The 144,179-nt window shown below is 36.0% G+C and overlaps 1 protein-coding gene across 2 annotated transcripts; it reads left to right on the top strand.

The window, feature by feature from the left end:
• The first annotated feature begins 31,635 nt into the window (after positions 1-31,635).
• Brat (tripartite motif-containing protein brain tumor) lies at positions 31,636-124,975 on the top strand. Of its 2 annotated transcripts, none has more exons than XR_013002187.1 (2): positions 31,636-32,864; positions 33,003-34,545. XR_013002187.1 is itself a non-coding variant. In XM_076380794.1 (2 exons), exon 2 carries the CDS (start codon positions 120,027-120,029, stop codon positions 122,418-122,420), a length of 2,394 nt encoding a protein of 797 aa, XP_076236909.1. In that variant the 5' UTR covers positions 31,636-32,864; positions 120,008-120,026; the 3' UTR covers positions 122,421-124,975. The 2 variants fall into 2 exon arrangements, 1 of the variants encoding a protein (XP_076236909.1); XM_076380794.1 differs by lacking the exon at positions 33,003-34,545 and adding an exon at positions 120,008-124,975.
• The last annotated feature ends 19,204 nt before the right edge of the window (positions 124,976-144,179 follow it).

The following is a 144,179-nucleotide window of genomic DNA, read 5'->3' as shown; positions in this document are numbered from 1 at the left end:
AGAAAAGGGATCGGTGAGAAGACGAGGGAGGAAGGAAAAGGGCTAAAAGGAAGAAGAGGAAAGGAAAAACGTGGGCCCCTGGTGGCCGAGCGGCGAGGATGCTCGCGGGAGGAAACAGAAGGGGCAGGAAGAGGGAAGAAGGTGAAAAGGGAAGAAGGGAAATGAGGATGCGGAGGAGTAGGAGGACGAGGCCTACTGGAAGGCGGGGAAAAGGGGAACGGGAGGAAGCGGACTGCTTGGGCTCTTTTGCTGCAGCCGTACGAGACTTCCACGAATCCGGGACCTCCGCGGTCTTCCTCGCCGTTCTGCTGGCTGGCCGAGAAAGCCCAGAGTTGCAGGCCTGAACCCACAGACGATATTATAGCTTAACTTCATATTATTGTGCCCCTTATATGGCAGTTCATCGTATATCACCGCGCAGGCTGTTTAATCTTGCCAAAGGAGTCGGCCTCGAGCCCTTCGGGACGTGTCAGTGCCCCTTACGTGCTCCCAGGGCTTTCCTCCTGTCCGGGAACAGATTGGGGAGGCCTTACGTCTCCTTTCTGATTAGGCGGAATCAATCTGTGTTCATCGCTTCTTCGATTCAACAGGGATATTTTGGTTATTCTCGCTGTTCTTATACAGGGTGATCTACTTGAAGTTTCCCATGAAATCTTGACAATCTTCTAAAATTTTTAAAGCACCTTCACCTAGAGAAGATTTGTGATCATCATCTGATGCCATCCTCCTTTCCCTTGCTCTTGAAATAGAGTAAGTTTTATTGGAAACATTTTTTGAAAATATATATATTTTTAACTGTAGTTTAGGAGATAATTACGTGCAAATCTTCTAATGGGTCACCCTGTGCATTATTTGTTTGAGGTAAATATCTCAGTACCTGGACGCTTAAGCTGACATGAGTCCCAGTAAGTGGACAACTTTTTTAGACACTATTATACACGTCCTGACACTTGTATTGCACCTCAGTAACTAGGCATACTCTTTTATGATACTGTATTTTGTTCTTTTATTAGATATATTAAAATTTAAGCTTAAAATGAAATAAGATTAGCGTTAATGTTCAGGTACATTGTCGACTGCTTAGACATTTACCTTAATATATTCCTTACCAGTGGGATACACTACAGGTCGACAGTTTAAAATTATTTATTAAATGAAGATTGCCTGCTTAAACACACAATTTAAGCAACAGTACACGATTCTACTAATTTCTTTTTTTTTTACTTTGAAAGTCTGTAGGGGTTTAAATAGTTTAAAATATAGTTTAAAATTATTTATTAAATGAAGATTGCCTGCTTAAACACATAATTTAAGCAACAATACAGGATTCTATTAATTTTCTTTTTTACTGAGCATTTGAAAGTCTGTAGGGTTTTATTTCAATTTTTGTGATTGTATGTATGTATGTATGTAGGTACATATACATTTTATGTTTATTATATTGTAATTCTGTACTTGAACAGAATTATTATCAGTACAAACCTGATATCTCAAACTAATATATTTTATAATATAAACTGGTGTTCCTACATGAAAAAGTAGGTCAACAATATAGAATGCAACTTTTTGATAGCACACTTCGTTTTCGAGAAAATTGAGTTTGCCATGGTAAACGAGAAGTGCTCTGTTTGCCTGTTCATACCTCTCACTGTTAAGTGTCTAGATCTGAATGTCGCATCGGTGCACGCGTACTCAGGTAAAATTCAATTTTTCGAAAACTATCGAGAAAACAGTATAGTATAGAAATAATTTTTCAATCAAACTCTCTTAAGCATTCAATCTCACTTATATTAAAAAATAATAGTACTGAGAAATATGTAATATTATAAATTTAAGTACATGTTATATAACACTCCATTAATTAATAAAACAAGACATATCATTGGAACAGGAAGTAGAGTTTGATTCTAAACACTGCAGGTTACATGAAAGACGTTATTAAATCCTATAGCTATAAATTGAAACAGGTCACACTGACCTGGCATGAAGACTTCAATCTAGAATTAACGTTAGATCGCAGATCTGCAACAAGGGTAGATCTCTGACAAGGTTGAAACCAGTTTGGTCATCTTCCGAAAGAAAAGTAGACACGTTGGAGCAAGGCTTTTCCATAACCAGTTTTACTTGGCCCAGATACGCTGCTGATATAGTAGTCTTTGATCCTAGCTATGCGAAACTTTTGAAGTTGACACATCTTTATCAGCATGTCAGTCATATTCGCTACGATATCCGCAATGGCGCGTAGAAAATTGTTTAAGAAATTGCACACTTACTTCAGAAGTGGCACGACTCAAAAAAATATGTTTACTAATATATTACTTCATGCCAAACTGCTTTATGATTATAGTTCAGATATCACATTTCTTCAACTGATATTAGTAAAATATACTGTTCAGTTTTATTTAATTTGTGTACTTATTAAAAGTTTAATATCAAGCTTTACAATGAATACTATATATCTATGTGTTACTTTGAGTGCATATATACATATATACCTTTTTTTTATTTAACTGTAAAAGAAGAGAGACAAAGAAGGATCGAAGCACATATTTTTTAAGAATAAACTTTCTACATTTTCATGGAAATATTGCAAACGATATATAAATTCTAATTTGCAAATTCAAATAACATTACTTTGCTCTCATTACATAAATTCAGTACAAAAACTAAATATGTTGTTGAAAAACATTTGACGTACCAAATTATACAAATAAAAATACTGAAAGAAAACCAGACACATAACTCTAAAATTAAATAACATTTCTCGCTCTGAATTTTCGTAGTATTTAATAAATAATATTCAGCACAACTGCTCAGTTCCTTCACAAATGTAACTTTTAGGCTTTTTAATCACTCAATCGTTCTGAAAAATTAAGGCTCACCTGCTATCAGGAGTTACAACTCATCGATGCAGAAACATTTGCATGAATTAGATATACTCGATCCTATTTTTGCTTCCTGTGTATTTTATTAATAATATCAGTGAACAACAAATTCGGTATGTAAAACGTTGCAAACATGTTGCAACAACCTTGAAGCATAAATCCCATCGCACTCAAAGGGTTAAAAAGGTCGAGGGTGTCAGCTTGTGACCTCCTTTGCAACCACCGGTTGCTTCTAGCCTTCCAGATGCACTTCTAGCTCTCATAGCGAACTCGAGCTGCAGCTTACACTTTCAAAGGAAACTTTAAAGCATCTTTTAGAAATATTCGTGCTAGCTGTTCGATTTTCAGCCATTCGTCCAATGAAAAAGACTGAGGGAATCTTGTCGAGGAAGATTCTAAAACGACTGATCACTTTTCTGTTGATGTACTTCTGTGAAATGATATTCAATTAATTCATTCCTAGAAAGTATTTATGCATATCAGCTGCGATGAAATGCTATATTACCAATATGACATTACTAATTATAAATCAAACAGGAGAATAATTACTGGAGTATTTCTAAGAGACAACTATTTTGTAAGTTGAAAACATAAAATTCTCAAGAAAAGCAGAAAGAAAATTTCTATTTGGAAAATTGCTTAACTATAGCATTATAAAATATTTGTTAGCTGCAATTTCCTCAAAAATATATCATTTAAAAATGAAAATGATGATAAATCTACGTTTACAAGATGTTTCATGAAATTAAATGAAAACGAACAATTTTTCACCTTAGACAATTTTGTCAGGGGTACACGATAAATACTTATCGTGTACTAGGCATTATTAATTATAGAGAAATTTCTTCTACTGCTACACTAGTCTATTTCATGTACTAATATTCCAGGTATTCAGAGCATTTAAAAAAAAATGCTTAAGAAAGAAAAAAGTATCATCTCTACAGGTACAGGCTGAACAACAACATTATAATAATCTCCTATGATAAGTGGACTCACAGTTTTCTCTATTATTACTATAATTTAGTATCTAATCATAGGAATAACTAAACTATCCGGTTTGTAAAGTAGATACGTGTATTCTAAAGAGCTCCAAAGGCTTCCAAAGAGATAGAAACTGAAGTCACACACCTAATTTTCTTCATAAATAAAGAATGTTTCCTCGATCATTTTTACATGGCTATTTCACCTTCGTTTCCGCGAATAGAAATTTTACATATCGTATAACTTCCGGTCTCTTACGTAGCCAGTGCACAGCATGATACACTGGTACGCTGCTGTCGAGGAAATTATTAAACCGGCCTGGAAGTTACACCATGTTAAATGCAGTTGAGGAGAAACTGAGTTTGATCATATACGATCATAGAGTTTCATGATTAGCAGTCTACGATGTCCCTCTGGAATAGACCATGGAGTCACTTTATGAGTGAGCATGGATGGTATACAATAATTTATTATTTATGACACATATAGTGACGTAGGTCTTTTTTCGAACTATTTTCGAAGTATTAATAATGCTTTTTGTAACCTAATAAAAATTCTTTTTTTACTTTGGAGACTCTTATTATAGATTTTTTAGGGCTTTTTAGAAGAAATACATGCTTGCTGAACACGATCATGTTTACTGTCTTCTTCGTAATGCTTTAATAAATATTTAAAGCACAAAAGCGGGAATATAAATATTGGTACGCTCGAAGCGTGACATGTGATAAGAATGGAAGAACAGATAAAATGTTAATGAAAGAGCGGAATTTTATCACGTGTATTTAGTGTCAGAGTAACAAATATTTGATAAATATTCACAATATAGTATCAGGTGTTTCATGCAGTACAAATGTATTTGCACTGCACTTGTACGAAACGTATATGCCTATTAGTTTATGAGAATACAAAGACTGGAATATAAAACATTTAAATAAAATACTAAATAAATTAGACAAGTATTAAGTAACTTCTCTATATTCATAATTTCCATTCTCTGAATATTTATTACATTATTAAATTGTATACCATTTTTGTATACACATTATTCTTGAAAATTCATTCAGTAATTCTAAACTAGTCACTATCGTTTTTACTGTTAATAAAAGAAATCAGGTACAAGTAAAAGTATCTCTATCGCAAAAAAATTGGAACGATAATTAGCATCGTGAAACACCTGAGATCACTTTTCTCGGAAAAGGATTTTTAAATATTGAAATCACTTCCTTGCTGCATTTAATTAGCATAATCCTGCAATGATACGAATTTGCGGTGAAATTTGTGCCATCAAATAATTACACCTTTTAAGAATGCTCACCGTATTTGTAATCGATACGTCTTTACTGTATATTTGAATGAGAGGCCACGTTATCTCGCCTCGCATTCTCATAGGATTTCATTTTCGTAAGTCGCGGTATTAACCTCTTTTCTCGATCAGAACCTTTCACCGCGAGAACAGAGATTCGGATTACGATACAGAGGTGTATTTATGACATCACGAGGCCGAACGAGTGCAAATGAAAGTTGCAGGATTACTCTTACTCTCGCCGAGCGCGAAAGGAAAACTCGTTTGTTATGTGCAGCACCAACACTAATCGACGACCCTCGTATTCTGAATTCTGGTTTCACTCTATAATGAGTTGCTGGTATTGTGCCCCTTGCTATGTATATCAAGAATAACACTCGAATCAGGAACGTTTGAATTTTAGTCGTAACTATCCTCTGGACAACGAAGGAAATTTGTTATAGCTTAACAAATTTAAAAACAGTATATATACATAAAGAAGGCAAAAAACTAAGCACATGTATATAGTACATAGAAGAGGTGTTAACGTAGAATTGATCGTAAAATTAGTTTCAGTTATTAATTTTATAACTTCCTTTTTATAGTTCTAATTAGCGTAACTAATCGTGTAATTTATTTGTACATAATGATTCAATGAATGGCAATTAATATTGTAATAATTAATTGTATTAATATATATACATAGTACGTATTAATGTACGAAAACTAGGTAGCATGTACGTAATTTAAGTTGCTGCATTATTTATTACTGACATTGATATTAATTGTTAATTATACGTGGAAAGGTGTGAAATATTGAAATTGGGTGAAAAAAGGAAAAGAATCGTGGTCGACTCGATTGACTGTTAAATTGTCGTAATCTTGACAGAGTCCTTGAAAGGAAGCAATCGATTTTGTGGTGTTCTAGGTACAGGTGATATATTTATCTATATTACATAGATTATACTATCTATAGGTACGTAGAATAGAGTAGCGTTGGTTGTGTATCTTACGAATTTCTTTACCATCACTGGAAACGGAGCACATAGTTTCGTTTTTATGAATGTGACCAATCAACTAATTAATCCACGATTATTATCAGCTGAAAACAACTTCGAACGAAATATATCACGCTCGGTAGATAGATACGATCAAGTTACTATTACAAGAACTATGATAGGACACACAAGACTTTAATAGAGATCCCCCATCCTGCGAATATCTCTTATGAGTAATAGTTCAATATAAACCTGACCTTAAAGAGCAATTCAAAGAATAAAGAGTCATATATTAAATATTATTTGTTAGTCATATATTAAACAGTATTTGACAGTAAACATAATTATGAAAGTAAATTTTCCATTTTTAAAGAGATAATCGTTTTCAACCAAGTTTAAAACATACTAAAAATCCCTTGAATCTTTAAAAACACTTTAGGCAGCAAAATTAATTATTGAAGACGTACTGTCAATTTATAACATGCTTCCAGAATCTTTGTTTTCTTAATTGAATAATTGAGTTCCTGTTTTAAATACTTCAAATTCATAAAAAAAATTAAGAGAAGCTCATACTTCTCAAGTGAAACAACTTTCTGCAGTCAGACAATTATTTTTGAGTATATACTGCACTGGAGTCCATCACAGTGGAATTAAAAAAGAATGCACAGAATAAACAGAATTATGCAGAGTTCAAAATAGTGTAACAGTGTAATAACGTGTTACAGATTCTACAAAGTTGAGATTCTAACGTTGAAAAATCGCTACACTCGTATTAAAGTTAGAACTCAGTGCGTCTTCGGAGCTGCACGTGTCCCCTTTGCTGTCAGAACAGCGCAATGTCGCAGGCAGCCGCAAAAAAGTACGAGCTCACTCGGTCCGACCGTTTCGCCCACATGTGTATTTTTTCTTTTGTCACGGGACCTTTTGCATTCCACGGTGGGGGATCGGGCCGCAACGAGCAACGAAATTCCACTTAAGGTCTTGTTGCACCCGTTCAAAAGGTATCCGTGTTCCTTTGACATCCGCGTGCACGCGCCATCCCTGCACCCACGCTTCACGAGAGGGTTCCAAATGCAATTGACTGGAAAACGCTGTGGCGCATCTGTCATAAATGCAGTTTTTGTTTAGGGGACCCTCGAAGCTCGTTACTACGTATTTCGAGGTTTTATTAGCGACTTTATTTAATAGAGACATGACAGAAGATTCAGAAATTCTTTAAATATTCGGTGAATGAAATATGTATAAATTTTGTAAGTGAGAACTAGCCTAACTCGAGTCCTTTTTTTGTTTATTTACTTATGATGAAGATGTTTGTTATTTTTCAGGAGAGTAGAAAAGTGTGATTGCCTATTTCTTAACGTAGTATTTGAAATAGTTTATAATTTCAATTTTCAATTTCTTTTACTTATAACGTAACTTAAATGGATTTTTATTGTTCTAATAAAATGAAGAGAGAGCAGTAAGATGTTGTATAAAAAACAATTTGGGGAAAAAGGACTTGAGTTAGTCTGGCTCACAGGTAGAGAATTTAGCCTTCAGTTGTCTTGTGCAACACTGACTTTAAACGTGTTCGTGACTCTGTTGGTGGTTGATATTCTTCTTTCGGCAGGAATCTTTAGTTTCAGTTGTTACAAAGTAGGTAAATGTTCGTTTCAGATTGAGGAACTCAAGTATTCTCTCGAAAATCAATACATGACGTCATTATGTCATTCCATTTTAGATAATGATTTAAGGGTCTGGGTATTAAACACATAAAATTAGATAAAGTAGTATAGTAGTATTTATTTGAAATATAAAAAGTTAGGTACTGATCAAGTGTTGTGGCATTACAATTTTTAAACATTAAGAAAGTGGAGTTAATTACTTTGGTCTGTGAATGTCTTATATGTATCAACATGGAATTTCATTGTTTAAACTTACAATAGGAAAATATTTAAAAAAAATATCTGCATCATTGTACACTCTAAGATTGATCCTTTAAAACATGATGGAGTTAAGTATCTCACCTTCTAAATACTGTGAAAAATCAAAATTACTTGAAACATCTTAATAACTCCTTAACACATAATTAAAATAAACCTACTTTATAAAATTTAATAAGAATAAAATTTCTATGCAACATGGGTTGTTTTATATTCTAAAATTTCATGTTTCAGAAAGTTAAGGCATAAATTCTGACATAAACATATATTATTCATTATCTTCTGCAATACTGTATTTAATAATTACATAAATTATCTACAAAACTTAACGAATCACTCGCAAACCTATATCCACTCTTAAAACCCTACAATCACCCGCAAAATAACATTTCACATATTTCCAGAGCCGCTTTATCGAACTTTCGTTTCCCATTTAAGACTTGAAAACCTTCCAGAAACGAACCCAATCAATTCTTAAACAACTCACAATAAAGTCGATCAGTTTACCGCTTAAGCTGCTCGTTTACGACACAACCGAATCTGTACAGAATACTGTGACATGCAACGATCGTTGAAATGACGGCAATTTAAATTTCCCCTCTAAACTCTGGCTTACGATTCCGCAGGACACGTACCTGGCCGAGGAACAGCGGAGTTACACGAATCTGCCACGAGAGCGTGCAAGTAACGTCGAGTCGCACGTAGCACAGAACGGTCGAGTCCAGCGGTCGATTTTACGATTAAAATGAATATTATACGCGTGTACAGTCGCTAATAGGACCGTGAAACGATCGACGAGCCTGACCAGTGAGACAGTGATACAGAAAGACGCGAATCAAGGGGAAACTACGCTCGTATAAACGAACCGGCGAAAACCTAACCTTCAAATCTTTTCTCGCCGAAGATTTACCGGCTTGTTTGACAACCTCCACAGCACACACGCAAGAGGTGAGTGAGACATAGATCATTTCTGTCGGCGTCGCGATAACGTGCTAACGTATAACTTGTAACGTTCGAAATCGAGCGTCGTTGTTCCTCGTATCGCGATTAATAATATGGGAGCACGATTGGCGCGAACCCGCGTGCCAAGCGTGAAAAATCGCCATCTACGTATGGTACAGAGCTGGTAAGGTTGCACCTGAAAAAGGGGATCTACAGTTGGACCTCGATAACTTGAATGTTAAGGGAAGAGCTAGGATCTTGGAGTTATAGGGGTTTCGACTTATGGAAGTTTTCGAGTTAGAGAGGTTTAATATATGGAAATTCGACTTACAGAGGGGTTGTGGGGTTTGTGGTAGAGTTAATTTGTTGATTGTAATCACTTAAATAGAGAAAACATTCGGTTTCGACTTGGAAAGTGTTAGGGTCTTAGGTTTCCTTTTAGAGCTCATTTTACTCAGAATTTTATTCGACGTAAACGCGAAGGCGACAGGTCGAGTTAGGACAAATGATTAGCTTGCATGAATATGTATGGGCGGAGGGGTAGAGACGCGGCATGTCACCTTATGTTTTCCAGTATTCATTTGTTTGACAAATTAGGACACATAGTTGTGAGTTCGAGTGAGAGAGGTAGCCACGATAAAAGTTAAATTTATAGTGGTAACTTTTAACTTGTGGGGACCTGGTAATTCTAAATTCGAGTTATAGGGGTAAAAATACACCTAAATATGTGGTTAAATTCGGGTTAAAGTGAGTTTTATTTCGATTTATAGAGGTTTGCGTAGCTGAGCGGAAGGGAGTGAACAAAATTTACGTTTTATAAAGGTTTTCGAGTTAAAGAGGTTGGAGTTGTTAGGTTCGACCGTATCTGGTGACTGTAGATAGGGTAAGAGCACATAATACTAGACATTAGCTATATCTTTACAGAATAAAATATAACAAAGCAGACAAACTACAAAAGTAATAACAGGGAATCCCCTCTTTACTTCTGCAGTTTAGTTGTTTTGTTGCGTTTTATTTTTTAAAGATATAGCTCGTGTTCAGTATTAGGTGCACTTACCCTAGGACCACCTGATTTCATATGCACTTGCAATTATAGTATGTTATTGGCCAAAGTGGTCATACCTACAGTCGAACCTCGATAACTCGAACCTTTTCAACATGTTGAAAAATTGTCTTATTTTTTAATTATTGAAAAACTGAAAATAAAATTTAAAAAACAGATCGTCATGGGCAACGTAAAGTCCCTAAGAATATCTCTTGCAAATTTGAAGTAAATCGGTCAAGTGGTTCTCGAGATATGCTATCCTCCACATTTAAAAATCGAATTTCAAAAAAAACGCGTCTAAAGTTGTAGATATGTAGTTTCTTGTATATAAATAGCAGTACTTCACCAAATAATTCTCTGTCGTTCAAAGCTGCCTAACTTAATTAATTTTTAAGACATCGATATGAAAATTTCAGGATACACTCTTGAAACCTGAAGTTCCCCAAACGTGTAAGAAACAAAAGATCGACTTTTTAATCTACCTAGCTAGTTACAACCCCTTAACTGGAAACCCTCCTAGTGTTGGCAGCACTCACTGAAAATAGAACAAGATTTCCAGTGAAACTGATCGCATTGTATGTCCATCTGTGTCTCAGGTGCAGCTTTACCAGTTCTGCGCAGTAGTAACCCCTAGCAAACGTTCGTCTAGCCATATTAAAAAAATACGAGGTTGCAGTAAATTACACTTTCCTCGATGGGGAACCCATATTCGAGTCCCTCGTTCGATCATTAAAGGGCGGAAGTACATCGGTTAAGGGATCATTCAGCGATTGTTTTCGCCCCGGAAATACGTCAATTCCAATTCCAGGGGAAAACCGCGGGTTATTGTTTCGTTCTGTGCAGAGCGGGCCGAGTGAAGTGTTAGTAGTTTTCTGCGAAACTATTGTAGGTGTGGACTTGAATATTTTGTTGGTTTTTAATTGAATGGGATAATAGTTCGAAGTACAACGAATTTTTGTCTGCAGCCTCTGCTGGAGACACAAAAGGGCATTTTTTGTAATGGAATTGCGTATTGATTTCCTGTTTGTAGGGTAGCTTTTATGGAACGCAATATTTACTTGGTACAGTTTTTTTTATTGTTGTTTGTATTGTGAAGGAGTTATGGCAGGGAGAGTCTTTCTGGAGAGAAACTTCGGGGAAACGTGAGGCGATATTGAACCCTTAAATGGGGTGGTGCGGGTTAGAGTGTTCGTAGTAATTGAACTTTCAATGTTTGATAAGGAAAATATTCGTGGATAATTTGGATACGGATATTGGTCAAGTAGAAAGGTGTGAATTTTTTATTTTTTGTTATGGTACTTAAATATTTTTTATTGATATACTGATACTAATTTCACGTCAGTTGAAAGTTAAATTGTAAACAGTCTGGATTAAGATTGAGCGACTCAGTAGAATGGAGACACATGCCAAAATATTATAAATTTACAGAAAAATGTTAACTAACAATTGAATTTAATGATAAATGACTGTGAATAAAACGTTGATTCATCTTGTCTTATTAATATTAAATTGTCACGAATGTTTATTGAATGACAAAAACAATAATTGGAGCATAAGTATAATAGCTATTATAGATAGATAGATACATCTCAGTAGTTTTATTATTGAGTTCCACTTAGTAGTTCCACTTCGTGGAACAAAAATAGAAAAATTAACATTTGCATGTATCTACATATGACATAGTTCTTCCCACTGAGTTTTACAATTATTCAAAAATGAGGATTGAAATGGACAAAAAATCATCGACCATATTCAATTCTTTATTTAATTAACCCTAACCCCAGTAAAATATTAATTTCTGTTACTATATTACAAATTTACTGCAAATGAAAAGGTTCTTCACTTTTGCTAATATTTGAATCGTACAAAATTAAGCTATACATTTGAAAGTATTAGAATTTAAATTTAAAAGTAGTAGAAAGTATATAGAACTTTTTACTATCACAAAGCTGGCAGATTAGGTTGGCAGGACTCATTGAATCAGTATGCCTATTAGTGCCAGTACTGTACAAATTTAATTTTAATAATAATTTGGCACAAATTACTCTCAAGAAAATAGTCGTTGAGGTCACCATTACTGATACTGAACCAATGTAACGTCAAGTCACCACTAGTGATATTAAAACGGTGGTCCCCATTCGAAGGTAAAATAACACGTTAGAACACTGAAAAAGGGGTACAAAGTTGGATTTACAGAAAGTTTGTCGGACATTTAAACTGCAGTGGTTTTGACAATAGAAAGTTGCCAGCGCGGAAACGTTGATTACCATCGGAGACGCTGCCGAGTAATTTCCATTAATGAATTCTGAAAGCATCGCGATGGCGTCGAGCAGCTCCTCGTTTTCTAGCTTTAATGTTTTTTTCTCCTCGGCCGAGATCCCACGACGGTCCGCCGCGGATGGCGGCTGGTCGTTCGTTCAAGGAAATGGACAAAAAATTTTAATTTCTTCAGCATGTGTACCGGAGGTGACGGATCGGGGCGATAAACATTCCTCTCGTTATTCTGGTCAGCTTTCGGCCTCGTGTACATGTCCAAAGGCAAAAACATTCGATTCTCTGAAACGCGATCCTCCAGTTCGTCCTTGCGCGGTGCACGTGCTTTTATTTGCACTTCCCTGCAACCGTTCAAATCTGCTGCAGTGAAGGGTCCACAGTGGTGGCCCTCCAGGGAGAATTCGGGAAAACCAGTGTCCTTTGACCCTCGCTACCTTTGGGATTTCCGGTAATATGTGTCTGGAATTTCCACTGGTTACATTGTAACAGAAATTCGTGTGTAATATAGCTTGCAAGGAGAATGCACCGTGAGACAATAATCGATTTCGATGGAACTGAACATACTGCATCTACGTGAGAAATAAATCGATACGTGTCCGAGATTTTTATCGAATAGGCATTAATAGTGAGGATTTTGGCATCTAAGGTTTAGCAAGAATATTTCGGTAATATTCCAATAACATTTCAATAATATTTCGATGATATTAAAACTAGTAGGAACTTATACAGAAGCCAAAATAGTTAATAGAGTTAGAAAATGTGAGAACAAATCTTCATGGATTTTATTAATTATTTCGACTTCTATATAAGTTTCTACTGGTTTTAGTATTATATATCGAAGTATTAAGTATTATTGCTAAACTTTGAATACCAAAATCTGTACTATGAAGACCTATTCAGTAAAACGCTATTTGTCGATTTATTTTTCACATAGATACACTATGTTCAGTTTCATCGAAATCGGTTATTGGCTCATGGTGTATTCTCCTTGTTAGTATATCTATGAGTTGAGCAGACAGACAGGAGTAAAAAATTATTTAATTATTTAAAATTCTTGGAGGTGGAGAATAAATTGTATACCGAGGCTGTTGGTGAGTTAAATATTTTCCTCGGGCTTCGGTGTGTTTAAAAAGTCGGATGAGGAGAGCTTTCTAAGGACAACGCTCGAATATTCAAATATCCAAATTTTCACAGTTTTAAATATTCAAAATTTTGGCAGAGGTAGATACATGGTGGAACGTTAATTGTTAGAGTCTCATAAACTATTGCAATATATTCCAAAAGTGGATACTGACGTATTCGGCTTGAGGTAGTTCTTAGCTAAACGCAGAAGTTAAAAGCTTCGTTGAAATTTTGAGGAAAACTAGTTTGGGTTATAAGAAACCCTTGTGCAAAATATGGAATCGATTTATCGTATAGTTATCGAGAAGACATTAATCAAAGTTGGTACATTTTAATATTGTAACATATGGCAGAATCGAAAAGACTGCTTCTCAGGCACTTTTTATGTCTGAAACAGGAAAAATATGTTCAAGAACGTTACCAAAGTTAAAACGATGTTATATTGAAATATTGTGAAAGGAATATATTAATTCCAATAATACTATCTATATAAATTTTTCGTAATTGCTAATGAAGACAGAGATTTGTGTAAAAATTTGTCTGTCAATTACAACGAAGCTAGTTAATTATAACTAAACACTAGTCAATTGAATATCCTATTTTCGTATTGCAACCATTATATTGAAATTTAACATTTTTCAATAAATCTAAATAGTATTAAAAATTAGTTACAATTTTATACTCATCGTTTAGCAAGGAACTCCCATTTGATCAAAATAAATGACTAAGAGCTACCTTAAATACTTTAGTGACTTCTGAATACTGGCAAAGATTTATTAAAACGTGAGCATCATATTTGGAAAGCTTTTCTCACGAACGATTTAAATTTGTCCATTTTCAATCTGTTTCTATTTATAAACGAGTTGTACAGCTACAGTAAACATCAATAATTTCGAGCTTATTCAAAGAGGATTATTTAATGCAGTTTTAACTAAAGAATATGTATTGGTTCGTACATAATATAGAAAAATGAGTTTCAGAGGATTAGAAACGGTTTTCCCCAACATGCTGCATGCAACCTTTGTTTCAAAGAAGAACGTCCCTGTCGAGTCTCGAATCCGGATTTTCCAGGTTGTAATTTGGTATTCTTGACCTGTGACCACTATAACTCTCCAAAACTTGTCTTGGACGTTTTTTGTACCATAGAATACTGGTATCTCTAATGAACCATTTCTGTATTAAGAAAATAGTTCCTAGTAATTTTCGTGTTGGCTACATCGAATTATCTCCTTTCCTTCAAATAACAGTTATAATCTAGACTATAAGAAACAATGTTATGATACTACTGGAACAGTAATTTTGCAAAATGATATTTTCGGGGTTATATATTTTAGAAAATACTGAAACATCGAGGTGGCTCTCGACAATAAAGATGGGCGTTGTGCTAGTGTCAAGGATGATTCATATCCTCGGGGATTATGGCTCCGAATCTCGGAGGAGGTCTTTTGTATTTTTCTTTTCCATGCATCTGCACTATGCACACATGGCATAAATAAATTGGAATATATAGGGTATTGCATAATCTGTGATCAGAATTTTGGAGATGAGTTCAGCGTATGAAAATGAGGAAAAATGTACATAAACATGTAAACTACTTACTTATATAGTAACAGGAGTGCTACTTTCGTGAGGATATCAATGAGTAATAGAAACAGGATCCTCATGAGCACATAGAAACTTTGATGAGAAATATGAAAGTTTCGCAAGTACATACTTGTTAATATATTGATATTACGTGTGATCAATAATTCTGCATACGATGCTAGGAGAAATATATCTATCCCTTGCAATTTCTCAGTTAGCAAAAAATAGGAAGAAGCTTTTTCCAAATCTGGTATATAATAAATGGAAGGATTTTCCAAATTTAGTCATCAACTATTTTTGTCATTTTTTTTTTATCATAATATGTAGAGTACTTTATTCCTTTCTTAAAATTCCAATTCGATATCACTGAAAAATTATTATTACTGGTTAAAACTTTCAAAGTGGTAATTGAAATTCTTCCAATACTAATGACGTGGATGGAAACCATCTCAGCACTAAAATATTGCAAGATTAATACTTCTAGGTACTGGCCAAAGCTCTTAAAGTAGAAATTGAAATTGCCCCAATATTAATGTCGAGCGGAGTGAAATAATTCTAGCATTAAAATATCGTAATATGAATGATATTAACTCGTTTTTGAGGTATTCTGTTTCTCTGAGGATTTTTTGAAGTTCCTGAGATCTTTTCCATCATACCATTTGGTCATCTGTCTTCACAGGAACTGTTCCAAGTGGGCACCTTTAGCTTGAATGCAATTTCTAAACGTCTTATCATAAACGTCCTTACCCGTTCGAAATTGCCAGGTGTTTGAATTCACTGGCGACCTTCGTCAATATTGGAGTACCTACCTCAACGTTATCTACTGTTTGTCAAAAGAATTATTGAAACAGAGAAATGAGGTCATACCGGACATATGTTTATAAAAACCTATTTCTTCTCATTTTTTACCAGAAAACTAAGAAAGCTTCATCTTATTTCACTTCATCCTACAAAAATCAAAGTAAAAAGTAACAGAAGCAGTAATATTTCCCCTTTCATACTCCAATCAGCTTCAGTAATTATCGTCTCTCCATAATTAAGTCCATGAATAATCACCAAAAGAAATTTCTGTATTCTACTAAAATGCAGTCTTTTACAACATAATTTGGCATCATTTGCTATCAATGTATTACTTTAGCAAAAAATTGCTTCACAATGCATATAAAAATATGTTCAAATAACTACTATTACCTAATATTACAAATTAAAAAAGCAGTTCTAGAATGGTTCATGAGAAATCAGCTAAATAAGAGAGTAAATGAAGAATCAGAGGATATCTTGGAGACTCGATGAAAAGACAATTCGACAGGGAGAAGTGGACAAAAAATCGTTGCCCATGGACGACGCAACAAAGCGTTGTAACCTTGGCTTGTTTCCACCGCAAGAAAAGTCGTCAAAGTGTATAAAACGGCCACTCTCACTCTCGCCATCGATAACGCCACTTCCTTTTTACTTCTTTACCTCTTTTTCTTGCGCCTCTTCTTCGGTAACGCGACGACCTTGGCGCAGGGGGACGAATGTACATACGTACGCTTTGACCATTCGTACGGAACAATTGTTCGATGAGTGAAATTGCTGGTCAGGTCGCATTACTCATCAAATTATGTATTCACTCTGGAGAAATAGCACTCGAGGGAAACCAGGCTTTGTTCCTTTCGCTGGGTGAACACGAATCGACACTTCCCACCGATCGAAAGTGCCTGGACGTTTATGAGATACATAATAACAGCTTATGAATATTACTTAGTTTTTTGCTTCACGAGTTTCCTCTGCTGGCACGTTAAGGAGTTAATTTGAAGAGTAGTGTATCAGTTACTTACTTGATAGATAAACGGTTATTAACATAAGAGATAAGTGAACAAATTATTAGCTGCTTAAGGAGGTACTCTAGTCTAGACAGAAAGTTTTCAAGTGTTCTTTGACATTTTTGTTTTGTACGGTAACACATTTTTGTGTGAGATTTTTTCGTATATTTTTTGTCTATTTATAAGAGGTATACAGAATTTTTTAAATGTAAAAGTATTGGAAATTGTAAGAGATACAACTGCTTTAGTACAGTCTCTTCTCTTGAAAGTGTCTTCATGATTGCCATGATTCCGAGCGTTCTGCTTATCTAAAATGAACGAATCGAGAATAACCTTGTTCAATATGAAGGTGGCTATAGTTGGACCTAGCATTGTGCAAAAATATTGAAATCAAAAAATTTGGCAGCACATTAAAGTCAGATTATCGATTTTTGTGCCTTTCTTTATCTTTGGTATGTTAAAAATAATGCTAAAAAACATTAGATTTTCAAAGTTCTAGTTCAGATGATATAAGTTCCGGATTAAGGCTTCTAACTTTATTAATTTTGCTAATCTGGTAATTTTCATTGGCAAAAATATTGTTGAGGGCATATACTTTCAGAAAATGAGATTTAAAAAAATCGACATTTTTCAGTTTCTAGACTAGAACACCCTCTTAAAGAATTTATGATTTCTCCGTTTTCGTTGAGTTCAACGTTTTAGTTGACTTGATTCGATGTTTAGAACATAATCTGTATCAAAAGTGTAAGTCGTTATATTTCAAGAGGTTAAGGGTCTAAAACAGTAACTGAAATCAGTCCTTGTACGTAAACCTGGGATTTTATTTAATTTATGCAAATTTATGTTTCTCTAAGCGTAGCTTAAAAATGGAATCTAAATAAAGTTCCATTTCACCCTTTAAATTTAAATATTAAAACATCTACTGTATTTCGAATATTTCATACTTTTTTACACATATTTATGCAAAATATGCATTATCCTCTGCATGCACATTAATTACACTGTTAGACAAATTTTGACTTTTTTTCGATTTTGTAAACGTGAATAAACATTTCTTATAGATTTCGACGTGCTGATTACGAATCTGCAAACCGTTTTTTTCCAGAACGTACAGTTTTTGAAAAAATCAATTTTGAAAAAAATGACAAATTCTCAACTTTGGGATTTTTTTCTGCTTTTACCGTAGTAGTTATTTGGTTGCTCTTTGCACGAAATGATTCTGTGGACTCTCCCGAATAAAATAATATAAATAGTTATTAGATTATAAACATCGAAATAGGTTTAAATAACAATTAAAGTGAAAAGGACACCCAAAACGCACCCATTTTTGCTGATACTTTTCACTTTATTTCAAAAAATAAGGGTCTAGGAGAAAATTTGACTATATCACGCGATAGAGCAAACCTTTCTACTAAGAAAGGCATCAGGCGAATGTTCAAAATTATTTTTGTTTTCAATATAGAAATAAAATAGTTTGGCGAAACGCGCGGCGGAGACAGTGGTACTCAATGACAGCGGCGCGCGCGGAGGACGCTTTGCCTACCGCCTGCCGTTCAGCGGTCCCTATACGCATTGACGTCATTGAGTACCACTGTCTCCGCCGCGCGTTTCGCCAAACTATTTTATTTCTATATTAAAATCAAGAATAATTTTGGACATTCGCTTGATGCTTTCCTTAGTAGAAAGGTTTGCTCTATCGCGTGATACAGTCAAATTTTCTCCTAGACCCTTACTTTTTGAAATAAAGTGAAAAATATCAACAAAAATGGGTGCGTTTTGGGTGTCCTTTTCACTTTAATTGTTATTTAAACCTATTTCGATGTTTATAATCTAATAACTATTTGTATTATTTTATTCGGGAGAGTCCACAGAATCATTTCGTGCAAAGAGCAACCAAATGACTACTACGGTAAAAGCAGAAAAAAATCCCAAAGTTGAAAATTTGTCATTTTTTTCAAAATTGATTTTTTCAAAAACTGTACGTTCTGAAAAAAAACGGTTTGCAGATTCGTAATCAGCACGTCGAAATCTATAAGAAATGTTTATTCACGTTAACAAAATCAGACCCGTGTTGAACAGTGTTATTAATCACTTTGATGTGTCATTTTTAATGTACTCATGATATCCAAAATTATTAAAACAAAATTTAATTGAAAATTCGTAATAAAGTGTTTATTTGTTGTCATAAAAATTAAACGACATTAAATTTAAAAAAAACAACACGTTGACCGCCACGTTGGTCACACATAACCGCATATTGTTTCGTTTATGACGTCATGGTGGTCATCAGTGGCCAGAGTACCTGATTATTAAAATACTTTCGTGGTGCTTTGAGCAAAAGATGTGAACATGGCGTGGCGGTCAACGTGTTAAAAATATTAAAGAAATTCTACTTGCACATATTCGTCCTTTTATAAATAATATATAATATAACCTTTGGAGTCTCTCACAGGATAAAAAATAAAGAAAAAATGACACTACAGTCGCAGTTCTATTACAACAGTGCACCACAATTATTTTAATACCCTGCAAATCACGTTCTACGATATTGCATTACATTTCAGCTAATTGCAGCGATTGTCTCTCGACGCATATTCCTTGTAACACCTACGCATGTTAATACCATTCGCTCAGCGATAGGCCGCCATTTGGATATATCATTATCCTCCTCAGCGATGATTCGCCAGTAATGCAACACGATAATTTCTTTTCCTCGGCTTGCATATTCGACCTACGTTCGTCCCCTGTCTTCCCCTCCGTCAGTCGTTTTGCAAAGTCAGCCGTTCCTTCAGTCTTGCGAACTCATTAGACGCAATAGAAAGCGAAACGTCCCTTTTTCAATGTTCTTAAACGCGCGCCAGATATGAAAGATTTGCACATTTTCTAGGCTCCTTGTTTACAGTTATCCCCTCGGAGGGTGCAGCTTCTTTTGAGCCTACCACAGCTCACTTTTCGACCACCTTCGTCGTCTGAATGCTCGTTAGTTTCATTTTTTCCGCGGCTTTTCCCGCAGCTCGCGAGTTACGCTTACTTTTATTTACGCTGGGTTTACTTGGATTCGCGCGTTGTCGACTGAGAAACGAATGGAACTGCATTGACAGTTTCTGTGTAGAGGGTAAACGTAATGTAGCATTAAAGGGGACATTAATTTATTGGTCTCAAAAATCGAGGATCTTTTTTCATTATTTTGTGAAGTTGAGACCAGAATATTTTGGTAAAAGAATTCTTCGAAATTAAAGTTTATTAATATCTGTCTCATATGTATGCAGATATGTGTTAGATATGAACATATGTTTAACTGGAAACTCTCTCTGAGGAGTGTTGGCAGCACTTGCTAACTGCATTTGCAATCAATGCTGTCAACACTCATTAAAGGGTTTCCAGTTAAACTGATCACCCTGTATGTGACACCTCGCATAAAATAATATTTCCTCACATTCGTATAATAATTCATATAATACTATATCACATACACTTTAAAATTATTTGGAAAAATGTTCATAAATAGAACCTTGGTACCGTGCTTACTATAGTAATAGTAATAGCAATATATGTTACGCAGATAAAATGGGAGTTCATACGACATGCAAAGCACGTCATCGAGGGGTTAGTAATAATAATGTTGTAAATGATGACTGATCTGATTTTCGTCGGTGGTTTAGAGCACGAAGCTTGTATCTAGCAAATTGATGTACAGTGGTGAATTTTGAAGAAGCCTTTAAAGCTGTGTTCTTTACGACCGTGGGAAGGCTGTCGCGTCATTTTGTCTCCGCTCCACCAAACATCGTAATGTATGATGACAGATAGTGACTCGAGCTATACAAACCAGTGCACTATTTTCGACTGGTTAATTTACTGTTAGTATTCGCTACTGGAGCGGAAAGTATGACTGATCGTAGTTCTATTTTAACAACTTTTTGTATCTATTTATTATTGTCGTCTTTGGAAGAATTGAATCCACGACCACTAAGTCATTTCTCAATCATACAGTTATTGAGTTCCAGATTTAGTATAGATATTCAGGATTGATTAGTTATTTGCTTACTTTGATAATCGAGCTTTCTAAGTTAGAGAGCAGTCAAGTATAGAAATAAAATATTATAAAATAGACGTTGCACAGTTTAATGATTTTTCTGAATTTTTATGAAGCTTTAAAGGTTGAACAAAAGAGGGTACACTTGAACTAATATTATATCTAGTTTTATTCGTTTTCACAAAATAAGGTAGAATTGTGAAAATTGTGAAATTTGACGTCTTCTTAGTAAAATAATAATAGTTTCTCAAGCTCCCTTCTTGAATTCTTCATTTTACTGATAAAATAAAGCTCGTAAAAAAGGACTGAAGTCAAATTTGTAGTTGAAATTAAGGAATGTCACTAAACTGCATAGTTACCATAAAATACATAAATGAAAAAGTATGCACATAGTTATTATGAAGAATTCTCAACATTTGATATAAATTATGTCATGTGATAACTCTTCCTGATTCATATTATATCACTAATAATAAATTCTGTTTTTAATATAACGCATTTCTGCTTCCAATTGCATTTATTATCAGTAAGCAGTTAATTTATGTTTCTTCTCCATTCATTTTGCCGATTCACCTTTGATATGACTCGTTTTAAGAAAATTGAAACTTAATCGTGCATTTAACACAGAGTAAACAAGGATGTATTCTTAATATTCAATGACTGTGTACAATAAAATTCATTCGTGTTTCACGCGAGATCGAAGACTCGTGTCGTAAACTAACGTGCGCGATGAAAAATTTATTTGTACCGATAATGTTGGCTGAATGTCTGGTCGACATGGCGTATCGATCTCGAGGTTATTATCAGCAGATATGTCTAACGAGTTGCACGAAAGGGTGCGTTTAATCGCCGTAAGAATTTAACGAGTCGATTTTATGGTTGACTGGATTACTAAAATCGCAATGCGTCATTGATAAATACACATATATTGCGCATGAAATTTGTCTATGATATCGTAAATCCTGATCCTTCGTAATCACGGTTATCAATTTAGTATTTAAAGCATGTATTACACTACTGTCTTGTTTTTTAATTTGTCATATACGATATTGAAAATTATAGATCAAATTCTGTGAGCAAAGTTTGACTGAAAATTTTTAAAAAAATTTTGTCTTATAGTCAGGTATATTAGGTGTTAGACAAAGTGGTTTAAAAGGATGTATGGTACTTGTAATAAAAGAAAGTAATAATACTAAATTATAAGCAACAAAAATTGGAAGTTTTGTAAAATTTTGTCTCTGTGATTTTGTATTTCGAAGATATATATACATTAGATATGCTCAGATACAAGTTTGAATATTTGAAAATTGGAATATTTACAATTTAAAATTGTAAAAATTTTTTAATTAGAAAATGTGGAATCGTTCAAGATAAACTTGCCTGTAATTAGAATGAAAATCGTATCAATCACCACTGGCACCTTTCAATAATATTTTATAAACAATTTGCTTCGCAGGAAATTATTCACTACATATCTACTACATATCAAACTATTTACTACTATTTACTATAGTTTATTTACTTACTAATAATAAGCATAAAACAAAATATTATTTAAAGATAAAAGTGTTTTCAGTACTTAATCAGTAGTATGAATCTGAAATTTCTTAAATTAAAAATGAATAAAGAGCAAACGAGACGAATAAGATTGTAGGTAACTTTCATAAGTTATACACAACGTAACTCTTAAAGGAAAAAAAAGGAAAACAGTTTACTAAACTAATGATAAAATATTCTATTGGTTCCTTACCCTGCACTGAAATAGATTTCAGAAGAATAAGTCGAAGCGAAGAATAGCAATTGAGAGCCTGGAACTTTCGTAATTACCGACTACGTAGCCGAATAACACTTTGCTACTTCTTTCTTTCGTTCCTATTCACGCGACGTTCTGAACTTCTTTGTAGGAATAACATGTAAAGCGTACGTTGAAGCTAGGTGGGTAAAATCTATGGGTGGTGTCCGAGTAACGGTTCATCTACCCTCCGTTACTATAATATTTCAGTCTCCTTTTCCCTTTTTTATCAACCTCTTAAGGGGTAATTCCTATGTAGACGCACAGGAGCATAGGGGTGTCTTCGAACTTTTATGGAGCAGAAAGTATTCAACCTATCCATTTCAAACTTTGCGTGTACGTTTGTGCATATTGTATTATTTCACATGAAATTTTTATTTAGGCAGTGTTGCATACTTAAGAGTTCGTGAAAAATATTCTCATTTATCTTATTTATCACTTATATCCAGCTACTGAGTACAATTTGAGCGTCGAAACATCTATAAAAGTACCTAACAAGCTAGAACATTTGACATTTTACACGTCCAGGTACTCTACCTTACCAGGGACATCTACCTTACATAAAAATCTGCAGTCTAGTTACAGTGCTACCACCAGGTTAAGGGTTAAATCCCTTCAAAACTCACTGAAAAATGGTACCACAAAACTTCTCCACATCGCCTCGTCTCGCCAGCCCCAAAAAATACTAACACGGTTACGTAGGGACGTAATTCAACTCTTAAAAAGCCAAGGGCCAATTACCTGCTCAGCCAATGGAACCGAATATCGACAAAAAATAGAGTCGATCGGTATGGCTTCCGAGAGGATCGCTTAACCGAGGGTGCACCCGGTATAAGGAACGCAGACGACTCTTGGCCCACGGGTTGGGAGGCCAGCTGCTCTCTAACGAAAAAGTACAAGTCAGCTGTTTTCCGGCATGGCACACGCCGACACGATTCCTCGCCTCCAAACGTCTCGACGATCGACCCAGCCAAAGGGAGTCGAAGAGTGGACGCGCTGACGACTGGCCAAGCGCGCGAGAAAGAGGATCGTCGAAAGATGAACGAGTCGTGGACTCGATAGTCGATTCCAAGATTTATTTTGTAGACGTGTCGCTGGCGTGGATGATAATGGAGAAAAGTCCCATAACGAAAGCTTGGCCAACTCTCTTGGGCAAACACGCATGGGACCTACAGCTGCCGCTTTCTCGGGGGATCAGCTGTTTCCTGACGCACGCGTCAAAAGTGATCGCGCGCCATGATAATTATGAGGAACCGTGGAATTGAAAGAGGCAGGCGTCCTTTCCCAAAGCTATAATTTATTTTGATAACGGCTGCAGCGGCGTTGGCAAGTCGATGGCAACATGTTTACGAAGCTTGCGTTGGTTCTCTGCGTTTCTCTTTCTACGTTGAATTCGAAGCTATTTGTATATTGAAGGGTGTTCTTGAATACAGGGTTCGGTGAAAACATGTAACACACGACTGTGCAGATTTTTCGTGGTTTGTGGGCTGGTTGAAGTGGGACCTGCAATGTGGCGTTCGTTTTACCAAGTTGTAAATACAAATGTGTTGCAATTCTTTGGTATTGAATCCAAACAAATATGGAGCTGGTGGAAAAGAGATACATGGTTTGCTGTGGTCTGAAGTTTTGTAAACAAGTAGATACCTATGTATATGAGAAAAAGAATTCTAAGAAATTCTATTTTCTCAGGAAATCTCCTACAAATTTTTAATTATTTTAAATATTAGCAAATTTTGATTCCGAAATTCTTGACATCTATTGGACATTTTTAATTTAACTCTTCATATTTTCATCTCTTTTCAATTTCGTCAAATGCAAATGATTGTATAGGTACACTCTATTTTTCCAATTATTGAAGTGTGATGAAAGTGAAAACAGTCAAAAATCTGTGCTGAAATACAACATATTTATTAATACGGCTATTGTTATTATGCTCCAATTATTATATTTATTATTTACTAGACGCATATGACATTATAATATTGATAATATAATAGCAGTATAATAAATTAATTGTTTATTCGGAGTAGAATGTAGTAAACAAAGGATGATTAATTTTAATACAAATTTTTCTATTTATGTGTATAATTTTATTTCATTTTTAAATTATATGTACGTGTTATAGAATAACTGAATATTGTATTGAATCCGAAAATTGGCGAAAATCAATGAAACTGACGCCATATATCATTGGTGAAATAATTAAATTTTACAACATGAGTACAATATATCTTGGAAACAATATTCAGCTCTTTTACAGTTTTCCAATACCAAATATTCACGTCATTCAATTCTCTCGACAATAAGTGCTTGGTGACATTCGTTCACGTCGAAAACGCTCACGTTGTCGATTCAAGTGTTTTCTAGGAGTAATATTCTGAATTGTTATGTTATTAATCTATTGTTTGAATTTGCTCGTTAGAATCTTGTTGTTAACAGAAGCATTCTTTCAAATTATTTTATTTTCATTTTGGCTGCACTTTTAGCAGTATACGTAGCGCTAGGATTACAATTTTTGCACTTGAAAAATTCAAACAAAAGCGATCATAATTGAAAATTCATAATCAGAGGAGTCATTTGATAAAAGCAAACTAATACATTCCCAAAGATGCAATACTTTTTGAACTGAAGAGCTAATCACAACTTCTGAGGCATATTTAATAAAAATTGTTGGGTCCAATACGAAACTATTATGAAAACTTCGAGGACAACATATTTTGACCCTAAAAAGTCTGTATAAACATCATATTCGAAAAATATGCAGAATCGTTAAGAAGCTAATCGAAAGATTAGCTAGATGTAATTAATATCTACACTAATAACTACTAACTACTAACTACTGTTAAAAGGAAAGCTCATAAGTGTCTTAGGTGTACTTACTTTTGATCTGTTTATGCAAGTATCTTTCACAAAGGTATCCTGCCAAGCTCTCACATTTTCCATATCGTAACTTCTAGAACTCTTTCAGTTCGTTGTCTCTTCTTCCCTTGAAACGAGTGTTAGTGTGTAACCAAACCTAAGCTTAAAATCTCAAAACAAGTTTCCTAATAAACTCTTGCTACAAGTTTTACAAAATGGCACTCAGAATTCCTTACTCACTCACCCTTAGAACCGTACCGTTTCGATATAAGCTCATGGCTTGAGATCACTTAATAAGTAAGGATAAGGTAAACTTGGACTAGTTCGTGACACGAGTTACTCCGTGATACTTTTCAATCGTTTCTTCAATGCAATTTAATCGAAGATAAGAGTCTGTTCCTCTTGTTCTCAATTAGACACGTGATTTCCTTTTAGAAACGATTGAAAAAATACCAGGGAGTAACCCGTATGACAAACTAACCCTAGATCTGGTCTCAACGTGAGGTTCTATGCATTTTACATATGAGTCGTTGAGAGTAGTAAGGGCGAACTCAGCAGATCCGAATTTCGAGGAAAAAGCTTTTTATTTATGTCCTATAAGGACGAATAAAATAAAAAGTATTTTTGAAATTGTCGAATTCGCCTTTTCTACCCTCAACGTCTCATATCTGGATCCTTTCAGAGCTGAAGAATATTAAGTCCACTTTTTTTGTATGACTTATTAATACGCTCTGGATCCTCCCAGAGCTAAAGTATATTATGTCCACTTTTTTCTCTATAGCTTATTGTTAATACGCTCTGGATCCTCCCAAAGCTAAAGTGTATCAAGTCCACTTTTTCCTGTATGGCTTATTGTTAATACACTCTGGATCCTCCCAAAGCTAAAGTGTATCAAGTCCACTTTTTTCTATATGACTTATTGTTAACACATGCACTCTGGATCTGGGGTCCAGATATAGTTTTGAAGTTGTTCGAAAATGACTAAGGTTTGCCTTGCACTGTTCTCGAACCCACCGATTCTCTTCTAAGCTCCACTTACGCACTGTCCTCAAGAAAGCAAGGGTACATCATCGAGACTCTATCGAGACAACACTGCCATTCGAGCTCTTTCCGCTGGTTCGATACGAAAGTGAGAACCTCTGGCCTTTGTATCCGCTTGGCGGAACGAGACGGAGCATAACCAGTCAGAGAAAATACATAGGGTACCCTCGTTGCATGTAACGTCTCTTGGCGTCGGAGCAGGTGCTCCTTATTGGTCGCTTGCGGTTCAGGGCCAGCGCATTTCTTTTGTTAGCATTGAAACCTCGATGAACACTTCATCGTCGAATTGCCTGGAAATTTAGGGAGAAATACGACGCTGGTCACTGGTGGCGTCTCAGACGAGCGAGGACTCGTGCTTCAACCACGGCGAATCGCGCGATGAGTAAGCAAAGGTTGTGCATACGTGTACTGTGCTGGGGTCAGAAAGTATTGAAAAGCCGCACGATATGGTAAAGTGCCTATAAAGTGGAATGCACGTGAATAACGATGTGTGTAAAGGAGGGAAACTGTTGGCCGAGGTAACTGCTCGTCGTCCACGTCTATTATGGCGATCCAAGTGGGGTAGAATAAAGAGAACTTTTCAGGCACCAAGAAAATAACATACAGGTGAAGCGACTAGTAGGTGTACATACGTGAGAATCTGAAATGATACATTTACTGACTGTGAGAAAATTGGTATATTTATTGCGACATGATCGAATGACGTTGCCTTCTTTGTTGTAGAGGTTGATCAATTTAATTTCATTTTGGTAATCATATCTCTTACTCTTGTTTAGTATCTTGAAGATTGTAGAATGTTTGGCAGTTTGGAAGTTTTTTGGAGTATAATTACTCAAATAATACCTTATGTAGGTTTTTAAGAACAATTCAAATTTTTAGGACATACGAGTAATACTAGCAAACGTGTCCTAATACTGAAGTTACAAAAAGTAGTTCAAGTGTTGAATATATATTTTGTATATTAATTTAATGTTCTTATTGCATGAAACTCAATGATTTTATTAAGTAAAATATTTTCGTTTTTAATCTTTATTATATTATATTGTAAATATTTTTATTACCTATTAAAATTAATTTCAGATATTGAAAAACGTTTGCAAAAACATAAAAGTAAACAAAAAATTCCAACTGAACAAATAAAATACTAGAATATCACCTATGCATAATCACAGATTGTTTTGCATAATAATTAACTGTGTTTACCTATAGCTTCATTCAAATTTAAAATCACAAATGCTTCGAAAGAAAATTTAATTCCATTATATTCGATTTATTTTTAACCAATTTTCTACATTCAATCTGCTCAAATAGCTCATAATTTATTACTTATAGGTATTGATTACTAGTTATGTATAATGTACAAGAAATAAGTGAAACTCAGTTTTCAAAGTTTTTCAACTAAAATGTATCCATAATCTTTCACAGCTTCTTGAGACGATATTACAGACCTGTCTTTTTTTATTCTCAATTTCTAAATAACAGACATTGGACAGAATCTGAAAGCATTACATGTGCAAGTAAACGTTAAGAGAATTTCTTCCGTTTCTGCATTAACTCAATAGTATGCAATCAAGATACTTGTATGGTCTGGAAGAAAATTACTTTTCATACTGTAGTGGCATATTGGTCACGCGATGGGATATTGTTCCTCTAATCGATACTTGTTTTGATTCCTGCAGATCAACACTGTCTGTCAATGTCGGTAAAAAAAAAAATGGTTACATGAAAGCACTTCGTCATTCTGAAAATATTTACTTCCATTTTTTCGTATGTGAAGTATACGTGTTCATTATTTTCAATTGAGATACATTAATCATTTTCGTCGTGCAAAATTCAGTATTTGTACATATATTATTCCTTCCTGGAAATAGTTTTTTGTTATCTTTGGAAGAATTGCTCAATTCGTCATAGTCAAAGAAATGTAATGCAAATTCGCTGTAATTCGAAAATATTGTCGCAGTTTTGGGTTTAATATACCTAATTTAATGTTTCTTTCATATTTTCTCGAATTTTTTTTCTTTCTGATAAATAATCTAATCTCATGATTTATTCTTACATTCGGTTTTGTTTACACTTCTCTTGAACATTTGACACTTTTTATATTGATTAATGCGTTTCCTGGCCTTAAGACTGCTACTATAATTCTACAATAAATAATAATTTTGTATATCATAATACTTGCATTCTTCTATCTTTGAGTTCACAGAATTAATTAGTGTCATCTCTACATTTCATTATCTGCCTCTAAAATTCGTTAAAGAAGCTCATTTATTTCTTCGACTTTCCCCACATGTCTGCTTATTTTTGCTCTTAATCCACTAAAAGAACTTTGAACGAAATCAACGACCTTCTAACTGACCTCTCTCAAGTGAACTCCCTATTCAAGTTCGAAACCGCGGAAAACAGCTTTGCCTTCTATGCTTTTCCCTCCATATAAAAGAAGATAGCCATTATATTGCACACATAGAGTGTAAAAGAAACTGCAAAGCGAAACGAAATAACAATAGCACTCTCGTGTATACAAAAAATATGAGAGTTCAAGTTTGAAAGGAAATTTTAGTTGGAATTAGTTGCATCGATGTCGCCTATACTCGGAAGTTATTAAATACACAGTTGCTGTAAATGGCATATGCACAACCTATTAATTTATTGACCAACGAAACGTCAAATAAAATGAGGAACATCCTCGAACAATGTGGTACAATATGACACCGTATTTCGAACCCTCGTGAAAGAGGATGCAAAAGGGAGAGGAACTTATCGATTTGTGCAGTACTGCATACAACACATTGTAGGTTATGGTGTATAATTTTGTTCAGGTAAATGGATGCTCTGTTATATGTATTGTAAATGTATTGTAAATGCCAGAGATGCATTATTACTATAAAAGCATGGTAAACTTTTTATAACACAAATTATCGATTGTCTTTGAAATAAATATACAGGATAATACTGAGCGATTGCTACAAGCGAGCATGAAGTGTCCCTTTATGGAAAAAATGAGAAAAAATACAGAACACAACGACGATGTGTTGTCGATATATCTACACGACATATCTACACGATATTTATGAATTACGAGATTCTAGAAAGAACAAGGAAGATATTTCAAAAACAAGATTCTATTATATTAAACTTAGTTAAGAAGAGTATTCTATTACATGAGACTATTGAAGTTGTTGTCTTTTTGACTGTATGCAAAACTGTGTCCACCTAATTTGAAAGACATGTACGTATTCTCAGTAATGAATTTGAATCCACTAGTAAGAGGATCACCCTTTAATATCACACATTTACTGTAAAGATGTGAGTTAACTCAGAAAAACGTGATTTTCAAATTATGAAGAAATAATATTGTATAAAGTATATTTTGGTATACATTATAATACATTTGGCCCAAATGTGCAATATAATGTTAATGGAAATTTATCTCATGGTATAAAATTATACAAAATTGCTCCAACAGTCTACTTCACTTAGCGATTTGAAATAAACTACCTATGATATTTATCTAAATAGACCTATGCATAAGGGGTAAAATGGTTAAAAATAACAATACTAGACATAACGTAAATGACAAAGATACTTAAACACACATATGTACAATAAACACGATATACAACCTATCTCCAAGTACGTATGCATTAAATTCACTGGTTCGCAGTGTTATACTTTGCTAAAAGACAAGTCAGGGGTACGTGACAGTGTCAGTTAGCGTGTTAATGTTTGGAAATTACATAATGCGTTACTCAGTGGAAGGGGTTGCACGTGTAAAAGCAAATGCGACGTTGACAGAGCGTAGTATTTTCCTTTCTCCCATCGCGGAACAACTGCAGTTAAAGCCACCCCATAAGTCACTTAAAACGTCTCAAAGATACGTAAAAATGTAATATGTAATGAAGACTATGGCTACTCCTATTCGTTCTTAAACATCTCAATTAATAACATCAATAATGTTTGAGCTGTATCTTCTTCTTTTTCCTAATTTCCAAATGTTTAATACCGAAGTTTTCAAACTTTTCCATCTTTGAAACTTCAATTTTGTAATATTAAACGTTTACAGACCAAAGTTTTGAATTTAGACGTTCCACTAGGAACTATGTACCTTAAAATAAAGGATAAAGGCGTTTTAATTAAGTTCCAGCAAGTGTCGAAATACACACAGAAGCTAAGTACCTGTGTACTGTACAGAGCTGATAAGGTTGCATCTGGAAAAGATGTTGATCTATATGATTATACTAGACAAAATCACCTAATTTCCCATACACTTTCAGATGCAGCGTATTATTGGTCAAACTAATCGTAATTACTAATTGTATCGACATATCGCTTATAATACAGAAAATTTCTGCTGTCACAATGTATCTCGCGTGCAATCTTACCAGCTCTGCACAGTAAGTAGCAGCACTCGACCACGTGAGTCAATGTCGCTCAAAGCTATATAACTTCATTAATTCTCGAGATACCCATACCAAATATTCAGGATACATTCCTAAAACCTGAAGCTTTCCAAATACATAAGTAACAAGAAATCGATTTCTCTGACCCATCTGGGCAGATGTAACCCCTTAATCAAGTCCCACCAAGTATCGAAATACACTCATCAGCTCAGCAGCACATACGCTCTGTCGTTCAAAGCTGTATAACTTCATTAATTCTCGAGACACCCACACCAAATATTCAGGATACATTCCTGGAATCTGAAGCTTTCCAAATACATAAGTAACGAGAAATCGATTTCCCTGGCCCATCTGGGCAGATGTAACCCCTTAATCAAGTCCCACCAAGTGTCGAAATACACTCATAAGCTAAGCAGGGCGTATATCCATCATCGGGGTGTGTGTCGTACGGCATCCCGATGCGAAGGGAGTCACAAGGGGAATAGTAACCGGTGGTGGTTGCGTTTGTGCGTCCCCCACCATGCGCGTCGCGACGAGGGGGGACAGTGGCACCGCCGCCGCCTCCTCCACCACCTCCGGCACGGTCGTCGCCGCCATCGCCACCGACGTCGGGACGCCGTGTGTGAATTCACCTTCCACCGTCGCAGTCGTCTCAGTTACCAACAGTCCGCGCGATCGTTCACATCGGAGCTTTGTGAAACGAGAAAAGTGACCGCAGGGGGGAGAGAAGGAACTAGCGCGAGAGAGAGGGAGAGAGTTAAACAGAGAAGGAATCGACTGCCTCAGAGGGGGGAGAGAGAGCGAGATCGCGGGTGAACGAAGGGGAGAAAGCGACAGAGAGAGAGAGAGAGAAAGATAGAAAGAAGCACGGAGCGAGAGTGAAACCACTGTCGCCCGTACGCGCACAGTAGGGAAAGGAAGCGAGGACAGAGTCCTAGCAGAGGGACAGAGACAAGACTCTCCCTTGGTAGAGAGCGAGAGAAAGAAACAGAGAAGCGAGCACGTTACGAGGCACGCTGTGCACAGTCTCGCCCGAACAAAGGAAGGCTCCCCGAGCGGCGAGGGTCGTTTCCGATCGACGAACCGTCCGTCGGTCCCCCTTCGTTAGTGTTCGGCGCGCCTCGTGCGGCACGAGCATCCACGAGACGGTCAGTCACGTAGCAACGGCCGAGCCGTGCGGAACAAAGAGCGGAAGGACAGGAAGGAGAGCGGCAGCAAGCGACAAGGAAGCGTGCGTCCGTGCAACCGGCTCGTCCGGCGAAAAACACGAGGAAAAGGGAAGAAAAAACGAGGCGGCACGCCTGCTCCACGGAGGCCCCTCGTCCGCGGCGGAATCTCATTGTTCGCGCGGGCCCAGCTCGACGGACAAAGGAGGTTGTTTCGCGGTCCAATCGTCGATCGGAACCGGCTTCGCCCCTGGTGCCCGCGTTCGGCTCGCCCTCGCGTGTCGCGGCTTGTGGTGGTGCGCGAAGGCTGCGTCGAGGCGACGACGAACCCCGCGTGAATGCCGACCAGCCGTGTCCTACGCGTGTGTGCTCGCCAAGGTGCTCCCGTTCCCGTGACGCGGACCGACGAGTCAGGAACAGAGAACGAACGCGACCAGGACCGAACGATCGGTGCTGCACGCGCGCCGGCGACCTAACCTAGACCGAGGCGACGAGCAGAGGCGCGCAATAACCGAGCGCGAAATCGCTGCGCGCGACACCGGCCGAATAAGGACGAGAGCGGGCAGACAGAGGCTGCGATCGGTTGCGACGACTGTGCTGATCGTGGACCGACGCTGGTTTCTGTGACATGTGCCAGGGTGACACAGTGCACGGTTCAAGGCTGAGGATTCTGTAAGACAAGCGACAGTGTTCCCTCGTTCGACTACGTGTACGGATTATCCTCGTATTTACGGTGAGTTTCAAATCATTCACGTCTCGCGCCGGTCGACGACCATTTTAAAGGGACCGGCGAGGGTGCGCGCGCAGGCTTCTCGGGGGGTTGTATGGGATTCTTTCGACTCGAGGCGCGAATTTTCTGGATTTTTTTTAGGATTCTCTGGGGCTGTTTTAAAGGGAGTCGAAGATGGCGAGAGTTTTGGAAGGTTCGAGAAGGAAGTTGGTCTATTGATCGTTTTGGGGAGATTTCAGTTTGTTTCGGTTCGGTTCGACGGGAGTGCCTCTCTGTTTATTGTTCTGCTGACGGCTGACGCGTCAATGACGAAAGTTGTGTTTTCACGAGGCGGCAGCGGTTCAATGGCAATGAGTCGCTATGAATGCGCGATGAAGTTGCGTTGTTTTGAGTCGTGGGATACTCCAGCGACGGTAACTGGATTTTACTACGCGTGCTTGGGATTCTGGCGTTGCGTGAATAGTAAACGTCAGTATATCGTCGTGGTTGGAGTTCTTTAGCTTTGGCAGGTCGTGTGACGTTTCAAGGTGGAGTTTTGATGCTCTTGTACAGATATATTCTTAGCTGCTTGAGCGGGAAAATGGTGGATGTTGATAGAATGTAGCGTTTGATTTTCTGCACGAAGAATGATCCCAGAAATAATCGAATTTCGGATCGGCTTAATATCGGAGTAATTATAAACTGCTCGACGTAAGCAGTTGGATAAATTTAGAAGTTCTGATACTTCTCAGAGAGCATTTCGTTAAATTATTGTAGACGATGGGGATATGGAATTTTTGGCGAATTTATGATATTGGAGATTGTGGGGATTTTTAGCTAGATTCTTCAGAGATGAAATTAGAAAATAAGCTTAACTGTTTTCTTAATTTAATTCTTATCGTTATTCGTATAATGATATTTTTCACTTTTTTGTTCCTCAAGTTCATACTGAATATTCAATTTACTGCATCTTCATTAACGATAATTGATCATAAATTTGAAATTTATCGTAATATGTCAGTATTTATGAAGAGATTAAACAAAGTGTTCAATTTGTTCATAAATTCCTGTGCGTCTAAAGAGTGACAAATTTTTCTGAAATTTTGTCATTCGTTTGGCATTTTTCTACATCGAAATAGAGAGAGTAGAACTGCGAGATACCTGTATGTATTACTTTCTTTCCTGTGGAATCTGAGAATAGGCATAAAAAGAAATGTGAAATGTGTGAAATATACTGCGTAAACATAAATGTTGTAGACCTTGTAGAGCTTCTAACTGTTTTGTCTTTTCTGAAAGAAGTCAAAATCTGGCCATGCCGAACTCGAGTAATATATAAATCAGTATTATTTCAGAGAAAAATAAGACACGAAACTGCGTAGAAATGTTAAGAAAAAAGTTCTGCCGACATAAAAGTGTCAAGTAAAAATTTGAATTTACTTCAATTACTTTTATACTGATCACATATAGACACAATATGCTCTCGGAGCCAGCGCAATCAATATAATCCCACAATTGGCATAACAAGCTCTGAATCTGCAGTTCACTTTTAGAATATGAACTGTGTCCCATAATACATTATTATTCTCATAGTATTATAACACATATCAAAATAATAGATAGTATCTCACAGCAATCAGTTTGCTATTTTGCCCACTATTATTATATCACATTCAGAAATACAATATATTTTACATCCTTACTGATATTCTCAAACTACGATTATTATAAAATAAATACTTTGTCTTTCTGACATAAAGTGTCAATATTTTTGTCATATGTTTTTGCACATATGCCCAAAAACTTTTCACTGAAGTACTAACAAGAAACATACACTGAATGGAATTATTTGAATAAACATGACGCTGTTGTGACAGAATGTTATTATCTTCTTAACATTTACTCATAAACATTGTTAATGATATCAATACTGTGTAGAGATCAAAATCTTAGTATTTCATATTTCATATTTCAACCTATAACTTTTATTTGATATAACTTACTAGTATAAAATTGGTATTCTGACCAAAATTGAATATAGGTCCAATTTGTTCTTAGATACTAACTAATAGGAATGGTATTATATAACAAAGAAAAATTTTCATCATATCAACTATGAAACTAAATACTGTTATTTAAAAATAACAAAATAGATTCACTCTTTCATATAATAATTCTCCGTGCTCAAAACTACAGTACATTACAAATTTCTGAACTCGAAGATAGGATTAAAAAAGACCAGGCAGTCTTATCAAATTTTTCATCGTCATAAAATTTCAGAAATTCAGACATCGGAAGAAATTTGCAAAATTTTATTAGAGGCGTAAAAAAGTCACTTCTCCGCAGTTGTGCTACGATACACTTCATAAAATGTAATTTAAGAGAAAAGGTAGATTTCGGGGGAAGTGGAAAGAACTGGTTTTAGGGACTAAGGCTACGCGAATATAAACGTTCCACGTAATTTCGATCTTCTTTAATGACCCGGACGACCGTCGAATTCTCATCAAATTGCTTTCATTAACCTTCACCTTAATACTTCATGCGTGTATGGCTTCGTCTGTAACCTTTAGCCGCTGGCTAAGTAGGCAAGCACGTCCTAAGGTGTTTAACCCTTCAGCCGCTGCGCGCTTCAGTTGAAAGGTGATTAGTGTGTGCTTCTTGGTGGTGTCACGCGGCTCGCTGTGTCGAGAAAATATGACAAATTACTTAATCTTCTAGCAACCGTTTCCCACCGAGGGTCTAGCATAGGTGGATCCATTGTTCTCTCGTAACTCGATATACGAAGCTGTCAGCAGGCAAATTGATCAGCCTCGTGAAATAAAATCTGAGAGAAGTAATCGTGTAACTAATGCCAAATTTTTCTTTTAAAATTGGGGGAACTCCAGAAATGGATAGATCGACGAGTTTTTCAGCGAGACTGGTCCCTTGGAGCGTTATGAATTGACTGCGTTATTTTGATGCATTTATGGGAATTTATTACTGTACAAAAAAATTACAGAATACCTTTAATATGCAAAAATATAGAAAATATAAAAAGTGAAGCAGGGATGATGGTATTTGAAGAGGGAAATGAATTTTTATTTCGGTTCCATTTTTCAGTTATGTTTATGAAAATTTATATTTGCATAAGGGTCCGTAGTCTAGTTATGAATTTACAGGTTTCATTCAATTAGATAGTATGCTTAGAGATATAGAAATGTTGACTACAGAATTTACATAACTTTACTTCCCACGCTCGTATACTATTTATTATTTAAAAGTATTTACGACGTGCTTTAGATACTCAATATTACAAGTTATTTAACGACTGTAAATTTAAATAGAATTATAATACAAATTTATTATCATAATATTTTTGGAGTAACTTAGATTTCCAGAAATTAAAAGTAAAGTGTGAATAAGTTATTCTTCCATCAGAATAATGCGATTTCTTATACGCCTTTCTATTTATTACCACAATAATATTTTATGCAAGAATTTAGCGATACATTTTCTTTTCAACTACCAAGTAATTAACAACAAAATTCTATATCATTCATAGTATAATCAGTAAGATTCAGTTTTAAAACAAAAATCTCTTAAGAATTTAATAATATTCTTGAAGTCTCTTTTGTGAAGAATCTCAGCGTACATAGCTCGTCGACAAACTCTTTCTCGCAGAAGCTAGAATAATGATTCACAGACTCGAGGAAAATATTTCGTGAAACGTCTGTGCACGTACGTACGTGGATCTTTGTGAGTATCATCCACTCGTGAGGGTGATTCATTTTCGAATGGTATGAATAATGCGCGCTCGTTGACGGAGGTCGCGTATTGATTTCTCTTGCAACGAGATTTCTGACGGTGAATGGCAGCCTGGTGAAAAAGATTAGACGGCGCACAGAATGAAACGAAAGGGAAGAGGGAGTGGGCGAGGACCTTGAACGCGTCAATTTCGACACGATATGGGCCCAATTGAAATTCCGCGGAACGAACTCGCTTTAGAAATCGAATCGCCTTGTATTTTATATCGTTTATGTGTACCTGTGCGAGTGTCCTTTCGTGTTATTCGTTAAAAAACCACAGAATTTTTGTGAAAATTTTCATTGTCGTTAGTAGATTAAAATTACTTTTTGTTTTTTTAATTCCTGGTTTGAGGATCTTTGACATTCATAATGTATATTTTTCATAGTTATATTCTTCGTAAATATACCTTCTGAGAGTGTCAATTGTTACGTTCTTTATTAATTTAGATGATTATTAAATCTTAAGAACTTGTATTGAGTGCTAGTGTCAGTACTCGTACAGTTATTTGTAAAATTAATCGAAGCTACAAATATGAAAAATAATACATTTCTATAAAAGACAACAAAAATATGTTCTTCTATTTAAGATCATAAAATTACCTCATGTCTTTGCAAATAATGATTCCACAAGATTTTCAAACCTTTTTAAACATTTTTCTTCCAAAATCGAGTTTCTTATGTAGCATTTGTCTGTAAACATTTTCTTCATATTTAAAAAGTTTGATAAGTTGGTAAATAACCGAGTGTACCTGCTTGTACAAGATGATCCACCTAATTCAAGGTACATATCTCTTTCTAATGTAGAGATACAAAACATATTTTACATACAATTTGAATGGTATCAAGAAGCCAATCCTCCCGAAAAATGACCTTAAAAATGTATTCTTGGTAACATATTAGTCTCTCGATACCATTCAAATTTTATACACAATGTTTCTTACACCTCTACAATAGGAAGAGATATTTAAATGACTCGGTTTAGGTTATCACCCTATACACTTAAATCAAACGTATGTGATATATTGTATATATATTTTAGGTAAGATTTATTGAATAAAAGGAATAATATCCCACTCGAAAATGTGACTCGCGCACACGATACGTGAACTGTGAAAGTGGTTAACAGTTGGCGCGTGTAAATGTCGGGGATTCGTGTAAAACGGAACAGAATACCTGATAAGTACCAGTCGAGCCTATAGAATCGTTTCATTCATAACGCGAGGATATATGCTACGTGACAGCATGATGAGTCACTTTTACGTGATTCCGCGTAAATACACAGTACTAGGGAATGTCCACGCGGCTCGTGTTCAACGTTACGTGGAGAAGTTGCATGATTTTTCTCCACGAGCGACCGGAAACGATTGCACGACGACAGAGTTAGATTAACGAGACGCCTTTCCTGATCATCAGCTGATCGTGGTAACGCGAGGTTTAGCTTGTTTCTTTGGTTTTATGGTCTCGGAGGCTGAACGACCGAAATTGTAGTAATTTTCATCGTCGAATGTTTTCGACCTCACAGAAAATTATCTACTCTTATTATCAATCTGTATTGATCATGGGTTCTCTGATATTATTGGTCAGCGTAACTTTTTGAGATATGTAGGTGCTTTGTTGAGCTTGCTTCCTCAATTTAACGATCATACATTTTCATTGAATTAATTTACATCGATTAATGCCTCTTTGGTATATTACATTTCAATTTTATTTTTATAGATAATAATATTCGTATGTATCGATACTGTATTGCATTTGTAATGCATGATAATTGTTATGGTTGCATGCATTCAATACGTACTTACGCAATAAGTAACAGGATGTAATAATAATAATTAAATAATTGAATTTGGGTCTGCTAAAATAGATTTCAGAAAAAAGGAAATACTGCAAAGGACTAACAATTTATGAAATACATACTACATGGACACGTTCGAAGCATTGATTTGACTACCAGAATATTAATTCATATTATTATTCAAATTATAGATGTATTTGCGTAGGAATTTATACCTTAATTGCAGCGTAATGGTAGTATTTTATGCAGCGAGATGTTGAAATTAATTATACGTGTGAGAACACCTACAATCAAAACAGTGCGAGTGACATTTTTCTGATATCGAGAAAATCGAGTTTGAAATTCAAACGCGCTACAGTTTCACGTAAACTCGCTTTAAAATTATTTTTAGTTTATACACGAATTTCTAATGAATTTTATTTTTTAATTTATGGGTTATTGAATACACAGAAAGTAATGTTAACAATACATTCTTCTGGCCTTTAAATGATAACTTTAGGCAACTTGGGATTACCTAAATTCTAAATCATTTACAACGTTATACTTAATGATTTAACTTTTTGTGTCTGTTTTTAACTCAAAAATGGCACTTGCACTCCTTTGATTCTAAGTGGCTCATATGTATTATAGCTTCTTGTGTCTCGTATCAGATGAATGACTGTCGGTTCACGGAGTATTGTTATCCTGTGTGTCGTGATTAATACATCGTCACCAGCACGTTACATAATTGCTTTAATCAGGTGCTATTGTAGAGATTCATTGAACCAGTAGCGTAATGTAAATACTAATGTTTGTTATGAGAAATTCCTGAGAGAATTCTTAATTAGATTTATATTAAATTTAGTCGTATCTTGTAATTATATTTTTACCAAGGACAAATAAATTTCATTTATGTCTGTTAAAAGAACATAGTTTCGTGTCTTCATGCAGTATAAAAACTGAAAAACAAAAAATACGTACACATTTTTAGCAATGAGCAAATAAATATAAAAAAATAACGATCACAAAGGAAGAATTTAATAAGTCCATTTTTTGTGGATTTCTTTCTATGTCGTCTATAGCTAAAGAAAATGCTGTTCTAAATGTTAAAATTACTCTGCTGTAAAATTTCACACATGTGACTTATCGAGTTCTTTTCTTCGTGGTCATCAAATCATAACTAACGCAAAGGAGTAGTAACTAACTAATAATTAAACACTAGATAGGAACCAGTAGAATTTCTACAGATACTCAATACAATGATACAATTTTTCTTGGATCTCTAAATTGGGTGGCTCTGTGGTCTTCCACTCTGCTTGAACATCTGTGCGCAAAGTAGTCACGATGGTTAATTCATTTAACGTACATGTACGTCGCTAATTGCTCATCGATTGATTCTATCTTGTTTTCCCGATTGATTAAATCGTTGCAGTATGCTAGGCATTCAAGTCTATTTTAACATTGACCCATAATATTCCTCTGTCAATAAAACGAATTGACCCTGTACGCTATCTACGACTCTGCTAGTTACTAGGATAATCAGAAGCTCATTTATGAACCTCAGAGGATTACGTGAAAGCAATTAATAACGTGAAATGAAACTCAGAGGTGAAATACAATATTTAATGAATAAAATTGACCATATAAACTTTGAAGCATAGTAACGCAAAAAAAAGGATTAGAAAATTATTGGAACATTCTTGTTGGAAAGTAGCGTAAGTGGCAGAATTGAAAAATTTTGTAAAATTTGTGGAAAATATTCTATTTGCCAAACAGGATATTTTTGTAATAAAAAACAAAATTTTTCAATTTTGCCACTTAAGCTGCTTTCCACAAAAAAGCTGCGATTGTCTAAAGTAATTTAAATTTATAAAAACCCTAGTGGCTGTTCTTGAAATATATTCAGAGTCGATACAATGGAAACTGCCATAGTAATTTTCAACTTCAGAATTTTTTTTCTCAGAGAACTTTCTTCCCTGTTCGTCTGAAGCGTCAAAGAAATCTTTTGTACCGAGCCTTGCCCTTTTGTCCAGACCGTTTCCTCTAGGAAGAAGGGACTTGCATTCCTGGATGACGCGCAGAATTTTCGGGTTCTAACTATCCAGGCTGCTGTTACGAGGCAAACCGGTTTTCCTTGGCGCAGAGCAGCCAGTTTCCCAAAGCACTTGGAGCAGATTAGAGCTGCGTCATTCGAAAACTGCATTCTCTTCTGTGTCACGTATCCTTGCTCCCCAGGCCTCGTAGCCTCTCGTTCCCAGCCTTGGCATTCTTCGAGACTTCTAATAGATAATCGACGCTTGACATTTGAAACCATTTTGATGTTTCTGTCGTGACCTGTCGCGGTTGAATCAGGGGAGGGTGAAAAGCTTGATTAGAAACGCGATTAAGTGGAAATTCAATTAGCACGCATAACCGTGTGTGTATGAAGCCTGTTTGTAGCTTATACAGGGTGGTAGCAGAGAAGATATTTCAAAGCTTTGAAAAAGAGTCAAATGGAGGAAATAGGTTTGAATAAACGTAGGTCGAAAAGCTAATGTTTTCGAACTTAGGACGAGTTTCTTCATTTGGATAGGCTGAGTAGGTTGCTTGAATTTCTGACAAAAGGTGGGGTCCTTTGATACGAAAATATCAGGTTATATGAAAATGAGAGAATTGATTTTATGCACTGCCTTTAACTAAAACGAAAAATTGTTAACAGTATCGAAATTCTAATTCTTTGCACCTGTGTTTATGGAGACGTTTCGCTTTTATCTGCTCTTAAAACTCTGAAACCTTCTTTCTAACACCTTCTAGGTAAGTTTGTCTTTTTTGAAACACCATAAAACGCTTCACATAAAATGCCTCGATTGCGATAAAACTTTTCACATAAGTAGAATACTCAAAAGTATCATACCCGTATATAGTTTCTTGAAAAGCTTTAAATTTATATCTGCGAGGGTGAAAGCAACCCTCAAAGTTGGAATGAAACGTGTTAATCTTGTTAAACTTCTTGGAAACTAATAAGGGTGGAGGAAACCTACAAACATTGGTTACCTTTTTTACTGTTGGGAGCAGATGAGTTTTAACGTGAAGGGTGCCACGAGATGAGAGAAATGTTTCTCTAGTTTCTGTGTAGGACCTATTTCCACGCAGGATATTGTTATTACTCATTCATGTGGATAGTAGATAATGTAGACTGTAGAGCCAATAAATATTGCCCTCAGATTTTGTAGTCTGATTGATGGAATTTGGTTGAAACTCATCTACCCTTAATAGTATATTCTGCACTCCGTGACAAAGAGATAACACGCTCGATGAACTCAAGATTTTCTACAGTTAAGTTTCTAGAAAGTGAATAGTCAACTCCAGCTCTATCATTAGGAGACATTCACACTTTCATAAACATCACTTTAAACCACTGTAAAAAAGATGCACAAGGAATATTTTTCCGTATTTTAGGTGCGAAGTGTATCGAGTGTTACTCATTACTATCTACTTTAAAACTAATCCACTTATGTAATCGAACACACTCTCCATCCAGCCATCCACTCAGCGGTTTTTGCTATCTCCGCAAAAATTTGGAGCAAGAACAGTCGTCACGAACGAACGACACGGTTCCACCGCATAGATACGAGCCACGGCGTATCTAATTAACGAGATTACCTTGCACGAAACTCGTTTCAGTCCCAATCGTACCTTATTTAGGAGTGACGTCGCGTGGACAGGCCCGAAGCAGCGAAAGTAAACGGCTGTCACACTGATCGAGTTGTTTCGATCTATCGTCCTGGTTCTCGAACTGGGAAGCGCGGGAAAATAACAGTGAAACAAGAATTTTCCGATCATAAATTATTTGACTCATAAAATCTGATAGTATTGTTACGCTTAAGGTTGACTTATGCTGACTTTGGGCTCATTTTTCTCGAGAAATCTTTTACTATGAAAGTTTATGTAAGGGTAGTATAAAAATGATAGAGATTCAAATTTTTAGCGTAAATAAGTGATTTTCATTTCAAGTGTTGGATATCAATCGCAGCTCATTACATTGCTCCTTATATTGCTCGTTATCTTGCTCAGTATTAAAAGGGGTGGATTATTTAGCTTTAGCTATTGAACTCGAGCATTGTTTTCAAAACCATTACTTACAATTAGTGGAATAAGTTGATCCAGCGGAGAAGTCCCAAAAAAATCCCTCAGGTGATCGAACTTAGACCCTTATAGGGTCTAAGTTGACCCAATGGACAAAGTTAATCTAAATGTAATTATCTAGCATTCTATGTTCCGAAGATTGTTCAGTCTGCGTTACCTTTTTCCATTGGCTCAACTTATATCCACTGGGTCCTTATAAGGTGTTGGGTCACCTGGAACACTTTTTTTGTACTTGTCCACTGAGTCAACTTATACCCACCATCATCGATTTCGATTTTTGCTTATTTCTCTAAAACTAAGGCTGACCGCCTATTATATATATATATATAGAAAAAAGTTGTTCAAAATCTCGTCGCCTATAATATACCCAAAGATCGTCAAAATCAGTCAGTGTAACTAATCTGTAGGCTCACCCATATTTAAAAATTATCAAAATCAACGAAGACCCACACCATGGGTAACTCTACTTCTTATTATACTCATAGGAGAGTTATATCGGTGATTTGCACTGCATTATATTTATGCATATTAAAATATGTTAAGTGTTATGTCCATAATTGGTACTCGTGGTCAGCACGTTGAACTTCATTCAAAAAACAGACTGAACTGTCGCCTAATCTGCCAGCGAAAGGTGATCTAAAGACGACACAGAAAGCACGTTCTCGAATCAATTATCCCTACACTACTCTGCCTTAATTTTGATTATAAGTGTAACAGCTTTCGCCGTAATCGCAGTCCAAAGACAGATTGCCACTTTTGACCCCAGTTCTCACCTACCCATCGAGCTTGTATCGAGACACCACCGCACTCCGCCAGTACACGTCACTTCCAGGCTCTCCGTCTTACGCAATCGCGCGGAGGCGGCAAGAAAGGCAATTACGTTCCGTTGTACGCGGGCAGGATTATTGAGTTACCTCGTATTAGCGCGGGTTAAATTAATCGCGATTCGATCCGACTGTGGGAAAGTGGTTCGCGGTTACGCGCAGGCTCCCGGGTCCTGCCTTTGACGTTGATCGGCACTCGTTGCGTCTCGTCTTCCAGAATGTGCGTTGTTGCTGGCGGCAGCCTCGCTCCGCGGATTTCCGTACCGCGATCGAGCGGATTTCTGCGTCGCCGTTGCCGCGGAACAGATGACGGACGATGACCAACGAGGAAATCGGCGATACCAGGCTCACACGTTGCGGAGATATTGAATATTTATGGGCCGTTTAAGCGGTGCTCTATTATGCAGACGTCAGGTAGCGGCTAATTTAGAAACGACACGTCGCGGGTGAACACCAGCGAGCTGCTCGATGAGCGTTTGATTAGGATGTGCCTAGGTGTATTGTTTGTTCAGGTTGTGGCTCTGTGGAGGAGTGGTGGGCTTGTTTCGGGGATGTTTTGAACTCCTCGCTGATTCTAGTGGGTGGAGTTTTTTGTTTCGAGAGTACTGTTTAGGAACTGGTCACGTGAGCGTTGAGGGGGATGATTGTATGTAGTTGTGTTGTTATTTATTTCTTATTCTAGTCTGTTCTTTTATTTTGTTGTTATGGGGGAAAATCTAGCTAGCGAATTTTAATTAAATTTCTACAACTGGTTTGTATGGCTCCAAAACAAAGAACACTTTTTTAAAAAAGTAATTACTTGGCACATGCTACGTGAAACCATGTTTACGATTATTATTTAGAATCTTTTTACTATGAATAGTTCATGCAGTACTAATTTGAAAGCCCGAAGAATTAATTTCAAATAATTTTTCATACGTTATTTTTAATTTCTTAACATTCAATTTTAATTCGATTTCTGGTATTAGCATTCAAAATTAAATAGGTACAGAATGTCATAATAAATATAGCAATTTAAAGAGTAAATAATACGGTCGAAACCAAAGATCGTGGGTACTTGAAGACACCATTTTGTTCCGTAATCGCTTTTTACAACGTCGACTCATGCCATCTCACGATCGGTAACCTCTCTCGGTCTCGCGAGAGGGAAGTGAAATGCTGAAGTGAAAGGATATGTCTTGCCATGTGTGCTGTTACCTCATAATTTCTGCCGTACGTAACGCTATGTCGAACTGGGGTAAAGTGGCGTTCACATCACGCCTACAGACAGAATATTCCAGCATTGGTCTTGAAATTCGTTAAAAATCATTTACATATCCACTTTTCAATTTATCACACACTGAAAATATTGAATTGTAAACGTTGAATTAGAATTTTTTATGGAAATATTGAAATTATTTTAAGAGTAGATATATAGCTAATAGTTAGCAAGATATCAACAATTGTAGTTCTATCAGTGGGTTTTCAATTTTTGAAATATTTCATATTTTGTAAATTTCAAAATTTGAATGCTTAACAATTTGAAATTTTAAGAATCTTGTTATTTGGAAAACTCGCTAAAATGATTAAATATTTAACAATTTTCATAATTAAAATTTTGATAATTTAAACATATTATGGCTTGAAAATTTGACAATGTAACTATAATTTGAAATTTCGAAACGTGCTCAATTTAGAAATGAAAAGAGTTAAATATATGATAATTAAAAACCATGAAAATTCGACTATTGAACAATCTGAATTGTGAAAAAATTGAATTTTTACACATTTCAAAGCTTACAAAAACTTCCGAACTATTAAGAAACTGAAACGCTTAGAGCAACTTTAATTACTGACCGTTGCAAAAACCGACAGAGTTATTAAAATTTAATGAGCATCACACGTGTAAAACTGTCCTCCGCTAAAAAGCCACCTCATAAATCGCGAAGAACGCTGAGTGTAATTGACGCGAAAAGTAAACCTATTCGCGGTGTTTAATTATTTTTCTACACAGATGAATGTAGACTTTTGAACTCTAATTACAACAAGAAAAATTCGCGAAACTAATTCCGCCCAAGATCGTTCGCGATCGCTTAAAGCGGCATGAAATTCGCGCGCAGTAAACTTTTTCCACCGGCCTGGATAACACCAACGTAGTCCAGCAAAGTGCAGCATTTTTTTTTTTTTTCTTCACACGAATAATGCATAATGTCACTGCCTGTTTCCTTCCCTTCCCTCCCCTCTAAGTCGCGTAAAGTATTACGTGTGAAAGCGTCAGAGGACGTCATATGCGACACAATCCCTTTGGAGCTTCCGCGTGGCTGTTGCGCCAGAAATCGACCTCGCGGCGGAGATTTCCGCGTGTTACAGTCGTGGCTCGGAAAACTGTTCGACTTGCGCGGTCATGTGTAGTCGATTATGCACGTGAACAGGAAAACGGGCGCGCGGAGAACTGTGCTAGGTTCACAGGCAGATACGGTACCGATACGCGTGCCGTACTCGCCAATCGATATCGTGCGTGATTCCTGGTTGGGGTGAGCTGCTCCATCCGACGCGAGTAATATCTCATTCTCTAGGGACGTTTTGCTTGGGGAACTTCGAAACGTGGTTGCTAGGATCGACTCGACGCCTAGGGACGAGTGACGTCACATCGCCACTATCAGTCTGCACGGGGTGGTTCAGTTCAGTGAGGTCACCTGAATATCTCTTTTTCTAATTGTGATGACATAAATACTAGGTTACAGGTAATATGAATGGTATCGAGGAAACAATATACTGTGAGGAATGGGTTTTTTTAGAGTCCAAAATAAAATATTTTTTATGTCGTCACAATTATGGAAGGGGTACGTAGGTGTCTTTATTTAAGTGGACCATCTTGTGTGTCTATATTCGTGATATGATATCATGTATATTTATACTATATTTTTATTATGTTCTTTATGTGGCCATTTGTATATTAGATTTCATTGGTTTTTATATGGTGAATATTAAATTCACTTTTATACTTGAAATATTGGTGTTATGTTTTCGTATATGTTTATTACATGAAGTGTTTCAGAAAATAGGAATAAAATGATTGATTAAAAAAGTTGATGATTTAATGGAGTAATACTATATGCATAAATAACTGTTATTTTATTGAATTTGTTTGGGATTATAAAAGATTGTTATAAAATACATTCTATTTAAGTACATAATTATTTTATATTATCTACTACTAATTTTTAATCTACTACAAATATTTTAGTAATATTTTCTGAAATAATTCATGTAGTATTAAACATGTATGAAAGTGTAAAGCCAATGTTTGAAGTATAAGAGTGAATTTAACATTAACAATATAGAACACAATGAAATACAATATACGAATATATACAGACAAAATATAATATTAATTAATAAATTTATTCAAAATTTCTAAAAAATTATCTGGAGATGTTAGAACCACATATAGCGAAGATACCTTTTAAGGCGCAATTCCACTGAGACAACACTACTACTAACTGATTTGTAGCATGTCACAGTATTTTTTAATAACTTAAAATTTAACAATACTACATATAAATTTTTTAATTATTGTAAAATGTATACACTATACTATTTAACTAAAAAAATTTTGTGGCATGCTGCAAGTTGCTTAGTGTTGCCTCAGTAAAAATGCTTCTTCATAATCATTTATCAATTTTAAAGATTTCAATTATCTAAATTATTCACATCCATAAAGTTAGAATAGAGTAAATACGTATTCGAAATGGAATTTGTGAGAAAACTGTTATAATAAATTGATAATATATTGCAAAGCAAAAGTTCATTGAAAATGGTAGATGTTCTCTTACGTATAATCGGAAGTGTACATGTGCGTCGAAATGAAATAACCAAACAAAGTTTGTCAAAAATTCTAATTTAACGGATGTACTTTGAAATTTAAAGTGATAATGTTTGTTAACAGGTTATTGATTATTGACAGGAAACGATAAATCTACCTTCTGTAAAACTTTTCTCGTTGGTAATGTGTTAAGAAGTTTCAGCTCAAAAGCAATGAGTTTGTAGAGAGAAAAGGAACTCCTTCCTGAGATCAATTTCTGCGTTAATGACTCGTTTTTACTGTATGAAAGTTGATAATGAAAGAAAAAGAAAGTCGTAAAAATTGGAAAGAGGAAATGGTAGCGAGTTAATAACGAGGAAATATTACAGTATCGATTTACGCGCTTATAAATAATGTTGACAAGAATTTTTAATCCCCGGCTAATGTAATACCATAATTGAATTGTTGACTAATTTTTTACACTTTAGCTTATCCTTGATACGTCTATCCTAGCGCTGATTCTTCAATGATAACTTCTTCGTTGGAGACCTTATTAGTTGGAATCAAATGTTACATTCCACGAGATAGGAACGCAGGCAAGGTTATTACTATGAAAATAGGAAGACGACAGCTAAGGAAGGATTTAACCTTGTTAATGCCGTCGGATTAGTTTAGTTGACGTAGATTCGTCGTAATTGTGAAACATTATCGAGGAAGTGATGGAAGATCAATTTATGGAATATTCCCTTCCGCTGTGAGGAGGCACTGCTTTCCTGAAAAACTTTTTCAGGAAGATCCCTTAAGTCTGGTACTTTTACGTCGTATAATTAAAGGGTACTTCCTTAACTTTCTCAAATTGAATTTATGAAAAGTGAATACTTTATTAAACAGAATTGCAACTTCTTCAATCTGAAAGATAAATCCTCGTAGCTCGTTCAAATATTACTTGAAAATGAAGTTACGTTGAATATGAGACTCTCATTCAACTTTTTCAGTTTCTGCGGAAATTGAAATTTGATAATATTATTCTTCTGACGTTTCTAAATCATATTTCAGAGATGTATGCTTATGATACTTTAACAGAATAAGTTAAGATTCGTTTAGTGATAGGTACGTGTATTTATCTAGAGTTTAATGATTGTTCATAAGTCTTAAATTACTTCTTAAGGAAATGGGATATGATTGGAAATGAATCGAATCACTTTTTCTCAGCTTCAACAAGCTTTTTATTGTACCAGGATGAGCTTTTTATCTTAATTGAACTATTAGAGATCGAATACGGAGCTCTAGGAATTGAAAACTAGAAGTAGATAGAAATATATCTATAATTCAATCTTCAAAGATTTGAAAATTTCAGAAATTTAAATGTTTCAAAATTTGAAAATTCGAAAATTTAAAATCTCTTCTATTGGGGTATACAAGGTGTGTCCAAATAGGTGGAATATTTTTGGAAAGTAAATTCTAGATTTGAAGACAATAAAAAAAGTTCATGTGCACATATGGTTGGAAACGTTTAGTTTTTTAGTTAACGCTATTTTACATTGCGTACGATGTGATACTTCCTTTAAGATTCGTGACCATGCATCAGTGATTTACAAGGTTGAAGTATTTCTGGGCCTAGTAAGACCTTAAAGGGAATATCAGGCCAGCGTTTTAAGCAATATTAATTACCGTGTAACTAAAAAATTATGCATTTCCAGACATACATACATTTGAACTCTTTATTATTTTTATGTGTAAAATCTAATCTCCAGTGGTATCTTAAGTTTTTTAAAATTTTTTACGGGTCCTAGGTCAGTGTTTTAAGCAACCCAAAATAGTGTATAACTTTTTTCATTGCCTTTGTGTCTAGAACATACACTAACATGCATAACTCTGTGGTTGTAAGGCAAAATGATTTATAGCACATTTTCAAAACATCTAACTTGAGGCTTTAGTTGACACCTAGAATATAGGATTTATATTTTCAGAAAGAAGAAAGAACATCAACAGAATCTTTTCACCTAAAAATAAAGCTTTAAGAAGACTCAAGTCCCTAAGATAGTATTTAAGCTAGGAACTTTAAACGCCAATATTTCGAAAAAAAATATATGTGACTTAGGTCATTTCGCCTTGCAAACACAGAAGTATTTGGACATTTTTACATTATTGCAATATCTAAAATACAGCGAGTAAAATTCTATGATATAGTTCTGGCTATAAACCTCATTTAAGACGATTATACAAGATTCACAAATATTAATGAGAATAGCATTTGGTAGCAGTTAGTATATATAAAAAAGATACTTCATGAATTTCTAATGACGTGAAAGTGTCCAAATACCAATGCACGGTAGTGCATTCTCCAAAAATATCTCACATATTTGGATCCACTCTGTACAGTAAAAGCAATAGCGACAGTATTCTCCGAACGACCCTATCTTGGTATTCTAAGGGTTACTATATAGAGGAAAGATAACGCTGCGAAGGCTCGAATCGTTTCAGCATGCCTCCATAAACGATTCCAAGGAAGAAAGCGTCGAATGCGCCATTACAGAGGCGCTCTGCGTGCTCTCTGCTTCCAGCGCGTCCGCGTGGCTCCTAATGCCTTTTCTTCCGTCAAATTTCTACGAGCATTTACACGGTTACCTCGACGTTTACCATAACTTTCATTTCCTGCTGTCGACGTAATCCTGGAATTCGGCGTTAACCGGTTGCCTCCGTTAAAAAGTGAAAGTATACCGGTTGGATTAAAAAGTTTCTGCCGCCTCTTCCCATCGTGTCCTCGACGCTATGGTCCCGATCTAGGGCTCGTGGCTATTCTTTTTTAACGTTTCCTTATTTACACTCTCGCTTTTGATGGCACAGAAAGATGCGCTGTCGACATTCAAGAATCGATCTGAGGAAGATAACTCTGCCGACCCGTGAACTTGTTGCATCGGTAAGATGCTGTTTTCATGGATACTTGATGGCACACTTGTGGCTTCTCGAAACTACTAGTTACGTATTATTGTTTGTAGTTGGAGGTGGTTTGTCTTTTGGAACAAATAGTAAGCAGATACTTATTTGCAGTAATACAAGTGAAGAATAATCTACGTAAAGATAATATAGACAATTTTATTGGGTTTGTAAAACAAACTGAAATAATGTCATAAATAGTATGAATGACTTCAGTTGGTAATAATCAAGTAGTTGATGCTACTGAAAACAGAAAAAGGAAAAAGTTTAATAAGAGGATGATAACTAGACTACGAATTATTTATTCATTTATGGAAATTTTAAATGTGTACAAAATTACAGAATTTATATTATTTGGTAGATGAAGCAATATTTTATTTTGATTCCATCTCTTTAATTGTGTTTATGAAAATATGAAATTGCATAAAATCTGCAATGTAATGATAACAGTTACATTAATTAAGAAATAACAGGGAAACTGCAAGCAAAAAAAGATGAATATACAAAATGCGTGGTTTTTTATCAGTAATAATACGAAAATGTATTTTCCACTCCAACTTTGGGGGTGGTTTTCACCCCCAAACGTGAATATCAGTAGCTAGAAGAAAAACACACTGCTCATACGCCAAATCTCCTCAAAATCGAAAGACGAAGCTAAAGTGATGTCCTTCGTAAGCTCCTACGCAATTGATACCGAGTTTCAAGTTTGTAACGAGACAGCGCTATAAGTCGCGACCTTATAGCGAGGGGAATACTGTAATTTCTCCATTTACGCAAAATCGCCACGGGTCGCGACGGGGAGCGCAATTTCATGGGTAACGGTGACGAGAGAGAACTGGGTTAAGGACATGACACTAACTCGAGCCAAGTCGATCGATTAATTGCGAACCGGTCCTTTTTAATCGAACAACCCGTGGCGACGACGCGCCACGACTGAGGAGCACAAAGATAGCACGCATGTGCTCGCCTGTACGAACGAGGTACGTGGACATCGCGCTAAACAACCGTGAGGTCGAGTACTCGCTGTTTTCACTGGAGTCACGTCTCTGCTTCCGATGTTTCTGAGACTCGAGTAGAAAAATACGAAATTGGCGCGCGCTTTTTGAATGACCATGCGTTGTAAAGTGAAAAGATGACGTTACTTGGTACGTTTATTATTGAAGCTGATTATTTACCAAATCGATTCACCCCATAAAACATAAACATTTATACCTGTTTTAAGAGTTTAAATATTCGAGAGATGAATACAGGGGCATTTTGACCCATATTGCAATTCCTATTGTAAACTAGTTTTGGGAAGGGAAGGAAGGATATAGGAAAAGGCATTTTGAACATTATATACTTTGCTCCTTTTTAGTTTTCTGTGCATCTGATATTGTAAATGGAATGAGTGCACTTTTTGTATGATTCTTGCAAATAAGTGTATTATACTTTTGACATCTTGTACTGTAGTTAGGGTCAAAGTGACCCTGCATTCATTGCACAGGGTTAAATAGGAAAAGTTGAGCACCAGTTAAGTGTTTTCACGCTAAAATTTTAAAAATTCTAGAAAGTGGAATTAATCACTTTAGCTTGCGATAGGTTCACTTGAATCTTTGTTGAACGTTGATGATTCGTATTGTTTTCAATTATGAGTTTTGGCAGGTTGAGCTGGAGACTCAGAATGGTTATGATAGTGGTTCAAGGTCGAAAAACAATTATAATGAAGTGAAATGATGGCGTAACTGTTTTGGGTGAAGAGGGGCTGATATCGATTCTAGGGACAATTCTACAGCCTATTATTATATCGATTGTGAAACAGTTCCTGTATTGATTCCATATCGGTTGTGTCAGTTGTGAACCGTTTTTTAATGGATTCTACGCACGAGTGGAAAGTTTGAGTTTGAAACTGTCCTATTATCATATAAGAAATGTTACGTAAAGTTACAGAAGAATACAAAAATTGTCATTCTGTTTTTCACTTTGGTCCTTTTCACGTTAGTACAAGAAAAATTGGTCACGCTTCATACTGAGTATTTTAGTCTATTGTAGATAAAACCAATGGAAAAGAAACGCGTTAACTCATAAACAGATTGAAGAAATAAAAATTAAAACCATTAATTTAAGAGCCTCAGAGTCTAATGAATGAGAACGTGAACTCGATGCACTGCTTGTGAGAAGTAAAAAGTGCTAACGTTGGATATGATAAAACCCATGCAGAATTAAACTGACATATATTCAATATAAAACCGACATGGGTAATGACAAGCTGTCTGTCACTGAAATCGATGTCAACCAGAAACTTTATCAAACATAACAGTTATGACATCGTTTTGAATCTTCTTAATTGTTCCAGTTAGACAAACCCTGTACAAACCCTTGGGTTGCGTTTAGTAAATTCAATTCTGAATCTGAATTCTGTGTGAAGAAAACTAAAACGAGCAAAAATAAGAATGGGATTGTCTCTAAAATTTAAAAATTAAGCGATTACTATAGTCCACAGTTTAGTATTTAACTCTTAACTACTATACCTGTTAAAATTTACGTAACCACTGTTAGCAATCTCACAGACACTAATGTTTATTGGACTATCGATAAGATAAAAATGCTAAATAATAAATTAAAATCAATTGTTCTTGATAGACGCGTAAGTCATGCAAGAAGGAAAGTAGATATAAATAAGTAATTAAGTAGCAGGCTCGCAGATCGACAATAATAGTTAAGGGTTAATGGAACGTAAGATGAAATCAATGTAGCATAAAACGTTTGTACTTCGACTGTTACATCATTCGTATACCTATAAGTTTTACTTACATAATTATTGATGATATTGATTCACGGAGTAACTAACGCTTAATCAGAAGAGATTTTACCCAGAATCTGTTCAAATGACGATACCTGAAACACTTATAAATGAAACAAATTTTCAGAAACTCCAGTACTGTAATTTTCCAGTATTTTCATATTTAAATATCAACTCCTCGCGATCCAAGACGCTTATTTCAATACTTCATAATCCTCAAGTACAAACTTCTCAAAAATTCTCAAAGAAAGGGTCATATTTAAATATCAACTCCTCGCGATCCAAGACGCCAATTTCAATACTTCATAATCCTCAAGTACAAACTTCTCAAAAATTCTCAAAAAAAGGGTCATATTTAAATATCAACTCCTCGCGATCCAAGACGCTAATTTCAATACTTCATAATCCTCAAGTACAAACTTCTCAAAAATTCTAGAATCCAAATTATATTTCAATTTCAAAACCTCGATTTTCATCAAGGAATAATGTCCCTCGCAAAAACGTCAATAAGCGCCAAAGGCGAGCGAAGGGTCAATTATTACAATAACGTTTCTAATAAACATGGTCGTTAACCACGTGCCATATGTTCCTTGGCCAGTGTTATAAAGAGACAGACGCAATTGGAGTTTTAATCTTCTTCCTTTTTCTTATTCTTCCTCGAGGAGCGGAGGGTGAGCGCGTTATGAAAGGTTTCAGAAAAGCCAAGCGCCAGTGGCAGTTAGGCAATACGGGGACGTAATCACGATAATTGAAAATCATTGCACGGGTCCGAGCGTCATTTTCGTAAGTATCGTCGGTTGGGTTTTAAAGCAACCCGCGATGCTTATAGAACCGTTTATGTTCTTTATGCTAAAGGGGAGTACACGTTCCACGAAGATCCATCGGCACGGAGAGTTTATAACCCTGGCGTGCTCGCGTTCCCAGTCCACATCTGGCGTCCTTCTGGCATTCTTAGCTTTTGCCCAGCGCGTTTTGTCCGCGACAGAAACATAAAAACGGCCTCCTCTGCTACCGCAGCCGAGAAAGGAGGAACAAAGATTTGGTTATAATTCGGGATAACTACTCCCGCGTCTTTGGACAAAGAAATGCGTTGACGGCGTCTGTGCAGCCATTTTTCAACATTCTTCGGCTACAGTAGCGTGAACAATCTTAGGAACCCTTCGTTCCTACGTGAAATTCAAGATTTAATATACGTAGTTCGTATCATTTATTTATGGCGAGTTATATGTGTAACAGTACTGCTGGAATAAAAGGTGGTCTAAATTAGAATGTCTTTGGATACGGCAATAATAGAAAGGGATTCCTATTAAGTATTTGTTCCACTTGACAGTTTTGTGGAGCTATAAACTGTTCTTGGGTTTCAGTAAAGCTATATTCAGATTAGTCAAGTTATTTGAATCAGGGGATTTGAAGCAACTTGGTAAATGGGAATGTGTTATTTTACTTAGAAGATTCCTTCAAGTTTCTGTTTCGACTAGGTACGTATAGATTAGTTAAGTTAGTGTTTCGATTCAATTGATTTGGAGGAATTTGACAGATGTGAACATGTTATATTACTTAAATTGAAATATTCTTTCAAGTGAAGTTGACGTCCTCTCAACTTTTCCTTGATTTGAAATACACATTGATTGATGTATACCATGATGTACACCGTACCATACGTGGCGAATTTCAAGCAAATCGACCAGCATGTAAACGTCAAGGAAGCTGTCAGAAGTGCATGTCTTGTTTGAAAAATACATAACCAAATAACCAGCATGCACCATCCCTTCTGATGCCATTTTTATTAGTTTTCCATGACAGCTTGAATTTACGTTACACGTGAATTCAAACCACTTGAATCCAAGTGACTTGAAATCAAATAAGTTGACTACATAATTTGAACGAGGCTTATTTCTCCTTGAATTACAAATTGAAGTAGTTTATATTATATTCGATTGATTAGAAAATAATATCAGATACCTACTTAAACAAAATAACAATTTGAAACGATTCTTCTTTTTTCTTTCATTAGTTATATTTAATCAATATTGTATCTCTCAGTCAATAGAACATTGCCTGTTTTTTTGCTGTATTCCATTGTAAATATTTGCCAACTACAATTTACTATATCTTCCTCATGTCTGTGTTCCTAGTATTTGAACTTAAAGTGACAATTGTTTGTTTCAATATCCTTGAAGAGATTAATCTTCTGTATATTCGCAGTTTTTTATCCCTATTAGACAGTTTATCTTTCTTATTTTCGTAATAACAGATAGCTGACAGCCTTCAACAGATAACAATTTTTTAATAGAACAATAGAAGTGTAATTTGTTAAACTTTTTTTTTAATTATTCTAGTTATCCATTAGAATACTTAGGTAATTTGAGATGTCATGTTGCAAGCAATTAGCTTATGGTACATACAAACATATTTCTATGATTCATTTATATGGTTTATATCCATTTGGTATCACGAGGGAAATGAGACACTAATTCCAAAAATAATGGGTGCCCCAATGAGGTTCCGAGCAGAGAAAATACTATGTATATTAAAAATAAAATAGATTGTCAGCCAGTTTGCATAGAAATACCGCAGATGCATTGGAGCTTGCGCTATTTTTGTCTATAAATATGCATCCAATCATAAATTTCTCGGTATTCCCCATAAATTTGTATGCTCAAAAATAAAATAGTTTCTACCAGAGAAGAAATGTTAAATTAGGTACTTTACAGTTGGGACAAGAAATATGTTGGAATACTGAAAATGTTTAATATTTGAACATTGAAATATTTGAAAATTTCAGTATTGAATTGTTCGAATATTTAAATACAATTGGAATATCAGGAAATGATTGAATTCGAGTGGTAAAAGTTTTACACATTGTAATATCGAAATATTTGAAGATTGAAATATAGAAATATTAAGATACTGTAAAATTTTAGTATCTACTTAAATATTCAAATAATTTAAACATTAAAATAGTAAAAAATTCGGATAATTAAATATTGGAATACCAGATAAATTTTATCTTTAATGCCCTCAGTTCTAAAAACTACTATGTACACTGTAACTGTTTCTTTCATTGGCCTCATTCCAAGCTTTTAGTTTTAACTCAAAAAGTAAAATATCTTTAGAATTTGAACACAAGATTTTCCTTCGTGGACAAACCTACGTATGACTGTTTCAAAGGTGAAAAAAATACATTGAATAGTAAAGAGGAGAATATCGTGGATCCTCTACTCATTTTCGTACACAATCTTCCAAACTTCATATTGAACTGAAATGTGGGGCATGCCTAGTACGTATAGCAGAGGAATAAAAAGGATGAAATTCAGCGATGTTCTTTGTGTCAACGTCTTAATGGCTTGCTGTTGAAAGGACCGAGTAAGAAGGATGTGGATGAGATTCAAGTGCTTCCGGTTCTGCTTGGTTTCCTTTGCTTGGCAAACATTTCGGCACGCTAGAAAGCATCTCGCTTCTTTTTCTCTCCCTGTGTTACCATCTACTACTACCTTGACGTTATTTGCTATTAAATTAATAATCTCTTATTGCAATATCTTCGTAAAATTCGTTATCTTCGTGGTCAATGTGGTTTCCTCTCCTTGATCGCTTTTATGGATCGAAGGGTCGATCGATTGTCTTGTTTAATCGTTTATCCTTGTAACGCTTTGTCAATCTGTGTCTCCGAATTCAGAACCTTGACACGCTTTCCCTTCATTATCTTTCTTCTCTTCGTTTTCGTTGGACAAATTCGCTATACGATAGACTATTTTTTTCTTCTCATCGAAGTATAAGTGTTCACAAGTGGCGAATAATTCAAATAATCTGGGAATTTAAATGGTGAGAATAATAGAAGAAGTCTTTACATATTCGAATTTCTTTCAACTAGTAAAGTATAGTAGTGCAAATATAATATAGAAATATTTCCCTCATTTTTAATCAAGATTAAAAATTTCATCAAAGTTTATATTTTGGAGGAAATTTTTTAATATCGTGGCATAAGATAGAAAGTATTTTTTATTTGTTAAATTATAATTAAAGAGTTGAAATATTTTAATTGCTTCAACATTTTAACGTTTGAGAAGAAATTTGTCATTGCGTAACATGACTGATAGAAAAATAGATTCTAGACAAGGTGTTCTGGTTAAATTTATCATTTGACTGATCCCTTATCCCCCAAACTTTAAACAATCTTTTACTACATTGTCCTTCGATTTTACTACACGCGATAAAAATATTTCTACAATTCAACTGTCATAAAGTGCAAAAATATATTTACTCTTTCGTTACGTAACAAAACTAGGCAAACAGAATTTAACAAAACTTCTAAAGAATTTAAATCAGTTTCCTCTACACGTCACGTTCTCAATTTAAATAATCGGCTTGGGAACCACTCTTTTTCATAAGACTACTGTACTATTTAAAAAATGATAGTAAATTAACTGTGACATCCTGTGTGTTACATCCTATAAGATTTAAACAGCACTTGTTCAGTTTACAGAAACAAGGCAGAAGGAAAAGTATTCTATCAGAGATATGTTTCAATTATCTCTTTATGTCTTTCAAGTGTTAACACCACTGATTATTTAGGCATGCAGCTCTCAGATTCTCACAGTTGAAACAGTGTCGACCCGCTGGTCGTTAATTCAGAGCAGATAACAGAGACCGAACAAATCACCGATTCATCTGTGCGCGATAACCTACGTCACTCGGGACCATGTGTTTGCAAATGTATTATCAAATTTAGACTGCCATGACCGTGATACTCATTCGCAGAAAAGTTGCGCGTCACAAGTCTGAACTTCGACGATAGCGTCGAGACAACTATTTAACTGCAGTTCGATGGACGTGTGAATGTACGTGTGTATCGCGTGGAGAACAAATACAGAAATATTATTGTAGTTTTCGAGAGTCCTTCACTTCTGTTCGATAATTAGTCCCTTAATTACTCGTGTATGGTCTTGATAAGTTTTAGTTCCAATTTTGAAATGGATTCTTCAAGTGTTGAAATGAGTTTATTTTGAAATCTCATAAATTTATTGTTCACAAAACTAAATACTATTTAAAATTTTGAAGATATTAATTGAAAGTTTTGTGTTTAATTTTAATGAAAGGTTTGATAAAAAGCTAATTTTAATAAAAAAACACTGCAAAAGGTGTGATACTACGCAAGTAGGTTAAAGCAACATATGGTTAAAGATTAGTTTTCCTTGTCAGTAGTCCACGCAAAGCGCGGCACCACGTGACAAATGAGCTAAGTCGAAAGGAAAAGGGGGAAAGAAAAACCCTAAGCAGGAGAGCTATATTTCAGTAGCATGCACTTGTGGTTATAAAGTGAAACAATGGTTATAAGTTATATTTTCAGAAAAATTGGAATTTGTACCACAGTTGAGGTCCATGAAGTAGAATTTGTATTTTTAACAGAAAGAGATTCAAATGAAATGGACTTTTCCGTCTATAAGTGAGGGTATAATAAAACACAAGTTCATAATACAGAATTTGGAATCCTAATTTTGAATATTAATATCTCCAAAATAAAAGTATATAAATGCAGATGACGTATACTGTGATACCTTACAAAGTTACACTACAGATATACATGTGCAGGCTACAATAGGCGAAGGTAAATATTGTAAATCAGGCAATGTGGTAAACAGAAGCAGCTGTTAATAGATTGGCCCAGCAGGGATTTGAAGTCCCTGACATGTCAGCTTTTGAGCCTCCAAAAATAAGAGGATTAACTGCTTCTACACTATTTAGCCCTTGACTGATAATGTGAAGGTCTATCCATCTGGAAGTACCTTCTTTTTCTAATTATAGTCACGTTAAAATACATTAGATTATTATTGGAAAATAATAATCAACAGTTAGAATAACTATTGTAACAAGTTACTAATAGAAACTTATCAAATCACTCCGCGTAAAGATGAAGTATCCAATTTGTTTCTAAATTTCGTGACAGCTCTTGGTTACCTGTTCGGGACTAATTATCTATTACTGTCAGATCACTGAATTGTATTCAGTATTCCAAAGAATTTGAAATTCTTTCTCGTCCTCAAGAGCCATCAGAGTACCTTTTCAAAAACTGATCAAAGGGAACTAATTTAGAACTCGAGTAGTTCAACCACTCGACCCAACAACTCAAGCATGCTTCTGTTTATAGCCTCGTCTATTTTACATGTATCTTCAAATTTTTTTTGCCACTGGTGCATGTCAGTGCCTGTAAGGCAAAACGACCTGTATGTCATTTTCAGAAAGAAGAAAGGCGATAAAAGGATTTTTTCGCTTAATAATAGGGATTCGAGAAAATAAGTCCATAAGATAATATTAAACGTTGATATCCTGAAAAAAAGAATAGATCAGATCATTAGATAGATCATAGACCTTAGATCACTTTGCTTTGTAACCACAGAGGTATTCATTGTAATAGATACTTCGGTTATGGAACGTAATCAAAAGTATGAGGATAGAGAACTGGTTGATGCAGTTTGCTGGCAATTCCCAGCGCAACAGGATAACTAAGTACATTCAAATCGAGCAAACAGTGGTTATTTAGATGCGAATCAGCAGCGGTCAGCTCTCAGCGTTAATAATCTAATTAAGGATCGTGGTCACTGTCGATAGTGAAGCCACCATGCAAAAATACGTATTGGCACGCCTGGACGCTATGTTAATAGCGTACCTTAGTTGATCAGCGTTTCCATAAATACGCAACTAAATATTAATTTTAATGAGACTCTCAAGTATCGCAGTGGGGAAAGGTTCTCAGAGCTTGAAAGAGCGAAATATTCGACGCGAAAATGAGAAGTTAAACGCAGCTCGTTGAGCCGAGTTAAAACGATTAATTAGTAACTTTTAGTGTCTCTGTTAACGTTACTGTAGTCAAAGTTGCCATCAAAGTGCTATTGGAATAAAAAACGCCTATCGCTCGTAGGAACGAGGGCGCTCGTTAAATTAAATAAACAAAATTATCGATTCTTCGAAGCAGCAACGCGCAATCCTCACTCTCGCACTATCAACGAACCATAAGGCAGATTGCGCTACCAAGAACTCTGTTACAAGTGGAACTAACTTTCTCCTGTTATGCTAGCAGAGATCCGGGCATTGTTCTGTTACCTCATTCCAATTCTTTCCATTTTTCATCATTTCCATTCCGAATTTCGCTTTCTACCATTCCCTTACTTTCAACTGGCAATTGGTACACGTGTTGTTATCGGTGTGACGATTACGACGTGACACAGAACGGGACTGGCGGTTCAATTTACTGGACTATTAATAGAGTGCAGTCGTTAATAATGCATAATCGACTCTGTGTTGACAAACTTTCGTTGCTACAAATTTCTTGATTTTTTAGAGCTAAGAAATATTTCCTTCTTTCGACCCCTTTTTTCAAGGATAATTTGTGCAACATCAGTCCTACCAATTTATTAAAATTAAATTTATACAGGATGGTCCACTTAAATAAGGCCACCTACATATCTATCCCAATTGTGATGATATAAAAAGTATTTTATTTGAGACTTTGAAAAAAGAAACATCACTCTACAGTATATTGGTTCCTCAGTACCATTCAAATTGCATATAAAATATTTTTTGTGTCATCCTAATTCAAAAAAGAGATATTCACGTGGTCCTGCTTAAGTGGAGCACCCTGTATATCAATGGAAAGAAACCTCGTTCTTTTTTGTTGTCGTTAGCGCATAAAATTTCATTTAAACAAGTATAGCTTGCAGGGCATAAAAAAAGCTAATCTGAAAGTTTCCTAACGCAGTCACTTTATTTTTATTTCAGTTGTCAACAGGTAACCACACTGATCTTGCATAAATTGTTCTCAGTGGAAACTATAAATGTTCCCTCTATATCTTTCTTTCCACTAGAGGTATCATAAAGCGGGAATTTGTCGGTCTAAATTGAATTTAAGTGGAGTAAATTGTTTAGTAGGCACTATTGACTCTGTAATTTTACTGCGGCAAGGGAGGAATTGGGCGTGGAATAGCGATAAACAAATGTACCGCTCATGTATCGCGGAAGCAAATGAAATTCGTACGAGACGCAGCGACGGAGCAAGCATTGTACGCTCGATAAATATTTGCGTGGGGCAAGTTAATTATTTACAGAATAAATTTCCGCGGCTACTGTGGTGAACGGTTCCAGAACGTGAAGCTTCTTTATGGAACGAATTGCATAATTTGACGGCTGACCGTATTGTAGTCAAGAATTGTACAGTGCTCCGTCGTTATAAGAATGAGAATACTGGAAATACAGCGAATATGATCATTTATTCCTGCAAGTATTTTGATATAGATCTGTTTTTGATTAAATAATAATACTAGCTACTTACTATAAAAAAGTAGATCATTATCTTGGTGATGATTATTGTAGGTAAAAGATCAGATAGTTATTATTCTGATATATCTCTGATAGTTGAATATTTATTGATGTCGTTTGTTCTTTTTATAAGCATTTTTATATTTAACTCTTACAACAAAATCATTTCAAGTGTGAATAAATATTTTGGAATTATCGATAGATGCCTAATTTTCTTTTTATTTTTTTATTGGAAAAAAGGTTTGCTGTTAAATAATTGTAACTATAAGTTTAAAGATTAAATGACATCAATTTTAACTGTTTTATGAAATTACCCCACTAATATCTAATAGCGTTTTCAATTGTGTATTTTGTCCTAAATCAGTAGGAATTTTATGAAAACAAGTTGGAAAATTATCTGGAAGTAATAGCCAATTTCATATTACAATGAGTTAATTAATACTCTACAAATTGATATATTGTGTAAAAAATTTGATTGAAATTAAAACCGATTTATTGTGTAAAAAATGATATATAAAATAAAAATTCAGTTCATTATATATACTATAAATACTTGAACATAAATTACAAGCAAGTTTCGCATAGACTACACAAAAAATTGTTTTTAGTGCTTTACATACGTCTCGCTGTTTTATTCTTCACTCGTTTGATACCCAGTCGACAAAAACTTCGTTTTATCTTATGCCAGTTTTAGCAGAAGATGAATTTTTTATTTACCCAACATGTATAAGCGACATATTGACAAAAACGTCGATTCGCTGAGGATATATGATGTCTGAACTTGTTTTGATCGATAAAAGCGATTTGTGCATGTTGTTTCCTTTTTTCGAATTACTAGATTATCATACAAAAAGCGCATGTCATTTATCAAATTGCAATCTCAGATCTACAGTTTTTCAATACGATATCTAACAAAGCTAATTCTTAATGCTATTCCAGAATTGAAAAATTGATTATAATTATGCTCTAACATTAACTATGAGTGTAACACAAAATATTTTCTTTACACGAGCTCGATGGTGCACTCAAGATTCCTTGGAACTAAATTAAATTTTCTACTTTTCTGAGCTCCTAACTGATTCTAATTGAAGGGCTCGATACAAAATTCAATCAGCTTCAATTTTTAGTAAAAATAACCATTTGTGTGGATTTCGATAATATTCCAAAATTATAAAAACTGGAGTAGACCAATTTTTGCACCACTCTCTTCAATCACAAGTCGTAATCTCGTATCGAGATTGCACCTTACCATACAGTTATAGGTATCCAAGGAATAAGTTTAACAAATATAGACATTACATTCACAGTTCCTATACTAGGCCTTGAAATTGGTCCACAGGGATAGAAGCAATTAATTTGATGGTTCTTTTTGCCTCGAGGGCTTCTTAATATAACAAAAATAATTTGCTCGATTGAAAGAGGAAAAATAGGGTAGCGAAAAGACTCCTTTCCTCAAGGAGATCGTTCTCGAGCATTGAAGGCCACTAGCGTGCTGTAAATGGGACTGTATGCTTTTTCAATACTCAATTTAAAGACATGTTCGAGCAAACTCACTGGTGTGTACTCACGCACTGTTTATGTGCACACGTCATGTAGCATTTAATGGAAGGTTGTTTGACGCAAACAGTAAGTTTATTGTGAATGGATAGCACATAAATACGTGTACCATTAATTCCATCAACAGAGGAGATCGCGATAACCTTCAGAATTTGATTCTGAAAATGGTTTTCTTCTGTCGTTTTTCTTTTCAACGAAATGGAATTCACGGTCGCTATTTATTCCAGTTATTCGTGGTATTTCTCTGTAATCTCGTTTTAATTGGAATTTCATCAGTTGGTGATTAATGAAAAACCTCGAAATTTTACAAATAGTTGAAAGATAAAGAAAGATCACCTTGACATATTTTTGGAAATTCGTTAAAAAAAATGCTAATCGATGACCTTTCTCTGCACAGAATATTTTTTGTATAAGCATCGTTTTAATATAATCCAGCGTTTTAAAAATAGTAGGATCGATCGCTATAGTGAATTACCTCCTCCCTTTGCCTTTGATTCGACATTCTTCCAATTTTAACGTAGTACCCTGCGACCTTTTGCTTTAAGAACTTTCCTCAGCACCAGTGGTATCTTCATTTATAAATAAACATTCTAGAAAAACCATTTGCATAAAGCACTTGTGACTCACTAACATAGACCACATTTTTGTTTCGAAATTGTCGAGAAAATTAGAATGAATAGTAAATCTGGAATAAAATAACGGATCTCTGACCACATTCAGGAAAATATGCACTGATATTCGGTTCAGCTTTATCACAGGAAGTGGTCTTCGCGGTTCCCAAGTTCTTGTTTCGTTTTTATCAATTGGGCCACGTTGTCAACCAGAAGACCTATCACTGGCTGCAACAATGTCTCGATTTCTTTGATAGCACTTGCTGTGCAATATTTTGCACAAGTTATTCAGTACACTGTTGATTAGCCTGCAAGACAGTAACTCGTGGAACAGGAGCACGAAATTGTAATTTCAGCTTATTTAATTCCCTCTTTCTGTTATTTCTACCAAGAAACATAGGGTATTTAATTGAACGTGAAATGGAAGTTTTAAGAGCTCGGGCTGTATTGTCACAGCACAAAATGAGACGAGATATCGTTGGCAGTGTCGTATACTGTCATTAGCAAATCAGCACTGCGATGGAATTCGACGATTCCGTTGTCATGACGTCATTCATTTCTTTGAAGACATCAAGTATGTCCCACATGGTGAAGCCATGAAACGTGAGGACAACTCTCATGTTAGATGTCTCCTTTATAATCCAGTCGAGGATCCTTTTTTGCGAATAAAAGATTATGGTAATCATGTTTTCTGTAACAAAAAATGGTGTTCGTTAACGTTTTGAGCTGTACGTTAATCAGACATCGGTAACAGTCTCATTTGCATGATTATGCATGATAATAATTTACCATTAAAAATCTGTTATAAAGTGGTAAGTAACGAAGAAGCACATTATATAGTAGGTAAAAGTAAGCGATGTAAAAACAAGTTTATGCAGAGTAAAAATCACTGCTCATGTACTCATAAAATTTCTTTTATTTGTTCGTTTGGAGGAGTACAATTCTTCTTTCACAGCTCTGGTTTAAACTGCTTACTGCTTTTGTTATGTGAGACATTCTGCACAGTGTAGTAGACACCTGTGTCAGCGTTGACGTGTGTCAGAGGGAGATAAAACTCGACAGTTTCACGGGTTCACGTTGGCGAAGGATTTCTAATCTCAAGGGATTAGCAGACCCTTGTGGGCACTAGGGACACACTTTTCCTTTCTCCCTGAACAAGTGCTGTTCTTCTTTGCGACACGATTAAGCTCTACAATTAATCTTTCGTTTGTCCGGCTTCAGAGTTCATTTTTTACTGTATTCTCCACTGAACAACGTATTTCCTTCTCTCAAATTGCCTGTCGTTGCTGAACTTCGGATTAATTTTCAACTTTTTCGCGATTAATCCTTTTTATTTGATTTGAATAGTATGTAAATAGATATTGCACATGAGACAAATTTGCATATAAGTCTTTAGTAAATTGTTGATTGCCTGCATGCTACATAGTGTTATACTAACCCTGTCATATCAACTAGTCAAGTACAATTAGAGCTCAGATGCAGAGTTCTAGGAATTGGAATGCCAAACTTGGAATAAATATCTGTTTACATAAAAAGGCATCGAAAATTTTAAAGTTTGAAAATTTAAAATTGACGAGGTTGAAGATCTGTGTTTGAAATATTTAAATATTTTGAAATGTGAAAACTTGGACACTTCGAATATTTAAAAATGAATATTTGAATATTTGAGAAATCGAATATTTGTATTATGAATATTCTAAACTCTAAATACTTTGAAATTTGAAAATTTTAAATCCCTATATTAGGTACATGTTATTGGGGTCCCTGAACGATGACTCCAGCTTGGTATACTAAAGATTAAATAACGATACAATCATTCATCGCGCAAAAATCGATTTTCACTTAAATATTAAAAAACATTCGAAGATTTCGTCTAAATTCTGCTATCGAACTACACGTTTCGATGTTCCACGAAAAAGCGCCTGAAGGTCGACCGTGGCTTATGTTTATTGGATTCTTAAAATCGTTGAAATTGAAATATACGTCGAGCACCCTTCGGAAATCAGTGGATTGGAACGATGCCAGGTTCGAGCTCCAGGCTCGAAAGAAGCCGAGGTTGTATGCACTCGAGAATCAAACGCATTTCCTGTTGAAACTTAATAACGACTTGCTTTGTTTTACAATTACCACTCGCGATCTAATTTCTGCTTTTCGCGGCCCTCGAGTCACGTCGCGTTTCGATGTTTGATCGAACTCTAATATTGGCACGGAATTTATTGCCTCGATGAGGGGGATTAAAACGACAGCGTTGATGCTTCCTTGAGTATCGATTTTCGAATCGTGTGCTCTTCATGGGCTCCTCTGCTTGCACAGTATTCGACACACACGCGAGTCGCTGGTGTGCTAACACGTGTTTGGCATTCTCGGTCCCCGGCAATAAACGTGGAAAATCTTCTCATATAGTGATTTGCACGGTTGCAATCGGTATAGAGGATCATTTTTCGCCGCTATATCGCGTTACTGTGCTGTTCTAGCTGACATATCGTTCTTGCAGTTTAACACACGGCTGTGCTTCTGTTCTTCGCTCCTTTGAAATATGCGAATCGCGAACTAGAATGTCGTTAGGGGATTTTGTTCTATTGTGTTGGCAACAATGAAGGATGATGTACAGTAATATCCTGACTTAATGCTACCTGTGGCAGGAAGTTTTCGATCAAACGCAATAATATGAAGATAATTAAAAATATTGTAGTTCTTGAAAATGTAAAGTACTACTGTACCAAATCCATTTAAGGTTCCTATATGCTTTATATTCATACGATAACATTTTGTATTTCGAAAATTACAATATTTTTAAATAATTTCATGTTGATGGGTTTCATTGGAAACTTTTTGCTGTACACTGTTTAGATTAATTTAACTGGAAAGTTTAATTTAAGTTTTAACCCTTTACATGTCAAGAAAAATATTCAAATTCTTTAAGGCTTTTTATATGTATATTTATTCCCAAATTCTGGTTTTCAATTCCTGAACCTTTATATTTAAGCTCTGAGAGATTCTACTTTGGTATGATAAGAGTTAATGCCTTTTTAGTGTGAATTCAGTTTACTCGTGTAATTTCATTGTACTCGCATCTAATGATGATTATTTAAACAGGGCACGAAAGCTAATTCGTACTTATGTTTTTTTCATTTGCGATATCATTGGAATTTCTAATGAACTTATGTTCCTTCATTTTCATTTTTATTCCTTTATAAAAGGCTGAATTTTCCAGTTATTGTATGAACAGATAGCATAAGATATTTTTTAACAATCTTCTCATCTTGTATCACTTAGCTCTCATTTTATCAGCTCGTGAAAGATTAATATTGACAGCTGCACCTTTATTTCTAATTGACGCCATATTTCAAAGATTGCTCAATTTTCCATTATGTAAATAATCGATTTAACACATTAACTATCTCGTATTTGTTTACTACTCACATTTTTATAAATTATTCTTACACCACTTTTTCCTATTTTGCTTCGATTTATGTCATATACACTGGATAATCATCCATTACATATAAATATGTACACTGATATCAATCAATCCGATTAACTATCGCAAATGATATTAAAAGAATCCCCATTAAAATCCATTAACATGGCCATTAAAATTCTAAAGTACATTACCCACAAGAAGTAATAGAAACCAATCTTATCTAAACTTCGAATTCACTGCTCACGACTGTAACACCAAATAAAAGTAATATTCCTGCGATAGTCAAAGCGTGAATATACCAAAACCATAATAAGCAGCTATTTCAGTGGTATCCACAGTTGCATGTTGCACGTGAAACCGCGATAAATGAAAATTGAAACAAGGTTGCAAGTTTGACACGCTGCACAGTTTAAAAGGTTCAAGGGAAATTAGCCCGTCAGGTGGCAGCGTTCTTTCGTTCGCGATCGCCTTCGTAACAGTGCTCAGCGCGTGAGAATCGACTCGAAACCGGAAGGGTTTAGAACGATGCCTCTGACGCCTATACCGGCTCCTTGAATAGCCTCCTAGTTTGCAACCGTCAGCTTAATTGTGAAACACGCGCGCGGGGCTTATTCAGGAAGCACGCGTATTTAAGCAGCCACGTATACGCACACGTGCACAGAGTTTTCGCGGGAGGCTACCTGCATTATCCGCCAGCCTGCGCGAGGGAAAAAAAAAAAAGGAAATTCAAGCCGCTCGCGGGAAAGGTCGAGCTCCATCTGCCTTTCTCTTTTCCTTCTGGAAACGAACCGCGAGGAGTTAATGCCAAATCCAGTTTCTCGACGTGCTACCAATCACATTTTTGGAGGATTGTGTAGCGGGCTTCTTAGAGAATATTTACTGCGAGTGGATAATGAATTGGAACGAAGTGGAACAACTTATCATATTTCATAGCAATTAGAGAATAATAGTTAATTTAACAGTAATTAGTCGTTTAAATGGATAATTTATTGGGTTACGCTAGGAGTATTGGGTTGGTACATGTGAAATGTCGTTTTTTCAGAGCTTAAAATAGACAGAGCGATACGGTGCATTCACCTTGCAGTGCAGAGCGATGCAGATATGCAGCAACCTAAGTTGTTTTTTAATATTTTCGTATTGTATGTTTAAATTATGAAACAGCGTGTTGTTTTATATATGCATTCCAGACGTGTTAGTGTTTGCAGAAAAGGTAATATTTGGATATTTGGATCATAATATGTTTTTAACACCAAAATACGGAAATATGTGGAATCATTTTTTCTCCTTATTTTTTAGCACATTTTAGAAGGAAAGAAATGAATCTTTTTCAAAATAACAGGTGAAGAAGTAAAAAATATGCATAAATGAATTTTGCACAATTATTAAAGCATCTAGCTTATATCAGTGACTGTATAGTTTCATGTTTTATATTTAAAAGTAGCTCTTTTGTAGCGTGTAGAATAACTGGAAAATTAACTTCATCGTTAGAGTGTCATTGAACCCAACTTATTTTCCCTAAAGATTGAATTGCTTTATAATGTCAATCTTTGAAATAAAAGAAAAATTAGTGTCAGACTCTTTCAGAAACAAAGAATAATATCTATGTTTTCTGTTATGGATGATGGAATCCTTTTTGAAGACATCTGCCGATGTGAGTAGACGCATTTATCACACCGAAGAAGATAGGGAATAAGGCAGTTATTCATGAACCGCTGAACACGTTTGATCTTCTTTCACGTATACATCGACTTCATGCAACATCGAAAATATGTAGTTTTTGCGTTATAAATGAGCTACGGAATGCCTATTAATGAGATGTACAGTGTTTGCTTAATATAGACTCATGGCTCACTGTCGCCCACTTCGTAGCTGAAACACATTTCTAAAGTCGAGCACGTGAAAAACAGTGTGCACCAGCAAAACTCGTTTGTTGGACATATGAGATAAATGTCCCAATACCCAGGCGCTTAAGATGTCAAATTCCTCGGTAGGTGGAGAACCGAGAAATGCATATCCCAACACTTGAATTGCGACCCAATAACAGGACAGTATTTAATATTATTTAATATTAATATTCTCTGCTCATTAGTAGTACTGTTTTTTAAAATTAAAATTTAAGCTTAAGAACCTCAATTCTGTTCCATCAAGAAGCTTGTCTATACAACACATTTGCCATCGCTCAGAGCTACATCATTCTACCTACAGAACCCAAGCAACGAGAGCTTTTAACGTGTGAAGACCATGCAACCTATAGACTCGAAACTTTACCCTTTGCAGGATGAAGTTCGATTCTTTTCAACCCTCAAATGGGGGCCAATCGGTCAACGGCACGAGTTAGCCTAAGCTTGCGCGGTATCGCAAGAGGAAGCGGAAGGTGGCGTCGTCTATGATTAGGTACACGTGTACGTATGTACGCTGTGCGCTAGACGACTCCCTCTCATGGACTTATCGTTGCAACTCGGTTTATTCAGAACGTTCTATCGAATGGGAAGCCTCCGGGGCGATAAGAATGTCCTGATGCTCCATTGCCAGCGGAGAGAAGCGTAGAAGGACAAGGTGCTCGCCTTCTAGAGACGTGTCACGAGGTCACTTAAATGCGATATTCTCCGAAATCAGATAGCCTGAAAGCGTTTTCAAGGCTGCGGCGCCGTTCCAGTGAACATGGCGGAAATATTCAATATTTGCGAGCTGTGGTCCTTGGTTCATAGCTGTGAATAGATACAAACAAATTTTAGTGCTTCAGTATTTTGGCTGCCATGAAAAGTTCTGCATACTGTACTTTGTTTTTCTGGCTTTATATGAGGAAATTGTGGGCTTTCATTTATTTATTGTAAACTTGAGCACACTTCATTGGCTAAAATAAGAGGTTTGGAAAAAGTCCTACAATATGTTTCATTCTGTTTTCTTGGTTTTATATGAGGAAATTATAGGCTTCCACTTAATTATTATAAATTTGAAGAGCAAACTTCATTGGCTATGATGAATGGTTCGGGAAAAGTTCCACGATATGCGACATTTTGTTTTTCTGGTTTTATATGAGGAAATTGTAGGCTTCCAGTTATTTATTATAAGCTTGAAGAGCAAACTTCGTTGGCTACCATGAAAGGTTCGTGAAAAGTTCCACAATATGCGACATTTTGTTTTACTGGTTTTATATGAGGAAATTGTTGGTTTCCACTTATTTATTATAAACTTAGCGCCGTACCTATAAATTACATAAAAGAGTATAACTCAAAATGTGTGGAATCACACATGCATATTTGTGGCTTATTTGCTGCAGCTCAACTTGAAATTTTACTGGTTTTGAATTATTAATATAGGAAGAATGGTTTTGTCATTAAATGATATTATCTCGTTTTCTAAGGAACCTTGATTTTTGAAGTTATTGTTGCTGCAACGAATGTAACGCTGGTACCTTGCTAAACTTTTACAGCTTTCTTATCTCTTCTACTAGTTTTTGCAGAAAACTTTTTACTATACCACAATAGTCTTTTCACAAAAATATGATATGTTTTCCCTATATAAATGAATTAATAATTTTTTTTATTATTTATCGATGGCTAACTATGTCCCTTAAATATGACATTTTCCTTTTTTTCAATATTTTAATTCTCACTTCAATCTTCAATATTCTAAATCTCATGGCGCAAATTATCTGCTGTAAAGTGTAGGTTACTTCATAAACTTCACTGAACAGTTACCTGTCTTTTAACATATTCTAAATATTTATTAAAGAAACACATTCAGGAGACTCACATGCTTGCCTAACTTAAACAGATAACTGAATAAATTGGCGTACCTTGCACTTAAGGACTTGTTATTTTGTCAGTTCTGCGAGTGAGTTTCATTAAAATGTTTGATTCCACACGATTCTCAAATACAGTAAACACACTTTACGCTTCTAGAGACTACAAGGGGAGAAATTAATCTGTATTATATACCTGGTTTCTACAGTATACATCATAAATTGAAATAAAGTTTACTCTAGTTGAGCACACTTGAGAATATTTCGAGCTTAATAAGACCAAGGAAGTTTGTTCCCCAGAAGTTTAATTGAAATCTTCGTCGTACAGGGTTCGACAGTGTCACGGCTTAATTATCTTACAACGTAATTGATCGAGGCTCGAACAACTAATAATCATTGAAGCTGCTGCGTAACTTTGATCGTTTTTAATCGTTTTCTGCGATGTCGTTCCAACGTCAGCGATAATGAAACATAGTTACTTGTTTACAAACAATTTGTATCATCAGCGCGTGGAATATTCATGAAAAAGGGGCATGGTCGTATCGATTAAATAGAGTTAACACGAGATCTTAATTGACCTTAGATCGCTCGTGAACTTCTTATTGCAACATAATCACGTATTGATAGGGTTCACAAATCACCTTTGATGTCTAACACGAGTCGCTTTTTCCCATTAAAACATAATTTAATATAATTAAATAATTCACACGTATATTTTATATTTTAATTCAGTTTTATTTAATTAGTTAGGTAAAATTGATTTTTAAGTAATTGAATTTAAATGAAGTTTAAGATACACATTTAATCAAATTTCGAAACAAGTTCAATGTACTGTACAAGATTAGCTGTTATTGTGTGATAAATTTTCTCGTATTCATTAATACTAAATTAATTTAAGAATGTTTAAAACTAAAGTAAATAAGTTTCAATATCTACTATACGTGTAGATGTGAATTAACAAACATGAAATTCCTACCGTATTACAGTTTGTTAATGTGTATCTAGATTTGTTTAGACTTCGCACGTGTATTGAGGATATTTTTATGAATTGATCAGTCTGCTTGTTTAAACCACGCTATATAATTTAGAAAAGAAAATTTCACACTTATCGCGAATTGATTCAGTCAGAACATTAAATATGTATAGATACAATCATCCCATTCAGAACTTTCACTGAATTCATCTAATTCTGTGCAATGTAGATATTAGTATATATTATATATCAAAGCTTGAAATAAAAAATGTTGTCTTTATCCTCTGAAAAAGGGTCTTAAATAATCAATTTAACTAAAATTAGAGAAGAAATAGGTATTTTAAAAAATCAAGTTACTCATTAAATAGAAATACATCGTCTAAATATTTATCAAATTGAATTACCTCGCCATTAATGTCTCACCTCTTTTTTTAAATGAAACTTGAGATCTGTCGAGTTTTTCCCTATTTAAATATTTAAATATTTCAGTAGTTCAGTGATTTGACAAATATATTTTGTTAGTTAAACTTAAAATTCTCTATATTATTTTCATTCATAATCGTATAACTTACTGTTCTTCACAATCATGTAAAAATTGTCACCCACATATGGGTGACTTTTCCATATAACACGCTATGAACTATTCCAGTTTAGACTAATTCTAAGTTTCTTCTAACACGGTACGAATTAATCGCGTCATATTAGGGTTGACAGTATTATCACAGAAATTTCAAAGTATCACAGAAACTTCGAAAAATTTTAGTTATCTTTCAATAGTTTCAAGAATTCTAAACTTCGAATCTTCTAAATCTAGAAAACCTTGGAATCTCTTTGAAATTAAGATCGAAACTCCAACCAAAGTATCCAAACACTAACATTCTCTCATTCGAACAGTCCCACTCTGTTTCAAACCCTCAAGTGGATGCAGCCTGCATTCTCTTGCCTTTCAAAACGCAACCTCGCATTTTCCATTTGAAAAAGGTCCGCTTAATGACGCTGGAGGATCGCGATTTCGACGGGCAATTGCAACAGCAACAGGAAACAATGACGGAACGCGTAACATGAATAAAAAGGAAGCAGATGGGACGGATGTAAGACAATAAGCGACGATAGCCGGAACCTTGGGAACCCTTCTGTATCGCCGTCAACTTTCCATCGTCCACTGGTCATAATTCCTATTCCCGATGTCATGTCCTCCGTCCACCTGTGCCCCTTTGTCCCCCGTTTCCTTTCATTCTTTCCACCAGCGCCTCGCGCCGCTTCGTTAATCGCGCGCCCGCTGTCTCCGACCGTTTTCGCAACGGATTTATCCCCTTTATTCGCTTTCAGCTCGCGCCGATATTATGAAACTTTCCCCAGTCGTCTCTCTCCGTGTCCCGCGGCCACCCTCTCGACGAATTGTCTCTCGGGGCTGATTCAAGGGAGCTGGCCGTTTTCTTCCTCGTTTCGACGCGCAATCGTGCCCGTTTTCCATCTTATTACATTCCTGCCCTCGCCAGTTCTTTTGAATCGCAGAAATTAGCGTCGCTCTGAAACGCTTTTAGGCTTCGTGCCCGTTTCTTTCCTTCCGTCGACGTCGTTTATCTTGGACCTACCGGCTGCGAGCTTCGTTTCCAAAAGGATTAAATTTCGCTCATAAAGGACGCCTCGTGGCGCTGGCTCTCGCTCTGACGGTGAATTCATTCTTTCCTGGGATAGGCTTGTTTCTGACGTTGGTACGCTTTTCCAGTGGTGAAACGCGGGGATTTTTTGTGAAGAGTTCGATTGAACGGGGTGGACAATTAGATTGACGAAGAAGTGGTAATTATTGTTGCGTTCGTTCTGTGTTGGATTACCGACTGAATTGCTATATGTTGGGAGCATATTTCCTGTGTCTGAAATATGTAGCTCGTAATCGATATGAAGTTATATAAAATCCAAAAATATTTTCAAAGTATCAGCATTCAGTCACACCCGTACACGGAGGTGTGCGATGAGAGGTTAAAGTTGAGGTACTTACGTTATCTTTATGTCAATATTAGATTTGTTATATCTTGTTCAGATAGCAAAATCATTTCTTAACAACCAAGAACCACTTTTTTAGATAGGTATCGAACAAGTATAATACAAACGACCTACCAATTTTTAACATTGATAGCTGTGGTTTTTAGCATTGGTGAAGTAGCAGTGCTACTTCAGTGAAGCTATCGCCACAAAAAATTCCTTTGTCTGAATAAACAAAACGTCGATACGAAAATCCTGCACATGGATATTTTGTGGAAGTATATTTTTTTACCATTTATTTGCAATCGAGGATCTACAAACGTACTGGGAATTGCAACACAGTGTGGATTGGAACGCAACGAGGATATAATGTGTATGATGAAGCAATTAATCGTTCCCATGAGCACGTTTTACACGCGCAAAAATATCGAGTGTCTGGTCCTGTGTTTCTCCTTTGTTTTCTCAGCTTTATCGCAGCAGTCTTTCAATATGCTCATTGGTTCGACGATTTTACGGCTCGTTGCGCTTTATTACGCCCACTTTTCTTTTTCAGTTTTTCCCACCCTTCTCTCAGGGTTACTCTTTCTCCCGCGTACCTGCTGTTTTATGACCTTGCATCCTTGGCTTACTTTCAGAATTTTATCCTGTTCTTTTTTTTTTTTATTTATTTTTAGCGGTAGTTCCTGTCAGCCATGTAAATACACGTAATCCTGGCATTCGTAAGATTCTTATTAGAAATAAGTAAATTAAAAAGTGAATTTCTAATAAGAAAAAAGATAGGCGCCATTTAACATTAAATAAAATTTAGTTTTACTTTTAGTGTATTTTAATTTATTAGTTCCTTCATTGGTCGTGAACTGGTATTTACTACTGCATATGTACTTTTACTTTAGCTTCAGACTTAATTAATGTAATAGAATCTAGAGAACAAAGAATACAAGAGTCACAATCTTAGACTTATAACTTCATTTATAGGAACACTTTGTGTTCGTTATAACTTTGCAACTCATGGACAGTTTCTATAAAAAATTTCTATGTATGTATTTACATTCAATCATCTATAGATTCTTTGAATTTATTTTTTATACTAACCATATTTATTCATATAGAGTACAGTATTCCTAGACTGTAGATTTTTATGCAATTTCATATTTTTTAAACATACTGAAATAAATGAAATTTAAATAAAAATTTGTTTTATGTTTCAAATACTGTAATTTACAGTCTGTGTTTCTTATTTTTTATATTTTTAAATTGTCATTTTTGTAATACATCTATGATATGCATTCTGTAAGTGTTTAGACATTTCAGATTTCTATAAATGCAAAAAAATCGCAGTCTGGCTATGCCTTAAGCCTTAAAAGATTCATGCCATTGCAAATATTATTATGGCGCGATTTTCCACGTTCATGGTTTACGTTACGACGTCTACGCTGGCGGAAGTTTCGCTTCGCTGCACGTTTCCGGTTATTCGGAGGGATCTGACAATGAATTCATGCAACACGATACGTCTTCTTTTGGCTTCTCGAACGGCGTTCACGTTACATTCCTCGCGTTCGAAAGTGGAAAATGCGTTTCGTGCTCTCTCGACATATAGTTCTTCAGTCTCTTAATTAAAAGTCGCTAAATCCTTTTAGCCATTTGAAGTTGTTTCAATCGGAACCGTCAGTGAAATGCCAATTGCTCTGAAATCACTTGTTATGGAGGCTTGTCTTTGATATCTCAACGAGATACGAGTACAATTTCCGGTCACTTATCGTTCACACGTGAGAATATTATTTACTTGCGAAGACTCTCCCATGGTATGATACATGAACTTTGACGCTAAAAATAAGCGCTCATTTCAAGATAAATAAATGGAGGCTTTAAATTGAATCGATTCTTGTAGAACTTTGGGAAATATTTTAAATACCTTTGGGAAATTTGGGAAATCAACGTTCAAAAAGCAGAGGTGGAAAGTATTGACAGAATATTCAATTTTGAGTTACAGAACTGTGTTTATATTTATTTCTCTATTTTTGTTCATTATTTTTCTAAAATAATTATAATACTAGATTCTTTCTGTTTTCGTTTAATAGAGGCTTAGCAGTTTACACTCAAGTGCAGTAATTTAGTAATTAGAATTATTATACATTTAGTAATAAATTCCAAGCGTGAACTTCACATTTAAGAGAAATAAAATATTCTCTGTAATAAAAACTTATTGTCTCTTGGTATACGTCTTATCTTATTTTCACTCATGAAACTGTGCAAGAGAAATGAAATTCTTTCTCACTTTCAACGCGATTCTCTTTACATTTTATAAAGTTCCCTTTATGAAATATTTCCTTTGTAGGTTAAAACACTTACGGAGTCAATGTTTGATGTTCTTCATCGTCCTCAGAGAGTCAAAGCATTCCACGTCTATTTCGACAAAATTTCGTCGAAAATTTTCAAAAATTCCCAAAATTTCGCAAATAGAATTCCCGAGATATTGATCTCATGTTCCAACGTTCGCGTAGTCACTTAGTAATTTGTAAAATATTCAACAATAAAGATCGCGTTTCACTTGCTGTGTTAAGTGTTTATGACGTTAGAGCTCTGAAGTAAGACGATAGCTCGATGGCTATAGGGTGAATGCTTCGTAATTTGACATTCTCAGCTTCGTATTACTGTTATGCTACATTTCTCTATAACACTTTGTTTGAATTAACGTTACAAGCAATATTTCCTAATCGTTTGTGCTGTATCGTTCATAATATAACGTACCTCTGCTATTATAATAAAAAGGAAGCACGAGGTTTTTTTAAGTATGCATTTCCATCATACATATTTTTCTACAATTCAGTATAAGGGATATCAATTCATATACATACACATGTAATGAATCAAGTAATATTACCTGAATATACTAATAGAGAATCTGAAACTCCTCCTATGAATTCTACATATACAAAAAAGGCATTAAAATTGTCCTAAAATAATGTACAAAAAGTAATAATTATTTAATTAACATATGTTAGATTCTCAATTAATAACAATTATGTATTCACAATAAGTGTGTATAAAGAATGAATTGTTAATGAAGTTAACTAGTTATACAGAAAACAGGAATATATATTTCATAATTCAATATAAAATATAAGTTGTAATGTTACCAGTAGCATACAAAAGTTAGTAAATATTAAGATTCACTGTTTATAAATATTTTAAGTATGTTTCAATTGAAAGAGTTGAAAGTGGTGGATCAATATCCGTCATGACTTTCAATGCGTTACGCATTGGAAGAAACGAAGTTGGAAAATATTAGAAACACGAATCTTAGAATGTTAGATCATGATGCACTCTACTGAGATATCGGCTTGGAATGACGCGGAGTCATGAATACTTCATGCATTGCAAGTGAAACGTGATCTTTAGTGTTCAGTTTAAAATATTGGATGCTTGTGGGATGGGTCGAACACGTTAAATATTTTTCAGGCTCTTATCTACATGCACTCAGTTTCCACGTTATGTTATTATATTTCTCTGGCCGTGATGCAACAATCTGTTGAAAATTTCAAAATTCTTTTTGGTATCATTACACAGTATAAACTCTGAAATTCATTCATGTGAATTTAAAACATTAATTACTGAACTCTGAAGGCTATGATTATATTTTATATATTTTTTTATTTTCCTTGATGTTCAGTTGTTAAATTTAGCATTTATCCAGTTTCGTCAATTTTAAACTAAAATTTTTAATAATAATTTGAAGTATATCGACTACAATTTATGATTGATTTAGACAAATGGTTTTGGCTCTAAATTATGGTTCTTTTTACAAAAAATCAAAACTGTTTTGCATTAAGTTTCCTGCCTTTCGACGTTTGGGTCTAGGTTAAGATCCTTTTCAAGGGAAAAACTCTTAGTACAAGAAGTAAAATATCTATAAGGTTCGTGTACGTGGGTTTAACCCTTCGGCTAAACCTGGCAACCTGAGTGGTTCAGGACCCGAGCGAAATTTCACTTGTTTATTACTTCGAAACAAAGCGTTCGGGGTACCTGCTTCCCCCACCTAAAAAAAAATTACTTGTCCAAGGGTTCTAGCCTCCAAAAGTTGCTGGCCTGCGTCAGTTCTGTTTTGGCCAGTGCGCGTTAAAGTTGATTTCGTGTCCTCAGTATTTCTAGAAGTAAGTGAAGTTTATTTTTCTTGGTAGTTTCGTTATTTTTTGGATATTTACTAGAGCAATCTCTTGTGGCATGAAGAAAATATTCTTCGTTATTTTTTGGATATTTACTAGTGCAATCTCTTGTGGCATGAAGAAAATATTCTTCGTATTAAAAAATAACTCGGAAGAGTATCGAACAATTACGTTATTGTAGGAGTATGGTGTATGTATGTGAGTGTGCACCTCAATTTTAAGATAACAAATCTAAGGATAAAATCGATGGCGAGAAAACTATAATTTATTTATCGTGTAATTTTAATTTTTCTTTAAAATGTCGTCGTAAATTTTTGTTGTAAATATGGTTGCCTACAGAGGGTTAATAATCCTATGTGAATATGTTCGTGAATAATTATATGCATCAAGAATTTTAATATAATTCCTAATATTGCATAGTATTGAACTTGCTTTTAGACTCTGATATTTTATTGAATTCTAGCTAAAGATAGTTTTTTGTTTTATGATTTCAGGTGAGTCCTGTGCTATTCTCGAGAGGTGCTGCTTCGAAACGATAAGTCTACGAGAGCCCATTGCAAGGTTTACAAGGGTTGCGTACTGAGGGTAAAGTATAGACTTTTCCCATATATTTACGTATATTGAAAATAAACCAATATCGATGGTAACTCGTTGACATCCATCGAGGATTTATTCATCGGAAACATTTTAAGCTTTTTCTGCATACGTAGAATGTGGAAGCACTTTAAAGAAATACTTGAATATTTTATCTTCAAAATTTTTCAATTTTAGTGCAAATATGTCGAGCCATTTCTAAATTTTGTAGATATTTATTAGTCCCTTTATTCGTCATTGAATTTTAGGAGATATATATTAAATAAAAGTTACCTTGAAAAAATTATTAATATTTTATATTTTATAATATATTCATTAATTATCCAGGAAATGCACAGTATTTTAAATTTCGAATTTACTTTCTCGATCATTTTCAAGTATTTCCTACATAATAATTCTCCAGTTTTTTAATCAAAGAATTCATGAGTAACTTAAAAGATAGAACATAAAAAATAAGATTATATTCGTTATTTTAGAGAGAGAGAGAGATGTTATTAAGTTCAACAAAAATATTTTATAATAAATGCGCAACAGTGCTATATTTAGATATCTGAAAATCTCATCATAAATGCAAGGTTATTTACAAATAACAATTAATAATAAAATTAAACAAATTAAGATTTTAATTAAATTGCATAAATTCGAGAAATATTTGGGTTTTAAACGAACTAAATATTCACGTAGCCGTGTGTTCATTTCCTGAAGAGATTAACACAATGATCACTGTACTTTATTCACTAGAATTCCTATCAAACATACGATAGCCTCAATCTTAATTGCTTAAGTTTTATAGTTGCTCCTAATCAGCTATCTCGTCGCGAATTTAGCAGTACCTTATTTCAGTAGACTCCACTAGAAATCGTTATCTGAGTTTAATTCATAAGCGTATAAAGTAACGTTTTTTATTACCATAAAGTTACAGTTTGACCCATACATTGATGATACTGTGATCTAAATATTAACCATAACATTCATTCTTATTTTGTACGTAGTGTACTCTAAAAACTATCAACACTTAGCAGAAAATTTATAAATATTTATAGAGGTGATGCATAAACAGAGACTCTTTAAAGAGAAGATGCATTTATGAATATATTAGTATACTGCGTTACTAGCTTTTTCTTTCTTTTGAAGAAGTTACTTCTACATAAGTATTTAATCTTTTTTCAAACTTAGAACATCGCTTAGGGAATACAGCACTATGTTCTTCGATGTATATTTCTCTATTTTTCTCGTAAGTTTTAAAATATCATTAGGCACTTTAAATATACATAGGTATAAGAAGCTTGAGTAAGTAGATACAGTCAGCTTGATACAGCCATACACTGTAGACTAAAAGTTTGGACTCGCTTGCTAATATTTATTGAAGTTGTACTATATATATATAGCAAAGTATTTTTGCTTTCATGTTGGTCTTACTTTTAATAATATTTACAATATTCTCTATGGCATAATGCTTTTTATACAATGGACACAGAATTTACTGTTACTTAAATTGTGTCTTTAACGAGGGAACCTTTGTTTTCTTTTTTATTTTCAACAATTTCCAGTTGTAACATTGTATAAAGTCTTTGCCTCAAAACAAGAAAAAGCAGACTATTCTAACATATTTGAACCTAAATAGTTAACTCAAACAAGAGTTTAAAAGGTTGGAAACTGAACTACATCTAGTGACCCTGGTCGCTCTATTTTTCACTTTATTTCACGCTTAAAACGAAGAAGTTTTACAGTTTCAATCTTAGCAAACAAAATATAGATACGCAAACTGAATCACGCAACTGTATCACCTAAATTTTTGTAAACTATTTATTGCATACGAAAATGTTTCAAACGAAAGTTGCTTGGTATTGAGACTATGCTCCTCTCTGACCAAAAAGCTTTCGTTTAAACATTCTTTCATGCAACAAATACTAGTTCATAAGAAAATTCAGGTGACAATTGCGTGACTCACCTTATATAATAATTACTACATGTGATAAAATACTAGTATCCTAGATTCAAGCACCATGTACCTTTTTACTAGATATCCAAACGAATTCCATGCTCTCAAACTAAACCAATCATCCCTCCCCTTCATCTTCAAACATCTCCCCTCCCTTTTGCAGTACACAAACATCGATTCCCAAATAAGTAAATAAGGCGAGCTCACAGACCGAAGCATCAAAAACAGCTCTCCATGCTCACAGTAGATAAACATTGAGTCCCCTGAAAAAAGGCGAGCGAATTTGTACGCTCAATATTTCCCCAGTCAGCTTAACAGAAAACGAGTGGCCTGGCGCAGCGTGGCGACGCATCGTCGAGGAACGGTGATAAACAAAAATTCGACGAGTTGCGTCGCGAAAAATCCCCGCGCAGGGGGATGACAACCCCCCTGGAGGTTGTCGTTTGCATCGGTGCACAGCGACGCTGTGCGTCCCGCCTGGTCGGTCAGGCGAGAGGGGATTTTCGCGCAGCGACGTATTTTGCCCGTGTAAAAAGTAATAGGCGCCGCGTGTACGTTTTATTACGTCAGGGGTACGTGCGTGGCATAACGCGCCCCGCTCTTTACGCCGTCACCCTACGCCATCAATTATTCGAGATGCGCGCTGCCACTCTCCCGCCTGCGTTTCTCGCCGCGAGCGCTCTTCTTATTCGACTTAATCACCGTGAGGCAGGTCAGTGCACCTGGCGAAGATTTCGCGGCCTTGCCGACGCGTCGCTTAATCGGCGTCGCTCCTCGCGAGCGGCTCTATCACTGCGAAGAGGGGATCGATTAAGCTCGCAATTAACAGCGAGAGGCTGATAGGGGAACTTCGACGCTGTGGATGGGTCGGTTTCTTTGGCGAAGTTCTGAGGAAGGTAGTCTCGTTTGGATTAGTCAGGTTACTTGAATTTGAGACGCTTGGATTGGACTGGCGTAGCTTGGTGTTACGTTTTTATTCGTCCAAGTCGGGTTACTTGGATTCGAGTGGGTTGAATTCAAATGTATTTTGAATTCAAGCTGTCGTGCAGAAATAGTAAAAGTGGCGTTGGAAATGGCGATACGTGCTGGGTGTTTAAGTTTAAGTGAATTCTGCTTTTACGTATGCGTTCGTTGCACAGGAACGTTGACTAATATTATGAGCATTGTTTTCGAAAGCTTTACTCGTTAGTGAAATAAGTTGATCCAGTGGACAAATTAAAAAAAATCTCCCAGGTGATCTAATATCTTATAGAGACCTAGTGGGTTTAAGTTGATACATTGGACAAAGGTAATTCAAACGTAAACACTATCCTACAAACATGTAAGATAGTTACGTTTAGATTATCTTTGTCCACTGGGTCAACTTAGACCCATTGAGTTTCTTATGGGGTGTTGGATCGCTTGGGGGATTTTTTCTTTGGATTTGCCACTTAGTCAACTTACTCTAATATATGTAAAAGTGATTCTACATTACATATTATATAAAAAAGTTATATAATATTTTAGAAAATAGAAAAGGGAGGTGTTATACATATGTCTCTTCGAAAAAGCTTTATAACTGTGTTGTATAACATATAGTATAGACACATCTTAAGTAGAAATCTCGGAGGCATAAAAAAGCAATAACTTTTTAGCGTTCAGTCTTTATACATTGATGTTTATCTTTAGATACTTTTTTTAACTGCTACAATTAATTTAAATGAAATGATCACTAATTGTATTATTTCCGAGAAATTCATGAGCTTCCTAGTACATGTGCGATGAAATGTTAGATCTTTGATTAACATATCGAATTAAAACATCAAATTAAAATAACACATAGGATGCAGTTGCATTAAATTCTTCGTAATTCTGAGTCTGTATTTCTTTACTTTTTAATTTGCTGGAAATATATTTATTCATTTAATATTACTTTTATTTCTAATAATTATGAATCATTAATATCGACCTCAACCTCACGCACACGTGATTAACAATCTTAGTTCCTAAGATCCTAAACAATATTAAGTTCTGCAATTTTGAAGTCACAAACTTTAAATGAAACTTTCTATTAGATTATTAGTCGTTATACCTCCTGAAATTAAAGTAGCTGGCATCACAAATATTTCATGAACACGAATAATAAATCGAATACAGCAAATTCCCTAAGAACATATATATAACAGACGGTGCAGAGGAAATCGATCAGCTGATTCGCGACTGACAAATCACTTTTCCTGTCGACAGTGTGCTCTCTTATCAGGGAAAGTGGATCGGGAGGTTTCAACTTCTGATGACACAGATAACCTTCGATAATTACGCCGACGACATAAAATACTATTCTTTTTTCAAACTCTGATTATTATCGTGGTAACATTGGTACGCTTCGTTTGCTCTGTGAAAGGTTAAGGCGTCCATTAGTACTGGCTTCGAAAGTGAATACTAAGAAACCAGGCAAGAACGCTTAATGCAACGAAGAATGCAAGAAATTCGTTACCAGTAGATTTTCTCAACATTGTATACTTTTTCTATCCTTTTTATCCGTCAATTAACCTTCGTTCTCATCCTCAGTTACAATTTAAGGAAAAAAGTCTTGCCTAAAACAGCTAACGAAGTCAGTAACAGAGATTAGAAGGATCGAATGTCTGGTATTATCGTGTAATATTCAACTAAACCTGGCTGGAATATATTTGTGATACACCTGGAATTCATGGAACGCTGCAAATAGATGGTAAAACTTCGGTGGGAAAATTAGAGTGGAGAATATCCTGTTACATTATACGCGGAATAAATAGGCATTTTACTCTATAGATATATTTTAGCGCTACTTTCTAACTCTTTTATCGAGTCTACAAATTTTGATACTAATGAAGATAGGCCAGACGTAATAGTGCTGATAGTTCCCATGCTCATTTCCTAAGTTGCACATTTGAAAGAAGAAATCTAATGGATGACTGACGCTTACGAACATTTTCTTGAATAATTCATAACTCTAAAAGTAAGGTATGTAAGACACATCTTCATACAACAGCTTTTACTTATTCTTGTTTCTAGATTCAGCTCCTGAGGTATTGACATGTACTTCTGAAACACCCTGTATTTCCTTTTATATAAAATATATTCAGTCAGGATATTGTACTTTAAAGAACTGTCTTTGTTTTCGCTGAAATCAAAGTTTGATTTAGCGAAAGTATTCAAGCTTCTAAAGACGTCCCTGGATCTCGCCACTGTGACCCGAGCATGGTCCTCTTTTTCTTCGCTTTCTTCCTCTCCTGCTTCTTCTCTTCTGCCTCATGGCAACTTGGTACTTGCCCTGCGAACTCTCGGCCATCTTCTTTTTCAACCTTTTGCATTCCCCGAGCCTTGAGAACGCGAACTCGCCGCACCTACACGATCCTTTTTCGAGGTTAGAGACTTTTGAACGCGGTCTGCTAGATCCTGTCTCGAAGAGGTTAACTCGTCCTCTGAAGGCGACCAAGTTTCTCTAATGCTTTGCTCTTTCTACTGGAGCGTCAAACATATTTTACTTGTTCAGATTTCTTTGGTAGCCTCTCTGTATCGCATTCGTGGGATTTTATTGAAGACCCATGTTGAGGGGACAGAAGTGTTTAACCTGTTGGCTTGTAGCAACAAGTTAGACCTGTGTTATGTGTACTATATTGTAAATATTGGCACAAATATTGCCACTTACTAAATTTAGGAAACGAGGAGAATTATTTAGGACAGGAGAATCATTCACTTTCTATTTTTCATTTGCTTAAATTAGTCCTTAGTTGTTATCGTGCCAAGGAGTCACTCAGCTCAAATACAAAGTGATTTAAAAATTGTAGAACTTTGAATTGGAGGAAAATTTGAAAATTTCAGCAGATAAAAGCTGATGATTTGGATGAGTGAATATTGGGAGCTCTGAGTGCCCCACCTTAGTATGCTAAGGGTTATCACTGTGATACGTGTGGTCTAAGATAATCGTAAGGCAATGTGTTATTAATTAGCTGGATATTTGATAGTTACAAATTGCCTTTAATTAATTCTTGCTCTTTAGGTTGTATAACGAATATTTCTTCTAACATAGTAGTGAAAGATAGACGAATATGTCTTACACATACAAGCTAATATTTTGCACTGAAATTTTTAAATATCAAAATGGAGTATTTTGCAAGAAGTTAATTATAAAATATATCCAAATTATACTAACAGTTCTAGTTATCTATTCGAGTTAACTAGAAGTGTAATTATTTTTGCTTGTCGATAATACGAAAATTTTATCTTTAAAGTATAAGTAATCATTTATTACTAACAAATATTAGTTTTATTAACCGTTTTTTCGCTCTCCAGTCGTTTGTTCGAAATTAAAATTAAAATCAACGATTCTCAAGATCTCATAACTTCACTCCATGGCAGACGAGCCATTTATTCCGCGCCTGCTAACGAGTGTTTGCATTAATTGACAGCAATGCATTACCACAAATTATCGACTCCAGTTGAATGCTTTATTGCCTGTCGACGGATATTTTTCCAAGGTACAAATACATAAATCGCAGTCACGCAGTGCATCCGTATTTAAAAGTAACAATGATGTAAATTGTCTACATCCGGCAATTAACATACAGAATTTCAGTCCTGGGGAATGGTTAATTTGAAGATTCTGATTTTAATCAAATATCTCTCTGAATTTAAAGCACGATAAATCATGGAGTATATAAAAATATTTTTTTCTCATAAATTCACTGTGAAGCAAATAAAGTGACCACTGACTCTTGCAATAAAACGTTTCGTTTTTTGGAGTAAAATCTTTTTGTTTCATGTATCATTTCTCCGTTTCAAGTAATTTTTAAATTCAGAATAACTCTGGGACTCTTTGAGTACATTGTATAGTGTACAGTGTCAAATATCTATTGATTTCAGTATTGATGGTACACATTTAAATAGCATGATATGCATCATAAATCAAGTTCTCTAAGTTCATTATTTTCATTTAACTTGATTGTCATTTAACCTCTTTGTGACCTAGTGGTTTTAGACTGAAACCACATTTTCAAAGCTCTCTGTCGCATAGATAGAGACATAGACTGTTATCAAATTCAGTTAAACTGAAATTCAGTTTAACAATTTTAAAACTCAGTTTAACTGAATTTGTACTATATCTTTCCGTTTTCATAACCTGGGCCACAAAGGATTAAAAATACGATATATATACTCGAGTAGTATTTGAGTACTTAGCCACTGCAGTGGTTAAGAATGCTTGGCACGCAATACATAGCTGTTTCAACTTAAAAATGAATTGCACGTATCCCACTGGTGATCTGACCTTTTTATATAGACTTTTCAACCCAAGTAGTTAAACAATACAATAATAACCAGGGACTAATAATATTCGAATAATATTTAACAAATAATTGAGCTACTGAAGTATTCAAATATTCGAACACTCGAATGTTCCACTATTTCTGAAACTGGTCCAAGTAAAAAATCAAGAAACGTTGAATCTATAATTCATTTGACGTTCCATCGATTTACGTTACAAAACAAATGATAAAATTCAACTTTTCAAGTTTTTTTACTCACACGGAAGTATTCGACATGAAGAAATTGGACAAGTAGTCCTAATCCTAGCTGTAAACTGGCTACTTTTACGAGGCGATTACCTTGCATATTACGCATGCCCTCGCTCGCAAACGAATCGCATGCCAGCGTGCAGTTACAGATACTCTCGAGCACGCGACGTGACGTAAATACTATATACTTAAAACTAGCCGCGGACAAATTGTACACTCAGGATGGTTTGATCGACCACGTTAGATCCATCGTATGAAGTCTAAGCGCTTGCTTGGATATGCACGCGAGTGTAGTGATACACAGTGACACGATTATTCTCTCCTGTGAGTTCCTCAAGCGATTTCGATCGATTTTATAACTGTTCCAAGTTAGACGTTGTGAGAGATCTTGAGAATTTAAATTTCTCTCGAAGACGTGATACAGAAAAATTGTCTCTCACCTGATACGATGGTTGGATTTAATATAGTATCGTGAGATGGGGTTATCTGGACTTTGTTAAGAAAAATATTTTATAATCAGTAGGAGAAACTCATGATTCCTTGGTTTAGTAGTTTTTGGAAATTATTCGTGCATGCTTCCTGTAAGAAATGTGAAATGTATTTATAGGTATTGGTTACGTGTTAGTATAGATAAACGTGGTGATAGAAATTGAAAAATGGTAACATATATTTTGAAGTGAAATCAAGCTTCTTATATATTCAAGCATTCTATGGGGCCTTGAAAATTAAAAAACTGTGATCTATTAAATTATCTTTGGTTATGAGTAACGAGATAAGAGTATAAGAGTCATAACAGATGAATCTACAATGTTTGCATTAACTAAACTAAATTTAAGATATTATGTAGATTCATGTGCTAAATAGAGATAAATAGTTTCATAGAATTATTTTATTACGAAGAATTGTAGAATATTTATCACTGCTAATATTTTTTATTACTATTCTTAATTTTGTATATTTGAATCATTTTTGTGCTTAAACAGTAGAACATATAACTGTACATAGTAACAAATTTGTTACAAATTGAACCTCATGAATTATCATAAATAGAGCTTATTTGTCAGAGGAACACTTAAGAGTAATTCTTCTTCGTTTTGTAACAACTAAAAGCGCCATAAAATGAGAGTGCCTCCGAGAAATACTAAAATACAACTTCCAGCGCGTTCACAGTCACTGAATATTATATTTCATTTTCGTAACTCTGAGACGACTGCTCGCTGAATACTGGGCTTCTCAAGAGAGGTCAATTGCACGTGCAAATCGAATTCCGAGAAATTAGAGTTGTATTGTCTGCACATGACGGATATCCAGTTGAAATTCGCTTCATGCGCAAAGGCTCGAGTTCCTCCAGGCAGATAGAGAAGACAGTTTCGAAATGATAATCGCTCACAGTCCAGCGAAGCCCTCTCGCGAATCAATTTGTATTTCTAAACCGTGTAACTGTCATCTCTGCAGAGGACTGTGACTGATGTGCTTTTTATCGCGGGAGAACGTTCGAAATTACTTGTTGCAATCGGTCCCTGATATCGTCGCTGCCATCGTTGCAGCGGCTCGCGGTTTAAAAGGTCAATGGCCAATGTGACCAAAATGAACGACTTCCTTCGCAACTGGAACAGCGAAAAGAACGCCTGGTGAGTCATCGCGCGGCGAGCCAATATTTTAGTAATACGCTGTACCTTCGGGTTTAATTAACAGAAGGCAATGAGTTGATTAATATGAATCATCGATTACGGTCCAGGAAAAAAGGAGAACAAATTCCTCTCGAAGAGATAGACAGCGGAGATTTCAATCGGGAGAAGGGTTTCCAATTTCTGTAAATTGACAACAATTTTCGTTTCATTTGGTTCGTTAAACTTCGGTTCATTTGCTATGAACGCGATGAAATTTATCTAATTTGTGTGGCGCAATTTCTGCGATTGGAGCATCTGCGGCGTAGTGGTCTTGTTTCGAAGCATAAACTAATAATTAGCAGTATGCAGTCCTTTATTTGATTCCTTTCTAGCTAAAATAGCAAAACGATGAAATTGTTCATTTTAGAATAATCGAGTGGAAGAAGGATAACAATATTTTCTTGGTCTTTACTATGAAAGTAGCCCCTTCGATATTCTTTTATAAGTAGTTGCGTCGATTAAATTTCGGCTGGCTTTAATCAGATTTTCTTTGGCAACGATCGAGTGAAAATGAACAGGGTCCTTAAAAGTTTTGAAAGTTACAAGCTCTTGCAAAGTTTAAATTAAAGTTTCCTCGAGCTATAAGCGGAATATCTTAAGTAAAAATCGAATATTTGAAATGTCGAATGGGTTAACATAGTACGCACTTTGCAAATTAAAAATATGGTATATTTTAACATTTCTTCTTTTTCTTTTTATCATTACTCTAACAATTTCTTAATACAACAGAATTTTGAAACAACTCATTTTCATTTTGCTGAAACCCCAATTTTAAATAGTTCTATAAATAAGACATGTATTCAGATATGAGTCTAAAGTTTGAAATCATTTTATAAATTAGTGAAAATGAAGATTACTTTACTAAACACAGAATTTAAGTAACAATAAATAGTCATATTAATTTTATGCATTATATTGAAACAAAATATTGTCCTTAATTACTATTGAAAATATAAACTTGAAATAACAATTCTTTGCCATGCAGTATAACTTTAACCAGAACTAGCAGATTCCAAATTCTAAAATTTGAGAGTTACTACTTAAGTAGTAGAATCACTACTGAAAAACACTACTTAAAAAAGACTTTGAATTAAACTGTAGATATCAAAAAGGTTTCATTGAATCTGATAACGTCATCCCTGTGACTTCTCAAACTTGTATAACAATTCTCATGCCACTGATTTCAAAGCAGGAAGAGTGTATAAATGGTTGCATTTAATGAAATACCAAAAGATATTTGTAGATGTTCAGCCTGAGGGAGATCAAGGTCGCAGTCGAGGTGAATATACTTCCAGACGCATTGCACAAAGAGATAAAACAGTACCTATGGCGATATATATGGATATTCTAAAAATAAGGGTTCATTTGAACCCTACAAGAGACACTACGATCTATTACGATAGCGGTGCAAGTTTCGTGTGTTTTCGAAGTTGGATTATTTAAATATGCAGAACATTAAATATGGAGCACATGGGACGTTCAATTTTCAATCACTGAATTCCCAAATCGAACATATCAGCTTCATAACTAATTCCATTGCAATTAAAAGCTGTTACAGAGTTTGAAAAGTTATGGGATTATTTATGCACGTTCGTCTTTATCACATAATGAGCGATTAGCATAGATTTTCTCATGTAGAATGAGACACCAAATCAGTTGATATTAATTACTTAACGAGTAGTAAGCAATTAAACAAATTCCACCTGTTTAATTACTTTGAATCAATAATAGGAAAAATGATATTTATTCTTATGTATTCTCAAGTTACATGTATATCGTCTAACAATCGTTAGTTTCAATTTGAATTACAGTCGAGTATTTTTACATATCACAGTTCGTAAATTGACCTATATTGGGAAAAGAGGGATTTGATACATTGATACAGGATGTAATCTCACGTATCGTATAAAAATGATATTTGTTGTATGTCGAGGATTTTGTGTTCGTATTTCTTGGTGAATAATTTTTCTACAACCCAATAATTAGTAACAATGGTTACCTTATATTTTGCTGAATATTTCGTCTCTTTAAACTCTTGCTGATAGTTGATTGAAATTCGAGACAAGAACATTCCTGTGGCGTGTACAATTTATCGAATGTTACTGTGTACGACAAACTTTTGCATTTGCACAAGATAAGCATTTAATAATACATAATATCTACGCGATTAAATTTATTGGAAGTAAAAAATTCTGTTCGAAGTAATTAATACGAAGATTTCACAGTATTCTAAATACAATTTTTTAATTTTAATATTTAATGTACAAAATTTGATTTGTATTATAAGAAAAAATACAGAGAAATTTTACAATCGAGTAGCTCTGCAATCATACGGTCCACGATCGAAATTTGCATCGTACAATTTATATTTGCAACGAGCAAACGTCAGTTTCTCCAATATGCAAACATGCACGCGTTTTATGAGACACATTAAACTGAGAATGAAAATCAGTTTCTACTCCGATTAAATCGATCTAAAATTATGTTGAACCGTGATAATAGAGTGCACAACAGTTTGATCGACAAGTAAATGAAATCGATTTTACTGACAACAATACGAGTTATAAATAATAATATTAATTCTCAAGAATAAAAGTGCTCAGAGGGGTTTATTATTGCAATAGGATTGCAATGAAATTATTATGCAATATAGACGTCACTTTGACACTATATGTTTATGACAAAAAATAAATATAAATAAGTAAAGGAAGTGAATAATTGAATAATCTATTCCATTCCAATTTTATCAATTTCTATTTCAGTTTTCTCGATTTCTCTCTTAATTTTGCCAATTTCTCCCCCAATCTCGTCAATTTCTATTCTAATTTTGTGAATTTCTATTCCATTTTTGTCAACTTCAAATTTCGAAACAGTCAGAAGGACTGTTACGTAATCTCAGTATTGTCATCGTGTCTCCGATAAATAATCCAAAGAACATAGCGTGGCAGTTACGTGGTTGAAACGAACTTAGCATTTCAACTTGAAGCAAAATTACCTCTCCACGTGGGGAACACGCGTAACGTCACTGTTTTACGCGAGAATAATTCGAACGTGTCCGAGGCAATCCGGAAGCACGTGACACGCCGTGGAGCAGTCTACTATTCGACAATGGAATGGGATAGTGGGTGCGGGTGATGAACGCTTGAAGGTGCACAGAGAAGTGCACAAAAGAGTACTGCTTAATCATGAGCGAGGATTTATGGAATGAGTAAAAGCACCTTAGTTTTCCTGCCAACGTACGTTTTCATTAAAGCGTCATTCTGTCGCGAGGCGCATTTAAAATTCCCGCGATAATGTGTCTACTCTTCAGGGCCACGAGGAACTATTAATGAAATGCTTATTTCTGCACGAAGTAACAAGAATTTTCTGTCGTACGTTTTCTTGATTTTAAAGACAGAAATTATGACGTAAAACTTGTATTCAATTTCTTCTGAAGTACTGACCTTATTCAATTTGAAGTAAATAAAAAGTTTGCATTTCTTGCGAGTCGAGCTTTAGAAATTCTTTTTTTAATTTAAAAACTAGAAGTTACGTGTGTTGTAAATATAAACTTCTCAACACTTAAGATACGTAGACTTCAGAGGTCTAAAAGTATTAATTGAACCAAGGTTTCAACTTTCAAAGCAACGTAAATATCGAAGATACATATTTTTCCAGAACCTCTTTCAACGGAGTAAAAAATAACAAATAAAATTTTACAGCAAACTTGAAGCTTGAAGTGCTTAAATAGATAACACGGCTCGAAAGTTGAAAGTTTATAAATAACTTATTTATAAAGGTCTACAGTTTCATTTAACTCCCGTGCAAGAGACCATTTATATTTTAAGAGTTTATCCCTACTTATTTCTGTTATATTTACATACAAACGTGGATTCGATGATGTTAAATCTGGCTAAATTACACGGTTCATTAAAATATATAAATAAGCCTGATTTATTTTTAAACAGTTGTAGATCGATGCCTGAATAAGTGCGCGCTGTGTTTTCGCTGGCTGGTCGAAAACATCCCGAACACATGGTAGAAAGTGGCTTCTTGTCTCAAGCATTTGGAATGTTTTTTCTGAGCAGCTTTTCAGAGCAAAGTCAATGCCAAACTCCTCGATGCATGCTATACGGCTCGATGCCACAGTGTAAACGCATTCTAGCTGACAGTTTTTGCGGTAGAGAGCGAGAAATCTAATATCCTTGTGAATGCACTTATTTCGGTTACGTAACTGAAATCACATTTGCATTCGAATTTTAGACTATTCACTTTCTTTCGTTGTTTGTTTATTGACTGTAGTGAAAGTGTAATGTCACTAAAACGTGTGCATTTATGTTGCAAGAATTGTTCACACATTTCATGACTTAGTCACTTAAATGAATAGGAAAATTGGAAAATTGTGTACAGTAGAGCCTCAATTAACCAGGTCTCAATTCTTTGGGGAAAGGAATACAGTAAAACATCGACTGAGACTTGAACTGTGATTTAAAATTTAGGAGTACATAGTTTACCAAAAGTAATACAAAGTTAGCCATCAGGAGTGTACTTCAGTTTAATTCTCATGCTAATAATGAGTCAGTTAATCGAGGTCTTACTTTACTTCGATAGTGATTATTTACTTTGCCTCTTTGTCATGAGTTACGTTAGTTGCAAATGAATCGCCATTTTAATCTGTGTTGCACAATTAGAAGCACATCGAACCCAATCGTATAGGTTTCATCCAGCCAGTCGTATTGGTCCGGTTGGCAATATATGGTTGCTATTGGATAGGAGCCCAAAATATTCTTTATCGAATCATCTACTACAAATAAAAATAATACTACTCTTTAATTATAATCTTATTTAAAAAAACACACATAATTCTGTTAAATACTTACTTGCTAACAAAGTGAAAAAAACTAAATAGTACATTGAAAAGTTAAAACATTAGATTATGGTCGATCGCCATGCTAAGAACATTTAGCACTGCATTTACATACAAAATTCCAACACATTGATCACAGTTTATTCTATCAGAGTACACTCACATAATAAAATTGTCATTCATTAATTTTGTATTCACATCTACCCAATTCTCTATCAAAAATTCATAATCATATAAAATATTACGATATTCCTAATCATGAATTAACGCATCCAATAACATATTCACATGGCACAGCAGCCTGTTAAATATCTCTAAACTTGCCCAATTATTCTATCATCCTTTGGCAAGCTAAACTATAATTACATACGAAAGTTCCAGTAATTGCTCGAAACTTTTTCGGGTTCGAAAGTTCGCTCGAAACAGTCGCTCGCGTGCTCGCTAGTTGGGCGACAAGCCACATGGGTGGGTTAGTATCGACGCAGTTTTGTCTCCTTTTCTTTTTTTACCCTCGTTTTATACGGCATCGTTCGCATGCCTTGTGCGGAACGTCGGCGCGTGCGGCGCCAAGCGCCGAGACGCCCCTCGCGAGGAGAAAAAGAACGCGCACGCACCATTCAATTACTTCTGAGTCACTAGTGTCGTTCGCTGTGCTTCGTATATGTATAGATAATCATCGAACAACCCCTAAGCAGAGTAATTAACATGGAAACAGACTTTAGAGCTAACTTTATCCCTGTATATTATAGCGGTGAGTGGAACAGTGAAAGATTACATTTATACTTACCCGTTTCGATTGTTTACTGCATGTGGACGCGAGTGTACTACATAGAGTGTGCCAAAATAAATTTGCTGATATCCTAGGGACTCATTCAGTGTCTGGACGCAGTGAAAGAGGTAAACATATGTCCACTTTCTTGATATTTCGATATAAGCTCGGTTATACACTCTTGTCTCCTTGGAACGATTGTTTTGCTTTGGATGATCCTTATTTTTAAGGACCAATGTACAGGAGCAATATTTTGACGCACTATTTCGTTGCGATCATATGTTTTTCTTTGTTTTCCTAATTATAATACAAAAAGAAAGACAGACGTATGATCGCAAGTAGATCATGCATCAGAAGGTTGCTCGAGTGCATTGGACTTAAATAGACACATTCAAGTTGCTATTATGTTCTATAGCTTCTTATATTCTCTAGGCTCCTACCTGATCTCAGGTTATGAGCCTGTATCAAGAGGATACTCGTGTTCTTCCTGAATATTTTTCTGACAAGTGAAGCTAGCGCTACTCATTCCACTCAACTGTTTACAAATAATCCTTAATATCATTGACCAGTAATATTGTTATCTAGTCTTTTCAATTATGATGGAAATTCTTATGTATTAAACCTACACACGAATATGAAGAAACTAATAATCCTCAGTCAGTTCCATTACCGTTAACTGAACTATAAACTCGCGTTGTCTTCAAGAAGCAATGTACATATACCCAGGAAATTTAAATACTAATTGAAATTGCTTTCGTGGTAGCAACTCTAATAATTGTACACTGGTTCCAATTATCTTGAGGATGAGTTCATTACTGTCACTTGGCAAGAATTCAAAGCAAATGATCACAGGGGACGTTCATCAAACGAAAGTTGGGCGAAGTTTTGGCGTGTATGAAGCTGGTTTATCCCTTAAACCTCTTAATGCCTATAAACCGATATATCCGCTCTTGCGAACTTGCCAAAAATACTTCAAGCCAATATATCGGCTTCCCATAAAACTGTGACTATCAGTCAGAGATGGCAATCTTAGTATCAAAATTTAGTTATTTATTATCATGTAGCGATAATAGCTTCATACATAAAATTATATGTACAATTTCACTTGCAAAATTTTGTTCGAAAGATGTTCGTAAATATTGTATAATTTCGAAGCTCTGAGAGACTTCCTATCGGTTTTGTGTAGGAGCACTTTGCTCAGGTATTTCTGGCATCTACAAAATTGAGTTGAATATTGAAGAAAATATTAGCGATATTTACTTCTTACTTGAAAAGTATTTTGAACTACCATTCTACTTTATTATTAGAACACAATGTTTCAATAGAACTATTTTCATCGTCGTTAAATTGAGGATAATTGATTGCCAAGGTCTACAAGAAAATTTTTAAATAAGTCATTAATATACATTTATGGGACTTTTAACTGTATAAAAAGTTAGAAGGGTGAAACAAATTTTTATTTATTTTATTTCTATTTTTTTAGCTATGCCCATGAAAATGTATGTTAACATAAAAATCCACAGTCCAGCCATGAAAGATTAACCCTTTGCTTTCAACTAGCTCCTCAGAGGAGACATTATATAGGCAAAATCGTAAATGTCCAAGTGCATAGGGTTAAAATGAAGTTCCCAGTTAAATTGACGCGAGCAGTGCATAAGAGTTAATCTGAAAAATGATTTGAACCTTTCAGTCAGTAGTATACAATACATAATAGAGCAGCAATTATCATATTTGAAATGCTAAAGCGACTTACGGACCAGGGCATAAAATAAATGTGCATTTCCTGCGAACAAACGGAAAAACGTTTGCATAATCCCCAACCTAACAACAGGTACAACTGCAGTGGACCGGTTAAAGGATTACACGATTATTGTCTACAGTAGAAATTGCCCGTCGCTGGGATACGCCCATTTAGAGCCATAAATTTTAAACGATCGTTCTCCTCTCACGGAAGCGTCCCTGTTGTTCCCAGCGCACGGAGGCAGGGTTTAAAAATACATTGACGTTACTTGAAAAAAAATTGCGCGACACAGGAAAAGGGGGTGATACGAGAGAATCATCCATAGAAGAGGCCTCCTGGTACGAGGAGAACGCTCAGGCCTCCTCCACGTCGCGAAGAGGAGGGTGGTCTTCAACATCCACGAGAGGCGCGCACGGTCCAAGGTTCCATGAAAACTTATGAGCAGTCTCAATATTCCTCGTCTGAACGAACGCTTTCTGTCTCGTTAAATGAGTTCTCACCAGGAGGCCTTTTTTCCCTGAGTTCCTTCCAGGTTATAGAGTGTGAAACGGCTGTATCTTTCTTTGCAAATGCATGTGAAATCTGATTTCATGGTCTCGAAATGTCTGCCCGCGTCGCGTTCCTTTGTGTACTAATGGGGCTGGAAATTATTTCGCTTTCCTCCTTTTTCTTTCTTCTTTTATCCTAGGGATGAGCATGTACCTTCCTTTTTAATACCTTGATGTACGAGGTAATTAAAAATTAATTTTCCGTGTTAAGTATTTCTGGTGGCAATGTTTGTCGATTGTTTTAGTCATTGTGGAGATGCATGGATATTGTATTGTAACTTCCAGCAGTCCTATCTTGGAACACTATTAAATGAATAATGAAAGATGGTTAATGGACAGTTTTATGTAATACTCTTTCAGACTGAGTGTATTATTTGTTTATCTTATTTTTATTATATATTTATTGGTCTCTTTTACTATATATTAGTTGGCACATTTTATTTACTGTTCTGTTTTATTAGATTTTTATTTGATTGATTTCTTGAAACGTTTAATCTGCTTCCGTGGAAATGCGAGAATCACTGCCTTTGTGGCAATTTCGCTTGCGCTTTGCATTGCCACAATTCTGTTCACGGTCTAACATTCAATTGATACGCCAAGTGTACGCTTGACAGACAACGTAATTGATTTCGCATAGAAACGCTTAACAATTTGATTTGATTTAAAATTTCGTGCTCTGAATGAATAAACACGTATACGTACGTGTCGGTAATTGTGGGGGCTATCGAATCGTAAAGATAAAAATTATTTTTGACAACGAATATGTTTGGTAACATGACTGTAGCTTATGTTCCACTGATTAATATCTTCCTTTGACTGATATATCTTCAAATTCTATGTTAATATAAACTCTCAGAGCTTATATGTAGACTCGAAAAATTGTATAGTTCAAGATTGGAATACATGAAAAGCTGAAAATTTGTATTTTAAATATTTAAATATTTGAAAATTTGACTATTCGTTGAAAGATATGAATATTTAAAAATTCAAGCATGGAAAATTTGTGGAATTGAGGGCTTGTGTTTTAAACTTGAAAATACAGAAATGTGAATATTTAAAGTTGCTTGTATTCTAGAGGATATGTATTAGGGTTCCCAAGTGACTCACGTTTGGCACGCTAATGGTTAATAGCAACTGAAGTTTCTCTTTAAACTTTATTCTATAATTATACAATTATCGCTATAATTTTAATTTCACAATTCAAAAAGAAAAACCTCACCTAAATCATATGTAAAATAAAACTGTTAGAAATCATTAGCATGGAATCATAAATTTCTGTTAAGACATAAAACAATGTTACATAAGAACATTACAAAATTAACACGTTGCAACAATCCTGCAAATGAACAGATCCAGGAACACGATTGAAGCCATAAGGCTAGCGGGATTACTTGATTGGATCAATTTCTTTTTTTTTTTCCCAATTTCTTTTTTTCAACCTCGGTCGATCAATTGATTCGACGAATACAAATGTCTCGTTTCCGGTTCTTTCGGCTTCCCTCCGTCAATCAGTGCGCTAGACTAAATTTAGCTTTTATCGATTTACCCGCAGAGTTCAAGCCTCGGTTTTCCATTCTAGCAGCCAGTAGGCAAAATACGTAAATATTTGAAAGCAAATAATGAAATTTCATGCGCGTCAAGGGACCACCAGAATCATTAATCACAGGCTTGTTTTTTTAAGCAACAGCTGGGTCGAATCGAATTTTCGCAATTTTTAGCGTCCTGTGTTACACTTGAACGAAAGTGAAGAAACGTGAATTTTATTGAACGTTGTTCGGTATAGAAAGTAAGCGATGGAATCTGTGTAATAAAAGCAAAACTATAGCGTTAAATAATTATTATATCATTTTCTTGGAGTTGAATATTCGTAAAATGTGTTTATATTTCTAATTTTTGTTTTTATATTTCTAATTTTTCTTTAACCATGCTATGATTTTGGAATTTGGAATTTTACTCTAAATTCAAGATGAAAAGATAATTTCTTTATGTTATAATATCAGTATTTTTATTTGAGATATTTTAGTTATGAATGTGTTCTTGTTTCTGTACTTATTATTCATATTTCTTTTTTGTTTTTTGAAAACGTTTTTATTTATTATTTTTCATTCTGCAGTCTTAGTATTCAGATCTGAAGCATGAGAATATTGACACTTATTGAAGCGAGTGACAATTTTCGATTACCACATGTCGCGAAATTTGTATTTGAAATTTTGAATCATTCATCAATCGCTTTTCATTGAAAGTTGATGCTACATCAATCAATTAAGCATTTCATCGAAATCAGAGACTATGAATGATTAAAATCATTAGTTGCAAAAAGATATCAAAAATGTCCAACAAGAACATCTGACGTCACAGTAACAACTTTAAAACAAATTTCATTGAGATTGAAAATATCGATAAAAAAATACCATAATAAAATTCACAAGGATAAAAAATGCAAGTGTTTTCTTCATTTTCGTTCCTTCTAAAAATCAAATATAGATATCTGTCATTAAGAAAAGGAACTAATCATGTTATCTGACAGGAGTAAATAATAATTTTCCAGAAGGAAGGAATCGTTTCGCCACAGTGATCCACGAAGAGTAAAAAACGATAGTCTGTAATTAAATGTAACTGAACTGCTAGTCAAGCGTGACTAGAAAAATGTAGTATTACCAGCTTGCACCGTCTTTTAACCGAAATAATAGTTACGCTAGGTTCTTCACAGTTTTATAGTTTCATCTGCCTGTTTTTCCATGGTATTGAACTATCAAGTTGCAGAATATGCAATTGAAAATTTAATGAAAGAAAGATTTAAATTCGCCTCTAGCATCTTCGACACTTGAGTCGATCTCAAATTACTCCATAAGCGAAACACCTTATTTGTTAGCCTTGCCACACCGATCCATAACGTCAGGATCATAGTCTGCTTTATCCTTTTTTCGTTTCGTTATTCTTGAAGGACTAGTTGTTTAGAAGCAATTCAATTTTAAAGAGGGCAGCTGCAAAGTTCGAACCGGAAAAGACAGCTTCTGGAATGGGGAAAGTTTCGGATCTTACGGGCTTGGAGTTGGTCGAAGTTTCAATCTCTAGAGTGTTGCCCCTGATTGCATGCAACAGTTAGCTTATTGTTAGGCGGGGTCCTTCCTCGACTGCCTGGTACGCAGCCAATCAGATCCTCCCCTGCAATTTTATTTAGCGAGGAGTTAACGTTCGCTATCATCTCGTCATTTTCAAGGCTGTCTGTGATCAGATTTGACACCTTGACACGGAGAAGCTTTGTTAGAGATAGGAATTTAATTTTTACTCGGAATTTAACGTACAAAAATAATTTGGAACAGTAAGTCCTCAATCAACCGAATTTTGATTGCTTATTCTATTACTATATTCTCTTGTACAATAGATTTGTCACTACACTCGAACTGTGATTTAATGATAGTTTAATAGAATTTGGAGAATTAAGAAACTGGAGGACACTACTTTGAAATTTCTTCTTAGACTGATTATTCTAGGTACTATTATATAACATCTATTCATATTTATTCAAATTCCTAAAGCTAGTAAAATTAAAGATCCATAAATATTTGAAATATTCGAAAATTTAAGGATTTTGAACATTACCAATTTCTAAATATAAATTCACTTACATAGAAGAAACACGTTGACACAGTAAGGGTTAAAGCAAATGTGTTTTGCTTGTTACACCCTATCGCTCTTATCTTTCCTAAGATTACACTGTCACGCCAGTATATAATTTAGAACCTATCCTTCGCTATAAACTTGTTAAAGCCCCCAGTAACCAACACTCTCTCCTACCTCGAAACTTCTCACAACACTTCTCGCTTACAATTACAGAACTAAGGTTCAGCCCCTAATTTCGTTAATAATCGCGTTTAAAATCACTTTGAAATTTCCTCGACTTGCAGCACCCTGTACACTGTTCTCTATTCGACTGTGAGACACAATAGTTAAATCCTGCATTGCTGGTGCGAAGCACGAAATAAAACTGGAACGTGTAAAATAATGATGGCGTGGGTGGGCATCGAGGAATATAGGAAACATTATCGGTATTTTTGCATGAAGAATTCAGTCGCTGTTTATGTAGCCGCAGGTAGTCATTTCGATTTTTAGAGTCGCTCTCCTGACGTCGTGCCACGAGCGTACGTACTTTGTACCATCGCCATGGCAAATAAATTTTGGAGTAACTGTCGCGCTGAAAGATTTATCGCGGTCATACCCTGTAGCTTCCGCCTAGAATGTTCACTTACGGTCCATCGGGTGTTATATTTCCTTCCTGCCGTTCAAGATGCAGGCTACATCGGTAAGATAAATAAAATTCTACTTTGTTTCGCAGACGTGCTTTTATCATTATTCCAAGGGAATAAGAATTTCATTTGCACACTTTCCATCTTTCATCTCTCTATGCATTCATTCCTAGTTGCTTGTAACTAGGTGTTAGTGCAACATGGAGAGTAACTGTTAACACCTTGAGTGACACGTTAAATTCACTGAAAATTCTATTGTATGGACAGTGATTCTAATGTTGAAAAGAGTTGTTTTTGTATGCATTTTTTTTTGTATTCATTGTAGCATAAGTTAAATTATAATTTTTAGATCTTAAAATTGTTGAATATTTAAACTTTAGGTTTTTGAGTTTTCAATTTTTCAGTGATTTTAAATCAGTTTTTTAAATATCCACATTTTCAAGCATTTGAATCAAATATTTAAATCTTTAACTACTTCAGTTTTGTATAATGAGAAATTTTATATGAAGATTGTCTCGTTTAAATATTTAGGGGCGCAAAACTGCAAAAATCATTGCACTTCGTTTTAAATTACAGAAATTCTGTTCTCTAGAATATTTTCCTTCCACGCTGAACATCCACATTTGAATATTATAGTATTTTAAATAATACTGTTTTTAATTTTATCAGAGATTTATCTGTAGTTTAAAAATGATCATGGACCATGAATTTATACATAATTACACATAACATAAAAATCTTATATATAAAAATAGAAAATTCTATAAAACTCTTATAGTAATGATATTGAATCTTATAATTTCATTAATGATGTTTTTCTATACCCAGAGAGCAGTCATTAATTATTAGAAAATGAGATGTTGGCAGGTAGTTATAACAGAAACCAACTGAAAAAGTGTAAAAAGATAGAAAAAGAGAAAAAGGATGTAAATAAGTAGGAGCGAAAAAACTCAGGGAAATCTCGCGATTTTCGCTGAAATCGGATAAACTGCCGCGACTCTCGACTCACCTCTCTAGCTCCTCTGTTAATTAACACGTAAAATTACAGACTATGTTCGTTTCCCAGTGGTGCTTCGCCAGTGATCAGTAAATCTGGAAAATTTCTTTCGCCAATCGTCGAGCCAATTCGCTTTATTTCAAACGAAAGTTCGAAAGTTTCAAAAGAAACGCGAACATCGAAAAAAGTTAATCTTCCTTTTTCTTCGCGCCATGCCATCTGCCTTTCGCTAATTTCTGGGGAGATTCCTTCCCCTTTCACTTGATAGGAAAGACAGTTCCTGCTACTAATTAATCTGCAGTTATTCATACAGTCGAATGATAAGAAAGGAATTGATTTTGAGCGGTCAGGTATGGGGATTTAATTTCAAACGAGGATCTTAAAGACTTTTAACTTGTATATACTTTCCATTTATGTGCAGTTAAACAGTGTCTGTCTATAAGAATTTTTCTTTTTGTTTACTTTTTTTAGTATTGTAAGGGCAAAGGTGAGACAGTTTGAAATGTTAAAAGTTGAGGTGGTTGAGAAATTGACAAGTAAGGAATATTAGTGAAATATGGTTTGATGCTGTGGAGTGAACACTAAAAGAATTGTAAATAATTGATAAGTTGCGAGAGTGAGATATATTTATAAATATAGTATAATTAACATAAAATTATATATTAGCTTAAATCGTATTTCAATGCATAAAATTTATTCGAGTCTGAATACAGATTTTCAGTAGAAACACTTTCAACTGTTTTCTAAAAACTAAGCTAATAAAATTTGGCTCATCTAAATAGAAAAATTGTGTTCAAAAAGAATATTACAGCTTTATAAATATTACACTTTATTACTAGATTAATATGTATCAATAAATGCATGCCAATTGATTATAGAAATAAATCTCTAAAATATATATTGCAAAATTCATCTAATATAGTTTTTCTCACTGTTGAAGAGAACAAAGAAAGAAGGGCCTAATAAATTAGAAAGAATTGTAAATTAGATTCCCTTGTTTCTTTTATGGACTCATATAAATGTGAAAATATCTGACCTTCACGTGAAACACTTTTCAATTAGACGAACAGTAAATTCTTCGCTACAGTAGTTGAACTCTGAACTTCACTTCCTACCCTTTAAATCAACTCACCAAAACAGTGGAAAATTACTCCTTTATTATCTTTATAGTTTGCATTACACATATTATATCTGTGGCATTCTTTTACGAAATTAGCACAAATGCATCGAGACGCATAGAAAAGATATTCCTTTTTACATAGTGATATTCTGTGAATCTATAAAAAAGCAATACGCTTTTAGCTAAAATTTAAAAATCTTGAATATTTGAAATTGTAAATGTTTAAAAATGTCAGTACGTGAAAAGTTAAATATTGGAATATTTGAAACCTTAAATTCTGTACTAACCCCTAAACCTCAAATAATTCACTTTTTGGAAAATTGAATGTTTAAAGACTTGACGTATTTAGATATATCAAAATTTGATTATTTAAAAATTGAGAATTACTCGTACCACTGTAACAAAGAGAGCAACGAAGATGCAAAAAAGTCATAACTTCTACTGAGAACCTCGGTACACTACGGCATATTTTGCACGTAGCGGCGAAGCAGAATCCCACAACGCGTTACCGACCCTTTACAACCGTTTTTATAACCCGCCGTGAGAAATGATCCCTAGGAATTGCATCACAATCAGCAATTAGCATCGGTAGCAGGTGTACGTGTATGTTAATTAGTGATCGTAATGACTGAAGAAGTCGTAAAGTTGGAAGTTAATGCACCGAACGTTATAAAAAAAAATGAGTGATCCTCAAAACGGATCATTAACCAGACTTGGAAATAACATAACCGAGACAGTCGCTAGGTATAATATTTACAAGCCTGCTGATATTGGTTGGGGTTATATGGACCGCAATATCGCCAAATGACAGCAAGAGACAGACCAATGGATCTGATCCTATGATGTATTTACGTACATCGCGATAGACTTTAATTGACCTCAAATTTTGAATAATTATTGGCTGCCTGGATAAAAGGATGTGATTTCAATAGGAAGATAAATTTTAATTGAAATAGTTCGTTATGAGGCGCGTATAATCATTCGAAGCTTTGATTAGAGCTCTAAGAATGATACTATAAATAGCTTTACAGGAGTAGTTATTAATTGTTGCGTCGATACGAGACGACAAATTTATGACGTGTTGCGCGAGGAAAAGTACTTCTTTCTTAGCACTCCTGTTTTCTATCAAAATCGTATAATTTTACGAGGAAGACGATAAAGACAGTATTAAGCAAAAATGATGATACGATATTTAGATCGTGCCTCTCCTTAAGTATGAGATCTGAGTTAGTTATAGTTTAATATTTGCATATACTGTATGTATGTGCGCCATAGATGATCTCGATGACATTAATCACGTATCAAGGTTGCTATTCAATCACGAAAACTATTATTGCAGACATTAGATGTCGAATTGTTGAAAGATAGTGACTAATGAAAATTCTTACGTCAAACGTTGCGTAGGCAGCAAAAAATAATAATAATCTACGATTACAATATGACTTTGATCTTACTATTGTCTGGAAATCCAGTTGCAACTGAAGTCAGTAATTTGTATTTATATGCACACTGAATGATCCAAAAATGTGTTTAAAAAGTTCACCAATGATCTAACAAAAGAATGAAGTAGAAAAATATAAAGAAGACTTCTTCGTTAATTTTCTAACTATAAATTGAGTTTGAGGTATGATTCATAACTGTTATTAACTGAAAATCATTTCCTTGACTTTTCCTTGCTCTTTTTGTTAAATGCAGAGGCGATAACCTGTGGTCAGTGCCTATTTTTATGCAAAACGGAACTCTACTGGAGTGATGACAATAACGTTAAAGTCTCGAGGAAAGAAAAGAGGAACAAGTGTTATGGCGGATGACGTCATCGATTTACCAATGACGCGGAGTTAATTCCGAGGGTTCACTTCCTGCTATAACCCTACAGATACGTGATATAACCCCATATTATTCACCCTTCTTTCCCTACATATCTCCTTATGTTTTCACCCCTCGTCGTCTTATCACTCCTTCCGCGATTATTTTTCCCCTCGATCAATAATGCATTATGTTATCGCCAACACATAAGGTTAATAAAAATCAAAAGATAAGATGTGATTTATTTGAAAATTCAACTCAAAATCAAATATTATAAATTGTATCTCGTCTAAAAACAGAGAAGGTAAAACCAGAATTGAGGATTTTTTTTTAAATGAACTGTGGATCTCTATGCATTCATGGAAAATTAAAGCAAAAATCTACAAAATATCAGAAGTAAAATAAAAGTTGTGATATATACAGGTTGAATCGATTTTGTACTTAATTTCCATTATTTTTATTGTACTTTATGAAAATTTGGATTTGCATAAAAATCTACAGTGTCATTATAAATATTCTAAAATTAGAAGATTTGGAAATTTATAAATTTGAAATTTTAAAATCGTTTGTGTATTGAAGTCTTTGAGTGACTTCAGCTTACTCTACTAAGATATTATAAATGCGATAAAATATTGTATAACTAAAGAAACTAAGCATTTCAAGTCACATATAACTCCCTCAACTTTATTTATCATTTTCTTATCCAAGACCTGTCTTCCAAAAATATTTCACATTTTCATTTGTCACATTCTTGGCCAGTATTCTACACAATACAAAACAGCATCTAGTTACAAACCCACAAAGACCTCATTATCAGACATGCATGTCTTCTCTTCACTTCGATGTCTACAGTCTACAATAGAAAGTGTCCCACGTTTTTAGCAACACCCTGTATAAACTCTCAATCTCCTCGCCTAAACCCTGTAAAATCTTCTACATCTCGTCCATCGTGTCCGACACGAAAAAGTTCACAGCCCCGTGACACGAAGGGAAGATCCGTCAACTTCCCTTTTCTTCTCCCTGTTTGGAGCCTTTTTCCATCTGCCTTCCCCTTCGTCAGCTCCCTCTTCCTTGGCCCTTTGTCGCGTCACCTTTACGCTTCATGGGTAAACATCGACGTTAAAGACCGCGGTACGCGTGAACAAGCACGCGCAGAGGGGCTCGGCTGGCAAGGAGGGCACGCATGCGGGCGAGCCAACAATGTTCCCTCATATCTTCGTATTACATTCCTGACGTCATCAAGAAGACCGTCATTCGTCCTGCTCGCTTATGCATGCAAGCAAAGATGAACCGCTCAGACGCCAAAACTGAACTGCGTAAAACACAAGGCAGAAAAAATGGCGATTCGATGAATGCTTAAATTTAAGATCGAAGAAGTAAGTTTGAAGTAAAAGAACGAAGGGATTTTTCGATATAAACTCCATGGAAGACGTCTCTCCTTGGGACTACTCCTTCATTTTACTTCTTTGTCGTCTTTGAGAAAGCAAATTTAACGCTTGGTTGGTGTGGTGTCGCAATAGAACGTGGAACTATTCGCAGACGCTAGTTTACCAGGATAGCATTTGATGATTTTTGAAATTCGTAATAAAGAGAAACCGCTGTATAACGTTTCTGACGTCAGATCAGTATCTCCTCAGTTTCAAAGGAATACAGGTGCAGCAGTCTGCGCGCCACAGTCGTAAAAACGAGGAAGCGAAAAGAAAGGGAAAAGCTGGTTGGACACTTTCACAATTGTTTAAGCACGGCCCTTCTGGTTGCGTAGACCTGCAGAATTCCAAGCTCAGGTAAGCTCTGAGCTTGGCGTGTCAAGGTTAGAGTGCTACCTGCAACTCGAGTGGTAGAGTCGTATGATTTATTGCCTCCTCTCAGAGGCCATGCTGAAATTGGAGCTTATAAATTAACGAGCCGCAAAATCTGGAAAATTTACTGCGCTTTATTACAGACTGTAGGGATCAGTTTCGATGATACCCTAATCCTTGTTAGTTACGGTTCTTTAAGTTTTTGAGCGTTAGACGTGGATTAGATTTTGGGTATAAATCTTGCTGTTAATGTCTGTACTGTCTAACTATGGAGAACAGCAGTATCTATTAAGAATACAATTTTATTGCTATTTTTCACTCAAACAGGGTATAAAATGTTCAAAGGTATCTAAAGATGCAAACACGTAATTTCACATTTTTCTGTAGTTACTATCTTTCTCCATAGTTGGACAGTATGGGTGACAAAAGAATGTTGTTAACAAACAATACTGAGAGGTTTTAGCTCAGAGCCTGTGATGTTATCTTTCTTTGAATTTTCGTGAACTTAGAATTAAGCAAGAATTGCTTTATTACCATACCAAGTTTTAAGTAGTCTGATATTTAGTCTTTGAAGGTATAGTAGCTAACACCTATAAGTTTAATTTTACAATTGCTTAAGATACAACATATAAATGTTGCAGGTGTGGAAAATTCCTTATATTTATTAATTAAGAAATTGGAGAGTTTAATAATTGGAAAATTTGTAGATGCGGAAATTTAACGATTCAAAAACTTTTAAATCTCGAAATTCGTTAACTTGGAAATTCAAAAGTTTAAAGAACATTAAACAGTCTTAGTTTTGTTACTTAAAAAATTGTAAATATCTTTTCATACGTAACAGAGTGATTTCATTTTATAGAAACAAAATATTCTCATGACTTCAGACACCAGTAATCAGTTTGTAGAAAACCCTTACAGATGAGTGAATAGAACAATTGCAAATTATTTGAATAATTTTCCAATAAACCTTGCACTTTCGAGGAAATTGTCCATTTTTGGCGAGAAATCGTCTGCTCGTAAAGATCGCTCCGTCGCGGAAAAATCACAGTCAGTCCTCTGTATCACGTTCCCATCGAGGCATAAAGGGAGGAGCAAGCTTTCTTCCCAAAGCTTTCTTTGTCAGTGAATAATCGTTAGGCGCGCCACAGGTGTGTGCTTTTCGTCGATGCCTCTTGTGAAGCTTTTCGTCCCTTCGTCTGCTTCGTTCGAAACCATCCCCACCTTGCCCTCCCCTTTGTACCTGCGACCAGCGATACGACACGGGTATCTTCTGACAATCCTTTTCACGCTGCTCGAACGTGAAAATCTGATGTCACAACGTCCGCCTCTATGCCTCTTTCACGATCCCTCTAGAATACGTACACTATCAGCTAAAAGTTCGAAATCACTTGTTAATTTTCTCTTAGGTTATATTACACGGCTAAGTAGCCAACCTGAAGTTATTATTTTCAAGAATAATTACTAGACTGTGGATTTTTAGGCGATTTCACGTTTTCGTAAACACAGTTTAAGAAATACAAGTTCAGTCAAAATTTGCTTCATCTTTCAAATCCTATAATTTGCACTCAATTTTTTAAATTTTCTAAATAAGCTCTTAAATAAGTTTTTAGTTGACATTAGTGCAAATAAGAATGATATGAATAATTTTTCTTTTATAAAAAGGGATTAATTCCTTGATTTGGAAACTGATTTCAAACCAGCAAGTAAATACTTTGCATGAAGTAAATAAAATGGAGTTCGGGTCATTTAAAATAAAAAGAAAGCAGAATAAAATATAACACTAATAAAATTGTGCTATTGATGTACTGTTTTATATAATACAAAAGTTGACTTATAAAATGTCTGATGAAACATAAAGCGACAATATGTCGCCTACTGTGTCAAGTAATGTGTGAAGAAAAGAACAAGATAAAAGGGATGATTAATCCCTTTCAAAGGAACTCATTAATTACTTGATTGTCTTAATTGAAATTCTACTCGAGTAGGCAATTCCATCTCGTTTCTAAAATTAGTCATTTCCGTTCTTCTCCCTGTCGTATCTACAGACGCCCCATTGGCGCGCATCTTTATAGGCTGCAGTCGATACGGCGCAAGAAATTATACAATGCAAAAATTTGTCTGTGTTTCAACAGTTTGCCTTGCTTTAAAGTCGTACTAAATAAAATATCAATTTATTTACACGTATCAAACATTTGTTAGTGTAATAATATATCTAACTAAAAATGGACGTTTTTGAGTTAGAAACATAAGTATGATTTCCTGACTAAACAGAGTTATCTCGTTTCCTGAGAGATTCTGAATTTTCAGTTCTGTCATTGCTATAATTAATTCACCATATTAGTATCATTAAGAGGAATTTTTGGTGAAGTCGAAATAAAATAAAAACAGTCCTGTAAAGTGAATGAAATAATTGATCAGAAACAGAATTAACTAAATTCGACATTACAAGTACTATATCTACATATATGTATATATACTACCATAATCAAGATTTGTTTTTTAGTTTCAAAGTTCCTTTTTCTAACTCTCTAAACTCATTAAAATCCAAACATAAACTATTAATATGAGTATCAATTTTTTTTCTCTGAAAATTATACAATCTCCAAAACTGTAACAAAGTTAAATAAAATTTAGCTTTAAAATACTTTTAAATGGCTTAAATATTTATTAACGCATTGCATCGATTTACATTAAAAAATTAAGTAAGTAACAAATTCAAGCTTTCTAGATTTTTTATTTAAACAACTCATAATTATCGTCATATGTAGGCTTAGAAGTTTTCTTCTAATTCCTAATTCTTAATACTACACAAGAATTATTATTCCTGCTCTTACTTGAGCTGTCACAATTTAAACTTGCCTACGAAATTTCTTAAAAATTCAATAAAGTAGTTCTTAGCTAAACGCAGAAGTCCAAGACTTCGTCGAAATTTTAAAGACTACTAATTTGGATTACAATTTACCACGTAGTTATCGATAAATTATTAATAAAGGTAGACACATTTTAATACCATGATATATGTATAACAGAATAAAAAAAAATGCTTCTCAACTACTTTTATGTCTGAAAGAAGAAAACTATATTAAAGAACATTATCAAAATTAAAATACAGTTATATTTAAATATTATGAAACGAATATATTAATTTCAATAAAACTATCCATAATTATAAATGCAAAAAAGAGATTCGCATAAAAGTCTATCCGTCAATTGCAACGAAGCTAGTCATTTGTAACTAAACACTAGTCAATTGAATATCCTATTTTCATATTACAACCATTATATTAAAATTGAACTCCTTTCAATAAATCTTAACGTCACAATTATTACTACAATCTACATATCACACCAGACCTTATATTCATAGTTTACTGTTAGCAACGAACTCCCATGTGACCACAGTTAGCCAAGAGACTCCTTAACTCCTTCCATCCACCAATTCGATACCCTCTTCTACTCCACTACCAAACAATTGCTAAATTCAATTTCCTCAGATTATTGACTCCAACCGCTGCCGTGGCATATCGTGTACCATTTCGCTTCAAACCTACACCCATACTCGCGCCTAGCATCCAGCTCGCAGGGTATTACGGTGTATCGAATAAAGAATCGCGATCGCCATGAAGCATTAGGTGTACAGGAGACACACAGCATCCGAACGCAAGGATCGGTCGGTCGTAAGAAGTCTGGCCGCGAGTTATCGAGAGAGAATCGTAGCTGGAATCGATTTTCCGTATCGCGTGGCATTAGAGCCGACCTTCCGGCATCGCGAAGTTCGCTGGGTACAGTGACCCCTGGGGCACGTTCTGCGCGCAGGCGGTGCTCGACGTCGTAATATCGCCGCTCGTAAACCATTCCACGGCGAAACGAGCGCCACTTCCGGAAACCCTCTCCTCTCCCTCTCTCTCGCTACTTCTGCCTCTCCCTTTCTCCCTCAGACTCTGTGCCTCTCGCTTTGGCTCGAGAGCGAGCTGCCTGGGCATCGTGCTCGCGCGAATTCGACGACGCGGAAACCGCGCACCGGATTCTGCGATCTTATCTGCGATAGTTCTCACGGTCAGAGAGCGTTTCGCTGGTTACCAGCGATTAACTCCAACGTTTGTGAAACGTTGTGGAAACGCAAGGCGTCACTGTTGCGTCAGTTACAGATCGAGGCTTTCCCGATAGGCTCGCGATCTTCGCTGCGATTTAGATATATGTGGGACTGGTTTGATTGGGTTGTTGTAATTGATTGGAGAGGCTGCGTCTGTGCTGGGTGTTCGACGATAGGTGTTGGGGATTTTAAAGGATGATTCTGGATATTAATCCTGGAACGCTGCTTTTGGGGACCGCCATGACACATTGGGTTTTTATGGACCTACACATGATGAGTGTTATTGGCAATAATATTCTTAATTCAGGTTGATTGAGATTGAAGAATTTTGTCAGCCCTCTTCAGTGTAAATGCTTGAATTATAAAATATTAAAGTTTCATCAATATTCAATTCTTGTTTCTCCAATATATATTGAACACGATCAATAATATTTTCAACACTTTTTGATATTGACAATATTATTGATCGTGCGTGGGCTCCTTTTCGAGCATAACGTGATTTTCATGCATTTTGAATATGTAAAAGTTTTAGTAAAAATTCTGTAAAATATTTAGAAATGTGTAATTTAAGATTCAAGTGTCAAAAGAAATTAAAAGATATTTTTATTTGCAATTATTTTGTAGTACAGTTATAGAAATCAGTGTTTCATTAAAGCCATGAAAGACTTCAGTGTGCTATGAAAGATTCGAGGGTTAAAATAAGACGAAATCGCGTTTGGAACTTCGTTTCCGAGTTATTAACTGCTGCAGAGACGTCTAAAATACACATGAAATGTCTGACTTGAGACTTATTCTGCTAACTTCGCTGAGTCTGACCTCAAGCACGTAGGCAGTAGAACAAGTCTCGAATCAGTTCTCAAAGATTCTGTTTTCTTTTTCTTAATTAAGTTCGATGATGTGACGACGTCTACTCCAAGATAGTTGGAACATATCTTGTATCACGAGTACGACTCGTTAGAAGGCAAACGGTTAATTACTGTGTGATTAATTACAGGATTTTACGTAAAAAGCAACGTTCTTTTTAAAAAGAAAAAGAAGAACCATAATTTTCTTGAAATTTTAACGCTTGGCATAGCATACGAATGAACTGAGGCTTTCAAATTTTTGAATATTTAAATCTGTAATTTATAAATTTTTCGTCTTTTTATATTATATGTTTCACTTTTCTAGATTCGTACTCTTTAACCTCTGAATTTAAACCTTAAACTAAATCCACAAAATACAGTTCGATCTTTCAATAAAAATAAATTGAATTGGAAGAAGTTTTCCCTTAAAAATCGAGAATATAATAAAATGCCAGTCTCTGTTATAGAATTATCGTTCAAAATTTCGAATATCAATAATAAAAATAGCGACTTAGGATCCTTTATATTAGAAGCACAGAACTAACGAACATAGAAAGAAATTACGCAAAGCAGATGAAATTGAACGTCCTATGGACGATGCACTGGTGAAACGTTCTTACCGCAATTATTTAGCGTCTATGTCCAGACACAGTCCCCAGATGCGATCGATTTAGCTGCTAGCATTTAACAGCAAACGCGCACATCGCGTCGTGTAAATGATTCCCTACAAGCCATGCTATTTTCGCATCATCCTGCAGATTACTTTTTCGATTCTTACTGTATCGATACTCGTTTATACACGAACTATGTCTTCACATATCTGATCGAAAAATCGCAACTTCGTAAAAGCAACAAGAATTTAGATCCCCTAAGCCATTGAAATGTTCAGTGGTAGGTTAAACAGCCATGGATAGCTGAGCTATATTTTAAATAATATTCATTTGGGAATTTATAGAAAAGTTTGGGGTGTGTACCAAAAGAAATACATAAATGTTTAATTTTACAAAATTTGTATTTCATAATTTGTGACAGCTAATGGTAAAGAGATTTTGTAAGGAAAGAGGGAATGGAGGGTGTTTTGTGCAGGGTCTGTTAGAGAACTCATCAATAAGGTTATCAAGCAATGGCTACCGTGTCTTCATACGTGGGAAACAGTCAGATCAGGTCAGAGTGTATTTATAGGAAATAATGGTAAAGTGATCACTTACGAGAAATGCGTATATAGGGTAAGGGTACCAATTACTGTGTACTGACCGATTACTGTCCCCACCACCCCACTGTCACAAATAACAAATCATAAGTAGCACTAATAAACTAAAAACACCCCTTTGATTTTCTTGTTAAAAAAAGAAAACGAATGGTACTGTTACAAAGTGCTAGTTTTTTTTAAATAAAATCAAATTTTTTCAGTTTGATAGTGCTACATCTTCTTACATGTGAAAATAAAAAAGGGAAGTAACAGTAATCGACCACCACACACAAATTGGCATTTTTTTCCTAAGTGAATTTGAAAGTCGATCCGCTGACATAATATTGAAGTTGTTAGGAGATTCGCCCAAGAAAAAAAATATTCAAGTTTAAATACTGCAAGAAGTACATGCACTATGTTAAACGTCTAAGGAAAGAAAGTAATTGCGACTAAATAACGACCTGCAGCAAGTAGCAAAGAACACATTTGGCGGCTTACGACTTCAAGGGTATCGCACAGTAGTCCACTTGAGTGGGTCTCGGTTTAGACAGTTTCTCGACGAGGCACTATACTCGCCCCTAAACCCAACCCCCTCGCTGCATTCCGCTCCCTCTTGAAAAATACGATACAGCTGCAACACTCATTGCAATTGTAACCGACAACGGAAAAAGCGGCCTTTCTCCCTTTCCCTGGTCCTATTTTGTTTCGAATCAACCCTGGGATTATAGGGAAAGGGAGTCCCCTCAAACTCATAACTCGAAAAAAGTTACATAACTTTGAGCTACTTCCTCTCTGCAAAAAATTCTCGAAAAAGTATTCATCCTGAGGTTCCTACTCGAATAGCTTTCCCAGGATAAATATCACACGTTTGCTTCAAAAGAGAGACAATTTAGGAAACCTGATTTACGAATTGCCATCATGAAGCAGTTTAATGTAAAGTATATTTTAGTAAATATACTTTTTTGAGTTGTGTCACTTTTCAGGCAAAGAGTAGTTTTATTACTTTTCATGTAAGTCGTGTGGGTTTGAGGACCTCTTCTCAGACTTCCGCCTGATGATTTAGAGTTCAATATTCCTCGAGTTAAGCCGAACGTATTTACGTCGATGGCGAGGAAGCTAAATAATTGGACCAGATTAGCCTCGACCATCCAGTGACTCACGAACACTCGCTAATGAAATGGACGAGGCTATGTGGGCAAACCTCCCTGTCGTTGGAGGGAAGAAGTGTATTTTGGTAATGACATTGAAATTGGTGGTCAGTGTCACAGGAAACTCTTAATCCCTCCGATGTGTGGTTGTCATTAACTTCGAAATTGAACTATCGATGAGCCGGGGCGCTTGATGAAAATAAGTGGAGCTGTTTTGTTCCCAAGTGGCTTCTGCTTCACTGGCTTTGGGAAATTGCGAGATTTATGTTCTCTGTTCGCTGCGAATGTGTAATTGTGTTGACTCCTGCGAGTTGCTGCAAGCAGCGAAATTATGGAATATCGAGGACATCTTTTTGAAATAATTCGAGCGTTAATGATTTAATCACTTGAGGGAACTGAGATTGAAAGAAATGAATTTCAATTCCTACATGTGAAAAAGATACAAGTAATTAGAACTGTCTATTTTTCTATAAAAATGATAATTTCTAGTGGATACACGTTTGAAACTGAAATTGTGCAAAAGAGTCAATAATACACATAATATGCAAAAATGTACAAAATATTCAAAGTACACATAGTATTTAAAAGATGAAACAAATTTCTATCAAAATCCCACCAAAACAAATTTCGTATAAACGTTTGCAGCCTAATAATCCAACTATCTCCATTTAAACCACCCAATAGCTAATCCTATTTTGCCGTATAATTTCTCTGACACATTTTCCCCAATATCATTGTTCCAAAAATCTCTATCATCAGCAGATAAACTGGTCAATTCAGTCGACCAGTTATCGAAACCTCTGTACTCTCCAAACTCTTGCAATTTGCAGGGTATTGTTATATCTCGATTTTAATGGCCGACCATGTGCGTGCCGCAATACTTTTTGATCACCCTATAAACGAGAAATACGCATTGCTGCGTTGCGTCGAAGGGCGATGCACTGGCAGTTATCGTTCTCTAGGGGTGGTTACCCCCTCCCAGTCGGTCCCACCACCATCGGTGACGGACTCGACCCTCGTCGAAACCCCGGTCGAAGGGTTGGGATGGTCGATGCAGTGTTTCCATAGAAACCAGACGCACCGTCCGCCACCCCTTCCTACAGTACATTCAACCGAGGGTTGCAACCTTCGCTCGAAAACGTACCGCTATTTCCTCGGCAACAGTGCTGCCAGTCATCTTCTCGATGATCCGCTACACCTCTCCCGAGAATTATAAATTATTCTTGGTCAAGGCACCTCTGAGGAGTTCTCAGAATGTAAAATAGTTTAGAAATTTTAACTTTTTATCGGTGTTAGGGTAGTTTCATGAATCGTATTTATAGGGTAGTTTCATGAATCGTATTTATTTATGAGGAAGATTAATAGTATTGTAATAGTGGGAAGATTGTATAAATTTGTAATTTATGAGGGAAATATTTGGTACTAAATATGAAAATAATACTTTTGTTTTACTGTAAATGAAAAATTAAATTGCGTATGTTAATTGTAGATTGAGTAGTGAGAAGAAAATATTTTTGATCAGATTTAAAAAATTATCTTATCGAATATTTATTTCATGGAAAATAAATACTAAAATTTCTTTCATGTAAAATAAATTCTCCATTTTGTGTTTCGATTGACTTCATGTGAAATATTTCACTTACGTTTTAGTATTCGAAATACAGTAAATTCTGTCTACTCTGTTATAATTTTCTACTAATTTTGTATTAAGGGTTGTTTTATTAAATTGAATTTAATTATCCATAATTTAAGTTCAATTCCATTTATGATGCAATAGTTGTTAACCTTGAGGAACTTCTTATTTTAGGAATATTTTTCCATTTCTGTTTAAGCTGAAACTAAGACAAAATTTGGAGAAATAAATTTAGAATGTTTTATACACATATTTATATTAAACGTATTTCATCGCTAATATAAAAGTGGTACTAAAATATTCCATTCCACTTCATTGTTGCTCTTTAATACTACAATATCAGCCCATTATTCGGAATTCACGTTTTCAAAATAAATTTCATGTTTTCAGTAGAATAGCGTTTAAACAACACAAGTGTGAATTATTATTCCTTACAAAACTACATGCAAAAATACAGAAAAGCCAAACAATTTATTTCATTTTGCAGTCAGTTCAATTTATTGATCGCTCTTTCAAGAAACAAAAGGTACAATTATTTGAACTTCAATGTATATTTAATAATACTATAATTCATTAATCCTGTAAGTATAAATTTTCATTTCGCTTATTTCAAAATTTTAACTACTTGCCAAAAGTTAATTTCTTTCGTGGTAACATTTCAGCTACCGATTAATCACTTCACATGTATATTTCCATTTCGTATTTGTCTGTCGTACATACATCTTACCCAAAAAAAGGATTTCAAATGTAAAAATACGAAGTAGTTCAATTCGGTATGAACTCTGATTCCCAAAAAAAAGTTTCCAAAAAAATTAACCCACAAAAAATCTACAAAAAAAAATTAGTCCACTCAAAGAAGCATCCAAAAGACATTAATCCCACAGAAAATCTTTAAAAAAAATGAATCCCCCAGAAAAGCATCCAAAAGATACTAAATAAGCCCCAAAAAAGCATCCAAAAGATATTAATAAACTCCCCCTCCAAAGTCCCTTCAAAAAGTATTAATCCACAGAAATGAAACCCTCACAATCTTACAGAAAAATCGTGAGACAAGACTTGAGTAAAAAAAAAATATAATAAGGCGACGTAAATGTCGTTGACACGACTCGGCGTCGTTGCAGTTCGTGTAATAATGCGTAAGGGGATGCACTGCTGCGCAAACACAGTCTTGTCGGTTCTCGCGATTTTCTCAATTGCACTTAGCCGCGATTGCTGGGTACCAGCTCGCGGAGGTGACCCGAGGCGAGGGGCGACAAGATTTATGGTTTGCCCTTGAGTGTTCCTTCCGAGGCAGATCCGATCGCTTAGACAGGGAACAGAATTAATGCCGTTGCCGTATACATAGGCGCTGGGTCCCGAGCGGTGTTGTAAAAACGCCCAGACCAGGATGCAACCGCTATCTTCTTCCTCGGAAGCAAAGAGGAACACGACGAAAGCTGGCACTCGCGGTGCTCACCACTTCCCAGGGCTTTAGACCGTTTGCGTTGCCTGTCACTGGTTATTCTGTTAACGAGAGAGGGAATAAGTGATTTCAGTCATTTCACCGTCTGCTATCGATTCGGTGAATCGCGGACCTGTTGGCTTGAATTCGACTTTAATTGCGCTACCATTTACTGAGCTTCTTAATTCGTCTAGGAAACGCGTGATTGCTGTCTGTGCTACTGTTGAATTAAATTTACGCTTGAAATTGGTGGGAATTTTTGTTTAATCTCTTCAGAGCGTCGATTTTGGCAAACGTTGTTTAGAAGACTGTTGGATTAGGATAATGGAGGAAACAGGTGTCAGTGGTTATACATTTAAGATTGCTTCTAGAATCAAATTCTGAAGAAATGGGTATTTGTAGGAAAATTGGGAATACACTGATTGTTATATATTTATTTTATTCATACAAACTTAATATCTTTGTAAATTCTTAGATATTGTACACATTAGTGACAAATACTTCAACTAGTTTTACTGAAATTTAAACTTCACTGTAATCTAAAATTCACAACAACAGAAATCGTGAAAATAAAAATCATTTTCAATCCTTTTTTTATCAGTTTCGAACTTACTCTTTTACCTCCTGTTAATTAAAACTATTTCGGTTATTCTAGCAGCAGGAAACATATTCTATGTTCACTAATATGAAAATACTTTTAATTCTTCATAAAACTGGTAAACTCATTACGCAAATTCTCTCAATGTCATAATTCTAATCTATATTTTTCCATACCCGTGAAACAAGCAGCCTCGACGACAAATAAGAAATTTTCACCACGCGCTACAAGATACATTCGAGATCTTTCCCATCCATGGTTTCACAGTAGATTGAAGCAGACAAGTAGTTGCCCCCATCCTGCGCATGCGCTCGCGCGAATATCCTGTGAACATGAAACGTAACAGAGAGTAGGGAGCGAGCTAGGGAGTTGATAGAGCCGAGGAGGGTTCCAGAAGTAGCCAAGGGGCAAGAGGAAAACGACGTGACCCCTGAACAACGTTCATCGATCGGGGCGCACGCACCCTGCCTGCCTCCAGCACCTCGCTCTTCTATCACCACTTTCCCTCCCTCTTATTCCCATCGTTCCTCTCAATCTTCTTAGCCACGTTTTCCTATCGTTTCGCGTTCCAATGCTTTCGTGTTTCAAATAGACGTCGTTCCATAGTTTCCCCATCTCTTACGAGCAGTTACCTGCAACGAGACAATGACACCTCTCAACGCGTTCAATGCCACGTCATCCATGTATAGATGACAATTTTTACTGATATCATTGTGAATGATTAATTGATGCAGTAATGGGTATTGGTAAAAAATTATCGTGTCGAGAAACTAGAGGATAGGGAAGACTATAGAATAAAGAGGCAAATGAATTGGAATTAATTTTTTGTGTGTATTGATGTCATTGTTATTATGATAAAATTTTTAGTGAATTTAGCATGGCAATCAATGTGTTAAGGGCATCTACAATGAGAATGGTGTCAAAAGTCTTTTTTTTTTTTTTTTATTATCAATTTTTTATTATTTGTTGCATAGTGTAGTAAAACTTCATTTAATTCTGAACACTCGAGAAGCATCAATTTTTACTTTAATTAAATGTTGTCATTAAAAAAGGTAATTATCTATGATGTCGTGTCCCATAAACAGGGTCATTAATTTTAATAATGAATAAAATACGTAGATACGAGGTATTTGTGAAGTTAGTTGAATATTAACTGTGATGTCAAATTTAAATGTGTCATTACTTTAATATATGAATAAGCTAAATCGATTAACAAATAAATCATCATTATTTCTCGGAAAGTATCTATCCTCCAAAATTATATTTCTCATCCATTTTGACTAATTTTCTTTCAAAAAAGAGAAGCAAATTTAATGAGATACTTTGTGGTCATTCATCACTTGCTTATTCACCCATTAAGTCATGAAACTTCCTTTGTAAAAGATTTACAAAGAAAATTGATCAGTTGACTTATTTACACTATCAGTAAACTTCGCAGTCAAAGTTTGATTAAAAATCCTTCAATGATTCCCGAGAAAATGGATCATGAATTTTGGCTGTTTTCCATAACATAAATAAATTCGTATTATAAATAAAGCAAGATAAAGCATTGTTTATCTTGACCTAGACTATCTCCAGATTATGAATATTTTAAATATAAGATAGAGTCTCATCTAACTAAATTCTTATAGTTAAAAATCGAATGTTTAAAATGCATACACCTAGTACAGACATCCTTCACTCATATCCATTAATTATATTCCCCAAACGCCTATATGCATTCAACGCAGAGCATATATCGATCACCTAACCTACACGTCGACAATGTCTACTCAAGGGATTAAAGAATTCACTTTCTTCGTCCTCATATTTACGGTTACAAACTATAAAGCTTCCAAGTTGATCGCCTTTGCATAATATTCTACGACAGAAACATGTATTCTTAATTTCAACTACTCCGTTTCGGGATAACCTGCCATATGCACCTCGCAATGCTCGCCACGCCGAGCTCAGTTTTCCATCGCGTATTTCCCTGAGGATCGTTCACCTTTTATCTCGAGACTCGATCGAAATTCCTGCACGAAGACATCACCGTACCATAGAGAAGAGTAACTAACCCGACTTCAGAAGTGTTTCCTGGAGCGACCAGCCGCTCTTTGTTCTACCGGTTCGATTATTCTCTTTTTGCCATCCCCCTTCCTCCTCGAGCCCCTCCTCCACTCGCTCAAACGGATACCCTTCTCTCAGCGAGGCTCATCCTCCCGAGCGCGCGTCTCCCTCTTCGACAACGCTGCTCTTCGGGCTTCATTGGAAAAGCGGAGGTGTCATCGCGTCGAACACCATAAATCCACTCACACTGAGCCACGGGGGTACGATAACCTTCGTATTCGTGACCTTGGACTCGCGAGCTACCGCGGCCCCCTTTTCTCCCTCTCTCTTCCTCCCTCTCTGTTCCTCCTCTATCTGTCCATCTGCCCACGAGCACTCACGTGAAACACGACTGGAACAGTCGGGGCGATTTAATTAGAGGGGCGACATCCTTTCGTCGTGAATCGTTTGCTGGTGCGGAAATAAAGAGCAAGAGAGACGGACGTAGGGCAGCGAGGCGATGGAAGAGAGAGGGAATAGAGGGGTTACAGAGAGAGGGAAGATGTTGCGTGGGAGTAGGCTTGCGAAGACGGTCCTGTGTCGAGTCAAAAACAACTTCCGGCCTGCAGCTCGGCGGGCAAAAGTGTTAGCGAGTGACCAGCCAATGGATCGAAGAGTAACTAGCTTTTGCGTCAATATTCACCCATTGGCCGCGTCAATTACCCATGGTTGCTGGCCGAGGAGCCGTGACGAGCAAATTAGTTTTCGACGTTGAACGATGGTGGAACTATTTAGCTACGTTTTTGATGCATTAACATGGATAGGAGTTTGGAGATGCTTTTGGTTGTAAGAGTATGAGAGAATATACAGGGTGTCCTCTGTTCGAGTTTAAAATGATTTTCTCTTGAAAATATGTATACTCTAAAGTTAAACACTCTTTTCATGCATTCTCTTTCTCTTTATATCATTGATTCTGAAATTTGTAAGGTGCTTTACAGTTTGTCGTATAAATTTCCCTAGTGTGTTCTATAAGTAAAGTAGGACTAAAGTGTAATATAAAATCTATAAATGCTTCGTTAAGGAGTCGTAATGAAAATGTGAAATGCGTTGTGTTTTAGTAATCATCAATTATACTATTGTACCTGTAATTTGTACAACTTAAAGTAATCTAAAATTTCATTTCCTAGAAGTCTACTGTTTATGGCAAGTGTGATTAAACTGTATAAAATGAATCATTAGTCATACGTTTATATGTTTCCACGTGACAGTAAAAGCCATGACTTCTGCTGTCATAATAGTGTACAATAGCGTGTAACAGCATTAAGTTTCGTTGTCAGAGCAACACGACATCTGGTTTTTGCGACTACAAAAGTCATGACATTTACTGTCACAACCATAAAAGTCACGATTTACTGTCACGTGAAAACATATCATTAAACCTGTCTGACTTCGAGACTTTTACTGTCGGCGTGTAGTACTCACATCAAATGCAGCGATGTCAGTAAAATAAGTCAACACATTTCCCACGTACCTTTCGTACTTTTTAAATAATTAATAATTCTAAAACGAGACCTCATACATAATTCCATTATTTTTCTTTGTGACCTTTTGGCGTGTAAAAGCGCTCCTTAAAATTTCTGACACGTGTTGTCGAGTAAGTTCTATATACCCAACGACGACGAAAAAGAAATAAAAAGCAAAACTGTCTATTATCCAATCGCGAAATGTTCAAGAATAATTAAGTTAAGAAACAAAAAGGAATTAATGTCAGAGATTAAAACGATCATATTGCTTTCTGTTATCAGGGATGCCGGTTGACTGAAGATGGCCTCGCCGACACTCTCGCTGGAATCGCGCGCGAATTCCATCGGGTCCCTGGCCTCGCTGTCTCCGCTTACAGTAAGCGGCAGTTCCCCGCCTGCGAGCGACTCGGCAATCTGCGACGTCGACAGCTGCGACCTTTGCCTTGACTCTCAGAAACCTGGAGAGGCGCCCTGCCCGCGGTGCCGATTAGGAGGCGCCGGCGGCGTACGCTGTACCGGCTGCAAATCCACCGAATCCGACGCTGTAGCGCGTTGCTTCGACTGCGCGAATTTCCTCTGCCCGAACTGCGTGATGGCGCACCAGTTCATGCACTGTTTCGAGGGCCACCGTGTCCTGAACCTCGGCGACTCGAAGCTCGAGACGGTGACCAGCTCAGCGAACACCGAAATCCCGAAGAACAATCTGGTGATCAACGGCGGGAACAGCAACGGCGAGAAGGTGCCCTACTGCCTTCGACACAAGCAAGAGCTGCTCAAGTACTTCTGTCGCACGTGCACCGTGCTGGTCTGCAAGGAGTGCACCATCACCGACCACCCCGGCCCGCTGCACGACTGCGCGCACATCTCTGAAGTCGGCACGCAACAGCTTGAAGCGATGGCGAGAGTGGTGCAGGAATGCAGAGCCAAGGCGGCGGACGTGAGAGCCGCTGTGAAGGCAGCTGACCACGGCGCGGCGCGTCTCCAAGTTCAGTACCATAAAGCGCAGAACGAGATCAACGATACCTTCCAATTCTACCGATCCATGCTCGAGGAGCGCAAACAAGAGCTGCTGAAGGAGCTGGAGTCGGTGTTCTCCACGAAACAGATATCCCTAGGTGTCCTGACGCAGAAAGCTAACGAGATGGCTGACAAGATGCTACAGACCTGCGAGTTTGTTGAGCGACTGACGAAATATACCACCGTTACCGAGGTATTGATGGTTAAGAAGCTCCTCGACTCGAAGCTCCAGTTGCTGCTGAACTACACCCCTGATATCGGTAATCATACCGTCGACCTCGAATTCGTTAGCAACTATCAAGCCATACAGGTTGGAGTGCGGAATACGTTCGGTTACGTGCGAAGCAACAACGAGAACAACGCTGGACCGATAGGGAAGCAGCCACCCATTGCTCGACCAACTGCGCTCTCTAATAATAGCAATAGCAACAGCAACAACAGCAATGGACCAGGTAGCGCTGGCTCCTTAGGAGGTCTTCTTCTAGACCGACCTTATAGCAACGGCCTGATATCCTCCACTTCAAACTGCGCTTCATCCACGTCCCCCTCATCGTTCGACACCAACAGCAGCGTCATTACCAAACGCTTCAGCTCAGCCAACAGCCTGGGTCCCTTCTCCACAACTATCAGTGATCTCAACTTGAACGGAATGAACACGAACCCCTACGAGAAGTGGAGCAACGGAGGCAGCGACACCTACCCAGTGGTCACCAACAACGACCACTTCCCGATGCCAACATCAGTCGCTGTCGCTGCGAACGCCGCATCAGGCGATTCTGTTTTGGACCTAACATCCAAGCTTATGTCCGCTGCAGCGATATTCCCACCGAAATCACAGATCAAACGACAGAAGATGATCTACCACTGCAAATTCGGGGAGTTCGGCGTGATGGAGGGACAGTTCACCGAACCTTCGGGAGTGGCAGTGAACGCGCAGAACGACATCATTGTCGCTGACACGAACAACCATCGAATCCAGATCTTCGACAAAGAGGGCAGATTCAAATTCCAGTTCGGAGAGTGCGGCAAGCGAGACGGACAGTTACTGTACCCTAACAGAGTAGCCGTGGTGAAAACATCGGGCGATATAATCGTCACTGAACGATCGCCGACTCATCAGATACAGATCTACAACCAGTATGGTCAGTTCGTGCGCAAGTTCGGAGCAAACATCCTTCAGCACCCGCGTGGCGTGACGGTCGACTCCAAGGGACGCATCGTCGTCGTTGAGTGTAAAGTGATGCGCGTGATTATTTTCGATCAGGCTGGCAACGTTCTCCAGAAGTTCGGCTGCTCGAAACACCTGGAGTTCCCTAACGGAGTGGTCGTGAACGATAAGCAGGAGATCTTCATCAGCGACAACCGCGCCCACTGCGTGAAGGTGTTCAACTACGAGGGTGCTTATCTGCGGCAGATCGGTGGTGAAGGGATCACGAATTACCCCATCGGAGTGGGCATCAATGCCGTGGGCGAGATACTGATAGCAGACAATCATAATAACTTCAATCTGACGATCTTCACGCAGGACGGTCAGCTGGTTTCTGCCCTAGAGAGCAAGGTGAAACATGCCCAGTGCTTTGACGTCGCCTTGATGGACGACGGATCGGTCGTGTTGGCCAGCAAGGATTACCGACTCTACATTTATCGTTACGTACAAGTTCCACCGATCGGCATGTAGAGCAGCGACACGCCGCGGCGCCGACAATGATCGTCGATCGTCTTTCTCATCGTTGTCGTTGTTAATTTTGTCGCCATTGTTTCAACGGCCACGTGGCCAGGATCTCATCGATCTTTTTTTACTTACACTTGCCTAACTTCTTCTTCGCCCACCTACTACCACCGCTCGTGCTCACTTCGCCTATCCACCTTCGCCCGCTCGACCCACCTCACTCCTGTCTACAAGACGCCGATTACGAGAAACGAAATCCAAGCGCACGCGAGCGAGAACATGCTAATCAAGTTGTCGAAATTCAAGGTCACATGCCTTGCGCGAATACGCGCGCGACTCGTGTGCTCATCCACGCGAGATGCTCGCAGAGCAGATGGACGGCGTTACTTCCGGTACGAGGGCGCCACTGGCGCGTCAGAGATGAACGTTCGCGTTCCCTTGCGCCGCTGCGTTCGCGCGTTTCCGCGTGGCACGTGTCGTCGAGAAAGAACAGGGACATTTTCGAGACGAGGACGCGCTCGTCAGAAGGCTCTCGAGACCACAGAGAAATGTGAAAAAGGAATAATGAGAAAGGAAAGAAGGTACCCGACAATGATAGACGCTGGCGTGATGCGCGCGCATGCTGCCCTACCTGAGGCGCATGCGCACACGCGTGTACACGCGAACCGCTCTAACGAGAAACGAAGAAAAAGAGCAGAAACAAAAAAGGAAGAAAGGAAACGAAAAAATAAACTGCAAGCGACTTTGGAACGCCCACTTTGTTGCGTGTATAACGTACGCGTGTGCGCGCGAACACGGAAAACACACGAGACGTGTAAGCGCATATACGTGGAAAACTTACTTGTTAATGTTGTTATAACTGAAAATACTGTTGTTGTTGTTTAGTTGTAGAGCTCGCCGCCGCTAGTCACACTACTCCTCTTTTCTCCCCCCCCTCTGTACCCTGTTACTTTTCCTCCTTAGGGACCATTGGTCTCCCCTTGTCCTCATCCTCCCCCCAACCTCCTTTTCTTCATCTGTTTAATCGAAAGCCGCGAGGGGGGCGTTTCTCCCGGGCACCTCGAACGTATCACGTTTCTACGAGCATTTCTCTCCTGGGTCGTGCAAACGAATGTATACCCGTCCGTATCTAACACGATTCTTCTAACTGTCGATTCTTCCGAATTTAATTTGGGACTCGAACTCGGCTTGCAACGAAGCTCAACGGACGCGAACGTTGGGCCTCGTCTTGACTCTGGTCCAAAGCGAACGGATTTCGCTGTCGTCGACTCGCCCCTAGGGGTCGATGCTGCGTGGGAGCCATATTTCATCGCTCTCTCTTCCTCTCACGCGCGCGCGCGTTTTTTCAAAGTAGCACGCTGCACTCGACTGACGTCCGCACCATAGATCACCTGCGGATCGAGGAGCGATGATGGCCGACGATATCAGTCGGCATCGTTGCTCGAAACGTTTGTTGAATACTCTTCGTTTTTAGACCTTCGGAAGGTTGTTGCGATTAAAGGACAGGTCCTTCTTCCAGAGCCCTTCCTCATTCCCACGTGCGTCGTATTTTTTTTTTTTACGGTTGAACAAGTGTTCGTTTTATATTTATATGTACACGTGTATTTTTTTTTCTTTTTTTTTTGTAAGGATCAACGACACCTTCAAGGGAAATTCGCCTTAAGGTATATTTAACGTATGACAGTGACGACAGTCTAGCATCATCTTGTTCATTTACTTCAGTCTCCATCCTATCCTGATCTTTTCGTTTTTCTCTTTCAGTGTTTGTTGTATTACATCCCTTTTACCCTCCGCGAGTGTTTATCCCTCTAACATACGTACACTGGACAGACGTGAAGCGTGCGTGAATTTGTATATCAATTTTTTTTATTTGATTGTTTTTGTTTCCTTGAATGATTGCCGCTCACAGGGGGCGGTCCGTCGTGAAGGAAGATGGGAGTTCGATGCGCGAGAAAGGAATGACTAATGTGTTGTCTTTGTTTGTAGTAGTTAATGGATTAATAGTTCCGGACGAGAGCAACAGCGGGAGAGCTACTGTATAAAGCACGTGCTTCTTTCTCGTCTTCCTCAACCGATCCTCGGGGTGACCTTCCAGATATGTTCGACCGACGGTTGCTGCCATTGACAAAGAGTTACGTATATCGCTCTGTGTGCGCGACAAGTCAGCATACTTCACGGTAAAACTGAGTCACGAGACCGCGCAGTCGTCGCTCGAGCATTCTGTTCTCATTCTTCTTTTGATCTGACTTTAATCGTAGTGGTGTTAATGTAGCAAGTAGTCGTAGTGAGTTGTAATAACGATGTAAGGAGTTATTTCCCTTTAGCTATCTGCTCTCTTCATTCCTCCCACATGTTTCACCGCTAACGTTTCCCCGTTGCGCTGCAATTCAGTTCTCCATCGATTCCTGCCCAATCACACAGATACATCTATAGTTGAGATCGCGAGTGTTGGCTGCTCAAGGTCAGCGAGGAGTAACCCCCACTACCGCCATTTGACTACCTCTCCCTGCTCCTCGGGAGTCTTGCGACTTGCGCGCGCCTACTAGCGTCTGCGCATGCGCGAAACTCAGACAGTGGGAGTCCCAAGCATCTCTGAACAGCCAACGCTCGTGAACCTCTGTATAGGTAACTACTATCGCCACCATACTCAACCGCCGTCACAATCACCGCCACTATTGTCAACTACTTCCCTGTTCCAAACACGATCTTCTTAGTACGACCAGTAAAAACGACTTGCACTAGTGAATTCGATTGTATAGTATTAATATATTTTGTTGGATGAGTCGACGATAAGAGGGGTCCCTGCTAGGGCCCTACCACGCGACCTCATGCATGTTTACTATTGTAATATTATTATTTTTTATTATTATTATCATCATTATCATTATTATTATTATATTATTGTATGTATGTATGTATGTATTATTATTATTGTATTATGATTTTTATTTTTTATCTATTCATTATTTAAATGCCTCAGTGCCAGAGGTCGAAAAAGTGTGACGGTTTCTCGAAACGCACGTACGATGCAAAGTACCTAACCATTCTCTCATAGAGTACGCATTTTTGATACGTAACAAGGCTAGATGGCGCAGTAGTTTTCTCGACGTCGAACAACGAGAACCACGAATTACGAGGATCTTTCGTATCGTTATTAAACTTTGTATTAGATTATACTGGTTCGTGTTCCTTCATATTCCCCGGAAGTTCTGGAAAGTCCTCGTGCCGGTCCAGAATTTTCGGGTGTTCTTTTTTGCTTAGAAACAACCTTTGATATCGCTCGAAAAAAAACTTGTTGAGTCGACAATTGTCCCTGGAGTTTACGAAGTCGTTGTTACGTATTTTGGACGCATACATTTTGTCAGCCCTTTTTAACGATACTTGATTATTTTTTTAGTCATTTTAAACGCGATGATCTTTCGTGAACTCGGTGGACAACTTTGTCTTTCAATTAAATATCGTCATCGTTTGAAGCTTAAAGTCAGTAGGAAATTAATATTTCTAAGTTGGTATTGGTAATTAGTAGCGAATCGTGTAAGATTTAAGTTCACAGTCGAAAGAACTTAAACGTATCTAGGAAAATAAGTACTGTAATAGAAAGTTGTTAGTCGTATATCCTCTGTGCTGTGAGATAACTTTTAGTGTTACGAACGTTTTGAACCTTCGAAATCATGCCCATTGATTCCATGACTTAATTCATGTTCGAAACAGAAATCAAAATAGATTGACAAAGATGATCCTCGGCAATTCGTCGTTGTTATTCGACTCGAGATCAGCTTATTTTTCTCGATTTTTGTCGATCAGCGATCAACTTCACCCGACTGAAACGCGCGCCATAGCTACCTATCGCTTATTCGTTCGTATTTACGAGACAATGCAACGAACAGGTAGTTCGACGCTTTTTCTCAGGATGATGACCTATTAGACTTGCTTGACGCGTCAGAACATACCCAAACTTGACGAGAGATTACAAGATTACGAAGAAACACGAACGAACGCTACAGCATGAGCAAATAATCGTGTCCCTTCGGGTCCCTTCGTGCACATTCGTTAAGTTTGGGCGTGGCTTCAAACAGTAAGGAAGAAAAGTGTTTGTTCGCCGATTAGAACGTTGAACCACAGTCTGAATCTCGTGTTTAGTAGTCGTCGTGCCCGTTTTGCAGTATTCTAGCTAATTTCCAAGCGACGACGTACTCGACGGACGAATAAGGACGAAAACAGGATTTCTTTTTTATTTTCGGTGTAGACAAGAGAGAATGGCCAAGGAAAGGGACCGTCGGTTGAAACACAATCAAACTTTCATGTTATTCTGTTATCTACCGCGCTACCAAAAAAACACCAGTATTTAATATTTATCAGTTCTTGTTTGAAAGTTACTTAATTGTAATGATTGAATCGATTCCGACGAATACTGGTCTGACGTTGTTTCTCCACGTTTGTCAAAAAGTCTCTTGTTAAATAGAGGAAAGTTGAATATCGATCCCCCTCTCCTCTGGAAACGATAAATTGTGGGGTTTATTCCATTGAGATCGCATCACGACTTATCTGTCCATTAGTATTTAAATCGCGTACGCCTGTGTTGATTCGTAGTTATTAATATTAATATTATTACCCTTATACTATTATTATTATTATTATTATTATTACATATTGCTATTATTATTATTACTATTATTATTATTATTATTATTATTATTAATTATTATTGTATTGATATTATTACGTTTCTTACGATTCTATACCCGGAGAAAAAAAGAGATGAAATTCGAAAACGAGAGCATGCTACCTTTTGCCAGCTAGCCGGTCACTACCATTTCTTTTTCATTGCCACTCTTTTTTACTTTCTTCAAGAGACGCACGAACAAAAAAAAAATATGGAAAGAACGCTACAGTACCATTTATTGATACGCATTATTTTTTCCAAAGTAAGGAACGAAGTATGAATGTGCAAGTGTGTGTGTGCGTGTGTTGTGCGTGTCTTTCTGTGTGCGCGCGCGCTCCTTGCATCCACGGAATGATGGATTGAAACGAGAAACACATTAAAAGGAAACGAACATGCGACACTCTCTCTCCTTTTTTTTGTACTGGTTTGTTATGTTATTATTTGTAGACGATACAACCCAATTGTTCTTAATTTAAATGTAAATCGTATTTTTGTTTGTTTTTTTAGTTATTTTTTGTTGTAAAATGCTTTTTAATAATATTTTCAGTTCACATTACACGACACCCGTTGGCATCTTGCCTCGTTTTATTTTTTTTATCTCTCGTATGCTTCCCTATCCAACCACCCACCCCCAAGGTCCTCCCTCTTTTCCCAACCGACCTTTGTTTCCGTTTCAAGGACGATTAGCCGCGAAACGGTTCTTACGTAGATGGACAAGCTTGATCTCAAATATACCTACGATATTCATTCACGAAACGTGATATACTCAGCGTAAAGAGAAGATAATAATTTCTATGAAATACTGCACCCTGTGCAACTGATGGAAATTTCACAGTTAAAACTGTCGCGATATTTCTGCACTTAACCTGTCCACATACCCTTTCAAAACAAGTGCTCAGAGAAAACTAAAACCAAATTGTGGAGAAAATAAGACATTTCACTGTTACAATATTTAGTAAAACTTGTGTCTCTACTATCATACAAAATTGATAACATTCAATAGAAATTTGTTCTTAGTCTGTTCCAATTTTATCAATTTTTATTTCATCTCTCATACTTCTTTTCTTCGACATTCGACTTAAACATTCCTCATCCAAAATCATTCCATATTTAGTAACACAGTAGTTAGTGCTAGTTATTTTTTTTTTTGTATTATGATTGGTCATGAACGAAAATGTACATAGACTTGCGTTTCCGTGTGTATTCCTCTTCCTTTTCGAACGTAGAATCGCGCTGGAGATATGACGAGAAAAACACGATGCATTTTAGTTAGTTGAACAGCCGTGAGAAGGCATTGGATTTCCTAAGGCGCTCGAACGAGAGCTTGAATGCGTAGCATTGTAACCGTGAGAAAGGCGAAGGGTTCGTTTCGATGTTTACCGCGATAATTGAAACCCTCCGGAATTTAAAACGGACAGGTCAGCGAGCTCTCTCACAGCGAGCCTTATTTCATGCTTGGTTACCGCTGGTTAGATCTTGGCAGGAGGAAATGCCTCACCATGAACGAGAAACGAGCTATTGAGAACGTGAAACGAGAATGATTCCAAAAAGTAGCGGACGTTGAAACGAAGTCATCGCATGTGTCGTTTGGCTGTGTCCTTTGGCGTAATTTTGATTCACTCTCCCAAATAAATCTAGTTATTTATTAACCCTTTGTCTTACGATTTTTCTTAGTCAGAAAAATATAAATAATAAATTCGTAAATAAATGATTATTGATAGGCGCGCTTGTATTTAATGACTGTCGAAGAGTTTTAACCTCTCTAGGTACGAATTTATTAAAATTGAAGGAAACAGTTGAATAATTATATCTGTGTATGTCGTAACGAAATTCCTCGTTTTATCGTTGAGGGATCTCGTGAATATTTATTCGTCATAATATTCATGGTATTTTTAACAATTGCAATGTACACATTTCGCTAATTTTCTGCAACAGTGACATAACTCAGAATTCATAATTTTCAGAAAAACAAAATAACATCGTCATTCACAAAACAGCGAAATTTGGAGTTATGTCATTGTTGAATAAATAAGTGGTATAAGGCAGTATCCCTGAAGAGGTTAAGTTCAATGACGTGACGTTTGCTTCAATATTTGAAACATAAATCGCAATTCCACTGTGACTCATTCGTACAAGACAAAGGGTTAATTTTCGAAAAATCAAAAATTCAAGGAAAATTCCTCGTTTATCAACTATCGTTCAAGTTTCAACTCGACCATATTTCTCTTTCAACTCGTTTCTCATTTTCGCAATTGCATTCGAACACGCATGGCTAACGTTCAAACTTCAAACTCAAACATCAGTATCATAAAAAAATCAATTTCAAGAAACTTTCGATTCCATGTACCGAGAGAGAAAAATAACTACGAAAGTTAAGTCGAAAAGCGAGAGATTAAAAGGCAGCAGTCGATCGAGAAGACGATAGCCAGCTCGCAGAAAGTTCCACGATGCTCGACGGTGTCGATTGCCGATGAATTAATAATAATGAAAAAAAAAAACGAGTTTTTAGAAACCTATAGCGGATTATAGATGTCGCATAATATATTTTTGTACGTTCGCAGCGTGTGCGTATTTTGTAGCGACTACGTCGAGCATCGTCGGGTGGCGCGTGACGCGCGCGATCAGTTAACCGGGGATGGAAGAGAGAGGGAGGGCGAATGCAGCGAGAAGAAACGAAGCTTTTTCTTTCCGTAAACGAAAATGCTACGCGAACGTGGTACGATCCGAGGAACGTTGTTCGAGGTGCGATTCCTCATTCCAGCTCCGCAAGGAGGCTAAAGAGATTTTCGAAACAGTAGCACGACGCAGGATGCGAAAGAGAACCGACATCGGCGTGCGGGAAACAGATCCATTCGACGGAAACATTATTAGCGGCGCGCGACGACTCTGTGCGTAATCACGAGGAAAAAAAAAACAATGAGAACAAAAAAGTTATACTCTCCCCGGGCCCAAGTAATGTTACTTTATGAAAGAGAAACGAAAAACCAGAGAGACGACTAAAGTGAGATGACGCGAAAGAGACGTAAGCGAGCGTGAGCGTGAGAATGAGGGAGAATGGTCGTGCGAGTGCGCGTGCGCGTGAGAGAGAGAGAGATAGAAATGGGAGTCGAAGGGGAACCAAATGCGTGCGTAACCAAGGCGTGGATGGATGTGAAAGAGGGAGAAAGAGAGATAGAGTGAGAGGAATGCCAATGAAAGTCAAGTAGTACGACTGAAAGCACTATTTTTAACTTAGAGAACAAAAAGTAATCACTTCAGATATTGTTGCATGCCTAGTTATCGTATTATAGTCGAGAAAGCCGTTTTAACACTGGTAAAATAATTACACGATTGTAACGAAGTAACGATTAAAACCGATCGTAGGGACGACGATGAAACTCTCCGTGTCGAGGTATGGTTTCATCGGCGTCGATCGATCGCGACTTAGGCCGTAAGCGATATACACGTATTAATTATCACTGTATTATTACTCTCATGATTACGATTACTATGATGACGTGCGAGTACGCGAGGCGCGCATTAATTGGCGATACCGAAATGGAGGAGAAACTCGAGAAAACCAAACCGTTGCTTTTTTTTCCAGACGAACTCGTCAAAGTGTCGATCGATATATTTGATCTCTATAGATCGAAGGTTCAGTATGTCATTCGACTTTGTGGGGTTTGAGAATAGTGTTACATTTCTACTCGCGACTATGCGAGTCTTCATTTTTCTATTGAATTTTAGTGTCTCAAAATACGAGGGTAACCTTGAATTTAAAATCAATATGCCATGTTGGGTACAGAGATGACGAAAAATAGAGTGAAGCTGAACGATATGGAATGCTGTGAAATGTACCAACCTGTACTTGAAAAACAATCAGAAATATTTGAAACTTTCTTTTGTTTTAGCATATTCATTAGTACAGCATGTTCTGCTTCTCTCTATTATTGTTCACTATTCTTCCTTCTCGAATATCATGCGAAATATCGCAAGAAGATATTTAATCATACTTCTGAAGAATATGGAAGCCAGCCCCAACAAGCAACACAGTAATCAAATTTTCGAACACTAAAAAAGGGACAATGATACTCGAGGGGGCTCCAAAGTACCCCTCGCGTAGATGAAAAAACGGGACAAAGAGTTTCTCCTCGGTAGAATCGAAGAAAGGAGGCCAGCAATTGTCCAAGTAACTCAGTGAAACTGACAAATCAAAATAGACTTGAGCGAAGGCAGCCCTTCGCCGGCGAATTCTTTCTACTCGCAGTTGAACATTTTTATCGAGATCGTTTGACTCTCAGCAGGATGGTGCGATTACATTCCCTCGTGTAAGAGGCTATTTAGGAAGGAAAGTTTTGGGAAAACCCGGCGTAGCTTCCTACGAACGATTTCGAGGTTAGTTTCCTCGCTGGAAATGGCTCGCAGAGGGCGCCATCTTCTCAAGGTCGAGCAGAACGTCCCTTTGTCTCCTTCGGTCGAAGGACGCGGGGTCAGGATTAAGAACAGAGAAAGGAAACGGTGGGACGTGTCTATTCTCGTTTCCGCGGTGCATTCGTTTCTTCGCTCGGCTCTTTCTCGTTGGGGTGACACAATATAGGGGGACAAGAGGAGCAGGAAGAGGGAATATATCGAGGAGGACGAGTGGGGTTGTCGTAGGGCCTGTTTGTATTGTACAGCCACGTAGCATGGTGTGTGGTTAAAGTTAAGATACATTTTGTAGGATTAGGATGTGTCGTTCATTTTTAAGGAGTAGCTTCGCGAGAGTGAACGCTGTGCGAGCGTGTGATTATAACAAAGTTCGGTCGTGACTGAAGCGCGAAAGGTGACGTATGAACGGTACGCGTTATTAATATAGTAGCGATAAACAGTTTTCAGTATTCCATGATGTTTGTAATCGTAATCGCGGATCACTTCCCCCCTCCCCCCCACCCCTGACGATTTTTATTTTTATCGAAAGGAACGAGGCAATCGAGCGTAGTCGCTTGCCGATATTGAACCCTGTCGGATGTTTTCGGGGAGTTGACGTTTTGAAAGTAAGGCAACGTGCATATAGGGACAGATATAAGTCGTGTGTTTTACTGTCGGCCGATGTTTCTGGTGCCGCCCGCCATCTTGTTATTTATTGTACGGTGAGTCGTGAAAGATGAGCGTACGTCTTATACGATTGAATGTCTAGTCATGGCCTCTTTATAATTGATTACTCCGCGTTGGGCATGCCCCAGTCGACATGGGATCGCGGCGCGCGGTTCCATGGGATCATCTAAGTCATTGAACGGAAGACGTTTACACGAGGGCACGTGATTTGCGCGCGAAATGAATTTTATAACGTATACCGCGTGACGTATACGGTGAAGAAAGTACATATGCGATTTTGTTATAAGCTGATACAGTATTTTAATATTTCGTGTGTCGTCGTGATGTCGTCCTCATTAATCATTATACGATCATTATTTATTATTATTATTATTATTAATACTAAATTATTAAATTATTTTTATCGTCGTCATTATCATTACTGCTATTATTATTAATAGAAACGGACAAGAATTCTCAGTCAGCAAGTACACTTGCCAAATATCACTTAATATTCTACTATCGGCTATTATTGCTATTATTATTATCGTGATTATTAATATTATTATTGCCTCTATTAAGACTATTGCCATTGCGAGTATCGAGTATTATTATCATTATTATTGTCGATATTTATAAATTTCTGTTTATCAGCATATTTGCCGGTTTACGAAAGAATTTCATCGATACCTCATTACTGTACTTATTAGAGATTGCAATTTCTATTTAGTAACGACGATTCGCGATTATTATTACTATTCCTATTACAATTACTATTATTATTACTATTTATTATTACTATTTATTATTACGCTATAAATATTATTATTATTACTTATTATTGTGATCGGCCCCAGTTGCCATCATCATCACAATCACCACACATTCTTAACTTCGCCGTTGCATTCCATATAAAATCCTACTCGTGTTTATTTTCAAAACTGATACAATTACACAGAAGTATGTGTACTACGTATATGCATGTCAAAATAAACATGTGCATATACGTACGCACACATGTATCCATCGCTGTCATTGCTATTCTTGTACTGTCGTTACCATCATCATCATTACCATTGCCACGCTTGCAGTATGGATTAATGATGTAGGATTTTATCGTGAACGTTAAATATAGGGAAGGGTGCATAGATGGAGCGTGTTGTTTGACAAAGTTACACGAAAACAGTGAAAAAAAAATGAACAAAATAAAGAAAAAAGTGTTGAGAAAAGGGCGAAGCAAATTAAAATAGTTAGGCCGTGCGGCTAACGTGGTTCGATCGAAGAGTGTATATGTATTTTTTTAAATTTTAACGTTAGACGGAGATTTGCGCGCGTATCGAGTGCGTGATTGATAGCACGGAGATAAGGGGGCGTGGGGGAACGACGATTTATAATAAAACCTGGGAACAGAAATCTATCTATTTGTAGGTTATACTTACTATTTATTCCCACTGTCAACACTATTATTTTTTCTACGATCGCTCTTACCATTAATTGTCATTATCATTATCTTCGTAACTGCGAACTGAACTGCTCGTCGTGTGTCGACAGTGACGATGCTACCTGCGGGAGAATCGATCGCAGCCAATGATCGTCGGGTTCGACGTTCTTTCTGCTACCTCTGAAACGTCCACCGATTGTCGAGCATGAATTTTCCCACGTTTCAGAAATGCGCGGATGTTTGTTAACCATCCACCCAAGGTACTTCTGTCACAAAAGTTTCATCAATTCGAGGATGAGTTTATATCAGACGTTTTTGTATGTGCCAAATCCAGTGTTTCAAGAACAACCTTTACTATCATCTTGAGATAACATTCTCAAAGCAAAGATACGAGCTACTGCAACATTCTAAACGCAACATGCAAACGTTGTCTCGTTGGTACTATTTTACGTGAAGCTAAAAGGTTTATTTTTCTTAGCATTCTGTTTGTTACTTCGTTTTGAAATTATAAAATACTTTAACATAGACGCAAATAGTTTAGGTACTTTTGTTACCGAAATCAGTTCACTTATATTTGCTTATTCATAATTGTTTAAATCGAGAGGAATTTACTTTGAGATCATCCACCTCACTGTTACTTGCATACAACAAAAGTCCCTATATTAGTTACCAAATGTTACATTCCAAGAATTCCTTTATGAAAAATACTGCACTGTTAAAATCTACCTAAATAAGTCTAACAAGTGATAAAGAATAAGACAAAAGCGAATTTAACATATATTACACAGTTATTTATAATTGTACAATTTCATTGCATCATTAGACCTAGAAACTGTTTCTTTTTTCACCATAGCGCAAACAAATGACGAAGTGCACGCATATAAATCTATCCTCGAATTTCCTCGTTATTTTGTTTGAAATATAGATTATTTAATAAAAGTTCGAAAGGCAGAATATTTAAATAAGAAATTTGTTTCATAAACGTAACAACTACTCGAAACTAAAATCGCACTTATTACCAATGTTTCGTTTGAAACAAGTGTTACTGTAATTCAATGTGTATTATGCTGCCCTCTGCAAGTGGTTAGCAGGCTAAACCTTGCTATCGCGCGTTTCGTGCTTGATCATTAGTCGAGATTGTTAAGTCCGTCACGGCGGTGGTTAAATTGTAAGATGTCGCGCGTAAAAGTTGACATGCGATATCCCGCGAGGGTGACGTTCGCGTATTAACCGTCATGGTTGCGTAACATCTCGTCGTTATCATCGTTGAACGTAACAGTTCTCGTAGGATCCTTTTATATGACGCGAGACAGCGCTGTCGTCAGTGTTGTGCGTGACGTAAAAATCGACGAAGACGAGAGCCACGCTGCGTTACGATTTCGTTCAGTTTTACCGCTGTTAAGGCTGCAACCAGGTCCCGTAGAAAGTAAGTTGCATCATGTAAACGTTTCGCGGCGCGCAACTGCGGCGATTGACATTGAATGTTTCTCACTCGCGGGTCTGTTTAACATTTGTTCCGAAATTGAAGCGCATACTAATTGTACGAGGCAGCTATCGTTTGTTACTCGGCCGGAATACCTTTTTATAATTGCTACTATTTTTTTATAAAACACATTCGTATTTTTATAACTACTATTATTATGCTCGTAAATTGAATAAACGTTGAAAATCAGGATTTCGTTTATTCATTTTCGTATTTTACAACATTTTCGTTCCGATCTTTCAGTATACTGGTTGCACGTTTTATTTCCGTTTGGTTCGATTTGCACGTGAATTGAGCGAGACAACAGACACTCCTCGATGTTAAGGAAACTCACCTTCGATTTTAGCGCGGAGGGAATTGTTTTGTGCAGATCAGAATTGCAAGACGTAAACTTGGCAGATCTTAATTTAGAGAAACTTGAAAAGAGGGATCATATAAAATTGTACGAAGTACTTTCTTTCATAATATTTGATGCACGTCACTATGCATTTCAAATCTTATGCACTGCTCGGGTCATTTTTTAATGAGAATTCAATCTACACAAAATGAATTAACTTTTAATGATAGTAATTAAGGTATACATTCTTGCATGAAAATATAATAATAATAATAATAGAAATTTATTCGATTACACTTGTATGTAATAGTTATTTGACAAGTGTATAAGGGTGGTTAAATCCTGAGCTACTCTTAATCAAAATTCCTCTAAACAACGTTAGGTGAGCTGTGCTTCAAAATTCTGATTAAATGAACGCAAAAATCTGCCAAGTTTGCGTGGTTTATCTATACGTGGTAATTTTGTCCCGAATTTCCAACAATAGGCACAAAAATTTCAATCGATCGGTGGACGTTTCGGCGGAGAAAAGCAGTATCAATAAAAAAACGTTGAAAATTGAAAAAAAAAAAAAACAAATCGAAAGAAAGTATGAAATCTTGACGTTGAAATTTTTAAGACTTTAATTAGATGTACGACTCGAGTGCTTTTCGAGGACGATTGTTGCTAAGATCCGCTCTTCTGTCTTACATTCTTCGTTCTTTTTCGTCGACGATTCCAATGAGGAGAGATTTTCGAGGCTTATTATAGAACGAGGGATAATATATAAAGTATAAGTATCTTCATGTCAATTACTCTAGGGAACATCAAAGACAAGGGTAACACTTGGAATACCTTTGCGCCACTGAGGAAACCTTTTATTCCGGGAGTGTTTTTTCTACCACCTAAACGTACTTTCTAATGTGCATCCACGTACGAAATCATTCGTCCACCGCTTCTGCTTCTTCTTGGCAGAGAGAAAGGGATAGAGAGAGAGAGAAAGAGAAGGAGAGCGAGTGAGTGAGCGAGATGGAAAACGAAAGGGAAAGAAGCAAACATGAGTGCAAGAGGAATAGGGTGAGTTCGAATTTTTTAATTTTAGGCGTTGCTCAACAATTCTTTCGATTCGTCAGATTTATAAGACTAATGAGCGAACTCGAGCTATCAGATGACAGTATAGGGCTTTCAATTTTAATCGATCACAGGTCTAAGGAGTTTTGAAGGACTTTCGTTCAAACTATATTCTGTATCTTGCTTCCCCAGTGAATACGGCCGCGTGTGCATCGAGAATATTCCAGAAGTATTTTTTCTGCTTCTCTCTAGGTGACATTAGCAGCGTGTGTGTGTGTGTCGTATGTATATTATATACAATTCATTTTCTTTTCGCTCGTGAACGTAGGAATTTCGAAGTCAGTATCCAAAATGATGTTGTATTAAACCATGACTAATTTAAAAGAAAGAGTGATCAAAGGTTGAAGGTGTTAGCACAGAATAGAGATACGTACAGAAGTTTTCTATGCACCTGCGCATCCCTTCTGCGTATGGCGTGTACAATAAATGAGGTTAAAATGTAATATTGAGTGTGTAACAAGTGCATAGGCAGAATTAAAGTTTTAAATGCGATGAATAATTTTTATTGAAATACGATGATTCTAAAAACTAAAGCGATAGTTTGTTTTTATAATCAGAAGTTTAGTTTAAGTTACTGATGATCTCTTCTGATTCAACTATTTGACCAGTGCGCATGTCCCTGGCGCAGATGAGTAGAGTGGGGCTTAAATAGCAATGGCGTCGAGTAAAACTTCTGTACTGTATAATTACTCTGTGGTGATAGTACTTTTAAATCATTTGAAGAAATTGGGGTCACAGATATCTGCTTAAAATATAGCCGAGAATTATCTCGAGGGAAAGGGTACAAATAATAAAAATAAAAGGTTAGATGGCAGAGTTTTATTCTACGATCATAATTTTTTCATCGAATCTGCATTTCCTTCATTTGCAAATGCTGCACGTTCGAATAATGGTAAACGTTGGAACGAGCGAAGTGTAAAATCAGAATACATACAAAACTTCTTATCTTTATTCGATTATTATATTGTTACAAAGGTCGGAAAATGTAAAAATTAAGTTCTGTTGTACTGTTAAATCTGTTTCATCATGTGGGACGTTAATTGGTTAATGGCACGAACGAATACTAATTTAATACTTACATGTTAGATTTACTTACCTACGATGACTTTTTTTTTAGTTTACGATTCTCTTTATTCCATAGAATTTTATTTTAATGTTTGTACCCTTTTCATGTGTTAAAGACTTTTTATCTATAACTTTTTAATGAACCGTGTTACGTGAATATGCTTGACATATTTCTCAGATATATTGAACAAAATGTCATACAAAAAATTGAAATACGTGAAGTGTGTACTTTCAGCAGATAGCTACATTGTATAAATGTTAAAATTGATCGAGATGCATAAGCAAACCAGTTTTTCCGGTAATTTTCGTCTTTTTGCTCGTATTATGGTTTTTTGTTCTGTCCTGTAAATCAGTTTTTTATGTAGTGTCAGTATTGACAATATTAAATAGTAATTCTTGCTTCGTTTTAAATACTTTGAAAATATTATAAACAAAATTATTCTTGTTTTTTAATTTTTTAAAGTAAATTATTAGATAATATAACTTTTCTTTAACTAAAAAATCAATATTTGAACTTGATCTGAGTGATATTTTAGGTTTCAACATACTTGAATGGGTAATAGCATTGGCTGGAATGAGTAAACAAATTATTTTTAACTAATACAACAATAATACGAGGACGAACAAAATTAAAATTGTAGACTTCTGGACGTATTAATTATAAAATTTTAGAAATTATTTATGATGAAAAGTAGCATATAAATAATAATACTTAAACTGTTTAGATAATAAAAATACTATGAAAGAACACTTGAAGAAAAAAGACATTCATTATGATTTCTTCGGTAGATGTTAACGAGCAACAAGCTTTGCAAAATTATCAGTCTTCGTCTATTAATTATAAACAACCAATTTTGTATGGACATAACTGATTTCTAACAAAACGCGAAAATATTGATACCATTTCACAATTCGATAAGCTTACAGACACAATCGTGGCATTCTGACAATTTGGAACCACTGTTATTTAAAAACGGCTACTAATTGAAGCCAAAGAAAAATAGCTTTCGAGTTCTTTAATCCTCCATAACATTATATCAAATAACACAATACTTGTTAGGTTTTATACTGATCGTTAAAAATCCAATATCTGTACATTATAATTCGTTTTGCCATTAGCATTAAAATTATCTTAAGTCGTAGCAAAAGTCACATGTATCATTTATTTATGATATATTTTTCCAAATACATAAAGGAAATGAAGTCATAGAGGATTAAACTCCACATACACAAAGACCAGAAACGTTGCAACATTAAAACAGAAACTTTCGGACTTAGGAACAAGAACTCGGTGGCTTCCACGAATCTTCCCAAAGGGTTACACGAGTATTACTTAGCCCCGAGACTATTGTTTCCGAGCAAAGGGACTTTTAACACGTTGCAACGTTGTTAGAACAAGTATTACAACCAATTGTCTCAGTCGTGTGCCACGAGAGGTCTATTTAGTCGGCCTGAAGGTCCTCTATAGCAGAACTGTATTCGCCAACAGATCGACTTCCCCCACACTATCTTCACTACCGCGCGCTTAAACGCTATAGTCTGTGCAGCCTATGCGCGCGCAGCCCATTCTTGCGAAGTGTCCACGTAGAGGGGGACAAAGTGGTGTTGGGAGTCCTGTTTGTTGACAGTGCTGCAGCGAACCAAAGGAGTTCTAGTGATTTGACGAATGGTTTTAACGGATTGTGAAATTCCTAACGAGTTTCTGAAGTGCATTCAGTCAGCTATGAGTACCTACTATTTTAGTTATTCACGAGAGGTCTTCTAAAAGAAATCACGAGGGTTTCATCTTGTCAATGAATCACGAGGAAACTCGGGGAATCATCAACTGGCTTGTAGCTTGTTGCCACGTGATTTATGCTCCAGTGCTTGATCGCGGAGATGCATCTGATGTAGAGTGCACTGTGGTTAAATATAAATGGGTTGAATGCTAAAGTCAAGGGATTTGGGTCAGTACTCCTTCGATTAACTGTAGCGTGTTACATAGTGGGTCCTTTGAGAGAAGGTTTTGGTTTAGACTGCCCAAATATAAGGAAAGTTTTGATTTGTGTTTTTGGTGTCATATATGCTACGTATTTTTGTGTTTAATACACAATTTTACACTAATTTAGTAACGTACCCTGATATGGCAGAAATAAATAATCGCTGGGATGGTAATTTGTGTAAAGAATTGAAGATTAACAAAATGATGGATGGATGGTGAAACATTTCGAATTTGAGGGAATTTATCACGTCTCTTTTATCTATTTCATTATATCGGGAAAAATGTTATTTTTACTTTCCACGTTATGGTTATTTTTAGTTCAATTTTTTTTAACATTTTGAAACTTTATTATTCTGATCCTTTAGTTAGTTCTGTGAGATATTTATATCAATATTTTTATAAAATTATAGAAATTTTGTACAAACAATCTTTACTTTCTTCTGTTCTTATGATGGTTCTTACCATTTTGTTTTTATGAGACTTCAGCCTCAATTCCTCGAATTCTAATACACGTTACAGGAACAAATTATTTATTTATTTAATAATAATCGTTCTATTGATATCAAGGTTTACAAAAATCAAAAGAGAAAGTATAAAATATGAGAAAGAAAAAGAAGAAAATAAGATCCAAAATGAAAGACTGACGATGGGTTACATTGAGCTAATAGCGATAGACTGCAATATTCTGTGTAAAGTATTTTTGGAAGGGCATACGAAGCCAGGATGAAACGTAAAAATGAACTTCTGAAGATAACTTATCTATCCATAAATTCAACCCTTTCTCTATTACAAATACAATTTGTATTTAAATAGGCAATCAACGTAAACTATGCGTTGAGCGCCTATAAACATTCAAGAAATATCGTTAACGTAAACTGCTATATAGATGTTCGAATATGGCGTACGTTAAATGTCTAAATTTAAACATTCAAAGGGTTCGTAAGACATATTAATTTATGTCGTGTTAATATATTGGATAGTATTCATATTCATGACCTACCATAAAATTTAAATATTGCAAATCTAAGGAATTCCTCCATTTTCCAATAATACTTTATATATGAAATCCATAGGAAACCAGATGCTTGAATGCATAAAGATGCAATTTGAACAATAACAGTGAAAGTTGATCGTCACTAGCCCCCTTTTCGCGAAGAAAATTGATGGTAGTTCAATAGCGGGGGATAGCCCGTATTACCTATGTAACTTAATCCAAAGCTGGCGATTAATCATCTTCCAGATCGGTCATTCGTGTCGTTATTAAATCCCACATTCCGCTTTAAACGATTAAACGATCGATCGTCCGATGTGTCAACGTTAAATGGAAAGATCTAAGTTGTCTCGTGCATTATGCTTAAATGTCAATCTGACTTGTTGTTAGCTTAACATATGGACTACCACGCTGCCAATGTCGTAAAAGCTGTATCAAACTGTACACAGTGCTTTTAACCAACTAATTTATTCGTTTTAGAGTATGATTTTTATCTATTACAAAGCAAATAACTCTGTCCTCTGTGTAAAAGTGACAAGGCAGTCAGAGTGTTAAAATTAATTGTAATCAATGGAAATTGATAAAAAGTAGTATTCTGTGGAACTTCAGTGGATGATAAATCAACGAAATATTAATTGAAATTTCGATCTAAATGGCTAAAGAAAAGAAGTTCGAATTTAATTTGTTAGAACAGCTTTTATTGTACACATATTTTTACGACAATAGTCTTTATATCACGAATTCTATTTATCATATAATTTATGTTTTGTACCGTAAAAAACATCGAATTTATTTATTTTTTCCATGTTAACTTTGGAAATAATATTTCGATCTCAATATGATCACTTTACGAGATATATTAAAATATTTGTTCATATTTGAAAATGTTTTCGACTGAGGATTTTCATTTTTGTACCAAAATTAGTATAGGTAAAAATCACTATATATTTTTATACATATTCACAAAGTGTGTACTGTTACGCATACTTGTCAAAAAATGCTGGTTTACTCATAATTAACGATAACGTTTTTTAAAATCTAATTCTTGTCGTTTTCTCCTGTTTAAAATGATCAAAAATACAATCTTCGTCCTCCATTATAAATACATAGGAGCTCTAAATACATTAAACTACTGCCTTAAATACTTAACCTATCTCGATTCTTTCAACATTAATTCTTAAATGTTGTATAGATATTTTTCTCTTCCTTGTTCGAATATAATCGCTTCTTAATTTATTACTATCCTTTCACGCACTGAGAGATGAAACATTCCTAAGTATGACAGCCATCCCTAGAGAAAGACATAAGTGAACTGTAACGTGAACTGAGCCACGCAAAGAGAATGGAAGAATAGATTCTAAATAAAAACATAAGCCAAGAAGAAACAAGATAAGAGGGACCGTTAACTTACTTTTGCAGACACGATTAACGTAATTTTGATATAGATACTCTGGCTAGGATATTTTCAATTCGAACACAGATTTATATTTATATTTAATATTACATATAAATCATAGTGTTAATAATAATAATAGTAATAACGTCAACAATAATTTATAGTTAATGTTACATGTAAATATAGATAAAAAACCAACCCGTTACATAAAATTTACATACATGTACTTATGTATATCTATGTACGCATATTTTCCAAGTTTTCAATAGTCATGCTAGTAACTTCATTTTAAAAAGTTGAGGCAGTGTACTATATGTGTGCTTCACTTAAAACGTAAGTAACTTAAAAAATAAAACTGATGAGATCTCATTAGAGGATTGAAAACTACACTACTCGTTCGTTATAATCTCGGTATAGTCTAAAGACTGGAGAATTTATAGCGAGAAACTGACACAACTCTGAAATTAATGCGTAGAACTGATACTTTGCTTCTGTCTTGCCAAGGATGATAGTGAAAGAAAATGGGAGATGAGAAGAGGGAATGAAATCAAGCGAGTACCCATTTTCTATTCTACTCTCACCTCCAGCAAGGCGAAAAACGACGCTCGTTTGTTCAACATTATTCCAAGCGATGCTGGGATGAGCAACGAGCTTATAACGTCAAGCGAAACTTCTTGTCTCAGATGTAAGTGATTACTTTCTTTGGTAAAAGCGGCTAATTTTCATTTCAATTATAATAGTCGAGTTTAGAATTCTATTTTGTCCCTCCGTTACGCGTCCTGGCTGTGTTTAGTGAGCCTATATCGAATTGAAAGGAAGTGTGTATCTATAGTTATGCTACGCAAATTTGGTACCATTCCTTGCATAAAAAGAAATACAAGAATGGAAGACCCATCTCCTCCACTCTTGCTCAGAGGATTTCTTCTTCATAAGAGTTCTCATAATCACGAGCACTTATCGCATGGCAAGTTAAAATATAAGAGAATATACCTTCGAGTGTACTAATTGGTAATTATGTTATTTTTCACAGCCTTTGTTTTCTACAAAGTGGTGAAATAGATAACAACGGACAATTTTCTTTGAATGCAGTATCTACTCGCTATAAGCTCTCAAGATGGCATGAACATCGAGGTTATAAAGAACGAGGATAGTTTAACTGTTGGTGATAAGTCGTATCAAAAATGAAAGTAAGAAAATAGTTTCAAGAAAATGTGAGAGGCAATGGCGAGTTTATAACGAGTATTAGGACCTTGTATCAACTTGCGTAGCATAGTTGTATGTACTCACCATATCCACAGTCTTTTGTTTAAACAAATTCTCAAATTTGTCTTTAACTAAAAAGACAAACTTTGTCTCTTTTTTTGTACTTAAAAAGCTGCTTATCGCTAGTTTCCACAAATATACTGTAGAAACTCTCGCTACTATCATTAACGCTAATACCGTCGCGTTTAATTCTAATCGAATGCTGAATGATAATCATCGCCCATCGATATTGAATATTCTATTTACACTTGATACATTAAACGTAAATGTTACGTGTTTCTATATACATATGTACGTGCATAGAATATTATCCAATGTTGTGTATAGTGTTAGTAAGCCAGCATATTGTAATAACATACCGAAAGCAGGATCAAAACTGGTTCGCCAGCCAATCAGTGGGAAACCTCATCAGATGTGAAAATGTAAATCCATTCGTAGGATTACGTTTCTAGTTGTAAATATTGGATAAATGAATATCGCAAGATAATGTTATAGTACCCGTATCTAGTATTTTCTAGTGAGATATAGTGGTGGCCAAAAACAAACTTTAACATCGATGTTGTTTTATACGTATAAAAATAGTTCAGCACTTGGTGCTATTTGTCAGGATTTTTTTCGAGAAATTCCCTAGTTTGGTACAGTAAACGAGTGACATAGATCTTTTTGGTGACATTATGGTATTCTCATTCTTCTTTTCGACCAGCTAACCTTACTGAATGGAGATGGTCATATAGTACTATCTTTACCAAAAATTCTAACTTCTGACCAACAATAGTTTCTTCATCTTATCTCAGAGTCTCTTAACGTTTGTTAAGACCTACTTAACCTATTCTTGCGTCGTTGAAAGCTTCAATTTCTCGATCCAGTTAGAACTCGTCAAGAGCCGCGTATTAGTCGATAGTTATTTAAATCTAGTAACCAGTGCTGCTGCTAAAGGAAGTATCTCTCTCCACTCTGTCTCCTCTAGTCGCATCACGCCTGTTCAACTA

The sequence above is a fragment of the Calliopsis andreniformis genome, chromosome 6, assembly GCF_051401765.1.
Source record: "Calliopsis andreniformis isolate RMS-2024a chromosome 6, iyCalAndr_principal, whole genome shotgun sequence".
Lineage (NCBI taxonomy): Eukaryota > Metazoa > Arthropoda > Insecta > Hymenoptera > Andrenidae > Calliopsis > Calliopsis andreniformis.
Note: the sequence above shows the minus strand (reverse complement) of the source record. Positions and strands in the feature narration are given on the sequence as shown.

What these genes read in the sequence shown, in the direction of transcription:
- Brat (XM_076380794.1), top strand. Translation starts at nt 120,027, where the DNA reads ATGGCCTCGCCGACACTCTCGCTGGAATCGCGCGCGAATTCCATCGGG.